The sequence below is a fragment of the Sprattus sprattus genome (assembly GCF_963457725.1).
Source record: "Sprattus sprattus genome assembly, chromosome: 11".
In the NCBI taxonomy this organism is placed as follows: Eukaryota; Metazoa; Chordata; class Actinopteri; order Clupeiformes; family Clupeidae; genus Sprattus; species Sprattus sprattus.
In genome coordinates this window covers 15403878-15547313 of record NC_137909.1, presented here as the reverse complement: position 1 = coordinate 15547313, position 143436 = coordinate 15403878, and the positions used below count along the sequence as shown (strand labels likewise).

At 43.4% G+C, this 143436-nt stretch overlaps 8 protein-coding genes across 10 annotated transcripts; 6 read left to right on the top strand and 2 right to left on the bottom strand.

Moving 5' to 3' along the window:
* Window positions 1-1960: 1960 nt before the first annotated feature.
* On the top strand, window positions 1961-22219 carry aif1l (allograft inflammatory factor 1-like). The gene is made up of 6 exons (XM_080848259.1): window positions 1961-2058; window positions 2302-2363; window positions 4957-5023; window positions 11173-11214; window positions 12215-12377; window positions 21402-22219. The coding sequence occupies exons 1-6, from the start codon at window positions 2034-2036 to the stop codon at window positions 21487-21489; spliced, it is 447 nt and encodes a 148-aa protein (XP_080704385.1). The 5' UTR covers window positions 1961-2033; the 3' UTR covers window positions 21490-22219.
* Window positions 22220-27916: 5697 nt separating this feature from the next.
* On the top strand, window positions 27917-35512 carry gfm2 (GTP dependent ribosome recycling factor mitochondrial 2). Its single transcript, XM_080846910.1, has 20 exons — window positions 27917-28077; window positions 28204-28282; window positions 28388-28433; window positions 28522-28619; window positions 29029-29154; window positions 29482-29570; window positions 29702-29790; window positions 30021-30081; window positions 30337-30522; window positions 30864-30944; window positions 31089-31237; window positions 31949-32089; window positions 32343-32442; window positions 32730-32934; window positions 33048-33124; window positions 33293-33431; window positions 34195-34380; window positions 34590-34705; window positions 34887-35069; window positions 35162-35512. Exons 1-20 carry the CDS (start codon window positions 28042-28044, stop codon window positions 35288-35290), a joined length of 2316 nt encoding a protein of 771 aa, XP_080703036.1. The 5' UTR covers window positions 27917-28041; the 3' UTR covers window positions 35291-35512.
* A 186-nt stretch (window positions 35513-35698) lies between these two features.
* Window positions 35699-50426, bottom strand: hexb (hexosaminidase B (beta polypeptide)). Of its 2 annotated transcripts, none has more exons than XM_080847258.1 (14): window positions 50238-50426; window positions 49859-50013; window positions 49262-49375; window positions 47219-47265; window positions 46677-46787; window positions 45368-45469; window positions 44483-44615; window positions 43881-44061; window positions 43441-43527; window positions 43100-43172; window positions 37503-37683; window positions 36702-36792; window positions 36413-36517; window positions 35699-36087 (listed from the first exon to the last, which is right to left on the bottom strand). In XM_080847258.1, exons 1-14 carry the CDS (start codon window positions 50360-50362, stop codon window positions 36021-36023), a joined length of 1572 nt encoding a protein of 523 aa, XP_080703384.1. In that variant the 5' UTR covers window positions 50363-50426; the 3' UTR covers window positions 35699-36020. The 2 variants fall into 2 exon arrangements, with proteins under 2 accessions (XP_080703384.1, XP_080703385.1); XM_080847259.1 differs by having other exon boundaries at window positions 49310-49375.
* Window positions 50427-54282: 3856 nt separating this feature from the next.
* Window positions 54283-56708, top strand: fam136a (family with sequence similarity 136 member A). Its single transcript, XM_080847668.1, has 3 exons — window positions 54283-54480; window positions 55087-55227; window positions 55811-56708. Exons 1-3 carry the CDS (start codon window positions 54394-54396, stop codon window positions 56003-56005), a joined length of 423 nt encoding a protein of 140 aa, XP_080703794.1. The 5' UTR covers window positions 54283-54393; the 3' UTR covers window positions 56006-56708.
* Window positions 56709-57054: 346 nt separating this feature from the next.
* Window positions 57055-67509, bottom strand: gmcl1 (germ cell-less, spermatogenesis associated). 2 transcript variants are annotated; one of them, XM_080848157.1, is made up of 15 exons: window positions 67468-67509; window positions 66519-66705; window positions 66251-66374; window positions 65949-66045; window positions 64473-64570; window positions 63986-64098; window positions 63770-63835; window positions 63557-63641; window positions 62814-62904; window positions 61575-61715; window positions 59594-59663; window positions 59193-59268; window positions 58628-58773; window positions 58314-58401; window positions 57055-58074 (listed from the first exon to the last, which is right to left on the bottom strand). In XM_080848157.1, the coding sequence occupies exons 2-15, from the start codon at window positions 66695-66697 to the stop codon at window positions 57934-57936; spliced, it is 1515 nt and encodes a 504-aa protein (XP_080704283.1). In that variant the 5' UTR covers window positions 66698-66705; window positions 67468-67509; the 3' UTR covers window positions 57055-57933. The 2 variants fall into 2 exon arrangements, with proteins under 2 accessions (XP_080704283.1, XP_080704282.1); XM_080848156.1 differs by having other exon boundaries at window positions 67227-67489.
* Window positions 67510-69474: 1965 nt separating this feature from the next.
* eri1 (exoribonuclease 1) lies at window positions 69475-74297 on the top strand. Its single transcript, XM_080847075.1, has 7 exons — window positions 69475-69805; window positions 70426-70586; window positions 70992-71208; window positions 72327-72410; window positions 72739-72848; window positions 73095-73209; window positions 73412-74297. The coding sequence occupies exons 1-7, from the start codon at window positions 69623-69625 to the stop codon at window positions 73652-73654; spliced, it is 1113 nt and encodes a 370-aa protein (XP_080703201.1). The 5' UTR covers window positions 69475-69622; the 3' UTR covers window positions 73655-74297.
* A 1241-nt stretch (window positions 74298-75538) lies between these two features.
* Window positions 75539-110651, top strand: mfhas1 (multifunctional ROCO family signaling regulator 1). Its single transcript, XM_080847698.1, has 2 exons — window positions 75539-78928; window positions 108617-110651. Exons 1-2 carry the CDS (start codon window positions 76018-76020, stop codon window positions 108745-108747), a joined length of 3042 nt encoding a protein of 1013 aa, XP_080703824.1. The 5' UTR covers window positions 75539-76017; the 3' UTR covers window positions 108748-110651.
* Window positions 110652-116322: 5671 nt separating this feature from the next.
* Window positions 116323-120933, top strand: rpl17 (ribosomal protein L17). Its single transcript, XM_080848248.1, has 7 exons — window positions 116323-116348; window positions 116851-116900; window positions 116994-117034; window positions 117365-117499; window positions 117771-117869; window positions 120085-120276; window positions 120850-120933. Exons 2-7 carry the CDS (start codon window positions 116861-116863, stop codon window positions 120895-120897), a joined length of 555 nt encoding a protein of 184 aa, XP_080704374.1. The 5' UTR covers window positions 116323-116348; window positions 116851-116860; the 3' UTR covers window positions 120898-120933.
* The last annotated feature ends 22503 nt before the right edge of the window (window positions 120934-143436 follow it).

Below are 143436 nucleotides of genomic sequence, written 5' to 3'. Positions count from 1 at the left end.
CTCATTTTTGAAAATTGGTCACACGGTTCAAAAGTTGCGTGTGTTACAAAAGTCCAATTTTGACTTGGTGGCGCTAGAGTGGTCTAATGAGAGCCATGAAACTTGGTGTGAATGAAGAAGGGACTGTCCTTAATGAGTGTGCCAAATTTCACAAAAAGTTACCATATGGTTCTAGGGGCTGCCATTGACTCCCATGGTACAAGAATAATAATAATACCTACGATAACAATAGGTTACCTCTTACCGGAGGAAACCTAATAATAACATGCAGTATTAATGTGACAAGTTGGCCCAGAGGAAGGGAGTCGGACACAAAGATGTATTACTCACTCACTCACTCGCTCTAAAGACAAATCTATCGCTCTAAAGACAAATCTATGGCGTTCACTATGCAGCGAACCAGACATTCAAACAACGGGCAGATTTCGCACAGTAGCCTATACATTCCGAATTTTATTCAAAAATATTTAGCTCAAATGCACTCTATATTTTCAATGTTATTCAAAAGTTTAATTTGGCTTTTGTTCCATTACTCATCACTTGATTTATTTTGCTGTAGAATTAAGAAGTAGGCTATATAATAAAAAGTTAAACTAAACCGAAACCATTTGCAGTGGAGTCTATTCTAAAGGTTCTCAACCACTCAGACATAACTTAATTGTAACGTCTTCTTCAGTACGTTCGTTGTTGTAGCATCGTTTTGAATGGACAGCACAACAAATTGATGATTGATGTACTATAGTGGACTATATAGTCGGTAAGAGGACATTCCGAACATAGCTCCAGTTCTGCAGAATAGTTTGACAAATGCGGTAAACATTGCCATCTAGCGGTGAAAATACGCCACTGACAAGTGTTTAAGGTGGAACCAACACTTACAGTGCGACCTTTTGATGTATGTTTTTATAAGCACCTACTTTTGGTATGATCCTAAAATTAATTTGGTGATGTCAAAAGCACACATGTCCACGCTATGCACCATGCCCACTGTCCACTAGCCGTCCAGGCTATGCACCATGTAGTTCTGTAGTCTTGGACGGAACACATTGCAAAAATGCAAGAAATGCTTTCACAGCATGACATGGCCAACAGTTTGTGGTATTTGCAAGGTTCTGCCTACTTTTAGGGTAAATACTTAACTTATTATAGACCAACTCCATCATGCTGCATGCTGTGTTATCTTAAAACATTTATTTAGATTATGGAGTCCCAACAATATTGTTTCGTGCCTTGTTTCGTGCCTGGTGATGGACTGTTGTGGGTGACTAGTCTGTTATCGTTCAGGTTGTGTATTCCTTTTGTGTCCGGTAGAGAATGTGTGAATATCCATCATTAGTTATGTGTTTCATTCTGGATTTCCCCGGCCGAGCGTGTCAGTTAGGTTCCTTCTGTGTGTCATTACAATACTAGAATATAAAGTTATAGTTAAGGTATTTAGCAGACGCTTTTGTCCAAAGCGACTTTTCTACAAGCAGTAAAAACAAGAATATGAAAATGTAGTAATAGCATAATGAAATTAAATCCATAAAACATTTTTAAATAAACAAATTACTATTAAATTAAATATAATAATAATAATAATAACACCACCAAAACTATAAATATATTTATGAAGTATGACAAAACAAATTAACTAATTAGACAATTGCTGTTTTGGGGAAATATGCACCAGTAAATAAATTCAACAAATTCAACATGACTCAAACTTCACGGATCTTCTAAGATTGGGAAAAACTAAAAGACTGACATGGGTGTGAGCTCACAGATATATATATATATATAAAGACTTTATATAGTATATGTGTGAGCTTCCCAAAATAATTACACATTTGTCCACTTGATGGAGCCCGAGGGTCGGTGGCATTCCTTGCGTGCCGGGAGCGCATCACTAGGGTACCGCTCCGCTCGCCTTGACCTACGCTAGCGTGAGTTCCCTGGTTCAGATCTACAGTGAGGACAACCGCGCTCACAGACACGCAGGTTCTGCGTTTTGTCCCAGCTCTTAACGTCAAGAAACCTCTCTTTCTGCCACGATGCCTTCGAATCAGAATACTCAAGGTAAAATTACGGAATTTTGCTATTTTAAACGTTGTTTAAACGGTACATCTTTAGTTAGATACCTTGAACAGCTAGGCTGGTCACCTAACGTTATCAACTGGAATGCTAGTGCTGTGATGTTGGCTAACACTGCTGTAGAGGTTCTTATCAAACCTGCTAGCCTCTGTTAGCAAATATAGGTATAGCTACCCTCAGTGCAATGTGAAATGTCGAATATTTAAATACGATTTGTAATGTCTGCAGGAGGGAAAACCTTTGGAGTACTGAAAGCCCAACAAAGGGACAGACTGGAGGAGATTAATAAGGTGGGATATCTTTTCACTGCCATTCTGTGTGTCTATCCTTACCACATTGTGCCGCCGGTTTTCTCGTATTGGTGTCTCGTATTAACGTTAATGCAATTCAGCACACTTGGCCTTGAACTCGTCGATATAAACCCATTAATCCTTTGAAAATAAGGGCACAATGGAACGGTTTAAACGAGAGGAAAAGCCGCATGGCTTGTGCTGAGTCGTAAGCCAAATTTAAATGTGTTGTAAAATATGATTCTGCCAGTTTCTCGATTAATTCTACTTAGATGGCCACTTGAAATAAATTACCCCGCCGGCTTCTCCCCCTAAGGAAAGCCACTTGTTGCTTTTATGTCAGTCCCAGCTGTGGTGTTGGGTGGGGGGTACAGCATGTGCTAAGGATCCTCCCTTGCACGACCTCCCAACGGAAACCTTTGTCAATGGCTCATACTCTGCGTTCTGACCTTTTATACAGCACAATTAGCCAGTATATAAACTGAAAATAATGCTTCTGAAACAAGCAGGGGCCCCGTCTCCACCCTTGAGCCTGCAACCCTCTTGCGCTCAGACGGGAAGCAGGTGTCTCGATAGCGGAATGAATGCACCCATTGTGTCGTGTCTGCGACGGTGAACCAGAGCAGCTATGGTATTTGAGCCTTCGCAACGGTTCCCACAGTCCCTTCTCTGTTTCTGTCTTTCTCTCCTTTCTTGGGTTTCCCTGGCAAGCTGTCAGATAGGTTTGCTTTGCTCTCAGTACTGTTGCCGGAGTTATTCAGGTTGCCGTGCCGGGTCTCGGCGGGAGAACTGGTGGGATTGAGCTGCTGATTGCAAGGGTGCGCCTCATCAATGCATTCAACCGACATAAACTGGCTAACTCAACGACATTATGCTACTAGCTGCATTTAGCTGGAAGGAGGTATTATAATTGTTATGAATTGCGAAAAGGCTTTCAACTTGGATATGATTTTAAACCCTTGTGTTTTCACGTTTATGACAGCAATTTAAGCAAATCAGCGGTGTTGACTTCGTGATTCAGATGGCTTTCCTTCCTATCTCTCGCGGTCATGGTCATCTCAGTCTTGACTACGCGCTTGCGTCACTCTTATAGCCGAAAGTAGGCGTGAAATATCGGCTTTAGAAATACTTTTTGTCTTTTTCATACAGCCAGTCAGCCTTCTGCTGAGTACCATTTTCTGCCTTGCTTTCTTTAGTCAGTCATTACCTTAAAATTCGGCAGTATTTATCCGCCCCGTCTTCCAGTCTCACCGACCCTTGTCAACACTGCCTTGGTCTTACTAGTTGGCCGTGTCGTGACGTGTGTTTGAGTGATGAGTCAGGTCTTACTGTACCCTTTCCTTCAGGCATATATGACCACAAAAACACTCGTGAAGGTTATGTCAGCACATTCCCTTCCAGGCTAGCACAAACACTCTAGCTTATTCCATACTCCCCCTTCACTCAGTCAACAACACACCTGAATAGGACAACTCACACTCTGAATGAACATGGCTAAAACGGGCAAATTACCTAAGACCAACCATTGGTTATGACACTGACATATTAACCTAAGTCATGTATGAATGGAAATATGATGTGAACCATATTGTTTGATCGTATGTACATATAGTGTTAGGTCCCACTATTGACTTACACTTAAATGACAAAACCTATTTTTGACTAACATACACACACACACACACACACACACACACACACACAGATGTTTTGGTGTGCAATGTGTCTCCTGTGTGGTGTATGCGTCCAGCATGGTCGCATTGATGGCCAGTTATCGGTCCTGAACTGCCTGCGCCCAGACAGACTGTGTCTATTGAACACTTTTCCATTTCAAACATGGCTTTGGCGCCACAACAGTCATCATAATACTCAGCTGGGTCTGTGCCTAGTGTGTGTTAAATCATCTTTTTGACAAATACACTCACTCATGTCATGCTAAACCTCTCTCTCTATCTCACACACACACACACACATACAGATATGCTTACCCACAGGAAATTTGTGACACACTTTTCGGTCTGTCGTGCTCAGCATGACTTTCTCCAGCACATTTCATTTGCACACACACACACACACACATCCACATTTAGTAATGATATTTAGACTTCCATATCAGCTGTGATTAAAACATCTATACACCATGTCTGTTTTTTCATTCAGAAAAGTAAACACAAAATACACACCGTCACACATCCTAGCATTAGTGACACATACACACACACACACTCACACACACTGCGTTAATGTCTGTCCACAGAAGCATCTTTCTTTAGTCTTGGGTCATCAGTGGGGGAACATGTTATAAATATATGAATCTGCCCAAATGACTGAGAACAGTGCAGAGGATTAACAGTCAGTGAGTTAAAACACACACACATTTGGGGTCAGACACACACTGAGGGTTTGTTATCCAAGCTGTGCTGTTCTCTAGGTTTTGCCTTATGGGACTGGATGACTGGGAATCTGATCTGTGTTTGTGTTTCTTTCTCTTCTTCTCGCTCTTTCTCTTTATCCCTCATCTTTTTCTCCTTCTTTCTGTCTCTCTCTCGCTCTCTTTCTCTGTCTCTCTTTTTCTCACACTTTTTGACTCTAGGAGTATATGGAAGATCAGAAGTACAGAGATGAAGAGGATCTTGCAGAGAAACTGGACTCCTTTAAAAGTAAGCAGGACTGGTCACTCAGACTCTGTGTGTGTGCGCACAGAGCTGCTCTAGTCTTTCCGTGGCTTCTAAAGCTGTGTGTGTCTGTGGTTGTGTGTGTGTCTGTCTGTCTGTGTGTGTGTGTGTGTGTGTGTGTGTGTGTGTGTGTGTGGTTGTGTGGTTGTGTGGTCTTTACCACAGCAGTTCTGCAGTGTTTGTGGCCACTTAGGTTGCAGAGACAGTGGAAGATTACCCGTAACACCAAGATGTACAGTACTGTGCAAAAGTTTTAGGCAGGTGTGAAAAAATGCTATGAACTAAGAATGCTTTGAAAAATGTAAACAATAAATGTTTATTTTTTATCCATTTACATGGTTAGACTGAGCACAGCAACAAGACACAACATAGTTATACTGCATCAGCAGGGTCTCTCCCAGACAAAGATTTCAAAGCAGACAGGGGTTTCAAAATGTGCAGTTCAAGCTCTTTTGAAGAAGACGTAGAGGATCGTAGACGCAGTGGTCAGCCAAGGTAACTTAATGCAGCTGATGAAAAACACATCAAGCTTATTTACCTTCGAAATCAGAAGATTTCAAGCAGTGGCATCAGCTCAGAACTGGCAGAAACCAGTGGTACCCAGGTACAGACATTTACTGTCCGGGGAAGTCTGGCCAGAAGTGGTCTTCATGGAAGAGTTGCAGCCAAAAAGCTCTACCCCGACAAGGAAACAAGGCCAAGTGACTGAACTAAGCACGAAAACATAGAAACTGGGGTGCAGAAACATGGCAGAAGGTGCTCTGGACTGATGAGTCAAAATTAGAAATATTTGGCTGTAGAAGAAGGCAGTTTGTTCGCTGAAGGGCTGGAGAGAGGTACAATAATGAGAGTCTGCAGGCAACAGTGAAGCATGGTAGAGGTTCCTTTCCAGTTTGGGGCTGCATTTCTGCAAGTGGAGTTGGAGATTTGGTCAGGATGAATGGTGTGGTCAATGCTGAGAAATACAGGCAGATACTAATCCATCATGCAATACCATCAGGGAGGCGTTTGATTGGCACCAAATGTATTCTGCAGCAGGAACATAACCCCAAACATACAGCCAATGTCATTAACAACTATCTTCAGCTTAAAGAAGAACAGAAAGTCCTGCAAGTGATGGTATGTCCTAGCCTGGTGACACCAGCCTACGTATTTCCGCCTGAATTGATTTCAAGCTCATACTCAGTCTGGCCCAACCCCATTGACAATCGTCTCCAGAACTCAAAATTTTGCAGGACCAATCAGCGAACAGTTCAGAGCTGTGACGCAAAACTCGCCTTGGAGGAAAAGACACGAAAAGCTATCGGAAAAGTTGTCTCAACTCTCGAGAACATCAGAAAATTAAAAGGAGAACAAGAGTATTTTCTTGTAAGTTTTATGATTGGAAAGGACGTCGTAGCTCTTCTCCCAACTGGCTTTGGGAAGAGTTTAATCTACCGAATGCTTACTAAACGTTGCTGATTGGTTAAGGGAACTCCAATGATTTTAAACCTCAAGATAAGCACCCGCCCATCTCGGAAACCAAAATGCATTGGGTTGGCCCAGACTGAAAGACGGAATGAAATGGAGTCACAGGCTGGTAATGGCCAGGCTAGGTATGTCCCCCGCAGAGCCCTGATCTCTACATCATCGAGTCTGTCTGGGTTTACATGAAGAGACAGAAGAATTTTAGGAAGCCTACATCCACAGAAGATCTGTGGTTAGTTCTCCAAGATGTTTGGAACAATTTACCAGCCGAGTTCCTTCAAAAACTGTGCGCAAGTGTATCTGGAAGAATTGATGCTATTTTGAAGGCAAAGGGTGGTCACACCAAATATTGATTTAATTTAGAATTTTCTTCTGTTCCTTCACTGCATTTTGTTAATTTATGAAGAATTGATGAAAATAAACTGTTAACACTTCCATTTTTGAAAACATTCTTAGTTTACAGCATTTTTTCACACCTGCCTAAAACTTTTGCACAGTACTGTATATTGAAGAGAAAAACTTGGTGAGACAAAGGGGCGTCCTGGCCTGGCTCCCGGTTGGGTCCGTGTGTGTGTGTGTGTGTGTGTGTGTCTGTGTTTGTGTCTAAGCCACTGGCTCCCAGAGTTTGGCCAGTGTGTGTGTGTGTGTGTGTGTGTCTAAGCCACTTGCTCCCAGAGTTTGGCCTGTGTGTGTGTGTGTGTGTGTGTGTGTGTGTCTAAGCCACTGGCTCCCATAGTTTGGCCAGTGTGTGTGTGTCTTAGCCACTGGCGTGATCCGCTCACAAACATGTCACCAGTCCACTGACCTCACCCAGCCTGCTGCTGGTCCGAAAACGACACAGCTGGCTGCATCACAGCTGAGCCCGCGGGGCAGAAATGAAGTTCTGATTCTGAGGACAAACTGCCCTCCCGACCGTATCCTGTTCCTACTCCCGGCCAAACCTTGGCCTTGCCATACCACCCAGTATACCACTTTCTATACCATGTAGACGGTATACAATTTACCATAGTCATTGTCCTTCTGTTTGGAGGTATCAGTGAGACCTTACCCCTCATTGGGCATGTATTAGGTCTGTGAGCAAGATTCATTCTTGAGAATGGTAGCAGCGGTGTGTGTGTGGACTCTTGTGTATCTTTAGTTGAACCATCTCTATGAGCACATTTCCTGCTTTAGATGCTCGTTCAGAGGCAGAACTAGGATGTGTGTATGAGTGGCCCCAGAATTTGTGTGTGTGTGTGTGTGTGGTTTTTCTTGGGTGCTTATAGGAATGCATGACTGTGTAAACAAACATTGTCCGCTGGTCTCTAGACTCTTGTGCAGGTGTGTGTGGTGGTGTTTTCCCAGACAACCTTATACCCATGTGAGTGTGTGAGAATGTTGTAATGCAAGTTGTATGTTTTTGCATACAATCTTGGCACGCAGATTGTGGCACCTGTGAATGACCTATCTCTTGTGTAGGCTGTGTGTGTGTGGATCTGTTTACCAGATAGCTCTATCCTAGTGTGTATGGGTTATGAATGTGTGTGATTGCGTTGTTTTCTGTTTTAGAGCGTTTTGGGGGTTTGTGTGTGTCAGTGTTGTGATTTATGTGTCCGAAGAGAAGCCTTCTCCGCAGTGGCAACAGAGGAATGTTCCAGACCTCTCTGCCTCACCACTGGTGGCTCCCAGGCCTGTGTGTGTGTGTGTGTGTGTGTGTGTGTGTGTGTGTGTGTGTGTGTGAGGCCATAGGGGAGAACATGTGGCCTAAGACGAGGTAAATAGAGAGAAAGAGTAAGTGTGTGTGTGTCCAAGCAAGTAATTCAGACAGCCAAGCTAAATGCCAAGACCAAGATCTCACAGATGACTCCCAGTGCTTAACTTGTGATTTCCCCTGCAGATACCACTGTTATTACTAACCCCACTCAGAGGTGTGTGTGTGAGTGTGTGTCTGTGCCTGTGTCTGTGCCTGTGTGTGTGTGTGTGTCTGTGTGTGTGTGTTTGTGTGTGGTATGGGTAGGGTATGTGTATGTAGGATAGGAAGACACACACTAACAGATTCACTCTTCTCACACACACTGACCACTGGGGGCCCAGGGCTTCTGAGGGCCTGTATTTCCTGTTCTTCTCCTTGCCCTTACACCCCTCACCTTTGACCCTAATGCTTGCTTCCTGCTGGGTGATGAAGTTGAGCTTCCCTGTGTGTGTGTGTGTGTGTGTGTGTGTGTGTGTGGGGGGAGAGAGGAATGCTTACTTGTTTTTGTATGAGGTTTCCTGAGATGGACCACAGCATGCACAGAGGGAGGGAGAGAGAGGAACATTCAGAGAGGGAGAGAGAGGAAGAGGAACATGGAGAGAGAGAGGGAGGGAGGAAGGAACTGTTCTGCAGTGGACTAAAGAATGAATGATTTGCTGAGAACATGAGAGAGAGAGGTGTTTTGTTCTGATTTGTAATTGTATGAACTTGAAAAACCTCAAAGAGAAGACAAACTGTCCCTTTCTTTAGTGAGAGAGAAGGCAAACTGTCTCCGTCCTTAGTGAGAGAGATAGAGAGTGAAGGGGGGGAGTGAACCAGGGATGAATTTTTCAGGAGGTATACATAGGTAATAGTGGGTATAGTGTGTGTGTGTGTGTGTGTGTGTGTGTGTGTGTGTACATTTGTGCATGTGTGTGTTTGATACTTGAGTCCAGGTGGATGTTTTCTGTCTTGTGGTTTAGGTTGGATGGTCATGAGGGCAAACACTGCAGAAGGAGTTTGAGCTGAAAAAAAGGCCTAGGAGAACAGCTTCTTAGAAGTGTCTGAAGGAAGACAGTCCACAACAGACCGACCTGGCGAAGTACTGGACATAAACAAGTCACCTTACTGTGGGGGTGTCGCCATGCCATATGTACACATTTATATAATGTCCCTGCATCAGTAACTGGGGGCAGCTGCCTAACGTCGTCAATTTAGCTGCAACGATTAGTCGACGAAATCGACTAAGTCGATTGTGAAAAATGGTCGACGCGGATTTGTGTCGTCGACGCGTCATATAATATATATATTTTTTTTTCTTTGCAGACGCTAACAGAGCTACCGGTACTTTTCATTCGGAATTGCATATAGGAAGTGCGAAATAGCTGCGAAAAGCGAATTATTCTGAGATGGCTCATGTTACCATGGAAACAATAAACAAAGCTTGGTTAAGCTGCTGCATATCAGATATTGCTAACAGAAAAGTTGTCATTTTTCTCAATGATGGTCAATTATTAGTAGTTTTAAGAAGTACTACTACAGTATTTCAAAGAGAACGGGCTGTGGGAGCATAAGAACAGTAAGTGTCTAGCAGCAATTATCATAGACATATATCTATAACTTATTGTAAGGTTTACTCTTAAATGTTTGAAAACAGAACGTCTCATGGAGGATGCTTGCTAACGCTTTTTCAGTTATGTTAAGTGCAATGCGGTAAATCTAATTTAAAAATGATATAATGTGTGGCATCCTCTTGAGCTTTTCAAATGGAGAGGCACAAGCCATGCTGGAGATTTTCTCTCCCTCCCTCTCTGTCTCTCTCTGACATACACAGGCCCTTGTTGTCCCTGGAGGTTGGGATTGGAGGGGTCTGGAATGTCACTGGGTGCAATTGTCTCTGACACACACACACACACACACACACACACACACACACACCATAGTTGGGGAACTCAAGGCCCCCCAAACAACACAACCACTTTTGTAACCAAAGATCCATTCAGTGCTGAGAGATAGAGAGGGAGAGAAAGAGAGAGAAACAAAAGGATGGAGGGAGCGAAATAGTGGGGGAGGAATGAAGGAAGAAGGAGAGGGAAACAAAGGGATTGAGGGAGAGGAATTGAGAGAGAGAAAGAGAAAGAGAGAGGGGGAGGAATGGAGAGAGGGGCTGATGGAGAGAACAGTACTGCTCTTACAGTAGATGTATACCCTACTGTAATACAGCAGAAGTGTGTGTGTGTGGGTGTGTGTGTCGTTTTACATTCTGTCACTATTTGACATTCTCTTGTTGCGTGCTACCTCTGATTGTCTACCATGAAATAGAGTGTGTGATCATTTAAAGGAAAAAAATCATGGTGAGGGATTTAAGCAGAAACTGAATCAAATAAAGAGAGAGATCTACAGAGATGGAATAAAGGATGAGAGAGAAAGAGGAAAGCAGAAGCAGACATGAGATATCAGCATCTCCACTACACTGGTTATCTCTCTTTCTGTATCTCAAAGCCCCTTTCTCTCTACCTCTTCCCATCCGTATATCTCTTGCTCTCGCTATCTCTTTGCCACAACATCACCCCATCTCTTTTCTCCTCCTTCTGACCTCAATCTCTCTCTTTCTCTCCATCTCTCTATCTCTCTATCCCCCTACCTTTTTATCCCTCTCTCTATCCCCGTCTCTCTTCTCCACCCCATCACCCTGTATTCTCCCTTCCATCCTCTTCACTCCCCACCACCTCAGCTGACCTCTAAATGACCTTGGTCTACAACACACACACACACACCTGCCACTGACAGCTGTGTGTGTGTGTGTGTGTGTGTGTGTGTGTGTGTGTGTGTGTGTGTGTGTGTGTGTGTGTGTGTGTGTGTGTGTGTGTGTGTAAGAGAGAAGCCCAGTAAACTCATTATGTTTTTCATTCTGTTTTTCCTGGTCTTTAAGTATTTATGTTTTTTTCTTTTCCAGATAAATATGCAGAGTTTGACCTTAACGACCAAGGAGACATTGGTGAGTTTCGGACTGAGTTTCGGTGTGTGTGTGTGTGTGTGTACGTCTGTATTGTGTAGCGAGCATGTCCACTTGTATTGTGATACTTATCCCCTCTTAAGTATAATTAAAACTACTGTGCTGTACGTGTGTGTGGGAGACATGCATGTCTTTGTGTATGTCTTTCTGCACTATCCCCTCCTAACGGTAGTTAAGACTATGCTCTGCGTATGTGTGGGGGGGAAAGTGAAAGTGATACTCCAGCCTCATTTTCAACAGGTGTGAAGCGTACACACACGTGTCCGTTTGCAACTTTTGGCCCAGTTGGGTAGTGACACTAGCCTGGTGACACCAGCCTACGTATTTCCCCCTGAATTGATTTCAAGCTCATACTCAGTCTGGCCCAACCCCATTGACAATCGTCTCCAGAACTCAAAATTTTGCAGGACCAATCAGCGAACAGTTCAGAGCTGTGACGCAAAACTCGCGGTTTGGAGGAAAAGACACGAAAAGCTATCGGAAAAGTTGTCTCAACTCTCGAGAACATCAGAAAATTAAAAGGAGAACAAGAGTATTTTCTTGTAAGTTTTATGATTGGAAAGGACGTCGTAGCTCTTCTCCCAACTGGCTTTGGGAAGAGTTTAATCTACCGAATGCTTACTAAACGTTGCTGATTGGTTAAGGGAACTCCAATGATTTTAAACCTCAAGATAAGCACCCGCCCATCTCGGAAACCAAAATGCATTGGGTTGGCCCAGACTGAAAGACGGAATGAAATGGAGTCACAGGCTGGTAATGGCCAGGCTATAGTGACACAGGCCTGTGTCTGTAAACTGTATCCATGAAATACTTTTTTCTTTCTTTCATTGTTTTGACACGGGCTGAGGACCGCTGTGTGTGCACATGTATGTATGTCAGGCAGTTACTGAATGTTGCTGGGATGGTGTATGAAGTATAAGCTGGAGTAACTGTGTGTGTGTGTGTGTGTGTGTGTGTGTGTGTGTGCGTGTGTGTATTAAAGACATGATGGGTCTGAAGCGCATGATGGAGAAGTTGGGCGTGCCGAAGACGCATCTGGAGATGAAGAAAATGATCTCCGAGGTAACGGAAGGCAGCGGCGAGACCATCAACTACCGCGACTTCGTCAAAATGATGCTGGGCAAGAGATCAGCTGTGCTCAAACTGTGAGTCTCTGTGTCTGTGTCTGTGTCTGTGTGAGAGAGAGAGTAAAGCCTTTCACATACGAAACCCATAACTGTATTGGGTGAAATCACAACGCTCCATTACGGTAGAAGACTAACATGAGTTAGATAACGAGCTATCATTTCATGCAAAGGGAACTCTGCCATTTAAACCTTAGCTAGCAAAGCAACTAGGAAAATAATCGTCAGGGGGATAGATTTCCGATTCAACTTTACCGCTTGGCGTCCATTCCCACACGACACCATCAGAGTAAAACAGCTATGAATAAATGGCTTTCAGTATGAGGTGTGTGTGCTTGTGTGTGTGTGTGTGTGTGTGTGTGCGTGCTACTCTACTTTGTGTGTCCAGTGCTTTTTTGAAAGGGGGAGGAATTGATGTCACATTGGGTCTTTAGAGGAAATGCCGTTTGCGTGTGTGTGTGTGTGTATGTTTGTCTGTATGTGTGCAAATTTCAGGAAGAATGCGTCCAACTTGTCACTAACAGTTGTCACTCACTTTTCTGTGTGTGTGTCATCGAGAGAGAGTGATGGAGAAAGGGTGTGTGTGTGTGTCAGTGGCTGTTGAAAGAGAAAGAGTGTATGTGTCACTGGCTGTTGAAAGGACAGCTGCTGTACGTGTCTGTGCCAAATTGCTGCTCTCACACCTGTTCTTTTCTCCTCCTTGGGAGTGTGTGTGTGTGTGTGTGTGTGTGGAGCGTCAGCATCTCTACCGCATGACCAGTTTGTGTTTGTTGTTACACCTCCGCAGGGGGTGGAATTATGGTGTCATCTCTGTTCACCACATGGTCACTCCTGTCTCTCCATGGTTACATAACCCGCCCCCTAACCTCTTTGATTGATGAGCGGAAACCAGATGCAGTGTGTGTGTGTGTGTGTGTGTGTCTGTGTGTGTGTGTGTGTGTGTGTGTCTGTGTATATGTCTGTGTGTTTGCATGTTTTCGAGTGTCTGCCCGCACGGTCCTGTGTGTACATTCATGATCATGCAGAGTGAGTGTGTGTTTGTGTCAGTGTTTACAATAGCCGGTAACCATTTTTTGCCTGGTAAAATGTTTAAAAAAAGTTAAAGACCGGTCAAAATGTCCGTCTCCTACAGAACATCCAACATATCCTTAAACAGGACATCAGTGTTTGACCAAAGGAAATAAATCAATCACTGAACTAAATCTTAACGTATATTTTATTGATTAATCCATTTTAGAAAATTTGACCACGTCCTACTACCATTAGACAGCGTGGGAAAGAAATTGATTTTATCCAATCGCATGCAAGATTATGGTTTCACAACGACCTCGCTAGCAACAGTAAACAATGCATTTCTGTAGTCCTTGTCTCAGAATGCTTGAAAAGTATGGGTTTAAAATCAATTTTCCCTGGCTAAACATTTCTTTCTTTAGTTTCACGTCTACAGTTGCTTAGCAGGACAGTTTGACAGTTTTTTGATTGCTTGTCAAGCACGATCATGCTGCAAAGTTGCCATTGCAGCACACACGGTGGCAGACGGTTAGGATTCGGACATTATCTATTTATGTTAAATGTAGTTGCCCACCCTACATCCAAATACCCACAGGATGACATCCTGGTAGCAAACTGATTTAAGGATGTTGTCAGTCTAGGCGTCCTATTTGTGTTTGTTACAAACATTAGCATGCATTGGCACGTTTTCAAAGTGTGTGCAGAGTAGGGCTGGGGATTGGCACAGACACCTCTGTGTTATTCAAGTACGACTTACAAGCTTTTGATTCAGATTCAGTATTGATATTTGAAATACTAGCAGTTTTCTGTATTTGGAGAGAGATTTAAAAAGCTCTAAAAGTAACATAAATTTATATAAACAAATATTTAAAATGCAGACTCTTGGTAACAAATCGTGAAAACCACCAAAGAAAAGGCCAAGGGCTTGTCTACCAAATTTATTTATTTTTTAGGCACAAGGGTATAGTTGCTTTAACAGTGAAAACATACTGTATAACAACAGGTGATATCTGCGATATCTCCATGAGATCGACATCTAATGGAGAGCACTGGTAATAAATGGATTGCCTTTAATAGGAAGCTATGTCTAACCATTGCAGAAATCAACCAATTTTTTTCTTTCATATTCCATCCACACATTTTTCAGATTGGTTTCAAAATCAGACAAATTATGGAGTGTGTGTGTGAGAGAGATGGATAGAATGTGAAAAAGTGTGTGTGTGTGTGTGTGTGTGTGTCAGAGAGAGAATATAGCACAGTCAGTGAGAGACCCACTTAGCTGTGCTGAAATAAAGGTGCTCTAGTTTGGTGGTAGATTCCTCATAGCTCAACATAGGACAGCAGGGACGGCTCGTTATGTGGCAGTGCCACAGTATCAGTCAGGTCAGCCAGACACACTACATTGAAGCCCACAGGTCAGTCCAACACATAATATCGCAGTACACTTGTGTAGTGCCAGTGCCTCTGCCTTGTCATTTATGTATTTATGTAGATAGCGCTCATGAAAGTGACCTATTTCATTTCCAGAGTGACTCAGTCAAAAGCTTGCTTGTATCTGTAGTTCTCCTCAGTATGAGGTTCTCAGTCATTTTAAAATAGCTGGGAAGCAGAGGAATGCAAAGGGTGCACTGATTGGACTTGGCTGAGGTTTTTTCCTTTTTCCCTTTTCAGTGGGGCATAATTGTCAGGGGAACAGCTTCCAGTAGAGCATCTTGAAGGTGTTTCGTTTAAAAATGTTCCCCTATTTCTATTCTATAGATCTAGAAGGGGTGATGCTGAAGGTCTGTCTTTAATGTGATGTCATGAGCATGGGGATTTTGGAAACTTGAATAGACTGCATAAATGCGTGCATGCACAGACACACACACACAGTTTAGACGTTCATGATGTTCGTTAGAAAGCTAAATAACATACTGCAGACATCCTGCAGATACCATATGAACATGCAAATCATCCTGTGTGTGTGTGTGTGTGTGTGTGTGTGTGTTTGTTGACTGCAAACATGTGCTCACTGCAGCATGTGACTTGGACTCTCCAAATGCAGTCATTTCCATGGCCCCTTAACTGAACAAATCCCCCTCTAATCCTTCATACTCTAATCACTGGAGCAAAAGAGCAGTTTCTTTTACCCGCTCTCTAACGCTGTGTGTTTATTCTTCCCCTTCTCTCATATATATACACACACACTCTCCCCATCTCAATCCCTGCCTCACTTCTATGGAAGTGAATGTTGAGTTGTGTGTGTGTGTATGTGTGTTCACTTCTCTGCTCGGTCTCAGCTTGGGTGCATTACCACTGAAGGTGGTCAAGTTATCTGCCAACAACTCCAAATTGAGCCCTAAATCTACTAAGCACTTCCTCCAAAGCATATCACACATATACACACTCCCAAAACAAAAGCTGATTACTGGCTTATGAAATTAATGGAAGGATTGGAGGCTTTAGATGTCAATCATTCATAGTGTTGACTCAACTGGGCAGTTCTGGACATCCCCAGACTGTGCTGCAGCAATGCTAGCTATTGCAGCTCATGCAAAAGGGATTCTCTACCTTACAGGGCTACTGTCAGTGTGGACACATGTGTCCAATTTCCAATTTCAGTCCGATTTAAATTGGATATTGGACACATGTGTCTCCCCAGAACTAGATTCATTGTGTCCGACTTGAGTCCAACTGGACTCCGATGTAAACCCCTGGACACACGATTCGATTCCGCTGGTAATTGGGCGCGCATGTGTCTCTCGTATCTGATTCAAATTGGACAACAACAACTTTTGCACGTGCTTGAGATCGTGCCCACAGACATATACGGTACATGCATCATATATGTCTATGATATGATAATCGCTGCTAGACGCTCAGTTCTTGTGCTCCCTCTCATTCACGTTGAAATACTGAAACCGAAACTAAACCTTTGAAACTGGAACGCAACTGTTTGGGACAGAACCCGCTAATTCAGTGAACAAATATTTTCATATTACTTTTCCACCAGTTGTTAGTCATGTTATCCATTCATATCGATGTGAATCAATCAATACTAATACAACTTTAACTGTGGTGTGTTTTTGTTTCATTTCACAACGTATTTACTGTATAATCAACGGTAGCAGATGTAAACATTCCGCATTTGATTTGAACTGACGCGGTCTAGATTGGTCACTGCCATGTGCTTTGAGATAGAGCAGTTAACCCCCCATGGAGACCCCATGGAGAGAATTGGATGGGATCGGAGTGCTGCCATCATGTGTCCGCACTGTGTGTGTGTGTTCGGTGAATGTGGTGAGGATTTTGGTGAGCAACTTTGCAATTTTCAGTGAATATATTTGAACATGCAGCGTGTGTGTGTTTTGTGTTCACATTCATGCGAGTGTGTATTTCTAGCAGTGTACGCTGAGTTTGTGGTGAGCATTGGATGTATGTGAAAGCTGTGACGTGTGTGTGTGTGTGCGTGTGTGTGTGTGTCCTCTTTTCCACTGACTCTAGTTGTTCTATTCTTTCTGTTAGCTGTTCTCAGCTTTCTGATGGTGAATGCCCTCTGGACTTCACACTGACCCAGTTCTGACTTTGCGCGTAGACACACACACACTTATCAGTGACTTTGAGAGACCTTCCAATGACTTCATACACACAGTCACACACACGCAGAAACACACACACAAACACACACATACACACACATACACATTGCAGAGTTGTTATCTTACCCTCCAAGTTCCCTTTCTCCTCCTCCTGCATTCCTCTGTCCACTTATCCACTTCAAGACTCATCACACACACTGACAAAGACTTGCATACATACACACACTGACACACTGGCTTATTCACTGGACTCTGAGAACTTCGAGGGAGGGAGGGAGGGGAAGAGGGAGATAAGAGAGTGGTAAAAGAAAGTAACAGAGACAAGCCGGGAAACTAGGTGAAAAAGATGTCACAATCCTTTGGTCTTTACCTACCTGACTGATTATCTGCTCTGCCTTTTTAAAAGTTAGTCTCCTAATTCTCTATCACCCTATCTCACTCCTCCTCTTAGCTTTCACATACTGGCACTCTCTCCTCCTCCTTCTCTTTCTCTCCCCACCCACCCCAACTCCCTCCTTCTCTTCAGTTGGTAGGCTAATGTATGCATTAGTGTGTGTGTGTGTGTGTGTGTGTGTGTGTGTGTGTGTGTGTGTGTGTGTGATAATGTATGCATGTGTGTGTGTGCTCTGTCGGTTGGCAGGGGAAACTTCAGCAGCTTTCTATTCTTCTGTTTTTCTTTCCCAGGGGGAGAGGGGGGAGGTTTTTTTTTTTCACTGGTTGGACAGAAAACAGACCTCTCTTTCTCTCACACTCTACGCTCTACCTTTCTCTCTCTCTTTGTGTTTATCTCTCTCTTTCTTCTTTGCTTCCATTTGCTCTGTTCCTCTCTTTCACCTTGTCTGTCTCTCCACCTCTCTCTGTCTCTATCTATTAATTTATCTCTCTCTCATTTGCTCCTTCTCTTTCTCCCTCATGTTCATTCGCTTGTTTTCTTTCATTGACTCTCTATCTTCCCATCACATTCACCTGCTCTGTCTGGCTCTCCTCCTCCCCATCTGTCTGTTCATCTCTCTTTCTTTATCCCTCAGTCCCTCTGGTCTCGCTCTCTCGCTCTCTCTATCCCTCCATCTCTGACAAACACACTCTGCCTCCCTCACACTCTCTCTTTCTTTCTTTCTTTCTTTCTTTCTTTCTTTCTTTGCCTTTTGGCCCAGTTGAGAGAAGTCATAGCAGCAGTGCATCAGTTACATTCAATGTCAGATTGGGTGGCAACGTCTAGCAGGCTACCCTCCGCATGTTGGGTCAGTTATAGCTAATTACACACACACACACACACACACTCTAGGCCACACTTGTTACGTCATTAAGCATGTTTTTGCACAAATGAACAAGTTCACTATAGAAAATAGGTTCTTTCTATGAACTGATGAAGTAGCACAAGTTCATCACTTCGTAATGAGAGAAGAAAACAAAAATGACAGGGGGTCACATCAGACTTAAAACATTGAACTTTAGGAGCATTTCACCAAACCCTGCCCCCCGCAAGGAGGATCGTCATCTTTTAATTAGTAAATAAAATATGAATATGGTACCTTGAACCAAACAATATTTATTAAGGTGACGAACATGCCCATCATCGTGTGTGTGTGTGTGTGTGTGTGTGTGTGTGTGTGTGTGTGTGTGTGTGTGTGTGTGTGTGTGTGTGTGTGTGTGTGTGTGTGTGTGTGTAACAGCTTAGAAGGTCATGTCATTTGTTAGAGAGCTAAATAACATACTGCAGACATCCTGCAGATACCATATGAACATGCCCATCATCCTGTGTGTGTGTGTGTGTGTGTGTGTGTGTGTGTGTGTGTTGACTGCAAACATGTGCTCACTGCAGCATGCGGCTTGGACTCTCCAAATGCAGTCATTTCCATGGCCCCTTAACTGAACAAATCCCCCTCTAATCCTTCATATTCTAATCACTGGAGCAAAAGAGCAGTTTCTTTTACCCGCTCTCTAACGCTGTGTGTTTTATTCTTCATTTTACACACACACACACACACACACACACACATCATCTCAGTCAATTGCTGGTAGAATCTGTATATAATAATAGTATATGCCTTAAAACTGTTTTTTTGTTTATAGTTTAACAGGGACTCCCAGGCAGGACATTTTTCTAAAATCAGTTGATTTGACCCACAAACACACACACACACACACACACACACACACACACACACACACACACACACACACACACACACACACACACACACACACACACACACACACACACACACACACAGCCAGACCTGCACATCCACCTTGATGCCTTGACAGTTTGTTGCCTACGTGACACCAGTCATGGATTTGACATATTGATTAGTTCATGTGCTAAAGCACAAGCTTTGAACACAACGGTTCACGCACACACACACACCCTCACATACACACTCACAGCATATTCTCACAGTACATATGTAACGGGTGGAAAGCTCTCACATACACCCCCACTTTCACACACACTTGACATATTTGAACACAACGGTACATGCACACATACACACATAGGACATTCTCACAGTACATATATATAGGATGGAATGCTCTCACATGCAACCACACTTTCACACACACGTGGCATATTAGCAAATAAGGCTCACACACATTCTGGGCCTAATGCATCACACTCTGGTCAATCTGCAGTTCTCTTTACAGTCCAGTCCTCAGTCATTCTCACAACACTGCACAGGGTTAGCAGTGTGCCAGCTACCGTTCATGCAGAGTGTGTATGTGAGTGTGTATGTGAAGGCTCCTTGGGCGAGAACGGTGACCTCTTTTCTCTGGTAGATAATCCTGAACTTCAGGCAGGAACCCTGCAGCGCTGGCCCCAGCTCACTCAGAAAATTGGGACTTAAAACAAGAAGCTGTGGGGTATAGAAGTGGAATTCTGGGCAATGTAGTTTTTCAGGATGGTGTGGGATAAGGAAAGCAGTAAAAAGTCGGTTGTATAGTGCATTCGGAACGTTTTCAGACACTTTCACACTTTCCTTTCCCATGTTGCTATTATTTCAGTCATCTTTTTTTACTCGTCAATCTACACAGAATACTCCACAATGCACAATTGGAGTGTTTTTTTTTATATATATTATTCAGTAAAACTAAAAGACTGAAACATCCAGACCCTTAGTTATGACCCTTGCAGTTGAGCTGTGGTTTATCCAGCATCAATGATTCTTTAGATGCGTCTACAACTTGATTGGTGACCACCTGAGCCTAATTCAACTCATAGGACATAGGGAAGGATACAAAAACATTTCTGCATCATTGAAAGTCCCCAAGAGCAAGGCAGCCTCCATCATTCTCAAATGATAGAGATTTGGAACCACCAACAGCCTTTCTAGATCTGAGGACAGAAACTCAATGCTCACTAGGAATGTAGATCTAGAGTTCCTTTGTGGAGATGAGAGAACCTTTCAGGAGTATAACCATCAGTGCAGCACTCCACCAATCAGTCCTTTATGGTAGAGTGGCTAGACGGAAGTGGCAAAATCCTCCCAGTCCAGCTTATGTGTGTAAGTGTGTGTATGGATGGTTGGATGTTATGTATGTAATAAATGTATGTATGTAATGAATGTGTGTGTGTGTGTGTGTGTGGTGAATAAGAGGTCTGTGTGATTAGTGAGAAGCTGGTGTTGTGTGCGTGTGTGCGTATGATCACTGCTTGTTAAGGGCTTATCAGAGCTTTGCTGAGGTTTACCAGAAATGGAAAGCAAGACTTCAGCTCTGAATAGACCTGTCCGCTCTCATACACACCCCCACTCTCTCTACCCCCTCTCTCCCTTTCTCTCCTTCTCTCTCTCCTTCTTGTTCCCTTTTTCTCTCATGCTCTTTTTTTTTTTTTTTTGCTCCCCTTTCTTTCTCCCTCTTTATTGACCACTATTGTTTTTACCCGTAATTGTTTCGTTCATAATCACTGTTTATGTTCTGTGCTTTGTTTTTTCATCAAACACAATGTCAGTCTATCTCGCTCTCATTTTTCACTCCCTGTCACTTTCCCCCTCTCCCTCTCTCTCTCCCTCCCTCTCTCTCTCGCCGTCTCTTGCGCTGTCTCTCTCTTTCTGTTCTCCTCTCTAATCCTCTTGTTTGACTCAGTGGGTTGCCGAGCTGATCTGTCTGGTTTGGTTCTCTTCAGTTCTGACCAGCAGCACTTTTATCTCAGCTGCAGCCCCTCCACTGCCTCTCACAGGAGGTCAACCTGGCATTGCAGGCTGTCGCCAAAACTCCCCAAGTGCCCAGACCTCTGTGTGTGTGTGTCCGTCTGTCCGTCTGTCTGTCTGTCTGTCTGTCTGTCTGTCTGTCTGTCTGTCTAATAGGCAATTCACACTTTTAGAATAGTTATAGAATGTAGAATAAAGAATATTTTATAATATTTCAGAAATTTGATGCAACAGCACATCCCAAGCACTGGGTCAGTTCATATCTGAAGATAAATCTTTCTTTTCCTCTCTCTCTCTCTCTCTCTCAGGGTGATGATATTTGAGGACAAGGCCAATGGTGCCAGCGGTAAACCAAATGGACCGCCCCCCAAACGAGACATCGCCAGCTTACCGTAGACCAGAGGAGAATCGGTTACCTGATCTGGATCCACCCCCTTGCACCCAAACCCTGCCTCTCCTAAATGGGGCGGGGCTTCATGTACATAGCCTTACCCAGCATCCTTTGCTCCAGAGGAAGCTCAGTGGCTCGGTAGAGAGGGATAATGTAAAATCACAAACACAAAAAGAAAGAAAAAAAATCTATCTATATATTTGCTGTGAAGACATAAAGCCGCAAAGTAGCTTTTTTTTTATGAAGAAAAAACTGCGTGTATATATTTATATAAAAAGGTGACGGAAATTCTGGTGTTTCTAATTAGCGTTTGAGTAATTGAGTTGTTTTTAAGAAGATGATCCAGTATTGAATCTGTGATTGGCGAGGCTGCTACCTTCAACAGTAATGCTCTTAGTAATATAACACAAAATGTGTTTAAGTGTAGTTTCCAAGTATGGGCAGAGTAACATTTACCCGATTCATAAGATAAACGTAAAGATTGTGAGGTTTACAATTGTAAGTTGTGGGAGGGTGTTTTCTTAAATTCTTATGCTTTGTATCATTGTTGTTATTCACACGTGGTTAGTTAAGTTTGCCATGCACAAGAGGCTTGTTATATGGAAGGAGACCTTTGAAGAGCACAATAACTGTAGAAGCTAAAGTTGTCATCCCATCATGTGAGCTCTGTTTTGTGTGATGTCATAAAGGTTTAAGCAGCGCAGATGTTAACTACAATTCTAATTCCATTATGTCAGTGCGACAGTTGTCACCATGGCAATTGGCTCAAAGTGGTTAATATCTATGTTTCTTTCCAAACTCTGTAGATTTTTTTTTTTTAATTGTCAAGTAGACTAGTCTTTGAAGAGAAGTGTGGTGAAGGTCCTTTAGCTTTTCCTATTGTCTTGTGTACCCATAATAGTACTGTGAGGGTTTTTGCTGGTTGTCATGATAACATGAGATGTGACTATAGGGATTTTCAAGTGTTTTTTTTTTTTTTTTTTTTTTTTTTTTTTTGCCAAGGCAGAAATTCATCATGGGTATGTGAGCCAGACAATTGTCTTATGTCCTCCTGTGATGTGAAAGTTCCTCTGGCCCAGCAGGCGGGCCACTCTGTGTCCTGCTGGGCCTCTGCTCTTGAAAAGGAGAGAGTGAGAGGGACGGCGGTAGGGAGCGTAAGGGCCAAACAGAGCTGCTTATTTCTGCTGGCCTGCTTTAGGAGAGGGAAAAGGGAAGCAGGAAAACACACTTGAGGCTTGCTAAAGGCTACATTCCTCTCAGCTTAGTTTGGCTTTCCCCTCTCCTCCCTCTCTTTCACCCTCTCATCTCCAGCTACCATTTCTGTCTTCCTCAGCATGTGAAGTACCCTGTTTGATCCCTGAGTTGGTGTGTTTGTGTCCACATGATGAGAGCACAGGTAGTCAAGCACCAATACTGAAGCACATTTTGTAGTCATTTTAGTAATTTACACAAGAACTTTTCTATTTGCATGTTGGTTACGCGGACCCCTACAGTAAGCATGCTAATTCAGTCCTACCAGATTACCCAGAGGGGTGATTTCTGATCAGAGTCCAAACCGAGATTAGCGTTACTTGGCATTTTACGTTTAACAGATGCATTTATCCTGAGCAACTTGCAGAAAGCTAGCAGGTGACTCAGGGACCAATGGAACGCGGATGTGGCCTAGATCTGGCCCTCGTCTGGCACGCATTGGCCAGGCCCATATTAAGCATACCTTAGCCTCCTGACCCTAGGCCCTCGTTTCCCAGATAGAACCTTAATGATGAACAGATCTGGTCCTGATCTGGTGCAGAACCAGGGCAGCCGTTCTCAGGGTTCTAAGTCCAAGATCCCCCAGTAATGCCACAAGAGGACGACTCTGGTGTTGTGTACACAGGAAGGTTAGACTGCATCAGAATCTTATTTGGTTGTGGAGGTGCATGGAGAAAAAAAACGCTTCTTCCGGTCATCCTTCTAGAACCCTTAAGGATTCTTTTTTAGAACATGCATAGGTTCTCTTTTAGATAAGCGGCTCAAGATTCCATAACTTGTCTTTTGGGTCCCTTTAGGAGTTTAGAAGTGGGAGTTGGGGCAGAAAGCTCTTGTCATTCACTCCTTCATGTGGAGCCAACTGAATGCAAACTAATCCCCTTTAAGACACCTTCAGGTGCAGTCTGCTGCTGCTTAGCCTGGCTAGCCTGGGCTTCTGTGTCTGAAATCAGTCTGAACTCACACTCCTTCCAAGTGCCTATCGGTGAGAGTAGTAATGGAGGAGACTGGGGGGTTCAGTCCTGACCCTCTGTGATTCTCCATTCAGCAAAGCATGTAGATTACGGTCCCTCCTGGTGTGGTCTGTCCGCTATAGGTGTGTTTGTGTGTGTGTGTTCTCTTCAGGTTTGTAACACACTCGATGTGCATGTTTGTGTGAACGTGTGTATCTTTACTGACTGTGGGCGCTTAAGTGTAAGTTTCATGACTTACCTTAGGCTGATCGTCTTGGTGGTGGTTTGTTTTATATACACAGTGAAGTTTATAAGTTCAACTGCAGGCAGAATAGCATTACTCAACATCACTCCCTGCCATCCTGATCCGTTTCATTCACACACCGTTTCATTCTCACCTTGTTCTGGTGCTCTGTTGTGACGTCACCAAAGAACCATTCAGGGTTCTGTACTGCACCGCCTTTACCAGTAGAACACCATCAGGTTGTGAGGCGTTCATGCCGAGGTATCAGCTGACTGAGGAACCGATCTGGCTCCGCTCTCGGCGTCCTCGTGTAGTTCTCCCGTCTCACGGGCTTCTCCCTCGTCTCACTTTTACTCCTGTTTCACTCCGTTCATTTCCTGGTCCGGATAACGGCGTGCCGTAGAACAGGTCTGGACCAGATCTGGCACACATCCGGCGTAGAGCCGCACCAGGTCTGCTCCAGGGTTGGCACCTATCCTAACGACCACAGTGGGGCCCAGTCATGAGCCGAGCCGAGCTCCTGGAGGCGTGTTCTCACATACGAGAGAAGTCCATCCCCACTGCAGGGTGATCTAGAGGCCCTGGAGACCGATCCTAGATCTGCTCCGGTGAGATCTCCCAGGAGCTCGGTTCTGCATCCTCTAACTTATGAGGCCCACAGGGGGAAATACACACCTGTCAGGCAGGGTTTGTGTGTGTAACAGACGCTGTGCCTCTGTGTGTGTGTGTGTGTGTGTTTTTGTCTGTGTGTGTAAGAAATTGCATTTTACTTTCTCGTGTTGAAGCATTAAAGCATAAGGTAAGCTATACTGCTACAGCTAAAGCACATGAGGAGTAATTTATTAGTGCTGCATTTATTAACCTCTGGTATTTTCATTCGTGACTAGTGCTGCCATTTTTAATATTGTCATGACCTGTATTGTTATTTCTAGATGGATGTTGATCACCTGTAAAATAGATTAAAATACAGTTTTTGTTTGTGTTTTTTTTTGCAAGCACCAAAGGAAGTAAAAAGTTGTTACTGTTACACCGATGCCATTTTTGATGACTAATTTTTTTCTGTGTATGTGCGTGAGAGAAACAGACAGGAGAGTTAAAGTTTGTCAATCAGATGGTTTTGGAATGGTCTTTTGGTTTTGAATTTTAGTTTAAGTTTAAGCCAAGCCATTTTAGTTTACGGAACAGCATTCAGTGGGTGCTTTTCATATCTCTCCGAAAATCAAATATTTACACAATCCTTTATTCACACATTTTAACCTCAGTCTCCAGGCAAGTGCAACTCCTCCCCTAAATATTTTATTCAAAGGCCCTTTTCTCATAGTTTTTTACACAATTGGTTTACTTTATAGCCTTGCATGCAGATTACGCTTCATAACCATTCCGTCACGCCAGCTCTGAATCTGACACAAAAATCTACATCTTCAAGGCTGAACTAGGACTCCTGGGTCAACCGCTTGTTTGTCAGCTACTAAAAATAACCCAGCATGCCGCAGGGCTGCAGTACTCCGTGCACAGCCAGGGGGGCAGACACCAATTGGGCAGTGAGCTACCTACCCCCGGGGGTGGCCACCAGTTAGGGATGAACAGATGGACTGAGGGTGCTAACCCAGTTTTTCTCTGTCTGTCCCTCTCTCTGCCTCCCTCCATCTCTCCCTCGTTCCCTCACTTATAAGCATGTTCACACATGCGTGAACATTATTCAGGAGGGCGCATTGCCACCCAGCCGAATTAGCACACGAAACCACAAACAGTGGCAATGTTTGTATAAACCTACACATGCTCTACATACAACTACATGTACTTGGATGAGGACTCGTTTGGTGCTCACAGTGCATTCACAAACTCCCTTTAATCTGTCGTTAAAGCACGGGTGAGTGAAGATGTGTGTCAGTGAATGTGATATTGAGCATACTCTTTTGTGTGTGTGTGTTCAGATGGGATTTTTATGTGCCTACTCATGCTGACACATTAGTGTGTGGGAGCACATTGCCGAATGAGTGCACGCTGCACAGAGCAACATCTTGGCTGCTGATGTTCATAGACAGGGTGCAGTAGGAGCACATGGCAGACCTAAAAGCACTGGATCTGCCTTCAGCACGGATCAGATTTGGCCCGGATCTGGCCCGGGCTCCAGAGGGACAGGATGTGTTATTACAGTCCAGCTGCAACAGAGAACCAGGCAGCTGTGGGGTCAGAGATCTCAGTGGAGGCTGAGCCTGAGAGAGGGGCCTGGTAAGCAGGGCTTTTTGCTGTGGGTGGAGAGAGAGACATAGAGAGCACAGGGTGGAGCAAACAGCACTTAAGCATTACCCCCAGAGAACTGGCAGACCAGCGATAGAGGAAGAACACTAACAAGCGTGTTAATGAGCTCTAACATCAGTCTTCATTTGAATGCAATTAAAGGATGCCTGAACAAACTATTATGGCCTACATCTTGCATGGCAGATTTTTGTTAGTTATTTGTTTAATCAAAACAGACCCACATCCTGTAGTCATGACTGCACCTTTTAGGTCATGTGTACTGCCAGCAAAAGTGTATTTTTTCCGAGAATGCTATTGTAAAGGCTCCATTTGGTTATTCTTACACGTCTACTCCCTCCTTGTCCCTTTCTTTTGTATGTTCTTAATATAGCTTGAGAAATTTGAAGCTGGGATCACAGATGCGTTTGATCTTAAAAGAAAACTAGCTTTTGTTTTGCTTTGTGTTTGATTGGAATCCTGGAACAGAGAGAACAGCCTGTAAGACGACTGATTTCCTGTGTGTGTGTTTGTGTGTGTGTGTGTGTGAGAGAGAGAGAGAGAGATAAAGAAAGAAAGAGAGACAGACAGACAGAGAGGGGGAGTGTTTCTGTATGAGAGAGAGAGTGTGTGTGTGTGTATGAGAGAGAGAAGGGGAGTGAGTCTGTGTGTGAGAGAGAGAGTGAGTGTGTATGTGTGTGTGAGAGAGAGAGTGAGTGTGGGTGTGTGTGAGAGTGAGTGTGGGTGTGTGTGAGAGAGAGAGTGTGTCTGTGTGTGTGTGTGTGTGTGTGTGTGTGTGTGTGTGTGTGTGTGTGTGTGTGTGTGTGTGTGAAAGAGAGAGAGTGTGTGTGTGAGTATGCGTCTATATGTGTAGGCAGCATGTGGAGGTGGGAGGATTACGTAGCTTGTTCTGGTCAACTGTCCAGTCGCAGGTGTTTGTACATGTGATCCTGCTCAACCTATCTCTTCTTCTCCCTGACTCATACGCACACACACACACACAGGTCGAAAGCCTGGTTCTATTTTAATGAGCTTTGAATCACATCAGCTTTGTTGGGAGACACAAGGTTGAGAATTAGCACTCAGTGACTGCAGAGGAATAGACTAAGCGGTCAAGTAAACGAGGAAGTCAAGCCATTCTGGCCAGTGATCTCAGAGTAAGAATGAGACGATTATGAGTGGTAGTATGCGAATGTTTACGTTAAGAAACACGGTTATAAACATAATGTATTTATTATACACATGTGGGCCTACCTGTATGTAACATAAATTGATTTCTAACATGCTTAACAGTCAGAATACATTTCTGCACACTCTTGATTATCATTCAATATATTTCATGTTGTTATTTGGACGCCTTTATCTTGAGCTCCTGTATATTTACAGTCTCGAATGTCGTTGTACCGTTATCTACTGGCGAACAGACGGGAATTGAGAAGAAACTGAGCTAAAGCAGAGTCTGTATTGCCATCTGCTGGTTGAACGAATATCGGGTTTGAAATTGAGTTAAATTTAACGCTGCAAAATAATTCGGAAGCATCGAATAGCCAACATAACAACAATTTAATTTACTAGGTAACGATGTTCTCTCGATGACTCTATCTCGGGGGAAATGGTCCATAAACTATAGGCTACTCTATCGCCCACTGTAGGTAGGCAGCCAGACAGTTAAATCCTTACGAATCCCCTCTCGGAACCAAGGTCACTGCGCATTGTTTCCAGTGTGCATGTGTTACAGTAACACTGTGTTTACCTAACGTGAGGGAGATGTCAGTGGATAAAGTTTGACAGATTTGTTAAGTCCGTCAACATTTATAGATTTTTGACATGAAGCATCAGACATCATATACGTAAAAATACTCTGGAAGGACAGTATGCGTTTTGGTGTCACATTTAGCATCTTGCGAGCGGTAAGTGACAGAGATTGTCAGCGACTCTAGCCACAGACAGTTATTCATTTAACCTTAAGGGCTGTAGTATGTAACATCTCGCTAACCAATGCAGATTAATGATATTACCTGTGCTGCATCCTACAGTATGCCGGCTCCTGCAAGAATGGAGGTAAAACGTACAGTTGGAGATGGCAAGCGAAAAGAAGCTATCGGTCTTTACCAGGTCCGTCCAAGTCGTCCCTTAACCCACAACAAGGGATGGAAGAGATAAGATATTTCCAACGCTCATATTTATTGCGCTAAACTTGTCCTTTTTTCTCATGACTAGATGATGTCAAATCGCCACGGCATGTGGTCAGTCCGGACATATCAAAGTATGTCTGTTTTTCTCATGGTTTTAGATGTATGATACAATGGTTGTGTACTGGTACTGTTTGTGTACTTACATCACCACTTCTTTAGAATCAGAAACATTGGGATCATGGCGCACATCGACGCTGGGAAAACTACCACCACGGAGAGGATGCTGTTCTACTCCGGCTACACCCGAGCGCTTGGAGGTAAGTGAAAGCGAAGGGTTTTTGTACTTAAAAGTTGAGGGCGGTTATAATGCATAGTCGGCTACTAGATGATTTATTATGAAGTTTAGAATATTCTCTGGAGAAACAGTAGGAGACTTGGCAATGTGATCAGTTGTTACTATGAATGAACTGTTACAGGTGAGTTTAACTGCCAGGTAGTATGCTAATCAGGAATGTAGCCAAGCCACTGTACATTTTCTATGGCCCCAATCAGAATCATCACAACTTGTCGCCATCTAGTGAATGCATCCCCTCTGCTTCACCAAAACAGACTTAGAGATAAATACATCAAATACATAAAATTACCAAATACCATAAAGATGACCACATCTAGGGTCATTCTCAGGCCCTGCAGGACTAAACCTCCTTTGTCTTTTTCTCCACTTAGATGTGGATGATGGGGACACAGTGACAGACTACATGGCACAGGAGAGAGAGAGAGGCATCACCATCCAATCAGCAGCCGTCACATTTGACTGGAAGCAGCACCGGATCAACCTCATAGATACACCAGGTGCTCTCTTTAGGAATTCCTCTTCAGTTACTTCCTTGATGTTCCCTCCCTATGTGTCACATCTTATTACATTCGTTTAGATAGTTGTCAGTGCTTGTTGCCGATAGTCTTTGTGCTGTCTGCATCCTCCTTACAATAAACCTATTAGGACTGATGTCATTTGTTACAGGATTAGTTTGAGCATTATTATTGCTGGTGCTTACTGTGTCAATCGTGGTTGCTTGTTAATGGTGCATGTTTTGTTAGAAACGTTGTCAGGAAGTTATTGAAAGTGTTTGGTGTTTCATCAATAATGTTATCATCCAATGTGGCATGTTGTTATTGTAGGGCACGTTGACTTCACTTTGGAGGTGGAGAGAGCGCTGAGGGTGCTGGATGGGGCTGTGGCCGTGTTTGATGCCTCAGCAGGGGTGGAGGTGAGTGACCGCGCCACAGCACCTCAGACAAGGCTGGACATATCTAGTGTTCAACCGCACTTCAGTGGGCCAGGAAAGCTTGTTTCAATCATACGTGTGTGTGTGTGTGTGTGTGTGTGATTGTTCTTAAGGCCCAAACCATGACTGTTTGGCGGCAGGCAGAGAAATATGAAGTGCCTTGCATGTGCTTTTTGAACAAGATGGATAAGCCTGGAGCCAGGTAATATTCATGAATACACTCTCTCTCTCTTTCGCTAGCTCTCTTTCACACACACATGCATTCATGCACACACACTTCACTTCAGTACCATCTAGCAGCTCTCTTGTGTCATTGCGGCTCTGATCTTAGGTGCCTAGAACAAAACGTAAGGACAATGAAGCAATAGATTGCAATGTACATTTGTATAGTTTCAATGAGGGTGAGATTTGTGTTTAATTGTCTCTCCACAGTTTGAGCCTCTCCCTCCAAAGTATGAAGGACAAACTGAAAGCCAACCCAGTCCTGCTGCAGGTACCGACATGCTTTATGCCATCACAATCAGCATTGCTATGGGGTTACACACTCAATAAGTGCATGCCTTTTCTGGCTAGTTATTCACTTAAACATATAAATATATGTAAATGTATGTGTCAGTTTCATGATAGATAGAAAGATAGATTGATTTATGTAGCGTTGCAGCAGCAATTCACATAATGATAAGCTGTTACCAGTGATCTAGACCTCAAACATAAAGAAAGAAGCAATCTCTTTAATGTTTCCTCCCAGATTCCCATTGGTAGTGGGAAAAGCTTCAGTGGATTGGTGGACCTGATCACCAAGCAGCGAATGGCGTGGCGGATGAGAGGGCGGGAGGATGATGGGCGTGTGTTTGAGGTGAAGGACCTGGGGCCTGCGGATGACCCAGAGCTCCTCCAGCAGGCCAGTGAGGCCAGAGGGGCCCTCATAGACCAGGTTAGCCAGACACCCTGGCAGGTGAAATGCCCCCATTTCCAGACACTGGATGAATATTTGTGCTGTATGGTTAGAAATGATTTAGTCTGAAGGAGTAGCATAACAAGCCAGCGTTAGAGGCATAGTTTTGTCTTTCTAATTGTGGGAGAGGATAGCAGTATTGTGAAGGTGGTATTACATGAAGGTGTAATATATTTTTTGATATAGTATAACATTGGGGAAGAGTAGATAGAACTCATAAAGTTCTATAACCAAGATTTAGATCAGTGTCTGTGGATGGGTAGGGTAGATGTTTGTTAATGTGTGTGTGTGTGTGTGTGTGTGTGTGTGTGTGAGCTCAGGTGGCAGATCTAGATGATGAGTTTGCTGAGCTGCTATTGGGGGAGTTCAGCGAGGACTTTGATGCTGTGCCTCCAGGAAAGGTAAGTGGAGAAAACAACGGCATCCTTATGAATTTTGGTCTATGATGGCAGTGTGCATCTGATCCTTACACATTCGACTGGTATTTGATGTTTAAGCTTTTGTGTATGTGTGCGTGTGTATGTGCGTGCGCGTTGGTGTTTCAGCTTCAGCAGGCAGTGCGGCGTGTCACACTGGCACGGAAAGGTGTCCCCGTCCTGGTGGGCAGTGCACTGCGCAACAAAGGTGTCCAGCCACTCCTGGATGCCATCACTCTCTACCTGCCGGCCCCCAACGAGAGGCACCATGATCTGGTGTGCGTCAGACTGGCACAGATCAAGAGATAAACACATGTACAGACAGCATTGACAAGAAACTAGTACACAATCAAAGCGTAGACAAGAAACTAGTACACGATCATAGCGTAGGCAAGAAACTAGTACACGATCATAGCGTAGACAAGAAACTAGTACTCGATCATAGCGTAGGCAAGAAACTAGTACACGATCATAGCGTAGACAAGAAACTAGTACAAGATCATAGCGTAGACAAGAAACTAGTACACGATCATAGCATAGACAAGAACTAGTGCACAGTCATAGCTTAGACAAAAAAAACCTAGTAAACGATTATGGTGTAGACAAGAAGCTAGTACAGAATCATAACGTAGACAAGAAACTAGAACACGATCATAGCGTAGACAAGAAACTAGTACACGATCATAGACTGTTTGTTAGCCCTGTTCCAGGTTGATTACTCCACTGCTGGTTTAAGTCTCTCCTTACACTTACTCACCTGAGTGGACTACCAACTTAACTGACTAAACATTGTAGTAACATGTTGCGCCTGTAGCAAATGATAAAACTAGGAAAGCAGGCTCCGTTCATGAATTTAAAATTTGGAGATTTTGTCGTATAGGTGTGGGTGTATTAGCATTAAAGTGATGTTTGCACTAAGGTGCATGTTTCTGTTAACAGTCATGGATATAAGAGTGACTTGTGTACTGAAGAGTGTGTTCTTCTTCCAGGCGCTGGTATAAGGATGACCTGTGTGCGTTGGCCTTTAAAGTCGTCCATGACAAACAGAGAGGGCCGCTGGTGTTCCTGCGGATTTACTCTGGTTCCATGAAGCCCCAGTCCTCAGTCCACAACATCAACAGGAACGGAACGTATGTTGTCAACACACCATGTCATTCATTCTGAAATGTTCAAACACTGCAGTTTGAAGACAACTTGATGACAATGAAGACAATTCACTTCTGTGTTTTGATCTTTACCGCTAAGTTATGATAGAATGTATACCTTACCTGGACTGATGTTAGCTTGGAATAAAAGCAAGCTAAATGTAAATATCAATGTAACTGTAAAAGTGAAACGATGAGTTGTCCAACAGCTGTTCGTAATAGCATGGTGTTGTCTTAGGGAGCGGATGAGTCGTCTGCTGCTGCCGTTTGCTGATCAGCATGTGGAGATTTCTTCTCTTAGTGCGGGAAACATCGCCCTCACTGTCGGACTCAAACAGGTCAGAGACACAGCACACACAGACACACAGACACATAGCACACACAGACACACAGACACAGACACAGGCACAGACACATACTTAGTTCATGATGCACTTTTAGTGTGTATGAGTATGACACACATATGAACACAAACTTACACATTATTTCATGCACTTCAGTGCAAAATTTCTAGCATACATACTCACTATACAGACACATAAGACATATGCACAGTGGATGTCCTTGATAAAACAAAACCTGACCTTTTGCATGTGTGTGTGTGTTTATGTTGTATTCTTGACAGACGGTCACAGGCGACACCATCGTGTCCTCTAGGGCATCTGCGGCGGCAGCAGGCAGGCGTGCCCAGGAGGATGCCCAGGAGAGGAGCACCTCAGCTGGGGGAGGGGGAGGCAAGGAGGCCCCGGGGCTGGTCCTGGCCGGGGTGGAGGTGCCTGAACCCGTCTTCTTCTGCTCCATAGAGCCTCCATCTATGGCCAAACAGGCCGGTGAGTCAGTGTCACTGCCTTAGAGAGGCTTGTAGAAAGGGAAAAGTAGACTTGATTTAAAATATTCATGTATTTGTAATTTGTGTGTTTGTGTGTGTGATTTTTGTGTGGAGACTTGGAGCATGCCCTCACCTGCCTGCAGAGGGAGGACCCCAGTCTGAAGGTCCGCATAGACCCAGACTCTGGACAGGTAACAACACACACGCACAAACACACATAGGCACAAACACACACACGCAAACACACAAACATAGACACACAATCATTGAACGATAAATCAACTTGCAACTGTGGTGTCATATCTCCTTTCCTCCCTCTGTTCTGTCCCCCCTTTTCTCCACTTCCTCTTCTTCATCAGACTGTTCTCTGTGGTATGGGTGAGCTGCACATTGAGGTCATCCATGACCGCATCAGGAGAGAGTATGGCATCGAGACGCACCTGGGCCCCCTACAGGTGGCCTACCGCGAGACCATCCTCCAATCAGCATCCACCACAGGTGAGCTCAGCAGCAGCTCAGCCAATCACACATCACTTGAATCTACTAGTCAGAAGCAGTACTATCAAAATGACACAAACTCCTGGACGTGTGCAAGATATGTCCAAGAAAACACCCTAATGCAATTCTCCTCTCAGATGCCTGTAGTCAGTGTGACGGTAGAGTATGGCAATACAGGATTATCAGGGGCAACAGTACAGTTGAAGTAAAAGGCCTTAACACCAAGACCGATCCCATGATCGAATGATGTGGATGTAAGATTGTCTAACAGTAATTTACAGGCAGACAGTGTGTGACTTCACCACTAGGATGCACTATAGAGCAAAACTTGCTCCTGAATGTGAATGCCATCAATTTGCGTGTGTGTTGTATGCTTCTGTGTTTTATAATTCACCTCAGCTCTTGGATGGCCTTTGCTCATGTGTAACATTGATATCGCACCACTAATGCATAATACTACGACAGCAAATCAAGCATGAGCGTCTCTGAGCACGGATTAAAAATGTACCAGAGTTTGTGAGCCAGATATCTTTCTGATGTGTATTATTGCTTTAGAACCTCTCAATTAAGAAGAATTTTACTCATTGGTAGACCACAGAAAGACGGGCAGGTTCTCCAACCGTCCACCATACTGTCACCTTTTGGTGTTAATCTTGATGCTTGCTGATGATGGATTGCTGGAATATTATTCCATAATATATTTCATTTGATGTCACTGTTGTGACTTGGATGTTATCGTCTGACCGCTCTGTGTGTGTTTAAGACACTCTGGACCGGACGGTGGGCGAGCGTAGACACAAGGCCACAGTCAGTCTGTCTGTCCATCCCAGTGACGACCCATCATCCTCTTCTTCCTGTGATGTGAACTTGGAGGAGGAAGTGGAGCAGCAGCTTCCTGCTGAGCTGCGGGAGGCGGTGGAGAATGGTGTGCAGAGCTCTTATCTCCAAGGTAACCAGAATCCATGACCTGAGAAACCAGGGTGAAGGGGGCTCAGTTTCAGTATGCGTGGAAGACAGACCTCACTGGCCTTGATCCCTCCTGACACACACACACACACACACACACACACACACACACACACACACACAGTGTGAACCTGACCTGTTTCAGGTTAATACCCTGTAAGATCTATTTTTGAATTGTTCCTGTGTCTCTAGGGCCGTTGCTTGGATACCCGATGCAGGGCGTGAGTGCCACCATCCAAAGTGTGGGCATCGAGCCGGGCACCTCACCAGCCATGGTGGCAGCTTGTGTGTCGCGCTGCATGCTCAAGGTGTGTGTGTGTGTGTGTGTGAGAAAAAGAGTGACGCTCTTTATTGTGTAAGAAAAGTTAAAACGAATGATATTTTGTTGAATGATTAGAGGCAGTTATTGACTATTTGTGAAGATGTGAGTGAAAGATATTAAACTGATAGTTTTAAGTTCTGTGGTGTGTGTGTGGTTTGTGTGTGAAGGCGCTAAAGCAGGCTGGTGGGCAGGTCCTGGAGCCGGTGATGTCACTTGAGGTGACAGTGGAGGAGGAGCTTCTGAGCCCTGTGCTTGGAGACATCGCCCAGCGGCGGGGCGCTGTGCAAGATATCCAGAGTCGCCACGACAACAAGGTCCTGCTGGCCACTGTCCCACTGGCCAAGATGATGGTGGGTTGAGCAGGCAGCACAAACACATCTCGACTCCTCAGGCTCCACAGATCACGTCTGTGAATAAATCTTCACTTCCTTTTGATTTTCAGGGCTACTCTACAGTCCTGCGAACTTTGACCTCCGGGAACGCCACCTTCTCTCTGCAGCTGTCCAGCTATGAGGCCATGAACCCGCAGGACCAGACTGCTCTGCTCAACAAGATGGCAGGCCTGGCATGAAGTCATTTCCCTCTGCATGCCAGAGGCGTCTTGCCAATACAGTTGAGAAAAATGAGGCTTTAAACTAGGCACTTGAAACCTCTAAGGCCTGGCAACTAAACAGGAACCGCTCTGTGCAGTTCCTCAGGGAAGTAGTGGTTTACCATGGGAGGACTTGACTCAAAACTCAAAAAGGACTGTTATGCAAGTCAGTGGGAGGTGAGCGTGTCATTGACATAAGGATGTTACTGGGTATTTAAAATGTGTATATGTCAATAAATGTATGTATATGTGAGATTTCTCATTGAATGTGACTGTATGTGTGTATGATTGGAAGTTGTGTTTGTCAAGCAGGTCACCTCAAAACACACACGCACACACAAGTAACCTCAATCACTTTTATTGTCTTCCATAAAACATTCTGCACAATTCACAAATATTTCTAATCACAAACAGTTGTTTTATAAAAACTGACTGTAGAGGTCAGACTAAACCAGCAGTCAATGTAAATCTGGAACAATACCTGATGGTTCAGTTACAAAATGATTAGTTTGAGCATAGAAACACACACATATGCACGCACCCACACATTCATCCGAATAAAAAAAGACAGTGAAAATCGGCTCAGTGCATCAAGGACGATGGGTTCTCGCTGTGTGAATGAAGATCATCTGTGATTGGTTGGTGCATTAGAAGCCATTGTGGCTTGCCGTTCTTCCCTTTTCTGTTGAACACAGGCTTGCTATAGTTCTCAAAGGTTTCCTTTGAGCTCGTGCGGACAGTAACCCACAAACAGAGGTTCGGCTGCAATACCGCGCCTGGACACACAGACACAGAAATTCATGTTGATTGTATTTACCAGGACGGAAACTGAATGGAAACATTAGACGGAAACTAATGAATAACATTACAGAACATCATGCCTAGGCAGACTGAAACAGAAACTCATGATAAACATGCTCATTTCAATTCAGTTATTGATGTAGTATGTATTTAGTTGAATCAAACATACGTCCTAATCTATGTTTTTGCATATCTACACTTAAGATGCTGAATAGGAACATAACTAGGAACACATCCTCCTAGGCTTCCCAAGCATTAATGAAATACAGGACGTATTTGTGGATATGGTGCGGTACTCACTCGACCATCCGACAGCGGTGCTGCACCAGGCGGACGTAGGCTTCATTCACATTCTTAACGCTCTGATCACTCCATAGGCGCTCACTCACGGCACTGGCACGCGGCCTACAGACAGACAGGTAGACAGAGATCTTTGTTTAGAGACAAACATGAATGCATTCTGTAGAGGTCGGTTTTAGCCTGAAAAGAAAAGCAGTTAAGGCTCTGTGGATTAGGCATAGTTAAGGGTGGTGGTGTTGTGTGGGGTGGGGTGGGGTGGGGTGGGGTGGGTATGAAGTCTCAATCTTACCAGAGGCGGGGCGTGAGGTTGGTGGCATCCACATACTCTCCCCAGAGACAAGCCTCTCCTCCAATCACAAGCTTCTTTTGCTCGACAGTGCCTGGGGTCAAAGGTGAAATGTCCAGTTAAAGGTCAGCCCTCAGACAACTCCAAAAGCAGAATAAAAATAACAACCACCATCATCATCATGTAAAATGAGTATGAACATGTAACTACTGATATGCACAGTCTAACTAACATTTCCAACACAACTACATGATCCGATGAATATGACTTTAACCAATTGAGGATATAAAAGTATATTTATATAATGGTTGGCATAACACTTGTTAAGTACTCGTGCAAATAAAAGGAAATAAGTTTCCTCGTAAACAACAATGTCTTCTCCTGCGTTGCTAACACTCCTGGAGAAAATGTCACCCAACAGGCTTCCCTTTGGTTGCACTTACACACACACCCTGCCTCATACACACTGACACACACACACACACACACACACAACCCTGTGACTCAGCAGTGAAGTCTTGTGACTGTGAGACAGTGTATTATTCTAGTGCTACAAGTAGGTTGGAAAAAAACGAGAAGAACATGAACAAAGAGAGAGACACCCTGTGGAGTGGTGATCATGGTAAACATTTACTGACAAAGTCAGGTACAATCACAGCTCCAGAATGGACCATGTGACCTCAGCATAGAACCTCCAGTTCCAGACTGTCACTAGTCATCATACGATAGGCAATCACTTGCTGTCACACACACACAGTATGAGGGCAGAATCCATCCTAGCTCCACACACACACACACACACACCGGTGAAGTTGTAGGGGTCGGCCTTGTAAATGTTGACCCAGTCCTGGCCGTAGGAGATGCGGTTGAGGTACCAGGGAGTGGAGAGGAGGGTGGAAAACCCTGCAGCAGTCACACGCGCCAACTCAGCCTGGTACTGCACCAGGCTGCCCTTCCACACATGGATCAGGGTGTCCATATTCAGCTACACAAACACACACGCAGAGGCGTTCTTTAGGAGTTGTCCACAAGCTAAATATTTCACTTAATTGGCAGTTTAATTGGCACGTTTCATAGCCTTGTATTCTTGCAGGCATCTTAGTATTACCATGAGCCTGAAGCAAGGCAGGTACGGATTTAGACATGCTAATACCTCTAGACCAAGCCTATCAGTGAGGACATCTGATGCCTGGATGACACTGATGAGTCCACGGTCAGGTTTGCTTGTCAGTCTATGGTGCATTGTTGATAGAGCTGACTACAACACATGCAGAATCATGCAGCAGCAGCATAGTGGCAAGCCATAGGGTTGACTATAGAGATTAATTAAAGAAACACAGCAGGTGAAGGGGTTTGTGGGACAGCTGGGGGAGTGTGGAGAGCAACTGCAGTCATCAGCGGGATGATTTTGTTTCAGGGTGTTAATTTAAACACAGAATGATGGAATTTATAATGAATTATGGATTGAGATTTGAGGGATAAGGTACAGACAAAAGGCATTTTGTTCCATCCTGTGGGATCTCATGGCAGCTCAAGGAGATGACGCTCAATCTCCCCATGAGGTCCTGGAAAACTTCATGGGTTACACACACCCGCGTGTACACAGTCTTTCAAGGGTTTAACCATTTGAAACAAATATTTTAGGCCTATTAATTTTTTTTAAAGCCTGCCAGGATGTGTCAACTTCGAAGATATTAACCCATTCCACAGGATGCATTAACACAAGTTTGCTCCAAGTTCCTTGCCAACACAGAAATAAGCCACTCTTCCAAAAAAGTGAATGTGATATTTTTTGACAGATAGATAAAATCAGATAGAGACGAATGTCACCACACCAACATTTACTCCAAAATGCACTCTTCCGCTGAAGTTTTCAATTATTGACGGAGTTTAAGACAACCTAACCATGCAGAGTACGCGGTTTTCTGCCTGAGGTTCCCCAGCCAAACTAGGTCCCATAGTGTAAGTGGCAAAGGTTTTGACAATCATGACTTATGGAAACTAACGGTTTAACACAGAAATTCTCAGTTACCCAGAAACTAGCTGGGTGAAGATCTAAGAATATTAGGGTACATCATGGATAACAATGTCAGTAAGTAAGAGTAAGTAGTGGTTCTCCCCATAACTGATGAGGTGAGGGACCCCCACACACTTCACTTTTGCAAAATCCTCCTGGTAGTTTACCGTATTTCCTGACTGTAAACCGCATTACGGTATTTATATAATAATTTTACAAAACAAACCTGTGCATTGACGGCACTTGTGCATTAAGTGCAGTTTATTCAACGTTACATTATCCCATCACGTAACACAAGGCATGGTTGTAGTGCTAGTGCTACTAGCCATTTAAAATGTGTATGGGATTGGAATTTCAAGCTAAAATAGTACACCCTCTCCTCGCACACTCGCACACACACACACACCCATAGGCTTCCTCATTCCCATTCAAAGTGTTATGGTGCTGTGTGTGAATGGATGCTAAATGTTTTAGTCGAATTGTTAATAGTCCCCCTGGCAACTACTGAATTAACGTGAAGAGCAAGGGGGAGGAGGGACTTCACCACCTTCATACACTAGACTGGTATCAGAGTAAGCCCTTGCTCTACTGAGGTCCTATTATTTCTTATGTGGTTGTGATCACTCTGAGTCTGAACCCAAGACTGCCTTTTAATGGTAAACTTTGCTTCAGGTAATGCAGCAAACATTGCAACTTGGTTGCTATGGTTGCCTAGTTGCAAAGCAAGCTAACTAAAGGAAACTTCACATTTTAGAATTGTAAAATTGCAGAATCCCATTTGCATGATAGGATATCTAGCTAATTTTACTAAATCAAAGTGTAAGATATGGTAAATAGGTCCGGAAATTACGGTGGTCAGATATACTTTTGCTACATTCACATCATTCACATTTTAGGCGACCTTGGGTTTCTAGGCGACCTTGGGTTTCTTGAAAGGCGCCCTTTAAATAAAATGTATTATTATCATCATCATCAACCACACACACACACCATTAAAGTTGTAGGGCTCGATGCCGTATATGCGTCTCCAGTCCTGCCCATAGCTGACGTGGTTAAGGTACCATTGACTCGAGAGAAGGGCACGGTATCCAGCACCAGTGACCTGGGCCAGCTCCTTCTGGTAATGCTCACCCCTCCACACATGGATCAGGGCATCCTGCTTCAGCTACACACACACAAACGGATGTACATGTACACACAGGAACATCCGAGCACAAGGACACACACACAGACACTCATACCAGCCCATGGGTATAAATAGTCAAAAAGTACATATCAAAGGAGAGAGACGAGAGCCCACATGTAAATAGACTTACACCACAACACCAATAAAAGCCACCCAAACAGCAGAGAGTTACCATAAGAAAACTCCCCAAAAAAAGCCCCAAAAAACCTGTAGCCCAGAGGGAAAACAAGCACCTGCCACAACCTCCAAATTCCACCGTTGGCACATCTAACGCTTCCCTTCTGCATAATACCCCACGGCCTCTCACACAGACAGACTCAAGCTGAGTTTTATCAGAGGCCAGAGGTGTCTTAGAGTACAAGTGTCTGCAACTGTGGTCAACAAAGTGGAACTTCTTAAAGTTAAAGTAAAACAAACCTGAACACATACTCAGATAAGACACAACCTTTTACACCTTTGACACACACCAAGGTCATGTTACACTGGCACAGTGATTTCTCTTCTTGAAGAGAGCGCACACACGGACAGACACACACACACACACACACAGTCTACTCATCACCTCAAAGCTGTTCATGCTTTCAGTCAAACTCAACTGGTCCATCCACTGGACATGTCCTTGCACAGTCGGATGAACTGCTTTAGTACCCCGTCTTTAAAAAAAACACACCGTTGAAATTGTGGGGGTCCTCTTTGTAGAGATTCTTCCAGTCCTGGCCATACAAGATGATGTTTAGGTACCAGGGGGCAGATAGAAGGGTTTGGTATCCAGCGGAGGTTACACGGGACAGCTCATCTTTGTAACCGCCCTTACCCCACCAGATCCACACATGGACCAATGTCTCTGGCTTCAGCTGAACACCACACGCACAGATACACACGCATACATGCACGCACACACAAACAGCATAGGACCATGAACACCTGCCACTAAAATGATACATCTGAATTATAATGTCAAGACGGGGGCTCCATCTTGCAAGTCCTTAGGCAGCGATAATTAGATACATCTCACCCAAGCACTGGCCAGCAACATTTAACAAACAAAAAAAAAACAACAAAAAAACGCATTCACTCTGAGATTTGTAACTGGCTTTGAGATCAGAGGACAGAAAGACAACCAATTTCCCAGCAAGGTAGACACGGTCACAAAAACATCACATTTCACAAGACTTCCACACCTCGGCAGAGAACTTTATGGCAGGAGTTTGGACAACCCGCCCAGGCAGTTTCTGCTTTCTGTTCTCGTCCTCAAAACACACACCTATTATTTTACTATATGCCATTATCAAGAGCTGCGGTTCCAGGATCTGTGTATGGGGCCGGTTTGGGAAAAGACAAAAGAACCGCAACTTGTTTCCAGTCCTGACTATGGTATATATTAATCATTGCCAGCATGAGGAGGTCAACCTCCGCTTCGTTGCTAATTAAAAGGGGAACCGTATGAGGTTTTATAACAGAGATGTTCTCACATCAAAGACAACACAAAGTGGAGGCCACACTGAACCATTGCTGGGGTGAGCTCAGTAGCACTCACACCTTCAACAACTGAGATGCCAATCATGGACCCTCTCTTGAGGTAAGCACACATTCTGTGAGTATGCCCCACGACCTTCACTGACCTCCAGGAGGCCATCAAGGCAGAACCAACTCATCTCAACACAGGATGCTCAATCTTTCACACTTCACAAAGTCTATCCATCAAAATGTCTTAATGTCTTTGTGAATATGCAGCTCTAACACCTTTTTTCATTTTTATGCTGAATCACACACACCATTGAAATTGTAGGGGTCGGCTTTGTAGTACTTCTGCCAGTCCTGGCCATATGAGATCTGGTCCAGGTACCAAGGGGCGGAGAGGAGGGTCTGATATCCAGCGGCGGTGACACGGGACATCTCATTTGTCCACCCCCCCGCATTATACCAGATCCACACGTGGACCAGTGTGTCGGCTTTCAGCTGAACACCACACACACACACACAGGGACATAATGCGCTCCTGCTTCTAAAACGATGTTTTTGTAATGCCAAACTTCTTCAACTCTTAAATTATTAGAGACACCACAACCAAGCACTGGCAAGAAAAGCAACAATCATTACCCTAAACACAAAAATCACAGTCATCATGATTGCCTCATACCAAGTTACAAACCTCAGAGAAACAGAAATCAAAATCACCCGAAAGTCAGAGCAAGCAGTAAGCCACATTTCCCCTCACTTTAATCAGGGTGACATGAAGTCAGTAAGCACTCAAACTCTCCAAACACACTGAAAAGGTCAGAACCAGCCTCCATGTTTATGATCATCTCGTTTTCCCCCTTTCAAACGGAAGCCTGAGGGTAACATTTTTAATCCTTTCTTATAATTAAGACTACTGTAAGAAAACTACCAACCATCCACAATAATCAGAAAGTCTTATTTTGTATAAAAGTTCTAAATCTATCTAAGGTCCTGTAATAAATGAACATTGCTGAGCTAGGTTCTAGCAGGACCACTATTTTAGAACATCTACAGACAAGCTGAGTTTTCAAAAACAACAAAAGACTAACCACTGAAATTGAGAGGCTCCACTTTGTAGTAATCCACCCAATCCTGGCCATAACTAATCCAGTCTAGGTACCAGGGGGCAGAGAGTATGGTGGGAAAGCCCGCCCCCGTCACTTGCAGTAGCTCCTCCTCCAGATTGTTGTTCATCCACACCCCCACCACAGTGTCAGCTTTCAGCTGCAACAGGCACAGTGATTGGCTGCCCACTAAACAAGTGCATAGCTGATTGGCTGCCCACTAGTTAATTCAACATGCGCAGAGGTGATTGGATACACACTAAATGCGGCCGGCATGCTGGGTAGCTCACTGTTCTGAACACTATTCTATGCAAGAGCTGGGAGTCTGATTCTACGTGTTTGAAGTTCAAGGGCTCAAAGCTTCATTAGCAGCAGAAGCAGCATGCATGGATTACTTTGCCAAATGATCATTAGAGCCTTTTTTATACAATATCTACTATGCTGATATTAGAAATGGATGTTTTGTCATGTTTTAGTTTAGCCCAAAATCATATTCAATTTAAATTCAACATACTTTATTTATTACTATATTATACATTTAAGTGCAGGGGAAAGGACAGCTATCCATTTCAGTCATTGGCTGAGGCTCTGATGATCATGTTAGCAGCCACCCTTAGTAAAAAGCTTAACTTACCTTCACTCCATTGTCAAACACCTCCTGCCAGATCATGTACCCTTTATTAGTGGTGCTCACAATGTCCAGGAGCCTGTGAATATGCAGAGGAAACACAGGCAAAACAGATTGTGTCAGATCAGAAGCAGACATAAGCCATGTTGAATTCCAACATTATGAGTTTTCAGCTTAAGTGAGAAGATGCACACGTGTCAATCACAAAGCTGAAAGAAAACCCACAACATGGAGAAAAGTTTACACCTCAAAAGGTCTCTTCATCAGATACCAAAGGTCACATAAGGAGAAATCCTGCAGCTGCCATACCGTGCTGTAGATGTGTTCAGGTGTGTTTGTCACAGTACCTCTGGATGTAGTAGGACTCCAGTTTGCTGTAGTCTTTGCCAAACCCCTGTTCCTCCATAAACTTTGTGATATCAGGGTTGGATTTCCTGTCGGTTAAGGGAAACATTATCTTACCAAAAGCCATCTGTATCGGGTGAGTCAAACTCCAAGTCTGACAGGTTTATATGTTATTCTTTGTCCTAAATCAAGTGAGTTTTTAATAGTCACGGTCTGCTGAGTCTTTACATCGCATGACAACACTTTCCTTTCCTGTTGCTCTGGAAAGGGAACTGGACCAATTTGACCACTAAATGGTGTAACAGCAAGATGTTTACAAGAGAACAAATTTATCTGTAAACCCCCCCACTTGGAGCTGCAAAAAATGTTTATTAGCCACAGAGCTCTGATAAGTCACTGGCTTACTTGGCTAAGATAAGCAAAAGCTAATTAGCCTCCTCACCAGCAGGAGAAGTCGACCTCGTCTCCCCCGAGGTGCACGTAAGCGTCCGGGAACACGGAGCTGATCTCCTTGAAGAAGGACGCCATGAAGTCGTAGGTGGAGTTAAGCATGGGATTGACCGGCCCGTAGGACCCACTGGGAGTGGCGCCCGAGTAGCAGGGGGTCAGAAGGTCCTTCTGGCCTACCAGCCCAAAACAGGGAGTGAGGCAGGAAGTCACATAATTAATAAAAGAGAATTCACACCATCACACACTTAGATTTGATAGACATTCCACAAAAAGGATACGTGATGACTATGCGATCGCTCTGTTGCTACTTGAAGTTAGAAAAGCCACTGAATAGCACTTTCATTAGCTTAATTATTGCAGAGACAGAGTCACTTGATTAATTGAGTTAAGGACTTGAAACAAACACACACACATCTGGATCAGTTCAATATTTCTGAAACAGACACTAATAATTCTACAACTCCTCAGCTATTGCTCATTTGAAGATAAAAGGAGTTGAATGGATAAGCGCTCGTTATTAGTCTGGAATCTCCCTGCCTCGTAATAGAATGGTACCGAAGTCTGTCTGGACGTAAAACCTCTGATCTCACTCACCTTTGCCCCACGACTGCGTGTGACCTGGTGTGTCAAACTCTGGAATGACCCGGATACCCCTCATGCGAGCAAACTCGATCACCATCTTTACGTCGGAGGGAGTGTACACGTGTGTGTACGGGTGATAGGCGCCCTGACCACACAATGGGGAGAGAAGAAGCTTTAACAGAGGATGCTACAACAACGTCCTGCTTTACTGAGCTTTATGATTATGTTAATGGATGTAACCATTCAATGCTCTATTCACAGTGTAAGGTAAATAGTAGTGAGTGTAGCTCAGCCCTGATCACAAAGTTTTTCCAAGCATCAAACTGTAGAGTGAAGTCTGTTTGTTTCTATTTGTGAGGCAGGGTACCACACACCTACTCATACTTCAGACTCATTTTGACAATCATCAATCAGGTCATCCTCACCATCCTCAGTCATGACTCATAACCACATTAACCCTACTCAGTAATAGGGAAGGGAGTGGACTAAAGGAACCCAAATAGGCCCCAATCCATCATTGGTCAAATCAGATGCAACCAGAGAACTATCAGACTGATGAAGTGAAATAGCAACCAAGGCTACAGATGCCCCCATCAAGCCCTCTCCTAGTCTAAGAGGAGTCTCCTGTGAATGGACATTCATCTCCTAGTCTAAGAGGAGTCTCCTGTGAATGGACATTCATCTCCTAGTCTAAGAGGAGTCTCCTGTGAATGGACATTCATCTCCTAGTCTAAGAGGAGTCTCCTGTGAATGGACATTCATCTCCTAGTCTAAGAGGAGTGTCCTGTGAATGGACATTCATCTCCTAGTCTAAGAGGAGTGTCCTGTGAATGGACATTCATTTGAGATGATTGGCAGATGAGGCCAGATCCGGCCGTTATGTGTGTAAAGCCTCACCTTCTGGCTCAGGTCGGGGAAGGTGCGACTCATGTAGGGGAAGGACGTGTCATCTACGATGTGCCAGTGGAAGACGTTAAACTTGTTCATTGCCATGGCTTCCTGTTAGGGTAGAAAACAAAACACTTCCTTAACACTCATGAGTGGGGAAGGATAGATAGATGGATGGCTGGATGGCTGGATGGATGGAAGAACATTAAATATGATCAATTCATAATATTTTAGTCCTACAGTTCTATCACATACACAAAAAAGGTTGTCAACACAAACAGCTAAGTTGAGAGAAGAACCGTTCTTCACTTTTTGATAGGGGGTTAATGAACACACAAATCCACCCTTCACCCATTCAACTTCAAAAAATAGGTTATTGACCCAAGACATGTGTTCCAACCACACTTTTTGCAAAATGCTTCCAAAACTATGCTATACGCATGTGAACTGAAACGGCACTGAATGCCAGCTTACTGCAGATGAAAACCATCAAGTTTTCAAGTGCATGACTGCTACACTTTCAGCTAATATCAACTTGCAGAGGAAGAATGCAATGTTCCCAAACAGGCTTTAAGTTACTCTTAAGTTTATTTAGCTACCATTATAAACAATTTTGATGAGCGTCAGACATATATCACAGGCCTGAGCCAACAGAGTCACCTGACTTGTGAAACGCCAAAGGGCATTGGCACCACCCTATCAATCAGGTTTTATCACAATATGACAGTCACCTGAGTCTCATCTAGACACTCCTGAACTCTGACCAATCCTCAGATACGACACCACACATTCATAATAACCTAATTACCTGAATTATCTACCTCAATAACCACAGACAACCGATTCCACTGTTGGAACTGTGTATAGTGCTCAGATTGTATGACAGACTTTCTTTTCAGAGTAATGTCCTTGTGCCAGCAAGCAAGGCCTTTTAACAAGGCTTTAAGTAGCAAGACAATACAAAGGCCTTGGGTATTGTTCATAAACTAGACAGAAAGACCAAACAAAAGCAACATGATTCGATTTTCACCTCTTCTAACCTTCAGTTACAGTGACATTATATGGCTTTAGTAAGTGGATGACATCCTGTGACATGCTGTAATAACATGAAAGTTAAGGACAGCGGCTTTAACCTTGGCAGAGTTGTTCAGAAAATGTGCAAAACAGCACTAATCTTCGCCACAACATGTGATGGCTGCCTTGTGATTTCAGCTGCAAACATGAACAATAAATGTTATCGTTTCACAACAGCTCTGCTTCACCAGCTCAACCACAACATTTCTAAATGCCTACAGCGGAGGCGGGATACACCACTCACCAGATTGGTCAAGATGACTTTGAGTGGCAGGTAGTGGCGAGATGTGTCCAACAGCACTCCTCTATGGGCAAACCGGGGGAAGTCCGAGATGGCCGTCTTATTGATATTTTTCTGTTGAAAGAAAAAACAAGAAAAATATTGGTGTTTAGTGATGCGTATACAGCTCTTGTGTGTATGTTAACACTGTCAACTTTATGCAGTGCTTTAGCTGATCCAAATATATAGTTTCTGATATTTCACAAATGTCGTGTTTTGTCTAATGACTTGTTGGACCAAAAAGAATACCAAAGTCCAATCAAGTTATTATTTAACGTTAAATATGAGAACTCCCTACACATGGCTAGATGAATCTTAAACATTCAAAGTCTGAATATAACAGTCTGAATAGATTAAAAAGGTCCTCCAATACCTCACAAACATCTTTCGGTCAGTGTCATTGTTTAGCATGACAAGTTTGAGCACCATACATATGGCATGGCCAGAGTACACAGACACATTCATGACCAGGATATAACAGCTTTAATGATTTAACAAGGACTTACAATTCCATACGCATCTTCATACACCAGCTGGCTAAACGTCTCAAGGCCTGTCAGGGGAAATAAGTTATTGTTTATAAATCAATGTGTACTTTCCACAGACGACACAGGAGAAAATTCACTGAGGGTGAATAGATCTGTTTCAGTGTCCATGGCGTGAAGGCTTAAAAGTTACATGATTATGGAGGGAATAATATCTCAGAATTACATTCAAAGATTTACAAATGAGTTTTTCCATCCACAACCACAGAGCTCCTTACTTGTGACTAATTTTAAGTAACGCACTATTATTTGTAAAAATGAATTTATATTTGTAAATATATACTTTATAATTTGTAAATATACATCTGGGTTGCAGACTCTGCTACTAGTAACATTGTAACCCAGTACAACCTGCCCCATGCCGGGTGGTCGGTGTTTAAATCCCCTCCCCCCCCCCCTCTATTGTATGCTGGTGAGGAGGGAAACCCTAAAGGCGGCTGCATGCTACAGCGTTGGGGGTTAACGGTTGCGCAAAATTTACTCGGTGCAGTTCATGCTCCCAAAGGTTGCGCGTGTTGTCATGAGCCTGCCATTTGGCTGGCAGATAGAAAGCGGTTTCCCTAACAGAAAGTCTGAAGCTTGAAGTTCTTTTCAAACCTTTGCTTGGGTAGCACTGTTAAACTGAGCAGACATGCAGACTACATTTGAGTAATCTCATCTCGTAACATTCGTTTTCTAAAAACAATCACATAGTATTGCATGTTTTACTGTGGTAGAAAATACGTTAGCTTAATGCTAACGTATATGGAAAATCCTATAGACACCGCGCTAGGTATTAGCATCAAGTAATTCACGTTAATGTTTTTGTATGAGCCTGACATTTGCTCTGCAGATAGATAACAGGTTCCCTAACAGAAAGTCTGAAGCTTGAAGTTCTTTTCAAACCTTTACTTGGGAAGCACTGTAAAACTGAGTAGACATGCAGAATATTTTAGTAACCTCATCTCGTATCATTCGTTGATAGAATGCAGGCTGCGAGGCTCGCGTAAGGGCTTACGTAAAAAATGACGCAAGTCTAGAAAAAGGGGCCGACGCACGCAAGACGTAAGAAGTCGCGCAAGGGTCGCGCAAGGGGCTTGCGCGGCCTCTTGCGCTTGCGCTTACGCTTACGTAAGGAAGCATAAATCAGCCTTAACCCAGCAGGTTTAACAACAAGACCAGTCAGAGGGCAGGTGAGCTCCTCGCGAGCCAACGGACAGCATGCAACACTTGGAGGGCAGGTGGGGCTCTCAAGCCTTGGAAGGTAGCCTACCTAGGGGAAGGACACTCTGAAATATGACCTGCATCCTTGTGCTTCGCTTGTCTTGTGGCAGCCTTTGCACCAGATAGAAGATGGCACGTATTGGAAAAGACGGTGGGACTGGGAGTGCACACACGCTTTCTCACTATAAACCACTCAGGTGTAGGTCATTCTGCGACACTAGATGACTTTCCATCCATCTGACTGAATATTTGTGGATCATGATACATGTATTTACAACTAACTTTGAGACATTCTCACCATATATCATAAGCATATATCATATCACTTCACTCTACGAACTGGGATGAACACAAGCAGCTTTTTAAAACTTTGAACTTTTGGATCTTTGACACATTTCAATTCCAACACCTTAAGATGTGATGTTGACCTCTAGCTCTAATCAGTTTGCAAGGACTTCATCTTATTGCATTGCAAACTTTGTGAGTGATGGCACTGTATTCAACCTCACAGCAGGCCACAACAGAAAACTGGTTCAGCAACAAACACAACTTCTAAAGTTATCTTGTGAGTACTTTACAGACCTGTGTGCTTTGCAGTGTTTTCTTATGTAAATAATCTCATTACGTGAGACTCAGTGTGAGAAATCTGACTATATGTTACTGTGTATGAATTTGTATGCGTGGGCGTGTCTACGCACACATACACGCACTTTTGTAAGTCAGTGAGTGTCTGCTTTTGACAGTTAGTGTGTGTGTGTGTGTGAGTGTGTGTGTGTGTGTGTGTGTCTCTTCTGCACACACTGTCACTGTGTTGAGAGGTTCCCAGTGGGCCTTGAGTAGGTCTGTTACCTCTCAGGGCTCCCCACACATTTGGAGCTTGGAGCACTGCTGACGGCTGGTCTACGCTCAGCAGATCTGCAGAGGAGACAGGACATGCAGTTCTTGAGAAACAACACCACCTTGTGACCACTTGCTCAGTTCAACTGGTGAGTGTAAAAAGCTAGCTAGGGTTTACATCCACAGAATGTATCTTTAGTAAACAACAGTCTGGATTAAAGTGTAATCAAGGGGAATTCCCCAGCATAAACACATAGTCTTTTAATCTTTTTCCAAAGCACTTTGCTTTGTGCATGATTATCAGTGTCAAACAATACACGTTTAGTTCTACACCGCCTATAATCGTAAACACGTTCAGCATTTAAATGGATGGAGTCAATGATGTAACTAAAATTAGGTTTCTTAGATTCAGCCGCCAGGTGACCGTACGTAGCTTATCCAGTGACACTAGGTAATCTCGGCATTTAAATGGATTTGTGGGCGAAACTATTTAGCGTGTCATTCAGCTGGTTGAACAAGTTAAGGCGGTCGACATGCAGCAGAAACAAAAAACATACTCACATGACTCGTCGGACTTCAAACCCGGATAGCCGTTGCATTCGGAATCACTTGACGTGATCAAAACCTGAAGCTCCAACACTTCTTCGCCAATTGTCTTTTTTGGCTCTTTACTGAAGCCTTGTTTCTTCATGTAGCCAAATATGTAGTCGAAATACCTGTCATTATAAGAGTTTCAGTAGATTCCCTATGCTACAATCGCCACATCTCTTGTAAATGTATACAAATTAAATCGGGAATGTAAATGTACATGTTTACATCTTTGTGTCTTACACCATTTAATGAATAACAAGAACCAATTTAACAAACAAGTCCCTAACTCACTAGGAAGTAGTAGCTGTTGAACAGGGGGGTAGGCCTACAGTACAGGACAAAGACTTACCTGCGAAATGCCGTTTGCAGAAGACTGCAGCTGGGTCCAGCAGACGATTGTTTAGCATGGACAATCTGGAAATTGGAGCTGCTCAGTTTGAAAGCAGCTGAAGACGTCTGTACTTTTTGTGGCATTGGCCACAGAGACACATAGTCCGTGTCTTTTAGTTTGTGACCGTCGTAGTCCCAGATGTCTTGATATGCCTGACACACAGCGACCACTAACACTAGAATCCCCAACTTCACAAGAAACCCCATAGTGCTTCCTATCAGAAACACTGAAGCTGTGTACAGTGTAGTCTAGACTAGATTACAGTCAGCTGAGCAGTGAGTGGCGGTAACAGCGCAAACACAGCAAATACATTGAAGGGGAAGTAGGCGGTGCAAGGGGCGGTATTATAGATGAGTACGGAAGTAAGTACGGCATGGTAGCAGGATGCAGTCAATTCCATCGCTTGTGTAGAATTGAAGTGTAAGTAGGCTGACATACATCTGAGTTGTTAAATTTGTGCAATCTCGTATTATTTAATGTATATGCAAAGTAAGTGACAGCCTTGATTTTTTTTTTTAAATACATTCGTGAATTTAGTGATATACAAATCACAAAATAAAAATCACAGAAAATTAAGTTTTTGTTTATTTTGTTTTGTTTATTTGTGTATGAACCAAATCAGTTATTTATGTCTTCTTTGCTAAGATTGTTTTAGGGGTTGCCTAATCTATTTCACAAACAGTGTACTAGAACTAGCCCAGTCCACCGCAAAGCAGAAAGGCCTGCAGTGTCCTGCAAAGGCAGCCCTGAGTGTCACCTAAAATAGTACCAGATTACACAGCCATGTCCACTTCTGCAATCTCATGCAAGCAGACAATAATTGCAACACAGAACAATACCATGATTTTAATTCTAAACAGGAAAAGATGTTAAATTCCTTGTGCTAATGATTTGAGACATGCCACAGCGTTCAATCATCTCTTTGTCATATGCAAAATGCACATATCCAACCATCTAACCTATTTTACCAATCTAACAGAAATAACAATTGCCCAACAATAGATCTGGGGCCGTATTCACAAAGCCTTTTATCTTACCACTAGGAGTGCTCCTAACTCGCGCTAAAACATTTTACGTAGGAGTAATTTCTTAAAAGTGATTCACAACGCCTCTGAGACCTACTCATACTAAGGATAATACAAACTCCTAAGCTTAAGATAAAAGCACCGTTGCTATGGATGACGTCGATTCTCATGCACGAGTTTAGAAGGGGTGAGGACGGTGATTGGTTGTTGACAGGCTCTCTCATTAAAAACTAATTTGTGACGTCCCTCTAACAATCCCACTATATCAACTGAAAATAAGAGAATAACCTAGGCTTCAAATTAAGTCATATTAAATAGTTATGGACAGTGCAGTTAGAATGCACACGCATGATGACAAGTTTGTGCATCCAACGGGAATGACACTTTGCACGTTAAGCGATCAATATAAAATATGGCAATTGCATGTAATCAAGGCAGTAATAATTAAAGCACCCAGCAAACTGTTAGGCTATTATATTTCCAGCCCTTGACGACTTCAAATATCAGCACATACGGCCCTTCAAGCCCTCCAATCTTAATTGATCAAAGCGAACCGAACGTGAAACGTAGCCTAAGCGAAAGCCTACTGGTCCCAGGACCAATAATAGCCACTGTCACCCCAGCGGCATCCAGCTGGTAAGTTCTCAAAAACCTGCTGCAGACCGCTCTCAGTTGAAATGCACAAGTCATCGGTACATCCAGGCCACGGTAGACGAAATCGTCCTCATCTTTTGATGGGGCAATTATTGTAATGTGTGTCCCGTCACTGGACATTCCTGCGATCGCCATGGAATTTACATTGATCTTGTGTAAGCGATTGTCCAAAGGCAACTGGATAAACTGTTGGATGATGTGGGGTCTACAGTGCATTGATAGTTTGATGAATTAAACGGCTGACTGATGATCGTCATTTGCGTTTTCCGCGAAGCCAAATAGGCTATCTTTATGTTTCCAAACATTTCACTTCGGGACACATCGTTGTTTAAAGGCGTCATTGCATCCCGCGCTAATTCTACAACAATATTAATACCTTCACTGTTTGAGCAATGTCTTTTATCAATTCCAAGTCGGCTGCAGCCATCTGACGATTTTTTGTGAATAAGTCTTAGTGACTTAGGAGTCCTCATGAGGAGTTTTAAGCTGTCTTAGACTTAGGTGCTACTTTTAGGGATAAAATACTTTGTGAATTGCTCTTAGTAAAAAAAAATAGGAGTCCTAAATTTAAGACTGACACGCCCATTATTTTTAGGAGTTTCTCCTAAATTCGCCACTTATGAGCTACTTTTAGCCCTAAGATTCTTTGTGAATACGGCCCCTGGAGTCCTAGACTCACCCTGCTCGTACACTTGCCACTACCAGAGACAACAGATACACCTTGCCAAGGTTTCACAAATCTCAGTTCAGGTTAATTCACGACCCCAAGTCATCTGCCAGCAACTCAGCCACAACCACTGGCTCGCTTTTTCAGCAGCCTCAGACAACTCTTTTAAGGCTACTTTGAGTGACTGTCCTCGAAAACCAAATTCCGACAGAAGTATTGTGGTTGATTTAGCTACAAAGCCCTGTCACCTATTTCCACTGCCTGGTCTCGTGTGTGCTTGCAACCTCATTCCCTCACTTTCGCTCCTAAACCTTTCCATCGCTTTTTCATCGCCCAAACATATCTAGAACAACATCAGTAGAAGGTGGCTCCCTGCTGAGCCTGTCCATTGAACTTCTCTCTTTCCCCTAAGCTTTCAGTATGTCATGCTTTTAAAGATCACTCTGTTCATGCATCTCTTGCCACCGATGATCCAATTATTGGCAAATCTGACATCTCCCTCAGTAAAGCGACGTCCCTGGCGTCTGCTTGTGAAAGGGCATACTACCAGGGTAGCTTCATGATGGTGTCCAGGCAAGATCAATGGTCTTAGTTTGCTCTAGAAAGACAACCTCCAACCCTGAACCCTCATTATGGTCAATAAATGGATCCAGGGACAATTTGAATGTTGACATTGGATGTGACACTGTACACTGTACATAGCTCTTTCTCATAGGCCTTACATTGGACTGTTATGATGATGACTGCTGTGCTCTGGTTGAGAACATCTACTGCTAGGGGAGGGATGTCATCCCATACACTCCTGAATGGTGTTGTCCTTTCCTTTCTTGAAGCACTGAATGATGTCAATCAAAGCACCAATAGCCCTTGTAAGAGAACTCCAGCGTGAGAAGAGTTGACAGTGGTTGACAGTGCTGTCACCTGTGGCCAAAAGTCAGAATCTCATTTGGCTCCAGCTTGAATGTTTTTACAGCGGTTGGCACATTTTCAGGCTTGAATGCTAGTCCAGTGAACCAAATTACATTTCTTAGATGGTCTGCTGGGATAGAGCATTGCAGTGTGTGCATGATTGTGTTCTGTGTACACATTACCCCACTGTTGTTGTGGCAGAGTGCTTCGTCTGATTCTTTGAACTCGGTTGCTTACATATAAAACCTACTTTTCTCATTGTAAATGTGCCCGGGCGGGCACGTTAGCTCAGGTATAGACTCAGAATACACTTTTCATTAACGGAAACACACTTTGAAATTTTAATTATATACCAACAATGGCTTCAAAGACAAACTAAAAGTCGAAGAAGTTGTAGAAACACAGAGGAGCAGACCATGCTCTCCAATTTTTATTTTTTTTATTTTTAATTTTATACGCAGCGGATTAGCATTTTTATCCCTATGAGAGAATTGAATTGGTTTTGGGAAATTGTCAAAGTAACTCATGTGGTAGTTAAATAACTGCTCAACAGAATCTGCATTAATTCCGTTCAATACACATGTAACACACATAACGGACGGCAACAAGTCAGTTTCACAAGGTGAGCAGAAGCGATTGGAGATCACAACAACGACGCTGTTAGATAGAGTCACTAGATGGCGCACCAAACCCTTCTGAAGGAAGCGGAATACGCACACCGGAAACAAAGGCAAAGGCGGAAGCAGCATGAATGGAGAGCTGCATGCTTACACGGAGGTGACCTTATTGATACGCTAGTTTCATGTTTAAGAGCAGTATTTTGGCGCTTCTGTAATAGACCCATAACAGGCAACAGAATATGGCTGAAGCACATCAATCTCGGGTGACAAAAGCTGTTGAAGATATGGTTCAAAGCCTGGAGCGAAATCACATACGCAAGATGCAGGTAAGAACACAGACATATAAATATGTCTATGGGTAAGACTCCTTGCAGCATGCGGGTTCTGTTAACCCTGAAAGACTGTGCCTTGCCTCTAGCCGGTAGCTATATCGCTTTACTGATTTCTTAGATATGCATAGGTATCTTAACATAACTCATGGAAACTTGTTGTCATGTGAAAAGAATGCTTAAAATCCCAGATAAACACTTTCAAAGTTGGAATACACACTAAGCAACAACACTGACACCATCATACAGTTCCTCTTAAAAAGCCTAATAGCCTAACTGATCTTTTTTTTTATGTTTAATGTTTCCATTAACAATGCCTTGGATGTGTTGTCTGACGGCATATGCCCTTAAGTATTGTAGACCAATGTGTCATCAGCAACAATAAATGGTTTGTTGGAGACCCTAATGTGACCGCTCAACAGTTGTATTATAGTGTTTCCGAAACAGTATGCAGACAATGGCTCTGACAAACAAACAACGTCTAAATGATGGAAAGTCCACACACCACTTAACATTGTAATCGGCTCCATCAGTAACGATTAGAGGATTGAGAAAGCCAGTCTAATCACCTTTTCTCTCTGTTTTGGCTGCCCGCTCATTCAGGGCCGTATGTTCCAGTGTAGCGCAGACTGTTGCGAGCGCTCTACGGACAGCATGAACCAGGTGCATCAGTGCATCGAACGCTGCCACACCCCCCTCGGTCAGGCACAAGGGACAGTGACTGCGGAGCTTGAGAAATTCCAGGTAAGGCCAAAACTGTTCTTCCGTTACAGGTGACTCACTGTCATCAGGTTAATAATATGGATAGTTAATATGGACATCATGAAGACACTTGAACATTTAAGTGATTTCTTCAAATGCTCAAAGTTTACAGTCAAAATTGTGAAGCTGTTCTCAGACCAAACGATAATGAATATTGCCAAAGGTGACAGAAAGGACTGTAGTCTGAAGTTGCTTTAGTATTCCTGGGGAAATGCTGTAAGTTGTTCACATATAACAGGATATGTAAATGCCATGAGAAGTGAGTTATTTTGAAATACTTGACTGATTTAGCCATTAAAGTGAACTAGCTTATCCACCAAGGTTTAGCTATGTAGTTTCATTACAGTATTGCTGACGAGATACAGCTAATACAGCAGTAGCACAGGGCAGATAGCCCTAAATACTCAGTAGCTCAAGAGGAGAGCCCCCACCCTCAGATGGGTCTAGTAATTATGTGATAACTATGCACACTCAAGACATCAACTTATCAGTATATCCACAACCATAGTAACAGCCTTGCTTTCTGAATCTGACTGACTCAAAATCCGCATCTCTCTACTCGCAGGATAGGCTGTCCCGCTGCACCATGCACTGCAATGATAAGGCGCGGGACCTGTTTGACTCCGGGGCCAAGGAGCCGGCCGTCAGGGCCATGATGGAGAACTGTGTAGGCAGCTGTGTGGACGACCACATCAACCTCCTGCCCAGTATGACACGCAAGCTACAGGAGAACCTGGACTCCATATCGCAGTTGCAGTGACAAGCCTGGAGGAAGCATAACGCTGGTTGGGTCCATCTCGAGGCTACGTCATTGTAGTGCAGATGAGGAGATGAAATAGTGTCATCAAATTCCCAAGAGGGGGATTTATATGTATGGTTAATCAGATCCAAAATAAGGCATGACCATGAGTGATAAACTGTGGGGGAGGTTTAGTGCAGATTTTCTAGCCAGAACTACCACTGGAAAATCAAATGGGGGGAAAATGCTCTCAGCTTGAAACTGGACGATATTTTGATGGTAAACAGCATAAGCCAGGGAAGAGCAGTTGTTACCGAAAATACCAAATATGGTGCTTAATGTCCAGCTGACCTGGTCAGGCTTTAGGTAACAAGGCCTTGTGTTTATTATTTACCTGCCTCAGTGTCTTGTATGTCATTCTAAAATGTCAGTTTTGACAACTCAGACTTATGCTGTATATCTGTCACCAGTGGATAGTGATGTCAGCACTACATGTTTGCATGCCTTGTGTGGGTGTGATGAATTATTGCAGATTTTTGACAGTCTGTGGGAATGGAGAGAGGCTGAGGTTTCAGTTTGGTGCCCGTTCATGCATATCTGCCTCCTAATCTCAATGCGTATTCCCCCTGTGAAACTAGTTGTGAACTGTGACGAACCGGCCTTCTAACCTTGTGCTCTTGTTTGTTTTTGTACAGACAATAGATCAAAGAATGAAATAATTCAACTGTCGTCTATTATAAATTATTCAAACACACATTATTTCCACACTGTCCCTTTTAAACATCAAAAACTGTTATTTTATCTTTTATCTAGGATTTTTAAGTGTTGAAGGTATAACATTCAATATGAAAGTAAACTTAAACGCAGTAGTAGGGATAATTTGTTGTCTTTGTAAATGTATGTGGGAGCGCACACACACACACACACACACACACACACACACACACACATAAAATCAAATGATGGCAGTATGCCACACCATGTCACATCCTGTGCTTCAGAACAGAAGTGAAGAGAGAAACGTCACTGCAGCTGGTAAGTTGTGTTTTTAATGGACCTTTGGCCATGTCTTCCGCCCAGTGTTGGTTTGGTCCCAACTTCACGACTCATCTCTGAACAACAGGCAGCAGTCAGCATGATGTGGAATTGTTCACAAATGTAAGACATCATACGTCGACCACAAAATACCCCGTTACATCAAGAAAGGCCTAAATATGCCCATGACATGAGAGGAGGGCAGTGGAATGCCCCCGTTACATCTGATAAGGGGCTTAAAATACCCCCGGTATATCTGGGAAGGGGCTTAAAACACCCCCGTTACATCAAAATAGGACAAAAGATGCCCCATTTGCCTCTTAGGAGACCCCCCCTCCCACCGGTTACATCAGAAGGGGGGCATAAAATACTCCCTTGTACTTGAAAAGATGGACGGTAAAACGTCCCCAATCCTGGCTCCAGATGGTCGTCTGAGTCCCGCATTTCATGCGAGTAGAAACAACTGTTTTTCCTTCAACTTACCTGTCAAGAGGAGCACCTGAGAGGACTGGCCGCCTCGCATCAGAGGCAGCACACACCTCTAATAAACACTCACATCTCAGAGCACCACAGTTCAGAACACTCAGGTTGTGGACTGGACCAAAACAAGACCATTATAAATAGGAATGAAACACAAGGTGTCCTAAAGAAATAACATAAAAAAAGGCATGTAAAAAGAAAGTTGGGTTCGCTGAGAATGTTCTTAAATGAGACAAAGGTGATTCAAATCTATGTAGCTGCCCAGAGCACACTCAAGTGTGTTGATTTGTTATTGGCAATTGGATTTGTTTTTAAAATAAAATAAAAAGTAAATTATAAAAAAAAAGGCTGATGGCAGTTCAAAGGAACACAAAATTTAGACTGATAAGGCATGTGAATGATGTTTGTGTGTGTGTAGGAGGGGGGGGCGGGGGTCATGAGACACTCCTGGCACTGCTCTCTGGCTCCGGGGCCTCCAGGCGACGCTCAGACTGGGGCGATGTGTAGAGGAAGTTACAGCACACGTAGAGGGGGAAGAACAGGAGACGGCTGTCCAGGTTCATCACCACATACTCCTGAGGGGGTGGGATGGGCGTACAAAGGTAATTACTGACTCTTGCAAGCACACAAACTAGAAGTTCAGGCATTTGAGAAATGAGACTCAAATTCCTGTTTTTGTATTTTAATTGGTCAGCGCTACAAAATTGTCACCATTGTCGGCACCATTCCCTCAGTAAAGGTATGTTTTTATTTATATTTAAGTAAATAAGGCCGTAAGCGATGGTAGCTAGTATGATTTGTTGAGTTCACTAACCTGGTCCTTTTCCAGGGTGAGGAGCTGGTAACCCGTGCTGCGGCTGCAGACCAGTTTACCGCTGTTGTCAAAAGAGGCCAACCGTAACCTAAACAGATAAAGGGACAACAGAACTTAATTTTCGGCAAGTTAGGCCTCAGGTGAAGGGATAACACAGGTCAAGACATACCACAGTAACTGGCATGCAATCATGGTGGCAGCTAGGATGAGTGCGACTAAGTGAACCTATGTGTGACTGTGTTAGGCTGCAAAGGAGTGCAGGTGGTCTCTGGAATCAGGTTTGCCCTGCAGAGCGATGCACAATAGAAGCATACCTGTATGCCAGGTGTCTTCGTGGCTGTAGGCTCACAGCGCCCCCGCATGGCTGGCTCAAGGTATTGCGCTTAAACATGATGAAACGGTTGGTGTAGGTCACCAGCAGGTCAAAGCCAAAGTTGAAGCCTGTCCATCGCCAGCAGTACTGCAGAACAATTCAAATTGCTTATTTAAACCAGATCAGTCAGAGAGAGACAGTCATACAGAGATCCATATAAAATAACAACCTAGAGCAGGAGGAGCTAAGATTTAGAGGTGGGACATGTTGCTTTGTTGACAAAAAACAAATGCATCAAACTGTGTTTTTTAACTGAATTATGTAACAGTGAAGGCATTACAGCCAGACAGTGGTACACACTATCCCTGTGCATTGCATTCATCTTTGTTATACCTCCATCATTTGTTTACATTTTTGACCTTGAAATATGTAAGCAAGCGGGTGTGAAAAAAACAACAAATAAAACAAATCGGGTTATGTAATCACAGCGTAGTCACATGATCTTACATCATGTGATCAGCACTCAGGCATGATTACTGAGGACTAAAGAAAAGGTGAGGACCTACATCTCCATCTTTGCTCAGCTTCCTCCCACATCGCATACTGTTCAGCTCAAACTCCTCCTTGTTAGCTTCTTGAGGTCTATGGTGGGCAGGTATACAGAAAGAAAGGAAGAAAGAAAGAGAAAGAGAGTGTAGTTTAATACACTACTCCAATAACTAGCTAATAACCATGTGTCAACTCCTATATTATTGATCCCAATATTACAGCTATCAACAACAATTGTAAGCATGTGCATTTGTTTATCCAAGTGTTGAATATCTTTAAAAAAAAATTCGATTCAAATAAAAATACATATCTAGATGTCAGATCCAAATTGTAAGGAGGTGCTTCTGGGCATCTTTATAGTTCCCAAAGTCCAATGCAGATGAATAAACAGAGAGTGAGCTGAAGGTGTGCTTCTCACCCGTGGTCGTTGTCATGTTCCGTCCTCAACATGGTGAACCACTGCTGCTTATACATGGAGGTGAGCCAGTCTAGAGGAAACAGAGAGGACCACATTCACAACAATAACAGAAGCACATGTATTGGGCCTATTTAAAATTTTTAATGGAGGATATCATCTACTTAGACTTCACCAATTCTCCTGAAACTTAGTATTGTTGTAGACCGACATACAGTACCTTGCGTAAGTATTCACCCCCTTGGATGTTTTACCCTTTTATGGCTTTTATAAATCAGTCATGGTCAATATGAGTTGGCTTTTTGGACAAAAAAATTCACAAAATAGCTCTCTTTAATGACAAAGTGAAAATATATTTCTACACAGTCATGTAAATTAAATACAAATATGTAATGAAAATAAGTGATTGCATAAGTATTCACCCCCTTTATCACCCCCTTTATATAGACTGACCTAATTCAACAGAGGTCCAGCCAATTGGTGCTAGAAGTCTCACAATTAGTGATATGGGGATCAGTGTGCAGTAAATGTGTCTCAAGTGATTGTAGTATAACGACACCTGTGTCTGGAAGGTCTATTCACTGGTCAGTATTCAGTAATCAGTATTCCTGGCTACTGTTACAACATGAAGACCACAGATCACCCTAAGAAACTCAGAGAAAAGGTTATTGAAAAGTACAGGTCAGGGGAAGGATACAAAAAAATGTCCAAGGCACTTAACATCCCCTGAAATTCTGTTCAATCCATCATCAAGAAATGGAAGGAATATGGCACATGTGTAAATCTGCCTAGATCAGGCCGTCCTTACAAACTGAGTGACCATGCAAGAAGGAAACTAGTAAGAGAGGCCACCAAGACACCTATGACTACTCTGAAGAAGTTTCAAGCTTCAGCAGCTGGTATGGGAGAGACTCTGCATACCACCACTGTTGCCTTGGTTCTTCACCAATCAAAGCTTCATTGAAGAGAGCCACTGTTGAAAAAATGCTCCACTTTGGTCTCATCAAACCACAGAACCTTCTTCCACTTGACCATGGAGACTTCCACATGCCTTTTGGCGAACTGTAGTCGATCCTTTTTTTCAACAGTGGCTCTCTTCCATAAAGCTTAGATTGGTGAAGAACCAAGGCAACAGTGGTGGTATGCAGAGTTTCTCCAATCTCAACTGCTGAAGCTTGAAACTTCTTCAGAGTAGTCATAGGTCTATTGGTGGCCTATCTTACTAGTCTCCTTCTTGAACGGCCCCTCAGTTTGTGAGGACGGCCTGATCTAGGCAGATTTACACATGTGCCACAATCCATCCATTTCTTGATGATGGATTTAACAGAATTCCAGGGGATGTTTAGTGCCTTGGACATTTTTTTGTATCCTTCCCCTGACTTATACTTTTCAACAACCTTTTCTCTGAGTTGCTTAGAGTGATCTTGGGTCTTAATGGTTTAACAATAGCCAGTAATACTGATTACTGAATACTGACCAGTGAATGGACCTTCCAGACACAGGTGTCGTTATACTGCAATCACTTGAGACACATTCACTGCACACTGACCCCCATTACACAAATTGTGAGACTTCTAGCACCAATTGGCTGGACCTCTGTTGAATTAGGTCAGTCTATACAAAGGGGGTGATAAAGGGGGTGAATACTTATGCAAGCACTTATTTTCATTACATATTTGTATTTAATTTACATAACTGTGTATAAATATATTTTCACTTTGACATTAAAGAGCTATTTTGTGATTTTTTTTGTCCAAAAAGCCAACTTATATTGACCATGACTGATTTATAAAAGCCATAAAAGGGTAAAACATCCAAGGGGGTGAATACTTACGCAAGGTACTGTAGATGATATGAATATATTGTTTTTGTCCCTAGTTGTGTCTTTCTATGTCAACAAAATGGCCGCTGCAGACTAGTGTGACTGATAGAATAAGGCCCATACTAGTCCAATATATCTTCCCCAATAGTAGTTGTCTCATACCTGGTGGGAGGATGTTGTCTCGCTCCAGGATGCGTGCTGAGGACAGGTCGTTAATGATGTACTGCAAACGAATGTGACGGAAGACAGGGGCGTAGGGCAAGCCCTCTTCTGAGGTCAGGAATGGCTCCTCCTCTCCGATGTCTGTCAGACACACACAAGGTCAGAATTGGTCTTTTTTTTTTATTTTTTTTTTTTTTTAAATAAAGGCACACATGTATACGCTCAAAAGATGGATATACTATTACACACATTCCTATACTTAAACGGATTCAATATTTAATACGATGTACCTAAACAGTACATTACAGTGAGAATTGTACCAGGGTCTCGTCGGCTGGCAAAAAAAGCCAGATAAAATGGATTTTAAAAACAATAAATGCCAAATGTCAAAATGTCTGGTATTTATGCTCATACTGATGGCAATTTTGTACCACAGAAATGGAGACTCAGTCAGGATGAATATAGAAGAAGGTATATCTATTGAGCTGTGCACTGCAGGAATGGTAAGTCCACGACAAGAGGCTCAAATCATCTCCGATTCTCGTATCTTACATCTCTGACCACCAAATAATCAGTCTAACCTTTAGACACTACCAGGACCCGGCCTACGCGGGCCACATCTTTACACACCAGACTGCTTTTATGCACCAATGCTACCCTGGTGATTAAACACAGATACCCAATGAAACAGGAAATGCACTCAGGAGTAAGAGTGAGATCAGAGAACTTGTCTGTTGTGTTGACTGTGAAGTCTGACTACGCTCATTTCCCTTCCCCATTTGATCTGCAGCTTGTCTGCAAGATCGATTACTTTACACTGAGCTGATCCCTTAAGTAGGACTCCTGTTTGTGTTTTAAAATGGCTCAAGAATACCTCCTTCAGGGTGATGAAGTCTGCTAACACATAAGTTAACTAATTTTTTATCAAAAAGGTGACCAAAATGCACGTAATACTTTACGCGTATTATGTGATATAGACTACATCTTTAGGAATAACATGAAATAGAGACTATGGCAGACTGGTAGGATTTGGACATTTTAGTCGCCCACCCTACATCCAAATGCTCACCCGAGGACGAGGATGACATCGATTGGCCCTCAACACAAAATCTTAGTAGAAAACCCTGGTGTGTCTTCATGCCTGATGTAACATGAGTGCAGATATACATACACTTTTGGAATATCACCAGTGTTTTTGTGTGTGTGTGTGTGTGTGTGTGTGTGTAACGTAATACTCACCAGTCCTACGCTTGCAGAGCCAGTTCTCGGCATCGGGGAGCAACTGCTTGAGGGGCCCTTCCCAGGACGGGTTGAGTTGCAGGAACATCCACTAAAGTAAGTGTATATGAGTGAGTGTGTGTGTGTGTGTGTGTGTGAGTGTGGTAGAGAGGACAGAAAAAGTAGATTTACTTTACTACTCAGTCTTCTGTCAAGGACACATTCCCCATTCTCAGAGGGGGGAGGGTTTCCTCTGTGCTGACTCTCCTTAGTGACCTATTTCAGGCTAAGATGAGCACTAACTACCTTGAGAGGCATCCTGGATACTGGCCCAGATTGAGTGCCTGACTTCACCAGCACTCAACAGAAGTAAGTGAATCATGAGTCCCCTTCACTTAATCCATTTTACCAAGTCATTAGAGACACAGTTTCTTACTTTCTCTTACTTTGTGGAACAACAGTCAGACATGCTATGCAGAGGAAGAGGCAAAGCAACAGACCCTACAAAGAACCACCACCTTTGCCACTTTAAAGCTAAAAGTGCCACTTGGAGAGGCACTATGTAATACACCACAGCTCTTAGCACAGCTCATTCCATCGAACATGCAAAGGGCTCAGTACTAGTTATTTTGGTACACAGCAACTACTACTGAACACACAGGAAGCACCAGCACATCTGGCCTGCATGTCAAGCTATAACATAAACATATTACAAAACACTATATTACGAGCACAAACGCTTTTTGAACATCCAGCTGCAGTACCTTTTTGAGTGCTGTGTAGATATCCATTTCCACCTGCATGACGAACAGGTCGGAGGACTGGATGAGTTGCTCCATCACATCCACTCTGTGAGCACAACCACCAACACATTAGCGTCACAGTGGCTTTCTCTGCTGGAAATCGTATGGGCAGGGGCTTGTGAGTCGTAGTACAGAGATAGCCAGCATAGAGGAGTGTGAAGGACAATGACATACCCCAGCTCTTTCATAAGGTCCACATTTTGATTGGTCATGAAGTTATTGAGGAGCCACTCCAGGCATCTGGAACAAACAAACAAACACACACACACACACACACACACACACACACACACACACACACACACACACATCATATTGTGTTTACTGGGCAAGTGGTGACTTGACACTGATGTGATAAAGTGGATAAAGGAGTCAAGAGGAGCCTCTCACTTTTTCATCACAGAGTCTAGGCCATAGATACTGGCGGCAGCATAGTAGCCACACACCGTCTTGGCACTGACATTCTCCTTCATCGTCTCGCCACACTGCTGGATCAGGCCGTCCTGACAGGGTACAGAGCAAGACCATCAGGCCGGCCTACTCTTAACCCCTGCACATAAACTACATGCATGGTCCTAGATCCACTCTTATGCCCAGGGCAAACAAAATGACAAGCTGCAAAGCAACTGTACAAAGTTTTGATGTTTGTGTAACCACCATCCATTCAAACATTAGGGCAATTCTGTTGATATCTGAAGAACATAACAGGGAGAAAAGACTGCAGCAGCTTAACATAATGCTATTAACTCTTCTTGGTGCTCAGTATGACAGACAGAATATAAGTCCTCTCAGGCGTTGTCTGACACACTAGAATAGACGCCTTGACGTTAAGTATTTCACCAGCCTTCAGTCAGGTTGGTGCTGCTTTGGTGCTCACCAGTTGTAGCATGCAAGCAGCGGCCAGAATGCTGACCACCCTGCTAGGCTTGATCAGGACGTCATCCCTGTAGAGCGAACCAAACACGACCTGCAGGGCTAGAGAAACAGAAGAGAAAGCAGAGAGATGAGACAGAGAATCAAAAAACATAGAGGTGCCTTAGGACTAGGGATGGGTATCGTTTGGGTTTTTTCCGATACCGGTACATAACCGATACTTTTAAAACGATACCGGTGCCTAAACGGTGCCTGAACCGATACTTTTAAAAAAAAAAGCACAAAATGAGGATTGACGACATTAAAGAAAGGCTTTTTTTTATTGCGGAGGCCAATTTTTTTCTTCAAATTGAACAATATATTAACTGTTTAAAGTATACTATGAATATAAATACATACAAAAACTTTGCTTCAAACTACAGCTTCAAACTATGAATATTATATTAACTGTTAACAACAGTTTATAGTATGCTTAAATAAATATAAATAAATACAAAACACACACACACACAGACTACAGCTTCAAACTTATGAGCATATTTGCCTATGTAGTCAAACATGTATTATTTAGTTTGCATTTATTTAATGAAATTTCACAATTTTCTGATTTGTTTATACCTAGTTATCTTTTCTATCTTGTTTACTTGAACACACCGATTGCGTGAAAGTGTACTGCCCCTTTAAGAGACTATAGCTCCGGTAGCCTACCTACAGTTTAAGTTTGCGGTTGCAGATCTGCCCAGGACTCTTGCCTTCTCTCCACTCTTTACACGCAATTGTTTTGTTGCATTTACTGCAAGTCGCGGTGTTTGAATCTTTTTGTGCGAAATACAGCCACACTTTTGACCGTTTACCTTTCGCTATTTTCTCTGTTAAAAGGTTGATGGCGAGCTCTGTTTGTGCTTGCGCTGTTAAATGCTGCCTGCTTCACTGTCATAAGACTGTTGCTATGAAAACACCAAGCGTGAGCGCCACAGGACAAAGTTAACATTGGGAGATGGGGCAGTTTTAAATGTGACCCACGAAATATGCATGGCAACAAAATAAAAGATAATTCATACAGATCATACATACGCCACTCACGTTACTGCTAGCTAGTTTTCTACTGTTTTGGAACCAGCCTCCGTGTTTCATGTTGCAGCCTGAAATAATTCCTGTTTATAAGACAACATTTTACGTACGTTATGTTCATTTAACTGCATGATTTGTTGCGGTTCCTTATTACAATCAGCTCAAGCATTGAAAGGAAGCATCGAAATCTGCGTGACATTTCGGTCCGGTTTGTTCATTTAGCTGCATGAATTGTTGATGTCATTCATTTCAATCGGCTCAGGCACCGAAAGGAAGCACCGAAATCTGCGTGACATTTCGGTCCGGGTAGGTATCGGTTGTATAGTCCCGGTGCCATATTGGTACCGGTTCTCGGTACCCAACCCTACTTAGGACTAAACGCTTTTCACGTATGACATGGTGGCCTCACCTTCAGTGTCAATATTCTGATCTGGAATTTCCAGTTCGATGACCATCATGTTTGACTCCTTCCATGATCCACTAAACATACTGGAGAAATATCCAGACTACAGAGAGAGAGAGAGAGAGACACATTTGATATGAAAAAAAAAAAAAAAAACATTTAAGGTGGCCTGAAAGACTATAAGACCCGTAGTATCTGAAAGCAGAGGACAATAACTAAGGTTACTTACCATTATATTACATGTAACTATGATTCCAACAAATGTCTACTGTCTGTGTTTAATATTGAAAGAGGCAACTTCCACTTACCTGACACAAATATATTTTATGCAGATTCCACTCCTGGCCCAAAGCACAGATACGAATGTCACTGTTTTCCCCATTCAGGAAGAGTGTCTGGTAGATGTATTTTGAGGTGCTTTTTAACTTTTTCCTTCAGATAAACAAAACAAACACAATAATTACTTGGACGTACGCACAATGTCAACAGCTTACTCCTCGTTATTGTTCTCTGTGATTCATCTGGCCTGAAATATGATGGCAAACGAAACGTTGTCCTTCCTGTCAATTAGCCTACCTGCGAGGTGTGTCAAGAAGACTGTCATCTTCCTCTGGCTCGCTGTCACACTCACAGTGCGAAGTCCGCTTTCTCTTTCTGCAGTCACAACTATGTCCTTTTCTTTCACAGACTTCCTCCGATACCTCTTCACTCGGTCGCGACGATGCACTCTGAAATCTGCTGCCCAAGGACCCCATCTCCCATGCTGAAGATGTTAAAAAATAAACAAATAATAAAAACACATATTATTGAACGTGGCATTCATCAACGTTCTCAACATATCTACATTACTAGATGGTTCACTTGTGTTATGCTCATACAAATATTCTTCGACAAAGATGGGTCCATGGTATTAATTGTGTTAAACTAGAAACTGAACATTAATGTTGACTTGTTTACGTTGGTTAGCTATCGCTAACTAATCTGAGCTAGCAAGCGCAGGACCTGCAACGTATACAAGTTTTGCCCCCGTTAAAATGACATTGGAGCTTCGCAAAACTCGCTTCTTCTACATGCGTTTAAACGTATGGAGCAACATAAAAACCTCCGATGATATGTTACGTTAAATACCTTAACAGACTAAATAAGGTTAGCTAACATTATGTTGCTACTTATTCTGCTAGTCACTGCCTAGCTACCACACATACCGTTAATTAACACAAAAAGAATACATTTGTTTGTGATTGAATATGTAAAGACCTTAATTGTCGTATCCTAAGAACTTACCAAAAAATGAACAAAAACCGATGAAATGATGGCAGGTTAGCTAGCCAGCAGGCACAGAAAACCACAGCCCAGCTGGTTAACGTTATTGTCGTGGTCGACACCAAATCTATTGTTTGTGTATGAAGATTAACTCTAATCCGACTTCAAATACACTCCGATTCGAAAAACCTTCAGAACCCAGTTGTGCTAGTTAAGAAATACGGCGATATGACACCAATGGCCATTGGTACAAATACTTTACCTAAATTGAAAAAGGTGGAATGTTTTGGTAGCTTCCTCTTTAATCAAAACTGAAGTTGTGAAAAATATCAACTGGTGCACTACCGCCACCACATGGCGTGAATGACAAGTCAGCATTTTCATCAGAAAGTTTTGTCTGAAAACCGATGACGGCTTGCTGGTCACTGCTTCAAGCCCCCGATCCTGGTTCCACCTGTTCAGGCCTTTCAGTGCGTACAACTGAAAAGTCAGTCCGTTTGCACTGGTTCCTGGAAAAATAATACAATATTTAGGTCAATGGAAAGGGTTTTGCTTTTCAATCTGAATAATGCTTCCCTAAAAATATTCAAATTATTAAAAAATCATGCATAAGACACCAACCTGGAATTAACCTGTTCAGGTGGCAGTGGAAAGTCCTCAGGTATGTGGACCCTCTGGCACAGCGGTACCTGGCCAGAATGACAGCCCCTATGGTTGTGGTGCCTACCTCGGTGTACAGATGCACACCCGGCATGTCAGATGCACCTGATGTGGCGTCCTTCTGCGGCAGTTCTAGCTCAGTGCCTTTGTACGGATTCTCGTGTCCACCAGGAGATCAGTAAGGACTGGAACACCCTGCTGCCTGAGGTCCCCTGCTTCCCACGCAAAGATACATGCAGAAAGGCAGCCTATGGAGTTGGGGTAGAGGGGATGAGCGTTAGCGGTGTAGCCGAAGGCAGCCTCCTCATGAAATGACAGATGTCCAGCCATATGTGGAGGTCTGGCCACTCGGCAAACCTGGTCTGCAGCTTGCTTGCCACTCTCACTCACGCAACAGCCACAGTTTGAACAGCACTGGGGCGGAACAGCTGCGTAGATGCGTAGATGTTGCTGCCCAAGTCTTAAGAATTTCACTGTGCTGAAGCAATTTGGTGCATGCAACAATAAACACTTTGACTTTGACTTTGAGCTGCCTTGCGCTACAATTCCATCACATCAGACACCATCTAGTCTAGTCCCGACCTCTCCTGGCAATGACAGGACACTGGTCAGGATCTAATGGCCAATGGAGATCACCCAAAGAGCTTTCGTCCTGCCATGGCCAGTCAACTTATTTGTGGTCTGGAAATTGATGCAGTAATGTTGCACTTTTTCATATTATTTTTATTATTATTATTATTATCTATAACAGTAAGTGTATGTAGACTGAATACACAGCAAACATTTATATTAACTGTATATTTAATGTTATCACTGACAACAACATTAATGTGTATATGAGAGTATGTATGTATGTATGTATGTATATGAGAATATGTATGTGAGAGTATATTTTACATTACATAATACACAGTCAGATTACTTATTACCTTTTTGGTTGGAGGTGATGCTGGCCTTGATATGGTCCATGTGGAAGAGGATGGCCCAGAATTGAATGATTAATCTGTAGTTGGTTTACCTGCTACTAGGCCTACATTATGTGCTAAATAAATTTATTTGCTGGTGGAGTGTGAACAAATATATTCAATACAGTAGCATGAACTTATCAAACCATTTTATTATACAGTATAGTTATACCACTTTGGAAGAGAGTTTGCTTCTGCAGCTTTACATATAGGTAAAGCCCCTCAATGGACTGCTGCAGTTCTCTGTATGACAAGAACCGGGTGTCAGATTCACTACCACAACACATAACAATTTCAATGGTTGAATATAAAACTAATTAAAGACAAACTCGGTGTGTGAACTTCCTGCAGGGAAACTGGAATATACGATACAACAGTTATAACATGGCATACCATCCGATGCTGCGTAATACTGTGATAACTGAAAGTATTAAAGGGCAGGAATTCGTATTGTGTATCGTAATTTTGAACGGGAGGGGGCGGTATACATTTGTGATGGTCATTTAATGGTCGCGAAAATGCATTATCGAAAACATGCTCAGTCGTCCCCGCCGAAGGTGGGCGCTGTTTCGTGTGGAACAGAAGTCATGCAATTGAAATCTCAGAAGAGGAAGACGTGTTGCGGTGTTTACCTTTTCCCTCGATTTTGAAGTAAATATGTCAGTTAAAACCAAAAGGCGATAATACAGACCATTTTCTCTACTTCGTCTTCTCAGTTTCGTGCGCTGACGTTGTAACAGCAAACACGTACTAAATCTTTCAGTCGGTTTATCTCTGCTGTGAGCTCGTGGTATGTTAGCTGAGAAGGGGCGCGCGAAAACCTGGGAACCCAACAGCCCGAGTAACGTTACTCGAGCCAAAGGGTTTCAGAGCGTTTCTTTTCCGCATTCAGATATGGAAGAACAGAAGGAGAATATACAAGATCAGGACGAAAATAAGAGTCCGGGTGAATCTGGGGCCCGTGACACCCCCCATGTAAGTAATTAGCAGTTTGGTTTTATCCATGACCTAAAGTCAACCAAGTTAGCTTCTTTGGAAATGACAAAAGTTGTGGAAGTAGCCAGGTCACGTTGACGTTAGCTATGTAAATTGCCTAACCTGTACAGTCAGCTAGCTGGCTAATAGTGTTGTTCTGATTTAATATGAACAAGTGTTCGAGATGACTTACAACAGCGAAATGTTAATTGGAGGTTCTATCCTAAATAAGATCTATCCTTACTATCTAAGTTTGTTTGCAAGCTAAGTAATGTCAAACTACCCAGTGTCATTACCATTAGCGATAGCTAACATTAGCGTGGCTGTAATAACCTGTCACCAGATGCACTTGAACACGTCAGATCAGTTGTAACGCTTCAGATATAAAATATATTCCAACATATCAACATTGACGTGGTGTGCCATTTAAGTTGGTATTATAGTTAAGATAAATACACTTGTTAGTGTTGTTATTATACCAGCTATCTACTACTTTGACTTTTCCTGCTAATTTTGCTGCTTGTATAGTCTTTCATCAAATAATAAGATAGACTCAGGCATCGAACGTTTGCTTTAAAAAGAAAAAAAGCTGAGTATCGTCCCTCTTTCCCTCTGGTCAGTTGAAAACCGCTTGCTCTCCTTCGGAGCCAGCTGTGCCGCCTTTGCACAGGGAGTTCAGCGACCCTGTGTACAAAGAGATTGCTCTGGCCAACGGACACATCAACCGCATGAATCGGGATGAGCTGCGCGCCAAGCTGTCCGAACTGAAGTTGGACACAAGGTTAGAACCGTGTTGTTACCCCGGTAATGATGTCATGGGATGGGCTGGGCAGACAGATTGTTATGTACCAGCCACAACTATCCAGAACAGCAGTGATATATGCAACTCATTACTTTTCATTTGGTACATTTTCTTTAATATGAACATACATACATTTTTGAAACACGAGTGTCCCAATGCATTCTGATACACGGAAAGTATAAGAGATTGATTTTTTTGTGCGTAATTGTATTGTAACAATTATAGAACCTTTTTATTGATTTAGTGTTTGTGCAAGTCCTTATCGTATGGTGCACATCTGGAGACATACAGCCAACACTTTCCAACCTTTTTTTTTTATCTTTATGTGTGTGTGTGTGTGTGTGTGTGTGTGTGTGTGTGTGTGTGTGTGTGTGTGTGTGTAAGGGGTGTGAAAGATGTACTGAAGAAACGCTTGAAAAGCTACTACAAGAAGCAGAAACTGACACTCTCTGCAGCTGAGGCGGCGAAGACGGGCATGTTCTATGACTTAATCTGTGTGGTCGACTTTGAGGCCACTTGCGAAGAGAACAACCCTCAGGACTTTGAGCACGAAATCATCGAGTTCCCCATCGTCCTCATCGACACACGCACACTGGAGATTGTGAGTGGGAGAGGGAACATGCTAGTGTTCCATGGATCTATATTTTCTTATACCCATTCATCTGTCTGTCTGTCTGTCTGTCTGTCTGTTAGTCAGTCAGTAAGTGTTTGTTGTCCTGTTTCTGTCAGTTTCTTTGGCATTAAAATAGAATGATTGGACATAATCAGTGATGGGTAAGCTACTTGATATTTGTAGTGAGCTAAGCTATCAGCTACTCTACAATAAATTCAGCTTCACTACACAGAAGCTACACTCAAAAAAAAGTAGCAAGCTAAGTTACATAAACCTGTCAAAAGTAGTTTGATACATTAGAAGCTACTTTCAGTTAAACAAACTGCATGCCAAGTCAATGCAATTTTAGTGATCAACACAACTGTCAGTCAGATAAAAATGAAGGTATGGCTGTTGAGTCAGGTATTCCAACGCAGATGAAAACAAATGAATGCAGAAGACCTTGCCTACCTTCATCTTTCGTCTATTTCGGGCATTTTCGCAATTTGACTCCCTGGGCAGACAGCACGGACTTTTCACTTTTTAACTTTCATCATCTTCAGCTGTATCTAAATATCAACAGCATTCTAGTTATCTGGTTGTCTAGAATCTGCATGCAAACTACCCATTTAAAATTAGGGGAGTGTACTTGAAATGACGACATCTATCTATCTATTTTCACTCGTCTCGACTAAAGTGACGTACTGCTTAATTTTTGTGTTTGATGGCTGCAGGGAAGCCTGTTATGAATGAACATCAGAAAGGTCCAGGATAAATTAGCTTTCGAGAACGCTACTGCGCTACTTGATCAATAAAAGAGCTTAGCTACTGAAAAGTTACTTGGTTTTGTAAATAGCGACGTTAATGCCAAGCTACTGACAAATGTAGTTAAGCTAGTAGTGTCGCTACAAGTAGTGACGCTACTGCCCATCACTGGACATCATTGTGTTAATAGATACAGTATAACATGTTGATGTACAGTATATGTTGTGTGAAATGCCCATGTGTGTTCTTAAGTTGCAGAAGTGGAACCAGCTTGACCTAAGAGCCAATCATAGCCACTGTGCCTTTTGTTTCATGACTGTTAGTTGTCAGGTCATTTGAAGTGCCAAGTCTTTCTCTTTCAGGTTGACAGCTTTCAGGAGTATGTGAAGCCAGAGATCAACCCAAAGCTGTCAGATTTCTGCGTTCAGTTGACAGGAATCACACAGGTCAGGCATGCTCCTTGAGGTCTGCCCTCCTTTAGCCACATGTTATAGTGTTGTATACATTTTTTTGCTCTGGTTCTCCTCATCAAGCCCTTCAACAGCATCACAACTCTAGAGACACGCACACATTGCATCGGAGTTGGTGTCAACCCCTGCAGAGTAGAACATACCTACATATATGTCCTTGTTATCTAATCAGGTGTTTCATAGACTGGACAACTGTTCTTTGCTTGTAACAGTTGAATTATACACTCCAAATGATCGTTCTCTTCTAGTAATTGTGGAACTTTAAACTGAACATGGTTGAATTTATTTTGTTTGTTTTTTTTAGAAAATGGTTGATGATGCAGACACCTTCCCCGCCGTGCTCCGACGAGTGGTCAGCTGGCTGCAGGAGAAAGAGCTGGGCACAAAATACAGATATACACTACTGACAGATGGGTAAGCACAGATATACTCTTCCCAGTCTATCAGCATCGCTGATATTCTCAGGCTTTTATATAGATGGCAATGTTTTAGTAGACGTTTTTATCAATGTACAGCTCACGGCAGATGCACCTTTTTAACAGTATGTTAACATGTGAATTGTGTTGAACCTTGGTGTTGTTAGCACCTTGCTCTGTTAGCACCGTGAGATTAGTTTGACTATGACGGAGCTTTAACAGCATGATGTTTTTTTTTTTGCAGGTCTTGGGACATGAGCAAGTTCCTCAATATTCAGTGTCGAATTAGTGGAATCAGATATCCACCCTTTGCCAGGAAATGGATCAATATCAGAAAATCTTACGGGAACTTTTACAAGGTATGATTGTTATTATGAAAGTGAAACTGTGTCATTCATTGAAAACAAATTAAATCCTATACTTTTTAACTCCAAAGTAAAAGTATGGGCGAATTGGAAGGTAAATCTAGATCTGGTATAGTATCTTTTTAAATACCCAAAGTAATGCAGTGGACCCTGAAGCTTAGACATAACCCAAATAAACGGTGTTTCGCTCTTGCAGGTTCCACGCACAAATACGAAGCTGAGCAGCATGTTGGAGAAGCTGGGGTTGAAGTACGAGGGACGGCCACACTGTGGTCTGGACGATGCACGCAATATCTCCCGCATCGCTCTGCGCATGCTGCAGGACGGCTGCCAGCTTCGCGACAATGAGCACTTGCACGAAGGCGAACTCCAGAGCGTGCCCAGCTCAGATACGCCTGAGGGAGCTCCACCCCCACAGAACCCCAAAGGCAGACACTAGACCCACAGGCATAGGGCCATGTCCTGATTGGTGGGGTCACTGAGAAATCACTGTCTTCAGTGTCCTGCTACGGACATAATAGAAATGGAATCCATTATCTTTTCAGTACATTGATTGTGCCATCACAAAAATGGAATCCCACAACTTAGGAAATAAAGTAGGGAATCCATTTTGTCTCTGGTGCACAGATTGTGACATCACAAACATGGAATTCATTACCCCTCTAGTGTATGATTATGTCATCAAAGAAATAGAAACCCTCTACTAAGGGAATAAGTGAGTGCATCTGAGATGCACAAGAGGTCCAGGATTATTCATCTGAGCGCCAAAACCTAAATTTAATTTAGGGACAGCTGCTCTCTGCTCTTCCCCTATAGCACATATGTCAATATCTCTGTCCGGTTAAAGCTTTCAACTCCATCCTTCCTCCATCTTTTTATGCGGTGCCTTGAAAAATGTCCATGATGTAAGTGTTTCCAGGCATTCCAAGGGGTGACAGTCTTTTGAACAATGATGGTCCTACACTTGTGTGCTTGTGTATACTTGTGTTCCACATTTTGTGCTTGTCTTGGGCTGAGCTGTGACGGCTCAGATTTTTATGCTCTGTGGTCTTTCTTCTCTATGTCACTATTTAATGTTAGTGGAAAAGAGAAATAATGCAACATTTTTGCACACGTCAGATGGATTACGCAAATGCTGCTCAGTTCATCTGCCTTGTCCCATCAATAAAACATTATCTGCTTTCGATGTATTTGCTTATGAATTTTAGAATTGTTTTACTTCTTTGGATTCCTGGAGAAAGGCACAGGGAATGGTCACCCAGATAATTCTTTAAAGATGAGATTTGTAAATGAAGACATATTATATAATGTAAATGTATGTGACAGAATATATATATGATGGAGATGTCAGACAAAAATGTTCAAGTATTTTACCTGACTGGACCATTTTGGAAAAGTATTTGGTTATTTCATGTGTTAATTAATCTAGGCGTACTGTACTGTTACTGACAGAGCAGAGGTAGCCTACACTTGGATGAAAAGTTTGTTGTGCTTTCTTTCAAACTATTGGTGCAGATCTGTATCTTTTGTAGACAACATGGGAATTTTAACATGTTCTCTGAAGCTCTCTTGCCCTGTCCTTGCCCTGTCTGCCAAGCAGAGAGAGAAAAAAAAAAGGCCAAGTCTAACCTGTGCTAAACTCATACGTAAACAAAATAATAATAATAAATCAGGCCAAGTCTAACCTGTGGTAAACTCATACATACATATTACCCATACACGGGTACACTACATAATTTAATGAAAATAGTCTTGTTCTTGCACAAAATCGCCTACAGGGGGAGGCAAATTCAAGTATAATATGCATCTTTGTTGCAAACAAAATCTTCTCTGGTATTAGTAGATTATTTACCGTCGACAATGTTATTTCTCTTTATTAAGTTTAATACCAACTTCCTTTAACGCTAGATCGGAAATCTGTTGTGCTAACTGAAATACAATGACGTATGTGAACTGATTTCTGTTTCAGGAGGAGTTCATGGTTCTAGGTTTGACACATGTCTCCTGTACCATAAGACTAATTGACAAAATTGTTGAGTTTATCATTTATTTTACTTTGGAATTCTACGACCATCTCGAAAATATTATCAAACTATTGAAACTAATCGATTCACCCAATAAAAGTGACAAATATTAAAAGCCCACACAAAATAAAACGGTTTTAGTAATTTCAAAGAGGTGCCTTTATTTCCTGACATTATCCTACTTGGCATTTTTCTTTGGTGTGCCCAAGCTACACCTTATTCCTCCCGCTTTTTGAGCGTTTCCTTCTTCGGGAAGGTGGGCTCTTGATTCTGACGCAGTGTAATAGGCGGTGCTGGTGTTTTCCTCCGAGTAATTGAGACTGCAGTCAGCGAGAACACACACGCTCATACACAGAGGCGGAGGTAGCTCTAGCTGAGAGGGACGAGGAACCGTGCGGTTAGTGTTTTGAATCGAATTTATTTGCCTACTAAATGTCTGAACGAGCTTGAATGCGGTGGTACTGGAGCACGCACTGGCATTGCCAGGCGAACCGTGTGCCCTCCAAACTGGACCCGTTTCACCTTTGAATTGGCGGTGGGTTTCGTGTGTCCTGTAACGTTACTAGTCGATGGCGCAGCGCGTGAAGATGCATGGAACACTGCTGTATCGTCTTGGGCGCTCGGAAGCAGTTGAAAAGCTCGATGGATTTTGTGCTCGGGATGTATTTGCCTGTGTTGTTGTTGTTACGTTTCCTTGGAACCTTGAACCCGCGAGGACTTCCGCACAGTGCAGGGAATCGATGAAGCATGCGGAGCGATCACCATGTTGCCAGGATAAATGATTGCTCCCAATGAAAACAAGGAGGAGGGGTCTAGCTGCAGTACCATGGCTGAAAAAGAGAACAATCTAAAGACGGCCAGGTTATGGAGAGATGCAGCTTTGCGCTCTAGAAAGCTGAGGAGTAACCTGCGCCAGCTTACCCTCAGCACTAAAAATAGCCAAAAAATTACTCTCCCCGAAAACATCAAGGACATCGAGGTTCTGAATGTGGGTAATAACTGCCTTCAGGAGCTCCCAGAGGGGCTGGGGTCAACGTTGACGAAACTGCGTATCCTCATCCTTCGCAGGAACAAGTTTGCCACTGTACCCCAGGCCGTGTTCCAGCTCCATCAGTTGGTGGAGCTGGATATCAGCCATAATTGCCTAAGTCATTTTTCAGAAGATATTGTGCTGCTCAAGGGCTTGAAAAAGCTCTGCATGAGCCACAACAAGATCCAGTACCTGCCCTCGGGAATTGGGAGTCTTCAGTGCTTGGAGGAGCTGGATATCAGTTTCAATGAGCTCCACGATTTCCCCAGGTCCTTCTCTCAGCTCAGGAAGCTCCGCACACTGGATGCTGACCACAACAAGCTACACCATTTTCCTCTGGAAATCCTGGCTTTGAATGACCTGGAAGAACTAGACTGCTCCGGCAACAAATTTGAGTGTCTCCCTAATAACATTATGATGCTGGAGTCAATCAAAATCATGTGGCTTAGCAACACGCTAATATCCTTTTTACCAGAGACTTTCAGTGACCTGCGAAACCTGGAGAGTCTGATGCTGGACGGTAACGTGTTGACAGCGTTGCCTCAGTCTTTTTGGAAACTACAAAAACTGAAAATGCTTAATCTCTCTTCAAACCTTTTTGAAAATTTCCCACAGGTCATCCTCAGAATCAGTGTGCTGGAAGAGCTGTATTTGAGCAGAAATAGACTGACGTTTCTTCCAGAGGAGCTTGGTAAGCTGGTCAGGTTGGCCAATTTGTGGCTGGACAATAACAAAATCACATTTCTCCCAGACTCCATTGTGGATCTGGAGAGACTTGAGGAGCTTGTTTTACAGGGTAACCAAATCGCCATCCTTCCAGACAACTTTGGAAAGCTGGCTAAAGTGAACATTTGGAAGGTTAAGGATAATCCCCTCATACAACCTCCCTATGAGGTCTGTATGAAAGGTATCCCTTACATAGCAGCCTATCAGAAAGAGCTGGCCAACTCCCAGCCTGCTGTGAAACCCAGATTAAAACTGGTGTTAATGGGGCAGAAGAATGCTGGAAAAACATGCCTCAGGCAGTGTGTTGTCAGCAAAGCACAGGATGCAAAGTCACAGGCGGGAAACAAAGGCATCGATGTGACGAACTGGGTGGCAGATGTCGCCAGAAGTCTCACATTTATAGTCTATGACCTGTCAGGGATGCAGAACTACGATCTGATCAAGCCCTTTTTCCTCTCCCCGGGGGCTCTCTACATCCTGGTGGTAAATTTGAAAACATATACGCCCAAAAGCTTCAAAGACCACGTGGGCTTCTTCCTCCACCTGCTGAGTGCAAAGGTGCCCCACGCAGTGGTGCTGATGGTGGGCACGCACACAGACCTATGCGAGGAGGTGGAGCTGGAGGAGAAGTGCCTGGACATCCACCGGCAGATCTCCCTGCAGGAGCGTCACGACACCGACTGCCTACAGAGCATGGCCCAGCAGGTGGATGAGGCACTGGAGCTGGGTTATGACGTGCGCACATCCAGCCCGCACGTACTCTTCTACGGAGTCTCCGACAAGAACCTGCGGCGCAAGAAGGCGCAGCTGCAGTATCTGCTCAACCACCGACTGCAGATCCTCTCGCCGGTGCTGCACGTGAGCTGCACTGAGTCGCAGAGGAACATTGAGAGACTGAAGGAGAAGCTCATGTCGGTCGCCGACCACCGGGAGATCTTCCCCAACCTCCACCGCGTGCTGCCCAAATCCTGGCAGATGCTGGAGGAGCTGCATTTTAAGCCACAGGACCTGTGGTTGTCCTGGTGGGACTCTGCACGCCTGGGCCTCCAGGCGGGGCTGACTGAGGACCGGCTGCAGAGTGCGCTCTGCTACCTGCACGAGAGCGGCAAACTTCTCTACTTCGAGGACAGCCTCACGCTGAAGGAGTACGTCTTCCACAACCTGCCACGCTTCATCGCCATTCTTAATGTCTTCTTCCAGAGGGACGCAGCCACCATGCTGGAGCGTCTGCTGGCTGAGGCTGATGGGGAGGACCGTGTGCGGGCATCCCAGATGAAGCACCTGGCTGAGGGTTTCCTCCAGACCGGCCTGCTCCCCTCCAACGTGATCCGGCTGCTACTGCAGCCGCTTGTGCAGACGCAGCAGGACCTAACGCTCATCATGGAGCTGCTGGAGAAGATGGGTGTGTGCTATTGCGTCAACAAGCCCCGCACAAAGCCACTCAATGGCGCAACCGTGTGGTACAAGTTCCCCAGCCATGTCAGCAATGAGGAGCCCCACGCCCACGCCCAGGACTCGTGGGCCAGTGGGTCAGCCTCGCCCGTCTCCAGCCAGTTCTTCTCCGTGGAGCAGCTGCAGATCGAGTACAGCTTCCCCTTCATGTTCCCCCCGGGGCTGTTCGCTCGCTACAGCGCCCAGATCAACGCCCACGTGGTGCAGCGCTCCGATAGCCGGCACCAGATCTTTGCCTACCGTGGCAAAGTGCCGGTTGTGGTCAGCTATCGGCCTTCCCGCACGAGGCTGCAGGCCGAGGGGCTGTCCATAGCCAGCTACGCATCTTTGCCAAATATCTGGACAGCTTGGCAGGCCATCACCCCCCTGGTGGAAGAGTTGAATGTCCTTCTGCAGGAATGGCCAGGCCTTTACTACTCTGTGCAAGTCCTGTGCTCCAAGTGCCTGAAAAGAGGTTCGCCAAACCCACATACCTTCCCAGGTAATTCCTTTTCCGCCCCTACTCTCCAGCTTTGGCAGGTCAAATGGCGTCTACTCTAGACAGTCATTTATATGACGTTATATACGTTTTGAGCTTTGCTCTGATGGATGTGAATTGTTTTGATTTTAGGCCCACATACGGCATTCATTGTAAGGCTTTACTGTGGCAATATCACGTCATTTTGTATCGGCATTTGTAACATTATGTAGTGATCCAGTAGAGGATGATATCTCATATGGACTTGTGGATGTTTTGTTTATTGATGTTGGTGTGGTGTTGCACCCTTGGGTACTATCACATTTAAAGAGACAGTGTTCTGGTATATTATTATAGTATAGTATTATCCAAGTAGACTCTGTATGCTATAATTGTTCTGTTTTGTGTAGTCTTGAATGAGGGCAATGACATAGCATATTTGCGCCTTTATCAACTGAAAGGTTTACTGCTTTGTGCCTAAGATTTCATTAAATATTGACAAAGTGAGGTGAAGGTTTAACCAGGGGAGACGGGGCAAACAAAGAAGCAAAGGTTGTAAGCTGTGAGCGAGTAAGTGAGTGTGTGTGTGTGTGTGTGTGTGTGTGTCTGTGTGTGTGTGTGTGTGTGTGTGTGTGTGTGTGTGTGTGTGTGTGTGTGAGAGAGAGAGAGACAGAAAGAGAGAGAAAGAAGGGAGGGAGGGGGTGTGTGGGGGCTTGAAGCCCCACCTAAAAACTGAAATTGGTTGAGACCAGCTTGTTTTAGTGATGGAAGATCTGGGTGTGTCGAATGCACTGACATGGTCGCAGAAGCTGGAGGAGGTTACCATGACGACAGACCATGCATATATTGTCTTACCATTGTGTGTGTGTGTGTGTTTCAATCAATGTTGTAGTGGTGTGGATGAAACATATCTGTCTCAGCACGTAGTTGTACCTGTCCAGCTTCTCTGGCTGTGTCACTAGAGTTGTGTAAGCATGCTTGGCAGCTTACTACTTGAAAGCTTTCTGAAAAGAAGAAAAAAGAGCAAGGATTGCCTGATCTTTTGTAGGATTTGTCTGTGGGAGAAAGCTAAATGCGTGTAATGATGTGACGCTCACTGCCATTCGTTCTGCTTCTGCTCCAGCCAAGACCACATGCACACCCGTGTGTTTGAGACGCTGTGTGAATGCGCTGAAAAGAGGGAGTAGTTGCACTAGCCTTTCATCCATTTTGTCAGTGCTTTATGACTGCATCATTTAATATGCCGCTGCTGGAGAGGCAGGGAGTGGCTGGTAGCTTTCATGAGCCCGCGCAGTAGAAGCAGTTGTGCGTCTGTCAAAAAGCATGATGGGTAGCGCTCCAACTCCCCACTGCAGCCCGCCACCCTTCCCTCTCTCCTCCCCTCCTCCCCATGCTGGCTCTGGATGTGTCTGCGTACGTTTGCTCTGGCTGCTGCTGTGGATTAGTTCATGTCTGTGGTCGCCGCTGGTTTAAATCATTGACTGCTGTGAGGGACCCTGTGAGGGCTCCAGCAGTGCCACTGGTACGCCACCGCTAGCTGTCTGGAGGTCATGCCAGGGCTGAGGCTGAGAATGGCATTCAGATGGCTGAAGAGAATGTGTGCTCAGATGTGTGAACATGTGCTGCTGATACTGTCAATAGATATATACTTTTATTCACAGTCTAATAAATGCACCATTTCATTGATTTGTTTAACATACGGAACACTGGAAGAAGATGAGTGTCATTGGGGGGATTGAGTAATTTATGAGAATATGGCAGCCTCATGTAAAGCAGCTTGCTGTAAGCCTTTGTGCTGTGTTGAATGCATTCTAGTTGACACCAGTGCTGCTGGCTGTAGTGACCCTGGAGGAGAGAGTGCCTGTTAGGAGACGGACAGCTGGCCTCTGGGGAAATCCACACATCCTTGTAGCCCAAACACCCTCCCATAGCTGCCACTCACTCAGTCTGAGGGCTTCAGTAGAGTGTTGCTCCTGTAAAGTGAGAACTAATTGGGAAAAAAACATATACGTAGGTAATTGATTGGGTTCTTTTGCACTGGCACAGAGAATTCTTATGTAAGGAGTGTGGAATAGGCCACATGTCCTGTCGGCTTGCTGTGTTGGCCAGAAGCAGCGGGAGAATCTGTGTGAAAAGTGTGTCTTTCATGCCAGCTAACGAGGCAGAGAGAGATGACCATCATACACCAGCGCTCCTGGCAAGAGTAGAAAGAAAAGTTTCTGTGTGTGTGTTTTTTTTTCTTCTAAAGTTACCGGACCATGGAGAATGACCCTCAGCTAGGTTTTTTTTATGTGTACGGGAAAGGCCAAGCATTTACTTTTTTTTGGCAAGGGCCGGTGGCTCTGTTTCCATGAAACTATTTATAATGTTGTGTATGTTTCTATGGACACGGCATCTCTGTTATTACTGAGATAGGCTCACTAGAAACAGACAGTTTGAGTCATTGGCTTCTGTGAACTTCCTTCTGTTCCAAGGGTAGTGAAACAGGACAGCGGTATGGCCTACTGAAGAAATTAGGACCAAAATCCAGACTCCCTTTTTATGCATAGAAACTTTTTCACATTGCAGAATACACTATATTTTCATTGCAGAATACACAATATTTTCATCGCAGAATACACAATAATTGGTCACTTTTGCTTTTTCTTAGATTGCACAAGCTGCTTGTGGTTACAGAGAATCCTAATGCTTTACTGGTGAGCCTTTTGAAGAGGTTTGCAGATACTCACATATTTCTTAGTACTGAGCAGTTCTGAGGAACCGCTTTTTAGCTGGTCTTTTATAATGTTACCCAGGTGTGCTTGAGTTGTCCTGCCAAGTTGACCATCTTCTGCAGTTTTGCTGAGGGATTTAGGCTGCCGTGTTGCGTGCGAGGATCGGAACAGGATGTGTGTTTTTGCTTGGCAGCTCCCAGCTTCCTGAAGCACTTGAGACTCCCCGCTCCCATCCTAACCCTTCCCCCGCTCAGCGCAGAACTATGTGTGTCAAGCCCAGGTTAAAGAGAAGCAGACATCTGCTGACACTCAGCCAGGCCTCAGAAGTCTACAAGGAAAGAATCGCCCTGCCGAGAGAATTGGCCAGTCAGTGACACCTGCGCGTCACCATGGCAATACCCTGCATGTCTTTTGTTTGCCTGAACAACAACCTGCAGAATGCCTGGTTACCCTGATGAGTGGAAATAGGTCAAGAACCGGTATTAGTCCCATTTAGTTTTATTATTGTGCTGACATGTGTCATCACGGCACTTATTTTGTTGTACATGAGAATTTGGTTTAGAATGCCTAGTTAATGACCCCACTTAATGCGCAAAAGTACCTGGCAATGTGTTGACTTCCCATGATTTAGCTCTCTTCTGTTGTTGCCACGATGATGTGAAAGTCAGTAAATGTAGCTCTTATTGCACATAGCCCCAAGACCAAGTTTAGCAGCACAGTTTTTCATCAGTCCAAATTTGGGAATGATATTTTTGGCCAAACTCACTTGTTGATTCAGTCTTGGGGCTCCACTCTCGCACAGACTAAACATGGTAGATGGAGCGCAGAGCACAGAGGGTCCCTGTTACTGCTGGCGCAGATAGCGGCGCGCTGTCAAACACATCTTGCATGCGTCTGGCCCAGATATGTTCTACAGTGGAGATCCAATCTTCCTAGCAACTCAGAAAGCATCTGAATCTGGCCCTGGTTTGGCGCAGGTCTGGAATGGGTCTAGTCCTGGTGGTCTAGTGCAGGTCTGGCGCAGGTCTGGAATGGGTCTAGTCCTGGTGGTCTGGTACAGGTCTAGTCCTGGTGGTCTGGAGCAGGTCTAGTCCTGGTGGTCTGATGCAGGTCTAGTCCTGGTGGTCTGGTGCAGGTCTAGTCCTGGTGGTCTGGTGCAGGTCTAGGCCCTGGTCCTCTGGATCAGAACCAGCTCTGCCTCTGCTGCTGTCACTTAAAACACAGATTCAGCGTCTGGGCTTCAGTTACTTTATTCTCTTTTAGCTTATTCCCACAGGCTCTCCTCCACACCAGACCTCTCTATTTTTAATTAAGGGCCCTCGCTCAATGGCCTTTAAGTAACCTTAACCTTAACAGGGGTGCATTTGAAAGTGTGTGTGTGGACAAGAAAGAGTAATGTATCTCCGTGCGTTAGTGTGTGTGTGTGTGTGTGTGTGTGTGTGTGTTTGTGAGAGAGACAGAGAAATAAAGGATTGTCTGTGTGGGTTAAAGTAATGAGGTGTTAATTAATGTTATCACCACACAGGTCTTTAATTGGATGTGGAATAATGCAACCCAATGTGACAGACATGAAATCTTCATCAGTGCATTGATTTTATCTCTTCCTTGCAAGTCATGTTGAAGAAATAAATGTCTCTTGTAGGACATCTATCTCTTCATAGAGGGAATTTCCAGCAGTGTTCAGCTATCATGTTCTCATTTTCACATTTGTCGGTCTAAGGTGCCGGTCTTCTGGTCACACTGTTTCTTGTTTCAAATGGATAACCGGTCACTGACTCTATTTATGTAAGAGGGATATCAGAACTGCTGACATATTCGTCCCATGCATTCTTTGGACTCATCCCCTACTCTTTAAGCTTCTATGAGATGAACATGCACCTACCTTTTACATCCCTGACCTGTTTTGGGCTGGAGTTTTTTACCCGTCAAATTCCTCAACGTGTGGAAACTTTAGTGGGGCCTGAAGAGTCACTGTTAATCTGTTGACACCTCCAGTTCTCCTGGTTCCATGCCCCTGATTGGTAACATGGTACAGTATCACGGCACAGTGTCAGGGTGAGAGCCCAGGCCGGTCCAATGTTGGGGTTTAGAGGCCTGGCCGGGAGCCATTTTGGACATGCAGCCAGGGAGCGACATTTGAACCCCTCCTGTGATTTCGGTGTTTGGTACACGTGTGAGAAATTAGAGCCATCTCGCCATCCACCAGGGCATCAGGCATGTTCCACCACTGCATCCCTCTTCCCACAGGTCACTGTGTGCTCTCTAATACTGGGATTATCTGACTGGACAAGCACACATACAGCTGACCTTATACACAGCTTAATACTTTAAGGGTCTGTAGGTATCACTACAGGTGAATACGCATCTTATTACACCGTTGGTACCGTGTTGTTGGGGCTTAGTAGCAGGGCTCTACGCTAAGGTTTTTCCCAAGGAGCACATGTGCTCCTAAATGAAAAAATTTAGGAGCACACAAAGAAATTTAGGAGCACAGCAGGGTTTTTTTACGCGGAAGCAAAGCATGTCATACTCATTTGCGACCTATAGTTCCAAACATTGTATTTTCCAACGTTTAACCCCATTCATGTTCAGTTATTCCAAAGCAATTTTGGCTGGTAAATTGATCAAATTACTGCATTTGTTCATACAACGCTTTGGTTGACCTCTTATCAATTGTTATTAGTAGTATCTTACATAGCCAGCTTAACTTAAAGTTTATTGTAAGATATAGCTTGTTAGACTTAATGCAGTTAGAGTTAGACTGTAGGTATCACATTGGTTTATAGTCTGTCAAATTAGTTCTAGTTATTGGTGTTCGTTGGCATACAAAGTTAGTCTTCCCTTATAAGCCTAGTTAGTACATCTGATTAGAGCTAGCAACAATTAATTGCAGATGAAGGGGTCCCCTATCTCCGTGTTCATTTTGGCATATATTTTAGATTCAGTCTTAAGACAAAAATGCATATTACTTTTAGTCACATTTAGTCATAGTTATCCTTCTTAGTTTCAGTCTAGTTTTCGAAAACTCATTACAATTTTGTCTAGTTTTAGGCACATTTAAAATTCCATATTATAGCCACATTAAACTCCTTCACTTCTCAGGCCAAGGGACCTCCTGTTGTGTCTACTACATAGTAGTCTAGCTTGCAGTACTTAAATTGTGGATGCAATTAGTCTCCAAGATACAGATCTCATGCCTACAGCTGAATTCCAATTAAATCAATGTAAATAATAATTTAAGGCAATACTTTATTAACAGAATTATCATTCAAATATATGAGAATACATGTTCTCCTCATGTTTAATATTTATATTATATAATATTGTTGGCTTATCTCATGGGCTGTTTGCAATAAAAAAAAAGAAATTTCCCCACGTAGGACTACTAGGCGAATGTTTAGCCAAAATGCACGTATCGTATAGCCTACTGTTGTTTATCTGTAACGTTTTAGTTGGCTAGGTTACTTTTTCCAGAAGGGATCATAAAGCAGTAGTAGACTTACGTAACTTTGATATTAAATTAAAAGAGATGGTGATTGCTGAAGAACATTCGGGAGAAAAAGCAGCAAAGAAGTTTGACATTGACCCGAGAGGAATGCTATAGGCTACGACTAGCAGGTGGAGGTAGAAAGAAAGTTAGGCTGGATATCAAACCAGCTCGTTGAATAAATGTTTTCAGTCCAGGATAAGTATAATAGTGTCTAGAAAAACGATTAAATTCAAGGCTTTGGAAATCTTTTCCTCCGTGACTGACAGTGGAGACCATAACTCCGATGTTTATTTTTTACGTTGACACCCCGACCTAAAGCGCAACGCGATGTGCAGCCAGGGAGTGTTGAACGCATATGCAATGAATTCCAAAGCCTACTGCAATTATGCTCATTATTTCAATAATTCAATTCTATAACAGAAGATAAGTAAGAAATAAAGGCCTGCCCTTAATACAAGCCTGCCCCAAATAAAGGCCGGTGCGCTGTGCAGCCTAAGTAAATACAAGCCCCGGCCACTATTTGAGGATTTACGGTACTCTCTTTTTATATGGCTCTGGCCCATTGGTTGCGAATCGTCGTTCTCATTTGCAGGAAGTTCAGCGCGTCATCTTGATATGTTCACATCAGTCGCAACACTGTCACTTGTTTCCATGTGAAATCAATGGAATGCTTCACTTTTTGGCGCTGTATTGACAACTGTCTGTCACTCGCACACTGTGCTCGTAAATCATTTTTCAAGTTCGCACGTACCTATTTTTAGGCGCATATGCGAGTGAAATACTCGCACTGTAGAGCCCTGAGTAGTTGCTTTGGTACTTAGATGAACTTTAACCAAAATGTCAAATGTCACGTAGCTATTATCTTCATGTGTAACCTAGCATATTTGTTCCAATTTGACTCCAGATTGTTGTGGCAAAATGCAGTGGTCAGGTTGTGAGTTCTCCACTATCCCGCATTCTCTGGCATTACTCTTAACTCCCTGTGTGTTTCTCTACTGTGTGCCATCATAAACAGATGTCCAGTTGGAGCCCTGGGAGCCTTTTCAGCCTGTGGTGCCGTCTCTGCCTGGCCAAGAATAGCCCACTGAAGGCTGTAGGGCTGGGCTGCTGCCTGTGTGGATGATTGTGTGTGTCTCTCAAGTCCTTTCTATCATCATACTGGGCAGGGTCCCCTTTCCACGTTTAGCACCTCTTTTCTGAGCATGTGCAGTTCGACACGTGTCACTTCCTCTGACCTCCCTGACCTTTCCTGTGACTCTTCCCCCTCAGACGATTGTGTGATACTAGTGGTTGTTGATTCAGGTGCTTTGGTAGAGGGTGTCTCACAGCCTCTCTTCTCTGAGGTAAAGTCTGGTCTATCTGACAGGGTGTGATGAAAGGAATGTATGCAATCAGGTTATGATGCACATATAATCCAGGTCAGGATTAGTGTTATGGATGGGTTGAAACATGCTAACGTTGGGGTTAGCCAGGTCTAGTCATTATGTTTTGTCCCAGGTTGACACACAAAGGGCATTTTGTTGTCTGGACCACTCCCTTCAGAGTGCCTGGACTGGTCCCAGCTCATTACCCATTGTCTGAGTTTTAAAAAAAAAGTGGTAACAGCCAGTAATTCACATCGTTTCCACATTGTGATGAAATACTTTTGGAAATATCTCCTGTTGGTGTGCCCTTTATTCAACTCTCAGGGTGCAACAGGTGATGGCAGAACTGTTAAGACAACCAGACTTGTAGTAGAACGTCACTGCATGAGAACTTTGTTGAATGAGGTGACCAAATGCACACAAACAATCCATTAAGATATTGCCCCTGCATCCTGAGACTCGTGTCCATGTGTTGATCTTCGTCGGCTTGCTGAGGTTGATCTCTTGAACACTTTCTCTCTCTCTTTGCGTTGCTGGTCCCCTTTGACGGTGCCTTCTGCCCTGCACAACCCACCGTAATCCATTTAGCGTAATCTGTGCAGATTAGAACACGAGGGAGGGACGGGTAGGTGACTTTTCAATTAAGTCAAGGTGGAGTTGGTTAACTGATTATTGGGTAGAATCTAACCGATCCACGAGACGCAATCAGAATCAGAGTTCAAGGTGGAGTCATGTCTGGTGTATTTCGTGGTGAAACATTGCCATGTCCCTTCTGAACATGTCGTGAAGTATCTTCTTAAGTCTGGTTATCTAGCCAATCCAAATATTAGAACGCATTAGGATTCAAGATGTACGGAATATTCAATATAAGATCAAGACTTACGGTAAAACGAATGAACGTAATAGTTTAATTTATTTGACATCACTGACATGCAGTGTTATGAAGGGTCAATATTAGTGCAGCTGTTTTTGCTCAAAGCAGTGAGAGGAACAAAAATAAACAAGTGAAGAACGGAAAGAAGAAAAACGAAACAAACATAAATCTTTATGCTGCCTTTATTGGTAATCCCCACCGGTAGAGTAGCAAAGCTCAAAAAGAGTGGACTATGACTTTTCTCCCTTTCCAAGTCTTCCAGAATCCATTTAAGATCTAGATCTCTCACTCAGTTGTAGGTCACATCGTAAATCTCTTGCTGTCTTTACATTCGGTTGAAACATTCCTTTGGATCGGCAGCAAACATGTGAGAGCTTGTAAAACACAAAAGATCAGCCCCTAGGTACAAGCGCACATATTTAACTGTGCCAGAAATTCAACACTTCTGACAAAACTTGCCGTTTCAGGCACATGGCAATAATGTGGGGGTTTCACACAAAGTGTAAAGAGGTTGTTGGGCTTGTTGTGGTTGACTTCATAGTGACGAGGGGCCTCACGGTTCTTATGGTCGGTTTCTGGATGTGGCTGTATAGAAACAATAGGGATTTCTTTGATGACTCATGAACTGTGAAAACATCCCCATTCTGTGATTCGCTGTGGCCACCAGTATCAGGTTCAGGTCCACGCAGACACGCACGCAAACCATCACAGCTTTTTCCTGCACACTTCCTGGTTCGTTATCAGTCGCCCGCACGACGACCGCTGCCCGTTTCAAAGTCCGGAATGTGGGAAAGCGGTGTTGAGTGAAAGCTGTGTGTGTGTGTGGGTGTGTGGGTGGGGGGGGGGGGGGTGTTTGTGTGTGTGGGTTTGTGTGAGTGTGAGTGTGTGAATAAGAGAGAGTAGAAAAGCACCATAAAACTAGCACTGGAGCTCATTTTGAAGCTGTCTTGTTTGGGCATGTAAACAGAAGGTGTGATCAGTGGCATTTTCCAACACAAACAGCCAGTACTCTGATTCTGTCAGCTTTTGGACAGTGCAGTCATTCAGTAGGCTATCCCCCAGCTTTCATAGATAGCCACCTGGAACCGTGTCCATCTGGCGGGTCTACTAGTGTTCCTGTGTTTTTGGGTGGGGCTCTGGAGACTTGAAAAAGATTACTATCATATCAGTGGGAGAAACAGGAAACCTGGGGGTGGTTTCTGTTGTAATGGATGGGGTCAGATGTCTGGCTTTCCTGACCTACCGTCAGGCGTGGAAGTGAAAGCAATATGGCTGTAATTTAGCAGGAGTTGTTCAATGAGAGGCCCGTAGTTGAGCTTAAGGTCTTCCATCAGTTAAAGCTTTTAGAGGTCTCCTTTCAAAGGAGAGGGCTCAAATGTTCCACACAGTAATGGGGCTGTTTGTATCCAACTTCAGCGACATGAGGAGGGAGCCTGGCAGCTCTTTTAAAGCGATCATTTGGCAGTCATACAAAGTCACATAAACTGCTTGCCCTGCAAATATGGACCTCAGTGTTAATTGTTAATATCTCGACAGAGGAGATGAGTTTTAATCAGTTTTAAGTGAACTCCACCTCAGTGTTAATTGTTAATATTTCGACAGAGGAGATGAGTTTTATTCAGTTTAAGGCGAACTCTTCTTAAATCTTTGTTCTTTTTGACTGAAGACAGATGACTCTTCAGTCAGGTGAAGGCAATAATGGTGACCTCACACATGTTTGTCACCTCTCACAGAGAAAGGGATGTATGAAAAACTTGATGCTTGTCTCTTTGTGTGTGTGTGTGTGTGTGTGTGTGTGTGTGTGTGTGTGTGTGTGTGTGTGTGTGTGTGTGTGTGTGTGTGTGTGTGTGTGTGAGAGAGAGAGGATGGTTGCAGATTTCTGTGTGCGTGTTTTGGTTCAGAAAAACAAAACGTGTCCTGCACATAACGCTTTTCATCTTTCTCATTGTAACTAATGAAAGCCGCGTTGCACTGTGGCCTAATCTGTAGGACATGGCCGAGGGCAATCCTGTTATGTCACCGCCAGCCCCAGAAGCCTCCTCCGTAAGCTGGCTGAATCATCCCGCACATGTGACCCAGGACAGGAGAGCCTGAGCGCTGAAGGGGCTTTGACAGGAGCCTCTACCACAGGTGCATCATGGCTAGTCTCTCTGGTCAGTCACCAGAGATCGTGACAAACATGAGTGTGTGATCTCCGCTCGGAGCGTCTAAATGGTGAACACAAAAAGAGTTTGTGTACTGCCTCACACGAGTAAGTTCTCATAATGGGGCAATCAGTGGATCTTTGCAGTGTGTTTGTGCCTGCCTGTTAACCTGAGGCGCATCCGGCCTGGGTGGCTGTGCTGTATGAAGCTTTACGGCCGGGCCTCTGTGGAGCTGTTTTACGCATATTTACACAAACTAAGCTTGCGTGTGGCCCCTCCGGTCCTGTCCCTTTCCCTAGATTTGTATTCACAAGGCGAGCGCTGGCCAAAGGACAGCCGAGTCAGGAAACACAGCACGGTGCCCGGCCGGACCACAACCAGATTCTTCCCAGGACCCAGTAGTGTGTGTGTGTGTGTGTAGATGAGACGGATTTTTCACAATGTACCCCAACAGTCCTTTGCAGGTCCTCCGCTGGAAACATCTCCTGATTTACTGCACACACACACACACACACACACACACACGCACACACGCACACACACACACACAGAGCGTGTGAGAGGCCTCTCTGTAGTCTTCCTGTAGTGTGTGTGTGTGTGTGTGTGTGTGTGTGTGTGTGTGTGTGTGTGTGTGTGTGTGTAAGTGAGTGAGGACAGAGAGCTCCAGCTCAAGCCTGTTGTGGTCATTAGTTTCAGCCTCAGAGCCTCCAGTCTGTATAGCTCAGAGTTCTTCAGTATTCATCATGAATACTTCACACACACTTCTTCAAGAATGTCTCATTCCCCCCTCTCCCGCTCAGGACATACTGTATAGTAGCTGTTCCCTTTTCATTACCTAGTTATCCTCCAAATGTTATATTACATTACAACCAGGGATCTAAAGAACATGTACTGGATAAACCCCTTAATCTAAACTGAATTATCATTGTAGTTTACATCACTGACGTGTGACGTTTCGATAGGGTCAGATAAAGTTCTAGAGCCATGGTAGTGTTTTACTGCCGGTGTGTCTGAGCAGATAGAAACACACACACACACACACACACACACACACACATACACAGACACACACTCAGGCTTTGCTGTGCTGGTAATCTAGACCAAGGCAGCTTCGCCTGTCTCTCGGCATCAATCACTCCCATCGTCTGCCAACCTCCTCAGGCAGCCACCCGTCCGTCTTCAGCGCCTCACGCTCTGAGGGAGTGCTTTTTCTTTCTCTCGCCTTTTCCCTTTCACCCACGCTCACCCACGTCTGCACAGAGAGGGCGCCGTTCCAGCTCATGCTGGCTCACCACTCCTATCCCCACCTCCCTCGCTCCCTGGCCGCTGTCTTGGAGTCTGAGCTCACAGGATGTTTGTTCATGTCTTGGGTTATTATTTCATTTTGACCCAAAAGTTCACTTGCACTGAACCATTCATTTGAATTCCTGTTACAGTCGCAGCTCAGGGGTACATATACGTAGACACAGCTCAGGCCAAACAGGCTCCCACTTCTGTAAACTTCATGTAAAGTCTGTCAGAGGTGTGCGCGTGTAACCACTGGAGACTATTGTTTTGGACAAGAAGGGGAAAACAATTCACTGTCCTCTTCCAGATGTTCAGTCACAAAGGCATAAAATTCTTATGCAGGCAGCATTGCAAAATGAGTTGCAGCTTATTTCCAAACTGCTGACAAAACACTACAACTGATTTATCAGCAGTGTTATGGCGCTGTTCCTGTGTGTGTGTGTGTGTGTGTGTGTGTGTGTGTGTGTGTGTGTGTGTGTGTGTGTGTGTGTGTGTGTGTGTGTGTGTTTGCATGTTTGCGTGCATGTGTGTGTTTGAGTAATGGTGTAAGGCAACGTGACCTCTGCTAAGGAGTGTTGGAGTCAGTGCCCTGGGAATGTCTCCTCATCATTAGATCACACAGACAAGTCAAAAGGACAGGAGTGCAGCCTCTCACGCAATTCTAAACTGATCCAGAATCACCCTGTTTCAGATTGCCCAACACTACAACAAACCGTTCCAGAATAATTTTGCACGGTTCCAGATTGTCCCACAATGTTCCAAAATCCTTTCACACTGTTCCAGATGATGTTCTACTGTCTCTGACTGTTCAGCATGATCCCAGACTCTGGCAGACAGTTCTAGAACATCCTGACATGGGTTGCAATCTAAACTCTTTAACCTTTGGCAGGAACACTGCTGCTAACAGCATAAACACTTGAAGATCAGAAGTAAATATAGATAACATATCACATTTTCAGGGTTATCGGAGAGGGACCACTGTCAGCGAGCGAATCATGTGGGCTCTCTATGTCTGTCCTAATCCTAAGAGGTTAAGAAGTGTAAATTGATATACTGTCTGTTGGGAGTCTTCATGTAGGGATCAGTTCAGTCCTGGCAACCAAAGAAGAGGCTTTCAAATGAACCCCTACTGATGTCGGTCTGGCAGGCCAACGGGGGAATATGTTGCTCTGGCACTGTGACAAGGCTATTAGGGCCTTGATTATGTCTGTCAGACATGGCCGATCAACAAGCATTTTCACCCGTTTGGTCCATACTGAGATTATTTTGCCAATACATCTAGATTTAAAATCAAGATTTATATTTGATGTGGTATTACAGCACCACAAACATTATGATGACTTACTAAGTAGTGTGTGTGTGTTTATATGTGTATGCATATAAATGTGTGTGTGTTTGACCTCGGTCAGATGTGTGTAGTGTAGTTTGAAGCCTTTCTGTGGGATTAAGGAGAGTGGGCTGCTGAAGCCTCATCTGGCAGTGCTGTGCAAAGACCCCTTTGGCTCCCACTCTTGCTCTTGTCCCCACTCCTCCTCCTCCTCGTCCTCTTACTCCTCCTGCTCCTGCTCCTGCTGCAGCTCCTACCCCTGTGTTTTTGGTTCTGATAAGGTTTTATGGGTTTATGGCTTGTAATGAGGGATAGAGTGGCTGGGTTTTGTGGGCTTCGGGCTCCTTTGGGGGAGAGCTAGAGCAGAAGGATGGAGGTGACCAAATCACTCCAGGAGCGCTGAGGGTGTGTGTGACCACTTAGTGCTGGGATGGGCTGGGGGCTGGTGGTGACAAACAAGTGTCTGTGTGTGTCTGTGTGTGTGTGTCTCTGTGTGTGTGTGTCTGTGTGTGTCTCTGTGTGTGTGTGTGTGTGTGTGATCTGTATGCACCATGTGAAGGAGGCAGAGCAGGAGGGTAGAGGTTCTGAAATTATTATTAGTCTGAGAGTGCTGAGTGTATGTCTTTTAGCAGGTGAGTGTCAAGCCAGTGTTAAGGAACCCTGGGTGTGACAAATGAGGGTGTGTTCACACTTAAAAGCTTTTTCTTAAGTTTAGATGATACATTTCCCTGCTCTTGCTAATCTCACAGCTCTCTGGCTCTATATAGACTCTGAGTTGGTCCAAGTAGGCTGTGTGTTTATGCCTTTGGCCTTGGTTGTGGTGTTGACCTCTTGCCCAGTCATCGCCGGATCCGGTCACATTCCTCAGAGCAGTGCTGCTGGTCTCTGCTGGGTTTCTGACCCCCCTCCTCACAAGTTCTCAAATTTCACAGAACTTTACTTTTTTCCATGGAAATATCATCCTGCCTTCAGCATTTTTGAGGAAGGCCAATACATTTCTACACACAAAATAACCTTGATTAATGAAAGTTGTTCCATCCCAGTCCACAGCAGGTCAGGTTATCCGTACAACTCTGTGTGTGTGCGTGGTAGTGGTGAGTGGTTCCTGGTGGCGCCCTATGCCTATGCCTTTGTGTTTGTATTGATTGGCCCGTCTGACAAGAGTCCAGTTACCCTCAGGTCTAATGCAGATGTTGCATAAGGGACATTGCAGGCAAACACAGACCCGGCATAATGCTAGGCTAGGCCTTATAGGGACGCCGCAGTCTCCAGGGAGGACTATTCTGGTCTGGAACACAAGATGGACTCCAGCTCCAGCTCCAGGGGCGGCTATTCCAGGATCAGAGAGCAGTGGAACTGACCTCAGGCTTGTCCAGTGAGCATCTGACCTCTGTTACGGCCCGGCTCTTGAGCCGCAACAAATGAAGAGCCAGACCACAGAGTTGTACAAAAATACTATTTATTCTTGTATAACACAAAACACAGAGTAAAATAGTGAGTGCCAAGCACCAGCACCTAATATATGGTGTTCACCAGCCTCCAAAGCATGGCGTGAAGGCAAGGCCTCCTTCTGAGGGCAAACTGCATGTCTTATAGCCACACCTCCCCAGGTGTGGACATTCAGGCTAATTATGCCCATTCACCACCTAAAAGCTATTGCACTGCCACTGCAAATCCAGTAGGGGTGTTGAGAGGCGTAACACCTCTGTCTGAGCTATGTGAGGAAGCATGAGTTATTCCTGAGCATGTGTTTATAGTACACAGGGAAGCCTCGTGTTGGTTCAGTATATGAAATGAATAGATGAGGCGGAGACCAAGAACTCTGACGTGAAGTGAACGCCTTGAAGGGTGTTATCCCACTTATCTCCTGGTTCCCACACATGTAGTGAGGCATGCATGTATAGCCCTCAAAGGAAACATTTGGTGCTGTTTAAAAATAAGGCAACCTGTTTAGTTTGTAGTATTACTGTCTTTAGTCACGGGCAAGGATAATGTTGGGTAGTTTGTTTGATTGATTCAGTTGAATTCAAACAATTGATTCCACTGTTGCTAAGCACGGATCCTTGAGCTTGCTAGCTGTTTCTGATTCCATGCTTGCTAGCTTGCTTCAGATAACATGTTATTTAACCATGGACCATTAAACCATTTATTGCCTTGAAATGAGAGAATATGTTTATTTTGTTCATTCATTAGCCTGCCCTTATGTGTTCCATTATAGATAATTAAGTGACACCTGTCAGCCAATCAGACAACTGTATTTTTTCGTCTCTGGGTTATAAATATAATATAAAAAATATATAAAATGTATATAATGTGAGAATTTCCAGTTTAGTTTGAATGAGCTTTTGTACAGACATAAGCATCTGTAGTTCAGTGGTATCTATCTTGTACTTTTACTCTTCAACAGCATAACAAGAGATTGTGAAGATTTGTTCTTTTTGTCACAGATCTGTTTAGTCTGAATGAGGCTTTTCTTCCCCTGAATAGCATGCCAGTCTGTCCCTTTTCCTTCCTTTGGCTGTGTGTTTGAGATCGGAGAAGATGTTTGGGGCGTGCCCCTGCTTTTGAATATGCTGCTTTGCCTCAGTGGGCACAGATTAAATGATCTTCACTGTAGCGCCCCCTCTCCCTTTCCTCACACGCCGTCGCCTCAGGCCCACCCAGCACCACGTTTCATAACTCATGTGCACTAATGCTCACTGACATTCTGTGCCGCGGCCAAGCAGCCCTCGGCTGCACAGAATAAAAACACTCTTATCGATGGGCATGTAATATGTAGTCCTCGAGGTCCTCTGCACTAATCCAAACACACAAGTGAGGTAATGTCTGTAAAGCCTCTGCGGATTGGAGAGTGTGCTTTTCTCATGTGGTCTCGTAGCAGTGTTACAGTCGGCTCTGCATCATGTAGTCATCCGGGCAGTGATGAGGTAATGCCTGCTATAGTCTCTCCAAACCTCATTACAGATTCACCCATTAAACGTCAGTGACGGAGCCGCGTATCGAGCTTTCAGACACTTTGCTCTGATTAAAGGGATTATGGCGTAGCCTTCAGCTATCTTATTGTTGGGACTAATTAGTATCATCATAGAGGATCCAGTTTTATCATTTTAATTAATAATGACTCAGGGAGGGGGAGGGATAGGTTCGGGGGGGGGGGGGGGGGGAATTGTCCATCATAGCCCCTGGGCGGGGCGGGGATGAGCGAATTTGTGAGCTGATTGGCAGCCATAGGAAGCGCGGTACAGTGGCAATGATCTCATTGTTCACCATATGCCAGAATCTGGACATTGGGCTTTGGTATTTCATGCCCACACAGTGATCACCATTACTGCTGCAGTGCCTCTATGATCTGTGTGTGTTATTGTGTTCTTCTAGCTCAACTGGTAACACCAGTGTCATGGGTTAGATGCCCAGGAAGCACACGTGTTAGGCATATCTGTACACCAGTGATACGCACACGGTTAAAGTATCTGACTAAGTAGATGACTAAATATCAATGTTCCTGCTGTCCCTCGGTACACAACATGGTGTCCACAAGGCATTAAAACATTGTATAGTAGTGGTCTGTGTGATATTTGTCAAGGGATAGAGGGGGATTAAAAAGGGCAGTATTTTTAGGCCATTCCTTGTTGGACTGCCGCCCAGCATTGCATTGTGGGTGAAAGGCAACATTGTGTGAATGTTTGCAGCAGTTAGCAGAGTGGTGAACACCAGCAGCCTTGAGCTTGAAACAGCTCCTCAGTGGAACAGCCTGTGCCACCACATCACAGATGTGGCTGTGGAGAGAGCTCTCATGTCTAATTAAATACGCCCCCCCCCCAAACCCACTCTTACCCCAGCTGAGGCAGACCCTAGCCGCAGACGTGCTTGAAGTCGCAGGTGCTCTTGGCCCCATTTCACTCTATTAGCACCCTAGAGATATTGGGGGGAAGGTGGTCTTTGAGACTGCCATGTCTGCTCCAGACGTCACCCACACACTTCTGGAGTTTCCATGGAAATATACTCAAGAATGACACTGGGGGGATGGGGCGGTGGAGAGGCTCATCTGTGACTTTTATGGAGGCTTGGTATGGGGGGGGGGGGGGGGGGGGGGGGGGGGTGGACTTGAGTGGAGTGAAGTCTTGGCCTGTGTTTTGGCCAAAAACTGAATGTTTTGACCTCATTCAAGATGTGTACTGTGAGGTGTTGGTGGACTGGCTCAGGTCCGGCATGGTCTTACAGGACTGGGTCAGGTCTGGTAAGCAGGTCCTGACTGGGTAATGGCATTCTTGTGTGCATGAAGAGAATAGTCTGGCAGGGACTGAAACATAGAGTCAGTATCTTTCTCTCTCATATACACACACACACACACACACACACACACACAATGAGCCCAGCTTTAGAATGCTAGAATGCAGTGATTGCTCAGAAGCTTGCTGTTCACACAGGCCTGCTTCCCTTATCACCATGGATACATATGTGTTTGCCTTTCCCTCTGAACCAATCTTGTTCTCAGGAAGGGTTTCGTTTTTTCCCCTCCCATCACAGATACCAGCTGGTATGAGGGAAACTGAACTAGGCCTGTACTGTCATCTGTAGAGAATGGAAGCGTTCTGGACCGATTCTGAGTGTAATGTTCTGTCTTCTGAAGCAGCATGCCAAGCTCAGTAATGGTTGCCATGGATACCACACTATTCTGTATTCCACTGTTTTGAAATATATAATAGGTTTCACCCTCCATATTACATAGTTTTCATAAAAAATATGAATCATTTACAAACCTTAATCTTACAGTAGTGACAGAAAGGTTACTGTATCAGTATGTACAGGAAGATTTCCTCATGCCATATTGCTGAAAGAAATGAGGATGGGTTGAGCTATTGTTCTAGGATCAAAGGATCACACTCTCTGCCGCAGACAGTGTCAGCATTCTGTTGCCCCAGGGCTGCCTGGGACTGCTCTTGCCCCTGGCAGCTGGAGACACTCATACATTTACATCTGTTTAGCGATTTCTTAATCCTGTTCACACTTCACACGGGCCAGTTTCATCATTCAAGTGGCAAGACAGTCAAGATGGCATTAATCCAGGATTCAATATGAAGATGCACCCATATCAACCTTAAGGGATACCAGCAGGAAGGACATGATGAGGACAATAGAAAAAGAAAAAGTATTTGTATGCCTTCGAGATTAAACAAATGGTGTTACATGGCATTACAGTGTGTACCATCAGCCTTAGGTTGAGAAGACACTGCAAGAGTTGATGTAGCAAATCCAGGCGGCTGCAGAAGCTTATTGGGTGATGTCAATATATATATATATATCTGTCTGCTTAGTCCATCAAGGCGTCATTAGCTGCGTAGCTGCGGCTGTCGTGGCAGCCAAAGGCCCTGTGAATAAGACGAGTGCGATTAACCTTTGACCCTGCGTTGGTTTGCCTTTTCAGCACTGCAGTCTGCTCAAACAGCTTGTTGGCAGTTTCATTCGGTCAACACTCTAATTGAAACTTTTCAGCCCGCCAAACAGATGCTTAAGCTGTGTGTGTTTGTGTGTGTATGTGTGTGTCTTAGAGTGTGAGACTGAGTGAACGGGGAACATAAGGGAAGTGAGTTCATGTGTGTATAAGAATGTTCAGATATTCTATCCCACCTAACTTAAATGTGATTTTTTTGAAATTTTAAACTATGGACTTATTTCAGGCTATGTTTGTGTTGCGGGTTATGTGCATCTTGTGGGTTTTCCTGCACCTGCGTGAGTGTGTGTGTGTGTGTGTGTGTGTGTGTGTGTGTGTGTGATAGGTCTCGTCTGTGTGTGTGTGTGCGTGCGTGCGTGCGTGTGTGTGTGTGTCTAATGGGCCTCATCTCTGTGTGTGTAATTCTCATGGGTGTTAATCCCCAGTGGCCGTGCTGCTGGCCTGAGTGTCTGACCACAGCTGTGCATACTCACGTCTCTCTCAGGCATGTGCTTGTCATCCCCTTTTAACTAGTGTACTTGGAACCATACTTATCTGTAGAGGGCCCATACACTATGTTCTTACGGGATGAAACAAATTAATTAGACTGAATTGTCACAGTAAGCCTGAATTGTTGTAGTTTTCTTAGAGATACTTTCAAAATGAACCTTAAAAAGCAGCACACTAGTATATCAAGCAAATGGGCAACTTTAAAATGTTCTTTGAGACGAGTTTGTGTTTTGTAAGGTATTGTTTTCTACTCTCTTGTGAGACCAAACTCAGGTACTCCGTTCCAGACTCCAAGCCTCTGCATCAGGGCTCGTTATCAAGCGTGGACTCCAGACTCTGTAGAGGTCAGGATGTATGGATATTTGTTTGTTAGGTTGTTAGTTTGTTGGCTCTGAGTTGTGATGGGAGAGTCTCTTTGTTGTAACCACATCAGGTCAACCAGAAGACACCACAATACGAGAGGACAGCATGTCCCAGCTAAGCTGCTACATGCAAATAAATACATTTTTATACACATACACACACACACACACACACACACACACACACACTCAAATATGCACACAAACACACAAGCAAGCTGTACACACTCACAAATTGTTCACGTCCCCAACACACACATACATTTTAATACACAGTATGCATTTACACGTTGTACACACTCACAACCTCACACACTCACATACGTACCGTTTGTTTTGGCCTGACACCTCTCTGCCTCCTCTCCAGGCCTGGGCCATGCAGTGTGTTCCTGCTCCTCACTGACCCACTTTCCCCACAGGCAGTCTGCAGTCTGCTGCAGCAACGGTGGCACAAAAGCTTTCACTGAGGCATGTTGTGGCACGCATGAGCGTGTCAGCTAGTGATGACGACTCAGGAATGCAGGGTCCTGGGGGGGGGGGGGGTGGGTCGGGGGCTCAGGTTGAAGGTGTACCTTTGTCCTCTGAGAGGTGTTTCTTTTGTCCCCCTCGTCCTCCGAAACCTCTCCTGGGGTTCTTTTGTTTTTGTTTTCCCAAGCACGCCGGCAGAGGTGGTGTCATGCTGATTACATCGTGCAACGTTGCTCCTGCTCCTGCCCACAGATCTCTAAAATGCCAGCTGAAATGTCAACTATGTGTTTGCAATAGCGTAACACAGTCCAGTCTCTTTGTCCATCTGCTATCACAGGTTATGAGTCAGTGAGAAGTTGACTCACTGGAAGGCTTCAAAAAGCTCTAAGCTCCAGTGATCCTTTACCTTGGTTTTATAGCCAAGCGCTTCTGTTTGTGTCAAAAACACTTGTTAAAATGTGTATCCTCCTAGTACATAAAGCTATGTTGGACAATAAATGCCTCTGTTGATTAAATAAATAAATTTAAACACAACTACAGACCAGGTGCTGTTTCATGACCTTTCAATATCATATTAATATTAATATCATACACTTCGCATTCACACTGCATTCCAGAGACGAGCTGACCCAAGATCAGATCAGGGTCGAATACATGCCAGGATCCACTGCTAGAGATAAGTGATGGCCTACCATACCTGGCCTGTCGAGCAGCAAAAGCAACCCTGTGTGTGCCCAGTGGACATTGGTTCATGCTCCGCTCTGTTCTGTGCATGCAAGGTGTGTGTGCGTGCGTGTATTAGTATGTATACGTGTGTGTGTGTGTGTGTGTGTGTGTGTGTGTGTGTGTGAGGGTGTGTGAGGTGAGTGCACGTGTGGACCTGGTACACCTGCAGCTTCAGTGAAAAATTATGTTAACTGTGTGTGTGTGTGTGTGTGTATGTGTGAGCGTGTGTGTGTGGGCCTGACAGTGACTCATGCTTTAACTAGGAAAATAGAAGCTTCAGTGGAAATTGGTTATTATCTGTATGTGTATGTCTGTGTGTGTATGTCTGTGTGAGACAGCAACATGGATCTGTGTGTGTCTGTGTGTGTGTGTGTGTGAGGGTGCATATATTTGGCATCTCCTCCACAGGGGCGAGGCAAGAGCCCAGAGGCATCTGTCAAAGCCCACTGCATTATTCTCCTTTAATATAGCCTGCCTCCCTCATTAGGCATTACACATACACACACACACACACACACACACACACACACACACACACACTCACGTACATTAATACACATATAAATGCATAACTGTATACATACACACAGCCAGTAGACCTGAAGGATGATATGGTGTCTGTGTGGATTATTGAAATGTGTTCGGACGATGTTGTGTGTTGTGTTGATGTTGCAGCAGTTGTCTGTGCTTTGTATCAATGATGAATATGTCTTGTTTTGTCTGTGTTTGTTTGTGATGGTGCTGTGGGGTACGGTGGCCATCTTGGTTATGTCTTCTGTGTTAACGCTGTGCAAGCCCAATGGATAACCTGATGAAATTGGTTTTCCTTTAATCCGTTGTGTGTGTGACATAAGCTGATTTAGTCTTTGTATGAGACCAGAAGATGATCTGTTGTCCTCTATCAAATCCCTTACTAAATGCCCTGGTTTTCTGTAGACATGATTGTTGTCATTATCCAGGAGGGGAGAAAAACAACATTAGGGCAGTTTATCTGACTGTGTGTTTGCTGTGATGTTGAACCCTCCAGCAAGACGCTGATGAAGGAGCAAGGAAATGTATCATCTCAGCTTGACAAAAAGCTTCTCAGTGTGAACACACACACACACACACACACACACACACACACACACACACACACACACACACGCATACGCACACATTTCTTATTTTTCCTCTCCTCTTTCTCCCTCTGCCAGCCTCTTCATCACCCCCACTCACACATACACGTCTCTCTTCCTCCCTCTCCCATGCCCCCATCTCTCTGTCTCTCTCCCCCATCACATTTGACCTCTCTCTTTCTCCCTCCCTCCCTCTCTCTTCTTCCCTCTCTCTCTCATTAATATGGGTGCTGTGGATGACTGGGAGAAAGGCAGCCAGTAAGGCCTGACCTTGGCCCCATGCCAGCTTTGTCAGAACACCCCCCCAACACACACACACACACACACACAACCTCCGCCAGTGGGGGAAAGTTGCCACCAATCCTTGGGGGCCTTCTGGTTGTCCTGGTTACCACTTCCTCCCTAAATGCTGTGCTGTCTTATTTACCAAACACAAAGCACTTGAATGTGGCAGAGGTAGAGGAGACACAGGAGGAGGCCATCTAACTGATTTACATACCAGTGTACAACTTTGTGTTAAGTGTGTGCATTTGTGTGTGTTCATGTTTGTGTATGCATTGTGTGTGTGTGTGTGTGTGTGTGTGTGTGTGTGTGTGTGTGTGTGTGTGAAGGAGAGGGGGACTGGGTTGGGCTTGAGAGGGAGGGGGGAAAGGGGGTTAAGCCCATTGTTAAGGGGATAGTGAGGTCACAGCCTGTGGTGCTGACATGAAGGATATCAGCACTCATTCAGAAGCACAGCACAGCACACACACACACACACACGCAGCCCACAGACAGACAGACAGACAGACAGACAGACAGACAGACAGACAGACAGACAGACAGACAGACAGACAGACAGACAGACAGACAGACAGACAGACAGACAGACAGACAGACAGACAGACAGACAGACAGACAGACAGACAGACAGACAGACAGACACACACACACAGACACACACACAGACACACACACACAGACACACACACACACACACACACACACACACACACACACACACACACACACACACACACACACACACACACACACACACACACACACACACACACACACACAGCCCAGAGACATACACACACACATTCTGACCACAGACACATAAACACACACACGTCTGTTTCCACCTGACCCACTTCCATTCCATACACATTATGCTGTTAGGGAGAGAAACATGGGGGAGGATTTACTTAGAACTTTACCACCCCCCCCCCCCCCACACACACAGACTCACAAACGCAGAGAAGATCAAATATTTGGGTAATATTTGAATAATGGAAGTAGGCTGTGTGTCCTCCTCCTTTTCTCTGCTAGGAATCTGAGGAATCCTAACATACTGTGCTTTATAACATTATGTGGCGAGTTATAAATTAATATGAGGAATATAAAGGCTCTCTGGCGCAGCTGTGGCGGCCAAGCCTGCAAACCCCTCATATGCTGGGTAGTTGGAATTGAAGGCAGCCCCTTAAAAGCTGACCTCACACTACCTTCACTCAACCAGAAGGAACGCCGACACAGTTCTGCTCTGCTTTTGTGTTCGTAAAACTCGGCCAACTCTAATGAGTGTTATTAATAAGAGTAGAGGAGATGAGTGTTCTTAATAAGAGGAGAGGAGATGTGATATCGTGAGAGAGAAAGAAAAGATGGCACGTTATAGAATGTCTCTGCTATTACATTCCATGGCATATGGTCCTGTCATGTGTAAAATGTGCCCCCCCTCCCTCCGGACACCCCTTGTTCGAACAAAGAAGAGGAAGTACAGAAGCCATTGTCAATAGAGTCGTCCGTGGCAACCCAGCAAGACTTCCCCTGTGTTGCTCCCAAATACAGTCAGCATGCCTTGAAACAGGAAAAGGCTTTTTTTACACCATTTTTTTTCCCTCTCTCTCTCATTCCAGGAAACTCCAGAGAAATGGCCGTTCTCCTTTTATGGTTTTGATAGTTCGCAGCATAAATGAAAAAGAATGACAGAGATAAAAAAGAGAGAGGCACAAAGAGATATTGTGAAACCGAGAAAATAGAGACCGCCAGAGAGACGTAGGAAGAGAAAGCTGAAACAGAGAAGGGGAAATGAAGAGAGGGATAAGCACAGATAGAGAATGAATGCTAGTGGGAATATGAAACTGGTGAACGAACGAACCCTGCGTCTTAGTGCAGCAGATCTGGGCCAGTCCCCTGGAATTCACCTCATGGCTGCAGCTGGTAATGTTATTTAAGAGTGAGGGAGGTGTGTGTGTGTGTTTGTGTGTGTGTGTGTGTGTGTCTAGTGTTGGTGGGGGGGGGAGTACATGACAGGACGATGGCACATTCCTTTGCCGTGATGCCAGAGCTGAGCGCCGGTGATGCGTATAAGGACAAGCCACACAGCCTCTGATTGGGCAGTGGCCCAGACGGTTGTGTGTGTGTGTGTGTGTGTGTGTGTGTGTGTGTGTGTGTGTGTGTGTGTGTGTGTGTGTGTGTGTCCTGAGAGTTATGCGGCATGAATCAGCACCGAGCTAACACTGATTTCACTCTGTCTTGCTCTGATTCAGAAAACACATGATGGGAAACCGTCTAGCCAGAGAGGCCTGCTGTAGAAAGGGCGGGTGTGGCACGGGACGTCAGAAAGGGAGGAAGGAAAGAATTGGAATGAATGAATAAGGGGAAACAAAAAAGACGACTGGGAAACGAATGAGGAAAGGAAATAAAGACCAAATAAAGAAAAGATAGAGGTGACTGTCCCCTCCCTCTGATTCAAAAACCACAATGGGAAAACTACCTAAAAGTTGCCTCTTCCCATACTCATGATATAGTATCCTGTCTGAGACTTTTCATATCCAGGAGTCTAACGACAGAAACCGAGATATTTCATCCTCAGATAAAATGTCTCTTAAAGCTGTCTAGTGTTGCGAGCCCAAAGACTGAGACTTAGACCTCACATAGAGCTGTGGAGCACTCACTCAGATGTGACTTCTCTCCTCCTCATCCTCACTCCACTTCTCTGCTACTGACTGCCGATCTTCATTCCGGATAAGGCCCATCTCCCACTCACTCACTCACTCAGTCATTGATTCATTTATTCATTTAGGCAGTCAGTCACTAACTCACTCAGCCACTAATTAATTACCTCGCTCACTCATTCACTCACTAACTCACTCATTCACTCACTAACTCACTCATTCACTCACTAACTCACTCATTCAGTCAGTGACTCCGCAGCTACATGCTCACGCCCACTGAAATATTAATACGGCCAAGAGTCTGCCTCCGGCCTCGCTGCTTTGGGCTGAACTGGCCTTGCACTTCACTGTGGTCAGACTTTCCCTCATATAAATGGAGGAGAGAGAGAGTGGGTAAGTGAATGAGAGAGAGAGGGAGCGAGAGAGAGGGGGGGGTGAAAGTGAGCGAGAGTGGGGGAGAGAGGGAGAGAGAGAGGACCAAATCAGTAGCACTAATGGCTAAAGTGGCAGCTAGGCTTTATTGCTTTCAGTGCAGCCGAGAGGCCATTCAGGGTAAAACACTGATGTAATCTGGGCATAGTGTATCAAATAGAAAAGACCATACTGTATACAGTACAGTACACTTTGTACACCACTGTGGGGACCTGCGATATACCGCCTTGTTGATGGGATGTTTTCAGATGAACTAGAAGGAGTGTGTGAAGGCTTCTAATAAACCGGGTCAATCTGTGTGTGCCACTCATAAGCCTAGATCAGACTATCTGTTTACAGGTCAGACTGACATTAGTGGTCTTGGAGCAGATGCATATGAGTGTGTGTCTATGTGTGTGTGTGTCTGTGTGTGTCTGTGTTCTCCCCTGACATTAACACAGCTCCAGGGCTCTACGCTAAGGTTTTTCCCAAGGAGCACATGTGCTCCTAAATGAAAAAATTTAGGAGCACACAAAGAAATTTAGGAGCACAGCAGGGTTTTTTTACGCGGAAGCAAAGCATGTCATACTCATTTGCGACCTATAGTTCCAAACATTGTATTTTCCAACGTTTAACCCCATTCATGTTCAGTTATTCCAAAGCAATTTTGGCTGGTAAATTGATCAAATTACTGCATTTGTTCATACAACGCTTTGGTTGACCTCTTATCAATTGTTATTAGTAGTATCTTACATAGCCAGCTTAACTTAAAGTTTATTGTAAGATATAGCTTGTTAGACTTAATGCAGTTAGAGTTAGACTGTAGGTATCACATTGGTTTATAGTCTGTCAAATTAGTTCTAGTTATTGGTGTTCGTTGGCATACAAAGTTAGTCTTCCCTTATAAGCCTAGTTAGTACATCTGATTAGAGCTAGCAACAATTAATTGCAGATGAAGGGGTCCCCTATCTCCGTGTTCATTTTGGCATATATTTTAGATTCAGTCTTAAGACAAAAATGCATATTACTTTTAGTCACATTTAGTCATAGTTATCCTTCTTAGTTTCAGTCTAGTTTTCGAAAACTCATTACAATTTTGTCTAGTTTTAGGCACATTTAAAATTCCATATTATAGCCACATTAAACTCCTTCACTTCTCAGGCCAAGGGACCTCCTGTTGTGTCTACTACATAGTAGTCTAGCTTGCAGTACTTAAATTGTGGATGCAATTAGTCTCCAAGATACAGATCTCATGCCTACAGCTGAATTCCAATTAAATCAATGTAAATAATAATTTAAGGCAATACTTTATTAACAGAATTATCATTCAAATATATGAGAATACATGTTCTCCTCATGTTTAATATTTATATTATATAATATTGTTGGCTTATCTCATGGGCTGTTTGCAATAAAAAAAAAGAAATTTCCCCACGTAGGACTACTAGGCGAATGTTTAGCCAAAATGCACGTATCGTATAGCCTACTGTTGTTTATCTGTAACGTTTTAGTTGGCTAGGTTACTTTTTCCAGAAGGGATCATAAAGCAGTAGTAGACTTACGTAACTTTGATATTAAATTAAAAGAGATGGTGATTGCTGAAGAACATTCGGGAGAAAAAGCAGCAAAGAAGTTTGACATTGACCCGAGAGGAATGCTATAGGCTACGACTAGCAGGTGGAGGTAGAAAGAAAGTTAGGCTGGATATCAAACCAGCTCGTTGAATAAATGTTTTCAGTCCAGGATAAGTATAATAGTGTCTAGAAAAACGATTAAATTCAAGGCTTTGGAAATCTTTTCCTCCGTGACTGACAGTGGAGACCATAACTCCGATGTTTATTTTTTACGTTGACACCCCGACCTAAAGCGCAACGCGATGTGCAGCCAGGGAGTGTTGAACGCATATGCAATGAATTCCAAAGCCTACTGCAATTATGCTCATTATTTCAATAATTCAATTCTATAACAGAAGATAAGTAAGAAATAAAGGCCTGCCCTTAATACAAGCCTGCCCCAAATAAAGGCCGGTGCGCTGTGCAGCCTAAGTAAATACAAGCCCCGGCCACTATTTGAGGATTTACGGTACTCTCTTTTTATATGGCTCTGGCCCATTGGTTGCGAATCGTCGTTCTCATTTGCAGGAAGTTCAGCGCGTCATCTTGATATGTTCACATCAGTCGCAACACTGTCACTTGTTTCCATGTGAAATCAATGGAATGCTTCACTTTTTGGCGCTGTATTGACAACTGTCTGTCACTCGCACACTGTGCTCGTAAATCATTTTTCAAGTTCGCACGTACCTATTTTTAGGCGCATATGCGAGTGAAATACTCGCACTGTAGAGCCCTGAGCTCACCCTCGTCTAAATATCAAGAGGCTTTACGCTCGGCTGATCACCACAGAGCTTTCTTGGCATGAAATCTGTGTCACTGCTAAGCCAAACATTTTCGAAAAGTGCTTTTGAATCAACCCCAAAAATATCTTCCCTTAAAAAACCTCAATGCATTCTCTCCTCTGTCTCACTCAATCTCTCTCTCTCTCTCTTTCTCCACCACACACACTGAGCTATCTGAAGTAGTACATGTGTGTGTGTGTGTTGTATTCTTCTCCCTATGAAGCTCAGGCTTTCTATAATAACTTTATTTAATTATCCATTTAATCCACATCCCAAGATCAAACCTTTGATAAAATGGCCTTTCAATTGTAAGCATGTGGCCTTGCTCATTCACAGAGGTTTGGGGGTTCCTCTGGTTCTCCCCATTCTCCCCTACTGGATCCTAGTCTGGTGGTGCGAGCCGGAGAAAGATCCGGTGACTCAACCAAGAACAACGCTTCAAGGATTTAGTCTGATAGTCTGATATAGTGAGCAAGAATTCACCACTGAGACGGATAAAGAGGGAGAGAGAGGTGGAAAGAAAGAGACAAAGAGAGCTGAAGTAACTAAGCAGTGTGAGCAGTAAAGGGTTCGGCTGTCACACAGAAAGGTTTTGGACTCCCTATAATCTCTTAAACTGACACATGATGTAACACTTTGTTTCATGACTGCATGGATCTGATCCCCCTTCAAGAACACACACACACATACACACACACACACACACACACATACACACACATACACACATACACACACAAACACACATACACACACACACACACACACATACACACACGCACACACACACACACACACACACACACACACACTCTCCTTTTGTATCTACTTTTCTATCTCTCCATCTGTGTTTTTCCCTGACTATTCCATCTCTTCCCCTCCTTCAGGTTTTCTGACAATCCCTTCTCTGTTGCTCATGAGGTCACACGAATCCTCCTGTACATGGTGTTATATTTGGGGGGTGCTCCTTTACTGTAGGCTGTTGAGGTCAGCATTTCTGTATGGTTGTGTGTGTGTGTGCGTGTGCGTGTGCGTTTGTGTGTGTGAGTGTGCCTGTGTGCTGTTGTCATCATTATTGAAGTGGACAGTCACCATGGGATCAGTGTTAGGGAGGAGTTCTTCCCAGGATTTAACCCCCTCCCTTGTTAAGTGACATGGCATTATTAATTGAACTGAATGGCCTGGTGCTACTCCCTTGTAGTAAGAGTGCTGAGATTCAAATGCTGTTTTTGGCTTCCATCCAGCAGTGTTGAGTGTCAACAACACAAAAGCAGCCTGGTTAAGAATGTGTGCAATACCAATAATGCATTTATGCATTAATATACTATTGCATGTACAGGATTCAGATATTAAAGTTTACATTGGACACTCCACTGTGTCAACTGGTATTTTGTAGTGAGAAGGACACAAATAAAAGTACCCAGACCGACCTTGCGCTGGGTGTAGTTGATCCCTATTTGAAGTGCAGTAGTGCTAACGTGTCCACTGTTTCTTAGAATACGCAGAAGGACTGTCTGTACAAAAGAAAAGCTGCAGGGTTCTTTCCCCATGTGTTCTGTCCTTGGACACATGACATTCCATATGACGCGGAGAATCAGAGTCAGATTGCTGTGGGTGTATTTGTAAACAACTGTGCAGTCACCTTAATGAGATCTTAGCTGCATAGTTAGATTAGAGCCATCAAACAAAGCTCCATAGACATCAAAGGCTTGGTTTGTGTGTTGAGAGCATAGACATGAGAACCTAGGCCTACGCTTCAGAGCCGAGAGTTGGCTCTTGTCATGTATGCCATCTAGTGGACAAAGGTGGTAGTGCTGATAAATGCCAACATTGGTGTGCTGTTGTGCCTCCAAATGTGGATTTAATGATCTATCCTTTTCCAGAAGGAATGTCCTTACTAAGGGGACAGTTTGTAATCAGACTGAACAAGCAGTTTGTAATCATTCAAAATACACTGCTGTCAGTGGACCTGGCCTCTCCGCCTTTTTAAAATTGGTTTGGTCCAAAACTAAGACTGATCCTATCACTGTGATTTTCATTAATCAGGAGGATAACATGTTGTTCTGATAGTGTGTGGTATGTATTATAACAGTATATTCTCTCTCTCTCTCTCTCTCCCTCCCTCCCCCCTCCCTCTCTGTCTTTCTCTCAGGCGAGCTCCTGAGCCAGCCCCGTCCAGAGGGCCTGACTGAAATCATCTGCCCTAAAAACGGCTCTGAGCGGGTCAACGTGGCGCTGGTGTACCCCCCCACCCCCACCGTGATCAGCCCCTGTCTCAAATGACTCTCTTTTCCCTGGTGGCTTGCCCCCTCTGACTATCCCCAGCTCCCCTTGGCACTCTCCAGAACACAGACCCTCACCCAGGGGCCTCTTCTCTGCCCGTCTCTCACCTCCCCTGGGGCATTGGGGCCCTTCCTTTCACCCTGCTCAGGAGAACACAGCTCGACTGCACACACACACACACACACACACACACACACAGACGGACAGACACACAAAAGTGATTCCTGCTCATTCATTTTGTCAGAATTGGATGGTCACTTGTGCAGCACCCATGATATACATGTGAAGACTTGCCATGGAAAGATTGCCCTGGCTAAAAAAAAAACTGAAAGTTGGACATGGGCAAAACAGGAATGCCATGGTATAAACAGATTCCTGTTGTGTCACATTAATCACTCATTGTATTACATGTGCTGCACATACTGTGCCTCCCCTCCCCTCCCCAACCAAAGCTGTGTTCATTGGCCTGCACAGTCTTTCCTTTGTTCATTCATTTCTTTTGTTTCTTCTTTTTTGTATTTTTTCTTTGCAGGGTAATCGTCTCTGACTACCGGTCCTCAGTCTTTAGAGACTGCTGAACTGAAACCAGCACCATCCTCTTGCTGCTGGTGTGTGGGACGGACAACTGGTTACAGGCCCCTTTTTTCTTTGACACTCCCCCCAGGGGGCTAAAGTTATAGCCACAGTGCCTGCATGGTCACAGTCGCGTGTGTGTGTGTGTGTGTGTGTTTCAGCACACAGATGGGCATCTCCTGTCACACAGCCTCGACATATAAAACTCTGGACCAGCCCCTCACTTACCAACTCACACATCTTTCACTGCCTGATCACTAGCTCTCCTCTCCTCTCCTCTCCTCTCCTCTCCTCTCCTCTCCTCTCCTCTCCTCTCCTCTCCCCTCCTCTCCTCTCCTCTATGTGAGTGACATCTGTGGGAGGAGAGCGGGGGCACAGGCTGGGGGATACATGGATGGGTAGGGGAGAGGACAGGATGTAATGTTGGAGAGAAAACAGCTTCCTTGAATGATTGAGACTGGATCGAGGGGCGTACGGCTTGTGGACTATTGAAGCTTGTGACACTCACTCACTCACTCACTTACTCACTCACTCACACACACTGACCGTCACAAAGGCGCAAACCAAACACTGACATCAGAGAGTTTTTATTTCAAGACCCCCTAAATGTTGCATATCAAAGTGCTGGGTTAGCGGGATAGCCGTTCAGCACATTTTAAACATCTCCCAACATAACAACATATGGAAAAATACACTGCTCTTTACACATAGTGTTGTGTTCTGTCTATGTATGTACTCTCCTCTGAAAGATGAAGCCTGGACTGGTTGTCAGCACCTACTGTCGCCACGGAGGTAAATGCTCCAAACACCTCGTCAGTAGAGACGGGAGAAGACCATCATCCTCCAGGACATGAACAGTTCTCTGTGATGAGTAATCCAAATTTGATTTCAGCTCCTGTGCTGTGCTGTCAACACCTAGAAGAGTGCCCAGTTGTTGTTTGTGATAGCAATGCGCCTTCAATGTTTCATCTCTATTTTGTAAATTATGTTTGACTGCCCTCAGACTGACCAGACCACAGGCCCAACAGTATGACTGTCAGTAGTGTTCTGAAATAGGAGGCATCTCCTTACAAGCCAAGGATGTGACATTTTAGTGGATTATGGAAAGGGGTTTGGATATATATCATGCCCCTGTGCAGTACTCTGATTTGTTTCTGTGAGTTAAGCACTAAAAACGGTTTTGAGCATTGTTCCAAAAAAAATGTGTATATTTGAGTGTACATACAAAAGTGTACAGAGACGTAAAAAGGAAGATGTTGAAGGTGTGTTGAGTTGGCTAACAGGTCATTAATCAACACTCAGCTATGTCACAAATGACAAAGAAGAATCCACTTCAGTAGTTTCCGTGTAGGGAATGGGGGGGCGGGGGGGACATACTGTAATATGTCAAATGTTGACACCTTTTGTAAATAATATTTTTATTTTTGTAAGTTGACTGAAAGTTGTCACCGATACACTTTTTCAGCGTTAATCAGAATTGAGCATTGTGCATGATCCACGTGCTCAATGTCAGAATGTACAGTACAAACGGTTTTATATGTCCTCAGATGGCTGCCGTCTCTGGCCCAGACCTGGCCCAGACCTGGCCCTGATGCGCTCCAGCCATCTGCTCTCTGGGATTTGTTGCTGGTCCATCCATTTCACATTTCATGAAAAAGCACCAAATACAATAAACCAATAAAAGGTTTCGATACAAATACTGTGTTTTGTAGTCCAAATACTTTACCAGAATTGTCTTGTGATTCTAAAAATGACTTTGTTAGACTCCAACATCTTTCATTTCAAGGATACAACTAAAAACAAAACAAATACTGAATAAAGGAATTGGTCATTTAGAGCTCAATGTGAAATCTTTGCAAAAGCAGGTTTTGTAGCACTGTCATATGCTAGGCCTAATTATTACAAACTGGCTTCACCCTGACAGCCTACGTGTCAACATCTTAGATTTAATGATAATATTAAACTGTTCTAGATATAAAAATACAGGGGTTGGAGTGGTTGCAGAATGTATTCATTTTTACTGATGTATTATACATTTATTGTTTTCTAAATGTATGAAAGAAATGGGCCCACATGTAGGCCTGTCAACGATGCGCACGCATTAAAATTGTGCTGAACACTTAAAACAGTATTTATGAAAAGATACAGGCAAAACGTTTACACAACATAATGTATTTATCCTTTGGTTAAGCAACGTACGGCGCAAGTTGTAAAATGGAGAACTTTACTTACCTGTTCTAAAATCAGCGCAAAGCACGGCCTCTTGGGGCTTATTGCTTAAATGTATCATTCGCTTTATTTAGCATATAAGCCCTGATCTAACTTTGAACAGAGATATGACCCACAGGACAACTGATTCCCCTTTACCGGCAGATGCGCAGCGAGAGCATTTCAAGATGTCATCATGTCTGCTGGTGCATTGTCACTCACCCAAACCCTAGTCCAACTTTAAACTATTTTACTCTGAAAGTGCTTGGAATTATGTTTGTAAGGTATCACAAAAAGTATTTGCATTTCTATCACATGTGCATTTGAAGCATATGCTTATGTTTTCTGTCCATGTAACTTTATTTTAATAATTTATTTTTGGTTCTTACCATTTTTCTTGACATGAAAATAACATGACATGAAGCCAAATTTAGCTAATCAGGCTACCTACCAGTGAAATTTTAAGTTTTTGGGGGGTTTATAACATAAAAAAGAACATCTGTTGGAGTGTGCAGCTGTCTGTACCTCACCAACTCACCACAGAAGGTTCGGTGTTGGGACCACTTCTCTTTGCCATGTATACCACCTCATTGGGCCCTATCATCCGCTCACATGGTTTTCCATATCACTGCTTTGCAGATGATACCAAACTATCTGTCTTTCCCGCATGACGACACCACTGTCTTAGTGCGGATCTCGGATTGTCTCTGATATATCCAAAAAGGAACACCATCTTCAACATAATCTGGCTAAAGCGGAACTGTTGGCCAAACAGGCTATACAACGCAACATCGATATAAAATTGTACTCCTTATCGCAAGAAATCTAGGTGTCATTATCCATGACCAACTCACATTCACATTACCTCCCGGTCATGCAGCTATTTAACAAACACAAAATGAAGCCGTACCTCACCCCGTATGCCACCCAGCTGCTGGAACAAACCTTGTTGATTTCCTGCCTTGACTACTGCAACGCCCTCCTAGCAGGCCTGCTTGCATGTGTGGTGAAATCACTACAGATGGTCTAGAACACAGTGACACGTCTGGTGTTCAACCAACCGAAGAGGGCTCACGCCACCCAGCTACTTATTGAGCTCCACTGGCTGCCAGTAGCTACTTGCATTAAGTTCAAGTCACTTATGCTTACTTACAGAGTGATTGCTGGTGCTGCTCCCAATTAAGGCAGATTTATGGTTGGAGACATGCGAGAGCCCTTGCGTCGTTGCGAACCCCCTCCGAGCACCTCTTGTGCTTGCGTGCGTCTCCCAAATTTGTGTTTGTAAAGCCTATGCTCAGAGGCGCAAGCGCAGGCGCAGGCGCAAGAGGCCCTTGCAAGCCCCTTGCGCGTTTTTTCACGTCTTGCGTGCGTCGGCCGATTTTTCTAGACTTGCGTGATTTTTTACGCAAGCCTATTGTTCTAGCGGTGACTTTCTTGGCAACACCGGCAACCATTAAGGGAGCATGAATTGCTATGAGTACATTTACACAACAATGTGACACCGTTGCAGAAGCATGCGAGCCGCTTAACTCTCCGACCAGTCGATGCAAGCCGCACGCAAGCCGCAGGGCTGTGATTGGTCAAATTCCTCACTGTTTACCTTGTTGGTAGAAACGTACATTATATAGCTGGCTCAGGGACCTCGCAAATCCCCTCGTATTTTTCAGTTACAATAACAGGGTTTTTACATTGCACAGTGTCTATTTCACAGTAACTTTAAAAAAATCTAAGCAAAAAAAAGTCAAACAAACTACTTTTATGTACAAATATGACCATTCACAGAGTTTGGTCTGCCATCTTCTTTTTATTTAACTGATTGGCAACACCCACAACCGTCGGAGAATCATAAATAAAAACCAGTCAGTCGTAGCAATTGCGTGACCACGGAGTAACGGCACAGGAATTTTGAAGTGCAGTTGCTCTGCCTTGGAAAAAAGGGGTAACACATTCATTTTTGTCACCGCCGCTGCCACGCCCCCGTCTCCTGATCGCAAATTTTGCCAATATCCTTTTAAACTCTCACTAACCGCTGCTGCCACGCCCCCGTCCCCTGATCGCAAATTTCGCCAATATAATTTTAAACTCTCACTACCGCGATTATTTTATCTAGGCATGATATAGTTCTGCAGCCGTAATACTATTTTTTAAATAAATGTATATATTTCCTTCGGAGGGGCAACTTCAGTCGAGGAGGGCAAACGGGCAGTTGCCTGAGTAACCTTAGTATAGTAGTATATTTCAGCCTTTACACTCTCCTCAAAATGATAATAGGAAAAGGTAGAAACCCTCTGTGCAGCTTCATATTAACATACACTAGCAGCTGCCAACTGTAAAGATGGTTCCCTTAGCTCAAGATAGCAAGGAAAGCTTCATAGCATCCAGTTAAACAGGCTACAGTTGGCTGGGATGTGTTCTATGTAAGTTTTACCTGATACATTAATTGAATTTGTATGTGAAAAAGGGAGAGAGACCCATTTTACCTGGCAGAGTTACTGTGCGCATTACTTACTTCCAGGCGAATAAAATGCATTTTATATATAACCAAGCCTGAGCATTAACCGCAGGGCTGCAGAAATTTAACAAAAGCAATGTATAAACAGCGCTTTATAGTCTGGAAATTACGGTAGCATGCTTTGCTGGCTTTTTGCTTTGAACAATAACGTTGTCTTTACTGCCACCTTGTGTCCACACTGTATTTATTGTATTTCGATCAAAAATGATCTTGCACATTAAACCCTTGTGTTTTACTTTTCTATCACTGAGCCCCATGCAGGTTTTCTGGTAGCAGCCCTCTGGCAGTTTCCTGTAGACTCATGCCTCATACCATAGCAAGCTTTCTAGAATGTTTAGCTATGAACTAGACTTTGCTGTCACCAATTTGTTTTCTTATTTTAAAAACAGGCATGTATTTCTTCTAAGTTTTAACCTAGCTTCCTCGCTCTCAAGAACTTTTTTAACTTTTGACAAAAGTTTCAATGTTGCATTGTAACCTTACATGCGCTGCATGGTCAACATTCTGTAATACACTTGCATGTGTGTATCAATCTTTGGAATTAATTGGTTCAACTTTGCAAACTGATGTCTTCAAATAAAAGGTGCACATCAATTTAGTATTTTCAATGAAAAATTAGCTTTTCAATGCGACCCCATCTGACATTTCTCTTGCAGCCTGTTATTTACAGCTAAGTTATAGTGGGGTGAGAGAAAGATGGTTTTGCATTTGGGTCTCCATTTTGCTTATTCCAACTGGAAGGCTTTAGAGTACCAACCCCGTACATGACTTACTATATGTTTTCCTCCAGCTCCGGTCCCAAGCCCTGTGAAGCATGTCGTGTGGAGGGTATATTTGAAGAGTCTCAGTCCATGGTGAACGGAAAAGAAGTACGTTTGTTTGGATAAATGACTGCAAGAGTATCAGTCCATGCTGAACGGAAAAGAAGTACATTTGTTTGGAGAAATGACTGCAATAGTATCCTGCTTTAGATGGTAGATGGTGTGTGGCCCTTTCTACACACATTCTGTGTATGTGGCCCCTGCACACATTCAACACGACTGATACATGCCGGGAAATGAGCGAAGTGAAGTTCTGTGTTCCATTGATTTGAAGGGCGGGGCCATGTGATCACTGATATGCAGAGTAGACATTTCACACCAAACTGCGCCTCTGGGAGACGCATATGCTGCAAGAAAACCTGAGCCATTTCCCGTGCTGCCAAACTATGAATGAATAGGTCTCCATGTTACCATTTGCTGAAAAACTCAGCATATATTTAGGGTCAACTTCACACGCCGATATGCCCACTTTGAAGCCCAAAAGAATAGGTTTGAACTGCTCAGTTATCCATTTGCCATTGACGTGGCAAGCGCACCACCCAACCTCCAAATGAAGCTGATCAAACTCCAATGTCTAATGACACAATCAAGGCAAAGTATGACTCTGTGGGCACTGCACAGTTTCCACGTGTTTTCCCAGACACAGTGCCCAAGCTGTGTAGCCTACCCAAGCTGCTCAAATGCTTTCCATGTTTGGCAGCACATACCTGTGTAAACAACTTTTCTCTCTGATGAAGATGAACAAAACTTCACACAGGAGTCGACTTACTGATGAACACCTTCACTCAATCCTGAGAATGTCTTCAGCTCAAAGCCTGACCCCAAACATTGATGAACTTGTATCTAAAATGAGATGCCAAGTATCTGGCTCAGGCTAATGTGCATCATAGCACACCAGAGTGCAGTAAACTGAGCTTAAATGTAGCCTAGATTTCCTTTTTGCACTTTTCTCTTGCTACTTCAAGGCATGGACTATTAATGGTTGGACGTTTGGATTTCCATTGAAGGAAATTCGTTTTTTAATGTTGTGGCCTGTGAAAAAATAAATGTCATTGCAAATGAATCTGGTAAAGCAGCAGAAATTATCTAAATAAATAAATCTGATCTCTGTGTTTACAACTAGCCTACATTTACGTAATCATAATAGGCCTAAGACTTAGGCTGCTTGTCCCAGATACAATAGGCCTATGTTAAACTTAAGTTCATGTTTACACATGAAAAAATATGATATCTTTTTTTTCCCCAATATATATTGAATATGTCCGGCCCTCTGTGTATTTGAGTTGGACACCCCTGCCTAGATGCCAAAAAAGGACATACAGTACTCGCAAAGCTAGCGAGTGATGCACTGTGCATTCAAACTGACCCGGAGAAGATGAAAAAGCGACCAGCGAGATCTAGGCTGGAATGATTCTCGCGAGACGTAAATGACGACTTTAACTCCCAGAATGCTCTCTACTTCCTCTTCCCCTCCGCGGCCTGAGAATGTAAGTAAAGCCACACAAACTGTGGAGTTTGAATTGTCGAATTATCTTATAAAAATCGTAGCCATCCAGTTGTAGAATACTATGAAAACGCTAACATGGCTGGTATACATCATGTTTGTGTTATTCAGGATATTATTTTGTCGTATAAAGTGAATTTTCGGAAGATATCTATGTGTCTTCCTATTGCATGTCGCCGTCTAAACAGAACCCCATTTGCTAGTCTTTAAGGGCGAGTACGTTAGTTGCCTATTGCTTTATTCATCTCGTATGGTTTCATTAAAACGCCTTGACTTCATTTCACTTCCATAAGTTCACAAAAAACGAGTTATTACAGTTCGTCTTTGCTCTGTTTGCTACTTAGCTGGCTAACTCGTTAGCTATAGTATGCTGCAAAGTAATGTTAGCTAACAAAAGCTAACATTCACTCGTTAGCATCGTCATGATGCCCTGCTTTTCTTCGCCACACACACCCGCTTATTTTCGTTGTTGTTGTTCATTCTAGACCTCCGAAGATGGTCCGCTACTCGCTTGACCCCGAGAATCCAACTAAGTGTAAGTTTAATGTTCTTAGATGCATGAAGACTGGAAGACGTGTCTTGACAAAATTCTTGCTTGTCTGACCTGAATATTGTGTTTTGTTTAAAGCATGCAAGTCCAGGGGTTCCAATCTCCGCGTTCACTTCAAGGTAAGCACATTGTTAAGTTTTGCACACACAAATTCTTGATCTGAGATTTGCGTTAAAGTATGTAGTAGTGGACTTGAGTCTTCAGTTTTGTTAACCGTGGCGTTTTCTTGCCCATTAGTATGGTGACATGACAAATAGCTGAGATCACCCAGGTTGCAATGATGACAATCTTAGGACACCTTTCGAATTAATCATGAAAACAAAACCGTACCTATCTGAGCAACCTGGAAGAGTCGAGGGGTATTGTGTACTTTTGCGCAATGCACTACAGATTGACTGTTTCTGCATTGTCAGGGTTTAACATGTCCCTCTGATCTTTAATTCTGCCAGAATACCCGTGAGACTGCTCAGGCCATCAAAGGCATGCACATCCGTAAGGCCACCAAGTACCTGAAGGATGTCGTCATCAAGCACCAGTGTGTCCCTTTCCGTCGTTACAATGGTGGTGTCGGCAGGTGTGCCCAGGTGAGACAGTGGTCATGTTTATGTGTATCAGGACAAGACACTAAGACGGTGGTTTATATGTTGGTTGATTAAAACCAACTAGTAGTTGTCCTTGCCACAAACCACTCTGCACATGGTGACCCTGTTGCAATGATGACAATCTTAGGACACCTTTGGAATTAATCATGAAAACAACACTGTACCTATCTGAGCAACATGTCCTTAACACCTGGTGCTGTTATTTGTGGGTCATCAAGAGTATTTCTGACGAATGTGCTTCTTGGTCATTCAGGCTAAGCAGCATGGCTGGACTCAGGGTCGCTGGCCCAAGAAAAGCGCAGAGTTCCTTCTGCACATGCTGAAGAACGCTGAGAGCAATGCCGAGCTTAAGGTAGGAGTGTTCATAGTTTCTGGAAGATGCCCTTGTCTCGGGCACTTTGGTGGTCTGTTTGGTGGCTTAGCACCTCAGGTGATTTTCTGTGTTTTCAAATGAATACTGCTGATATTGCCCAGAGTCTGTGTTGATACTTGTGTCCCTTTTCTGGCTTTTTGCACTGCTAAACTAGTGGCGGAAGCAAGTATTGGTTGAACTAAATGGAATTTGTCACTGTCAGTATTTTTACCTAGTGATCTCACTTAAGAGTTCATTTTTAACTCAACGCAGCAGATTGAAACGCTGCTCACATTTCTCTTAGCTGAATGCACTTCACTTATGCAGATGAGTTGGCTGGAAACCCATTTACTGCTAGTAAGCTGGTGCATTTGGTTTGTGATGGTATAATTCTTTCATATACTGCTATGCTATTATACAGCAAAGTTGAACAATAAGGTGATCTTTGGGTGCTTTCAAGGTTAACCTGTTAAATGAGCTGTTCAATATATATCTGATTGACTTGACAGTCGTGATGCTTTAAGGCGAGACACTACAGGTGAATAGGGTATTTTTTTTAAATAATAGATATCACCATGAAACTTCCTCAGTTGATTACTCACACATGTATGAACAAAAAATGTATTACAAGTTTCTGTAATTACTATGTTTGATTATGCAAATTAGGCCTTATCTAATTAAATATGCTCAAATTTGCATATATTTCCGGTAGATATATCTGGACATACGATAAAGCCAGGTGATTTTTTTTATTTTCATTTTGTTAACATACAAGATGCAAACAAATTTACAGAGGGATTTCAGGATATCTGCTTTCATTACCTAGAAAATCAAAATATACTGTCTACAGCCTTAAAAAACCGATTTTCGCCACCTTTTTTTTATCAAAATGTCACATAAATCAGGCCAGGAATGATTAATTAACAAATCCTTCTGTAAATATCTTCAGAAGACTGCTAAGTGTATAACTGGAAAGTTTGGTGTACATAGGTGCTACATAGGCTGAGAAGTATCTACCGGAGAATGACAAAAAACTCATTTTGAGAAAATCGCATTTAAAGATTCAGGAAGTGTCAAGCCATACCACGTGATGCGTCTGAGCGAATCACGTTATCAGAAACCACCGCAAACCAATGAAATTGCGTCCTTATGTTTAAACCCCCGTTTTTGCTAACATCATTGGTTACTGCTGGAAAGGAAATGTCCTTATTTGGATTAGATAACGTTGTGTGAGAGCTATAGCGCTTTCCAACGGTACCAAACATGTCTAGCATCAGAAAGCCGACATACTGCACGTTACGTTAGACTGCTAACTTTCCTGGAAACCTATGAGAATGCTGACGCCGCGACCAGACAAAATGTGAATAAATATACACATTAATGTATAATTAGGATATTTTCTTTATGCTAGTATGAAAGATTACATGTTTAGGGAGTGAACTAGCTCAAAATCTCAAAATTGACCACTGCTGAAAAAACGATGTTTTTGCCTGCCGTGTCTCGCCTTAAAGCTAGATTTTCAACTGGATTGCATGTGATTACACATGGTGGGCACCACCTCTGGAACTCCCTCCCCCCCATCAGGAACATTGACCCTAACTCAATCGCTTTTTAAAACTCACATCAAAGCACACCTGTTTGGGCAAGCCTATAATCTGTAAATGTCCTGCCAACTGAAGTTGTTGCTGTATTATGTATTATTCAATGTTTTATTCACTCTTGTAAGGCGACCTTGGGTTTCTTGAAAGGCGCCCTATAAATAAAATGTATTATTATTAATATTTTGTCTAGGCTGCTATGCTCACAGCTTCCCCCTCTAGTTCCAACAGTAGACAGAATGGGAAATTGTACAAATGCACCACCACCATTTTTTATAGCGTGTGTGTGATCTTATAATGACTGAAATCGCAGCAGCCGATTAGGTTCTCAAGCTATTGATTTCAGTTGAGCATGGTCTCCTAGTTCTCCTCTCCAAAAAGTTTGTCCCTGCAATATTCTGTGGGTTGGGTGTAGGTTTCCTTTTTGGGTACTTGCTGTCACTGTGTGTGACAACAACTTGATTGCAATGATGACAACTTAGGACACCTTTGGATAACTCATGAAAAGACTTCACTGACTGAGCAATCAAGTTCCCTTTCATTGTGTCATTTCAGTGAGACACCAATCCCATAAACTCACATCAGCAACTCTTTTTGATGCCCTGTACTCTCCGTAGGGTCTGGATGTGGACTCCCTGGTGATTGAACACATACAAGTCAACAAGGCCCCCAAGATGCGCAGGCGTACGTACCGTGCCCACGGCCGCATCAACCCTTACATGAGCTCTCCCTGCCACATCGAGATGATCCTCACAGAGAAGGAGCAGATCGTGCCCAAACCTGAGGAGGAGGTTACCCAGAAGAAAAAGGTAAACATGCCTTCAGGATTGGAGTGTCTGTACTTCACCCTGGTAACATGGTACTGTGATGAACTGATCCTTATTTAGATTTGCCGATGGTAACCACACTGCACATGGTGACCCTGTTGCAATGATGACAATCTTAGGACACCTTTGGATTTAATCATGAAAACAAAACTGTACCTATCTGAGCAACCTGTCACAACACCTGGTGCTGTTATTGGTGGTATTCCTCCCTGGTTAGTATATGTGGGTGTGCCTCCCCTGCCCCGCCCTACACAGGCACATTTATCTGCCTTTGGGTCAGTTACTCACCGTAGGCGAGAGACTAGATTCTAACTGGACTGGATTTAGACCAGAGAATGTTAAGCTTGTTTGACAACACTTGATTTGTGCCAACGCCCATTTTCATGTGAAGTGTGTCTTCAGTTGTTATAACTTTTGATTTACGCCTACCCTCAATTTATCTCTGTTGAATTCAGACCATCAAATGTTGGGTTTCAAATGACACTTTATTTGAAATTTCGGTGGCACGGAAACCTGTAGAATTGCCCTTAATTTGCTCTTTGATTTTGTATTCAGGTATCCCAGAAGAAGCTGAAGAAGCAGAAACTGATGGCTCGGGAGTAAATGTATATAAAATAAACCATTCGTACCCAAGGGAAATGTTTGTGCTGCTATCCTTCCTTTAGTCTTGTAGTTGACGGATTATAAATTGACATTTTTGGGTGGAATGATGTTTAGTGTGTCGGTGCCTAGTCATGAGTTCAAAAGAAAATGACTCAGTGAAATGGCACTCAGGAATCCTATGAGAAGTATGTCCTTTGTTATGTAGGCCTAACCATTGCGTATTAAAACTAGATCAAGTCATTTTATATAGTGAATTACCTGAGATGGCATTTAAAGCCTGCTATTAAGATGCTCAAAGGACCAGGGAACAGTCAATGCATCCAGCAGTTTAGAGTGAATTTAAGTAGTCTACCACCCTGCAAGCTGCACGGCAGCCCATTCTTGATGACATGATCAGCCTTACCGATGGAGTACATGATGTATCCCCTGGCAAAATCACGCAATGCAAGGAAGGTTATGTTCAACGGTGAATGCATCACTCCGGTGACTGGTGTTCGAGACATCTGGGCTTAGAAGCCACTGATAATGTTACATTTTAATAGAATATCGAAATAGATTGAAGGATCTTGACGGTCGGTCATTTAAACAGCCTCTACCAGCGAAGTGAACCTCTATCTGTGTGCCTATGTCTGAACATTATGAGCAATGTGTATGTAGGATAACTAATTCAAAACGAACATGTCTGCTGTGGATAGATTAAGAGATGGATTGTAAATTGCCATGACATTAATGAGCCACACTTGAAGATATCTTAAAATCCAGTGCGGTTTAATCTATTTGCATCAGACCATTGTTCGAAACAATTTTCTATACGTTTCAGCAATAGCATATATGAGCAAAACTTGTATGAAATGATGTGTTATCATTTTCAAAACGGTAACCTAACACAAACGAGGGTTAAGGCGAAGTGCGCGATTCTTACTAGTCCTGTTTTGAGTGCTCAAAATATGTTCATATAAGCCCAATATATGCTCAGTTTCAGACGCAACGCGTATGCACGTAAGCGCAAGCAATTCACCACCTGAACAATAAGCTTGCGTAAAATGGCGCAAGTCTAGAAAAAGGGTCCGACGCACTCAAGTGGTGAAGACACGCAAGGCCTCTTGCGCTTGCGCCTCTGACCATAAATCGGTATTTAGGCTGTGCTAAGGCTTTAGGATGTGGGGACAGTGATTCAGGTGGTTGAGGAGTCGTTCAGCAAACGGAAGGTTGCTAGTTTGATCCCGACTTCAGTCAAAGTGTCCTAGAGCTGAACCCCTAACCGCTTCCACTTCAGAAAGTATCCTTCGCCGTCAGTGTGTGAATGGGTGGATGTCTGAGGCGGACGGGTAGATCCATAGACTGTAAAGCGCTTCCAGTGCTCTAAAAGCTCTATACGTTATGCCATCAATTTACGGAGTGCTGAGTGACGTAACGCATGAAATAAATAACGCTTAACTTAGTATTCGATGTCAACGGTATTTACTAGATAGGTTTTACTAGATATCAGTGTCTGGCTATAGTAGTATCTGTGGTTGATCGTAATTGAGTAGGCTGCACTGCTTGAAGATGTCCACTGTTCGCCATCTTCGCTGTTTCACTGTTCTTTTAGCCCGGCAGGTACCAATTGTAGTCAAGAGACTGAATACTATGAGTCATTAAGACATACGCCAATCGACATCGTTATACAGGTGAGAGTGGCAGCTTATTAGAATCGCTTTCGAGGTTAGCTGTTTTTGTGACCATAGCCATCAGGCCACGCCACTAAACATATCCGTCTTTACCAAACGGTAAGTAGCCTATAGCTTATGTCGCTAGGAAATTAGCCCGTTTTCCTGATTTCGCCTAAAGTTTGATTAGAGGGTTTTATATATATATATATATATATATTGGGTCGGCTACTTCATGATTGATGAAGCCTCCAACTAAATCGATGCTAAGAAGCTGGTTATGAAAGGGATGACATTGACATGCCACCTTTAATCTATCACTTTTACCCTATTTGTATCAGACCGTTGTTCAAAACATGTTTTTAAAAGTTTCAACAATAGCCTATATAAGCCAATCTGACGTTAAAAGATAGGCCTAACTATACTCGGAAGTTTAAAACCGGTAACTTTTGGCCCTAACCCAAACGATGCGCACCGTGCTCTTTTAGTAATAAGTGCTCACAATCTCACGTTGGGCTGTGGTAACAGTGATGCAGGTGGTAGGAGTCGATTATCAATCGGAAGGTAGTTTGATCCCGACTCCTTTAGAAGTGTCCTTGAGCTAAACCCCCAACCGCTCCCACTTTAGCAGGTTTCCTTCCCCGGCGGCAGATGACCTAAAGCGCTTCGAGTGCTCTGCTCTGAGAAGGAACGCGCATAGGCTAGACCTACGTCACAGGCTTGTATTGGAATCCTGTGCAGTTGGTTAGGAGTTTCCTTGATATTCGGTGTAGCAAACGTAGCGGTAATGGTTTCCTGTGAATGTTTTCCTTTTTATGTCAGGATGAAAATGAATCATACGCATGTATGGAATTGTGCATATCTGTGTCTCTTGTCATTCAGCTGAACAGTTTTGCTGGACGGGTCGGGAGGGGCGGCTGCGCGATATGGAGCAAACCAGTTTCCCTTTCGCATCCCCTTTCCCAACTTAAGTAGCCTAGTGATGCTCCGATTGATCGTCCGATATTGACAAAGAATAGCTTGATCTGCGATCCCCCAAAACACCGAACAAAAGAGCCGATCATGTGACGTGAATTAGGCGTCTTGCGTGAACCATAGCCTACAGCAGGGATAGAAAGAGGTTCACGTTCAGAATTATGGAATTATCGACAAACAACCTCTATCCGTTGTGGAGAATAAGGGGTTCCGTCGCCTGCTAACCTGCCTTGATCCATGATACGACCCCCCCAGGGAGGAAAAATCTTACTGATGTGTATCCGCGTTGTACCAAACTGTGTAGGCCTACACTCACATTGACACGCTTCTGAAGGAAAGTGTACATATAAACTTCACAAGCAATATGGAGTTCAGACGCCTGTCCAATGTCCCTGCTAAGCTTCACCGCACACTTCATTGCCTCAAACTTCGAAAGATTGTGCTACACTGTCAGGATTTTACCGGGCTTTGGTGAACGCATTTAGCGGCATTTTTTATATGCCTCCTTGTGTTTCTCTGCCTTGTTATTTATGAAGGATGGCATTGGCTTACAATAGCTTACATTATTTATTTTTTTGGATCTGATAGTTGGTTCCTATAACATAAAAAACTTGCCATAGTTTTATCCTTTTTGTCCTTTTGTCCTTTGTGTAGCAGTAACCAGTTTTGGTGTAGGCCTACGTTTTACATTTTGCATCAAATAAAAACTTGTCTGTTCATAAAGATCTTGACTAGCCTATTTTTTTTTTCTTCAATACAGTTAATTCATAGTACATTTAATTTCTACAAATGGTGCAAACTCTGCTAGATTATAGATCAAAGATTACCATTCCCCACACCATACGTCACCATTTTGCTGGCGCGCAGTTTAAAAGGCTTTTCATGTTTCGCGCACTTTGCCTTAACACCATTTGGTGAATACAGACACGCCGGTGTTTAAGCGAAGTGCGCGGAATGTGAAAAGCCTTTTAAACTGCGCGCCAGCAAAATGGTGACGTATGGTGTCTGTAAAACCAATCGGCACCAGCCTACTCCATGTGTGACAGCCTTCTGACAGAAAAATATTTTGGTTTCAGTAGTATCGCCTTTTGACATCCGAGAGTGGCTGCTTACTTTATTCGCTTGGTTTCTTCATAAGGAGCGAGTGTGGAACGAGGTTTGGCTGTTTTGTGACCATAGCCACAAGTAAGTAGCCTATATCTTATGTCGCTAGAAATTAGCCTGTTCTTTTCTTGATCTCACCTACCTACGGTCGGCTACTTCATGATGCGGGGGCACGCCGACCATCGATGTTGTGAAAAAGCTGGTTAGGAATGGGATGACTTTAACAAGCCACACTTTTAGGTAGCTTAAAATCCAGTGCTGTTTAATCTATTTGCATCAGAACATTGTTCCAAAAGGTTCAGTTTCAGCAATAGCCTATATGAGAGAAGAGCAGAGGCTGGGAGAAATTGTGTTAAATCCAACTGTTGGTGTGGCTGTGAACAAACCTGGCGTGAAAAGACTTACAGACTTATAGACTGAAGTTTCTAAACGGTAACACAAACGAGGGTTAAGACGAAGTGTGCGATACTAAGCCGTCCTATTTGAGTGCTCAAGTCCTGGTTGTGTTAATCGATAATAGTGGTTCAGGTGGTAGGCTAGTCATTCAGCAATCGGAAGGTTGCTAGTTCGATCCCGAACCAAGTGTCGAAGTGTCACTAACGTTCTGGCGTTTCCAACCGGAAAGTCGCAACCGTATGTAAAGTGCTTCGTTGGGCTATCATCCTATCAGTATAAAACCGCTGTAGTCCATTTACGGACAAAGGGTCGACCAACACAGTTCTAAAACTTTGTAGCGACATGGCTACCAACTGGGACACGTTCAGCGAAAACTTTGAAGACTATGCGTTGTCAAGATTGCTGTACGACTAACAGGAGGCACAGGAAGCTACATTTAGAAGGGTTATGGCTAGCAAATTGCCAGCAATATCAGCAATCAGCCGAGATGAGATTTCCTCCGCACGGCATGGTATTGACATGGCGCATGATACCTTTAGCGAAAACTTTGAAGACGACTATACGCTACAGCATGGGTCGGGAACCTATGGCTCGCGAGCCACCACTGGCTCTTTTGCTGACGGCTGGGGCTCTTGGACGAAATGGGTTGGAGAAAAAAAACGTGGAATCAAGGGATCAGCCTAGGCCTAGTAGAAGGCTTAAATAACAGTCAATACTAGTTATATTAAAATGACAAGGCTTCGTGGCGAATACGTAGGTCTATCTGAGTTATTTAATTTAACTTTCCACCTCACTTGACTCCGTAACCATAGCCTGTATAATATTGTTACATTCGCGGCTGGTTGCCATGCCAATATCTAACAAAATCACAGAATTCCCTACATTTCCGTCAACGAGAAAACTTCCATTGTTAAAGTTGATAGGCTAGAGAAAAATATCGAAAAGGAAAAAAAACATATTGTGCATCCCTGGTGTTTCTATCGGCGATTTCGAAATAGAAGTTGCCGACTTGACCTCGTCTGGGATCTGGGTGGGCAAGTTAACTTCAAATCAGTGAACGATCAGCTGGAAGGAATCGCACGTCAGCGAGCACAGCTTGCGAGCAAACACAAGTGGACTGACATGGGAAAGCTTCCATCTCAAGACGAACTGCTTCTAATAACTTGGAATGAACTGCCCATTACATAACGCACATTGCAATATGTTAGTATTGCCGTGTTACCCATGTTCGGTTCCACTTATGCATGCGAGAAATCTTTCTCACATATGAAAAATATAAAGACGAACCTGCGCTCGCGTTTAAACGACGAAAGCCTCAATGCTTGCATGAAGCTTCACCTCACTGAATATGTGCCAGACTACAAGGCCATCAGCAAGTCTATGCAGCACCAGAAGTCGCATTTATCTCTGGTAGGTCTAATGTTCAATTTCGAGTGTTGTGTGTCAACGTTGTTAACTTCTGTCATTTCCCAAAGCCATTTACATTTTAAGTTACTAGTACAATAACTTTTAAAACTAGTAGAAAATTAATTTTAAAAACTCTGTTGAATAAAAGTAACTGTTAGTTAAATGTCCAAACCCCTTCTTGTAACGGTCTTTTTGTGGCTCTTCTGAGATTAAAAAAAAAAAAAAAAAATGGTAAAAGTGGCTCTCCAGGCAAAAAAGGTTCCCGACCCCTGCGCTACAGCATCTATACGCTAGCATCAACATTGCTGAACAAAGCACTGGAGGCACTGGCAGCAAAATTAAGACAACACTGATGCCACATTGCCGGCTCCACTTCAAAAGCGCACAGTGGGAGATGCAAAGTTGAATCACAACTGGCCGCTGTTTTTCTAGAGGTCGCTGTTCATACCCATCCAATGGCCAACTTCACTGGCATAGGCCCTACCTAGTTTATGAGTATTATTACCTTTTATTTTTCAGGTCTTACAAGATTATGGGACAATCCTGGATGAGGTAGGCATAAATATAGAAATATTTATGACTATAATAGGGCTGAAATACAGTTTCCCTTTAGCATAAGTAATTGTCAGTCAACTTATAATAAGTCTATCTCAACTAGCCAACTGTCAAGGTAACTGTCTCCATCCATCCATCCATCCTCACAGCTGTTCAGAAAATGTGCGGGTTACGGAAGACCTGGTCTCCGCTGAGATAGGAAAACGTATGAAGGTAGGCTGCCTGTGGACATGGATGTGTGAAGCACTGTTTTCATTAAACTTACCTATAGGCCTATCCTAACTATGTGTTCTTCACATCCTGACACATATGATGTGTCATAGTGAATTAACCTACTTCATTGTTGTTGTAAGATATTCAATACCACATAACTGTCTTTCTTTTCAGGGCCCTTTGCCATGTGTAGATAACCCTAGGGGATATGGTGTGAGGGTTTATATGGACAAGACCTTTCATAATGCTCCTCTACCTCAGGTATGGATGTTTCATGACAACTGAACCTGATGCAGTGAATTATTAAAGATGTGATGACAACAATGTTCTTGTTGATAATATTCAAAATAAAAAGTTAAACAAATTCGAGGCAAGGCAAGATGAGTGTAAATTAAGGAGGAAGGCTGCAGAATGACAGTCACTATATCTTGATCAAATTGACCCAGGCCAGTTTGCATCACTGTATCTGTCTGAAACCACTTTTTTTTTGCTCAGCAAGGAACTTTGAGGCATGAATTGTTATTGAAAAGTTATTTGCATGTTTTTGTAAACGTCTAGAAAATATATATTTGTGATACACATGATGTCTATTGTTTTACAGATCCCATTTCAATGTGTTGACAACCCAGAAGGGAATGACGTAAGGATTTATTATGACAAGACCTTTTACATTGGACCTCAATCTCAGGCAAGAACACTTTATGGACACCCAGTGACAGTTCAAAATGTGAGACAACTGATATTGAACTGGCCTATTGCTGATATCATTACTCAACATAATGCTTTGACATTGCATAGGTATCTGACAATGATGGACTTTCCAGACCCAGACACTGTACCATTGTGTGAGGCAAGTAGATCATATAATTACCAGTCAAATGTGCTCCTTCACAGCGGATTGCTCAGGCAAGACTTGACCTCTGATATACGTACCAACCTGTGATGTTATACGGAACTTTTCGGTGTATTGACATTGCAACTGTTTCTTTTTGTTGCAGTGATGCAGAACAGTGAGACCAACTTGAAGATGATTAATGAATGGCACAACTTTTTTTTATTTATCTATGCTTGGTTAAAGTGAGCAGCTTTTAAATATATTTCGTCATTTAGCACTTATTCTCAGAAGATGTGTGTATGAGACAGGGGGACTCTTTCCTTATTTCTGTATTTGAGAGGAAATGACAATCCTAGGGGTGGTGTGTACCCTAGGCATAACCCCTCTTTACCGTTACACTGGCAGCTTTTGAAAGTGCACAAGAAATATATCCATTGCTTTGAAGATATTTGAAGGCAACAAATTGAATTACTTAGTTATTTATGTATTTATTTTTTAAACTAGCTATCAAGGAAAGAGCCAGCATATTTGCCTTACAGACATCATCAACAGCATAGTTTGTACTGATAGATGCTAGCTAGCTCACTCACTCAGTGTGGACACATGCGTCCAATTTCCGATTTCAGTCCGATTTAAATTGGATATTGGACACATGTGACTCCCCAGAACTAGATTCATTGTGTCCAGCTTGAGTCCGACTGGACTCCGATGTAAACCCCTGGACACACGATTCGATTCCGCTGGGAATTGGACTGGGCGCGCATGTGTCTCTCGAAACTAGATTGAAATTGGACAACAACAACTTTTGCACGTGCTTGAGATCGTGCCCACAGACATATACATGCATCATATATGTCTATGATATGATAATCGCTGCTAGACGCTCAGTTCTTGTGCTCCCTCTCATTCACGTTGAAATACTGAAAGCGAAACTGAAACTTATAAACTGCAACGCAACTGTTTGGGACAGAATGCGCTAATTCAGTGAACAAATATTTTCATATTACTTTTTCACCAGTTGTTAGTCATGTAATCCTTTCATATCGATGTGAATCAATCAATACTAATACAAATTTAACTGTGGTGTGTTTTTGTTTCATTTCACAACGTATTTACTGTATAATCAACGGTAGCAGATGTAAACATTCCGCATTTGATTTGAACTGACACGGCCAAGAACTAGTTGTGTCACTGCCATGTGCTTAGAGATAGAGCAGTTAACCCCCCATGGAGACCCCATGGAGAGAATTGAATGGGATCGAAGTGCTGCCATCATGTGTCCACACTGACTGATGGGTTTTGGTCTCGGCTTTAGGACCTGGATCACAACTACATAGTGTATAGCCTGGGCAGCTAGTTGGAAAAACGGGTGTGTTTTATGTCCTTCACATGACCACATGCCATCAAAAGGAATTTGAAAATGGTTATCAAAATAAGGTTACCTCCACATGTCCCTTAAAAAAACAGTGTAATGTCCAAAGAATGTGAATATATCAACTTATCTGTTATGCGTCAAACAGAGATGTAATGAAATTGCAATGTAAAGAAAATAAATAAATAAAAGTTGCATTATGCAGTAGTTGTACTTCAGGGTTAGGGTTAGGATAAGCAGTTTTACCATAAAATAACAGCTTAAAAAAATCTGGCCAGTACAATGACTTCTAATACTGTACAAACTGTAATGTCCAAAGAATGCAACTTAACTGTTATTCGCCAAAAGGAGATGTAATGAAAATGTGTTTCATTTTTGTGTTTTCAAGAATGCTTTTTAAAAACTCATTTCCAAAAATAATGTATATATTTTAAAATGATTGAAGAATAAAAAAAAAAAGATGTCTGAATTATCCTTTTATTTCCTTTATTTAACATTTTTCAATTTTAAGTTACTGAATTTCTGGACATTTTCCCTTTTGGATAGATTCACACCCATTTTATTATGTTCAGTGTGATAAAAGGTGGTAAGTGTTAGTGTTTATTCTTGTGAGTGCTGCCTGCTTTGCATCTTATTAAACCAAGGAATGTCACTCACAGGTTCTGTTTCACAGCCTATCGGTGCACAGCCGCCATATCCACAAACTATAGTTCCTTCCATTTTAGTAAGTAAGATGTACAACAACCTTTCTAGTCTTTATTTGCCATTATGCAAGATGACACACTTTTCTTGGAACACATTTATTTCACTTAAATCTCGCTCATTCTCTGGCTTGTTTTACTACATGGGCGTATCGCGCACAGGCCCAGAGGAGCCCCAAAAACCTGCATCAAGTAACCTTGAGAGACCCGAAAAGCCCCCTAGCGATACTCAAGTGGTCTAGAGATCCAGTCTGATCCAATGGGTTGTTAGGTCTGATCACTTGAATATTTGATGCCTAGCTGAAGAATTTTTGCCCTGAAAACAGAGGTGTTTATAGCAAAACAACAGACAGAATGTGTAACAGAGTGGACCTTGACTTGCAGTGTGGAAGATGCACACACCCAGATGAAAAACTCCAGATTTAAAAATAATCTTTTTGGCTATTTAAAGAAAAGAAAAGGCAAGGTAAATCAATAAATGGGGGTATGTACATTGGATCTGTTCACAATCTATGTTGATGACGAGCCAAGCTATATAGGCCTGACGCCAATAACTGGCCTATGGTTAACTACGGTCTGTCAACTGAAGATTTCTCTCTCAGTTCCTTTAAGTTCAAATAGACTTGTCTTACTGACATGGCCATAAGAAACAGTACTTTTATCAGACATGTGATTTTGGTATCCCCAATCTGCCATTGCCAGTCTTCCTTCAAAAAACAAACAAAAAAAAACTAAACTAGAGACAAAGCCCAGGCAAACTTGACTTAACCCCTGAACAGCTAGAAACGCCCCTGTTCTGATCATTATAGATACGTATGTACTGCTCTAAAATAATGATTTGCACCATATGTTAGGTTTTATATGTCTTTGAATGTCTAGTTAGTGTGTGTGGGTTAGTGACAGGGCACTGCTAAGAATTCTGGGTGATATAAATAATGCAATGTTATGTTAAGCAAGCCTGCCTTGTTTGATCGTTTGTGAAGGGTCCGGCAGGGTCAATGGCAAGGCATGCTGGGCCAGGACCAAGATGAACAGGTGGTAGTAGTCTCATATTTCCTGTATAATTGGATATAAGTGTCTTTATTTTGTCCATTAATGATATACCGTGGGAAAAATAAGTATTTGAACCTCTGCCGATTTCGCAAGTTTGGCCACTAAAATTGTAATGGTACGTGTATTTTAACAGTGAGAAACAGAATATCAACAAAAAAATCCAGAAAACTGCATTTTATAACATTTATGACTATTTGCATTTGATGCAGAAATTAAGTATTTGAACCCCCAACCAAACAGCAAGAGATTCTGGCTCCCAATGACCAGTTATGTGCCCAAGAAGCTCACAGATTAGTCCTCATTAGGTCTAACAAGGTACACCTGATCTCAACTGGTGACGTTTATAAAAGAAACCTGTCCAAAGAATCATACTTCACACCTTCAACCTCACCACCATGGGCAAGACCAAAGAGTTGTCCAAGTATGTCAGAGATAAGATTGTAAACCTGCACAAGGCTGGAATGGGCTACAATACCATTGGCAAGCAGCTTGGTGAGAAGCAGACAACTATTGGTGCGATTATTCGTAAATGGAAGCAACACCAAACAACTGTCAACCACTAGGTCTGGAGCTCCATGCAAGATATCTCCTCGTGCGGTATCAGTGATCATCCGAATGGTGCAGAATAACCCCAGAACTACACAGGGGGAGCTTGTGAATGATCTCATGGCAGCTGGGACCAAAGTCACCAAGAAAACCATTGACGACACACTACGCCGTAATTTTTTGAAGTACTGCAGCACTCGCAAGGTCCCCCTGCTCAAGGAAGTACATGTACAGGGCCATCTGAAGTTTGCCAATGCACACTTGAATGATTCTTAGGAGGATTGGGAGACAGGATGTGGTCAGATGAGACCAAAATCAAGCTCTTTGGCATCAACTCAACTTGCCGTGTTTGAAAGGGGGAAGAATGCTGAATATGAACCCAAGAACACCATGGAGGTGGAAACATTATGCTTTGGGGCTATTTCTCTGCCAAGGGTACAGGATGACTCCACTGCATCAAGGGGACTATGATGGGGCCATGTAACGTGGAATATTGGGCTTGAACCTCATTCCCTCCCATTGAAAACGCAACCTTAAGGATTTGGAGAGGATCTGCAAAGAGGAGTGGACCAAAATCCCTCTTGAGATGTGTGTAAACCTGGTGACCAACTACAAGAAACGTCTGATATCTGTGCTTGCCAACAAGGGTTATTCCACTAAGAACTAAGTCATGTTTAGTTAGGGGTTCAAATACTTGTTTTCTGCTTCAAATGCAAATAAAGTCATAAATGTTATAAAATGCAGTTTTCTGGATTTTGTTGTTGATATTCTGTTTCTCACTGTTAAAGTACACCTACCATTACAATTCTAGATCCCACATTTATTTGCAAGTGGCCAAACTTGCGAAATCGGCAGGGGTTCAAATACTTATTTTCCCCACTGTATTTAGGCGAGTGAATGGTTATGGTTCTGGTGTGAATGGTTTTGTTGGCCCTGCCAAGGGAGCCTGTCTGGATGTGGAACTGTTTGTTCATGGTCGAGAATGGGCTTGCTGCACTGAATCCATGATCGGATTCTCTAAGGACCTGGTTTGTACCCACCTGCACACACACATGAAAGGCAGAAGCACAGTGGACAATTCCATGAGACTGGGTAAGCAAAAGTATCACCTCCCCCCATCTAGATAATCTGCCCACACTATTAAGGGATACATAACATGCTAGCATTACTTTGATAGGCCTTTGATCACACCTTGCAAACATTGATACATTCCCCTGACTACCGCACTATTAGGGGCAGCACCAAGGACTGTTTAGTGGTCACTAACTGGTCAGTACTACCCTCCACTTTTAATCACAAATTTGTCTCTGGCTTTCTACCACAAGCCATTTCACATCACTCCTCAGCCCCAGGGAGGAATTCAGGATGACTCAACTCAGTCAATGTGATCAGAAACGGCTATAATCTCTTTCTCTCAGTTTTTTCAGAAAAACTCCCCGAACCTCTTAATTTATTTCAGCTCAATTAGTCCTCAGTACTGTCCACATCCAGAATGGATTATCGTAGCGGTCAGTATGTTAAAATATCGAAGTGGTTAAGTCATGATAAACAAGATGATGCCAATCGCCTGTCAGGTCTCTGATCAGTGTGTGATTGGGTGTGATGTTCTGGTTTATAATGACAAGACGTTTTGCAAGTGCCCATTCTCAAGGACACTTCGTACTAGCTCATGACACTGCATGTGTTGTAGTACTGTAATACACACGTACACACATTTCCAATATCATGGCATTCAATGGTTGTATAAAAAGGGCGTGGAGCTTAGTCATAGCAATACAAATGTATCACTTATTGGCGGTAACGACATCTGTGTATATCTGTTATATGTGCGTGAATATAACGAATAACGTTTGCATGAATTAATCTTTATTCTCTGGGATGTATCATGTATCCATAATAGCTTACATATTTTCAGCCAGAAATAATGTTTCGTCAGTTAATGAAAAATGACCTCTGTATGGGCCTCTTGAACGTCCAGCACGTCTCATATCAGAGAACTTCTTGTTCTCACCAGGAGATGGCAGGGGAGAGCGAATGTTGGATTTGAGTATCTGAAAATGTATTTACAAACTAACAAGGCCACTTAACATAATTATGTGAATTACATTACTGAATTACAATAAAAATGGAAACTAAACCAGGTTTGAGCAATGCTTCAACCTGGTTGTCAATAAAAGAAAGATTCTCAGAGATAAATCTACTTTTTTTTTTAAAGTTCAGAAGCGCTGACAACTTATTCACATCTAAACAATGCAGAACTATGTTATACATACGGTATTAATAACACACAGTGGCACATATCCTGGTCTCATCCCTATTTTTCTATCAATCCTCCTCAGAAGAAACGTAGAGCTGTGTGATGGGGCACATTGCCATGTAAAGTTTCTGTGTTTTGTACTGGAGAACTTTGTTGCTAGGAGCAAATAAGTGAGTGACTATATAAACATTTAGCAGAAGTTCAAGCATGGAGGTACCTTTAAAGGCCTGTTACATGGACAGGCTAATCTGATGCACTATTTGCACACCACCGCTAGATGGCAATAGATGGCAAGCTTTTTGACGTGGACATTATATTATGCTGCAGTACCAAAGCGTCGTCGTATTTAATACAAGTTGATATGAGGGTTTTCCCCCCCACAATATACACAAGCTTTTTATTTAAAAGACGATTCTATTTATCTATTCTATTTTATTATTAATAGGCTACTCTATTTACCAACTTCCTATTTTGCTTTTCTTGGAGCTCAGTTAATTGGCTATATTTTTTTCTCAGTTGGTTGGTTCTAACATATTCATCGTCTTCATCTACTTTTCCTTAAAGAAATATGACTTTAAATAAATAAACAAATACATAAATCTACGTGTTTGAATGGCCACACCGTCTTGTAGGAATTTCTTCACATAAGTCTCACACAGGTCTATCCAGAGGGGCGCCTCCGAGGTGAGGTGAGCTGCACTTGCCGAGGGGGGGGGGAATTTAATTGTTTTGAGACTACCTCTGTTCCACACAATGGAGATTACAAGCACCCATTGATCGCCCAGTAGGACCACATAAGGGACTCTTATCCCCTATATTCCTCCTTCATTTTTCTCTTTCTTTCGCCTCTGAAAGAGATCAAATGGGGCGCAGCAGGCCTGAGTAAAGACACCCGCGAGCCCTTCTGCGGGCGCACAATGCCGCCAGCTCCCGTCCGTCGTCGGCGTTGGGACCCTGATTAAAACGCTTCCTGCGTGTGGTTGAGAGTGGGGAGCTAAACCAAAATCAACAAAGGCATCCAGGCAATAAAAGGACTTCTTTCAAGTACCGTTCTTTCCGCAAGGAAGGTGTGTGTGTGTGTGTGTTTCCTTGATGGAGCGTCCTACTTTCCTCAGTTTTGTTTGAAAAATCTGCGTCTTCAGGTTGGCAGGTTGTATACTGTACTCTGACAATTACAATTAAATATTATTAAATTGTATGCTTGGTTCTTGAGAGAATTCACACCAAATTCGTTCAAAAGTTTAGCAGTGTACCATTGGGAATTCATTGTTGCACCAATTAATACCAATTCTTCACAAGCAGGCCTATGTGCCATACCATCAAAATGATACAATTGGTATATTGGTGTTCTCCTTAGTGTCCACTATTGAGTTATCACGCATGGCCCAGATTGAACAGAGGGATACGTTTTCTCTGAAGGGAAACTGATTCTTGTCTCTGCCATATCCAGGCCAGAACTGAGAGAGTCCCTTCACATTTACTGTAAACCATCCTTTGTGTTAGTGTTTTATCTATTTATTTATTTAACTATATCTACGTATCTATTTATCTATCTATCTATCTATCTATTTATTTACCTATATATCTATCAATCTTTTTATCTGTCTGTCTGTCTGTCTGTCTGTCTGTCTGTCTGTCTGTCTGTCTGTCTGTCTGTCTGTCTGTCTGTCTGTCCTGGTAGTCTGCAGTCCCTGAGCATGTTCCCAGCGATGTGAATGAAATAGCTGCCGCTTCAGTGTCCCCTCAGTCCTTCGCGTCCGGGAGAAAAGAAGGAGCTTGCGAGTCCGTCTGTGAGGCCGCCCCTGGCTGGCAGGCTTGGCCTCAGATGAAAGAAGCCTGCAGGTGAGGCCCTAAGCTCTGACTCCAAAGACCCATACAGCCAGGGTGGGGGACCGCTGGACATGACACAACCACAAGTCTCTCTCTCACACACACACACACACACATACACACACACACACACACACACACACACATGAGGAGCTTTTGACTCTTCACAATCATGTCCAGTACAAAGCTGAGGGTGTAGCGTTTAGACAGCCTGCCAGAGAGAAAAAAGATGAACTGAGAGCGTATTTTCCTTCCTTGTCGAGGTGGTTTTGTTTTTCAAAGGAGGAGATAAGTAAGAAAAGAGTTAGAAAGAGGAGAGGAAAGAGAAGCAAATGGTTTTGTACATTCTTACCAGACATTTTTTCAACACATGAGTAAAATTGTATGAAATCACTATGTGTGACGTGATAATTTGACATGACAACTTTTTTTCTTTGTTTTTCTGTGCAACTCATCGGAGCATTTCCATCCTCTAAGCCAAACTGAAGGAATTCTATGTCCATAAATTGTTGCCACCAGTAACCTCTTGCCCTCAAATGTCAACAGACCTTGTGTGGGCCACCCTCAGACAACCCCACATCTCTTACCGTTTAACAGGCCCTCATGGTTTTTGGAGAGGAGTAGGGGGAGGGCAGTTATTTCAAGATGGGGGTCTATCTTCAATTATGGGCTAAGACCCCCGTGACAGAGAGCAGTTAACCCCTGGCCCCTGCCGTCCCTTGGGGCATGGAGAGTGCTGAGCACTGGGCAACACCCTCCAGCCACCATGTAATCCGTGTGCTGTGGATGAGGCAATGGCAGCGGACTCCTAGAATTGGGGATCTGCCCCTCATCTAACGAGGGTCCCTGGAGGATCTGATCCAGAACCAGGCTATGTGGGTCGGAACTGTGCCACTGGTAGCCATTAAGTGGGAAGAGCCTTTGCCTTTGCAGGCTGTGATCTCTCTGCATGTCCAAGCACATAGATCCAGAACAGGTTTCCTTCTGCACCAGAGCAGGTCTGGCTTACCTCGCTGGGGCCATTCTTGGCTCATGAGGCCAGGATATATGGACCTTTCTTGTCTAAACTAGGCCTTTATAAAAGATTGTTGGCACTTGTGGGATAGAGACTACAAGAAAAATCAGATGATTTGGACTGAATTGTACTGGATGTACTTTATTTATTCATTCATTTATATGTTGATTTTTGTTTTGATTTCTCCTTTCCGCCCCTGAAAAAAACACATTATATTGAATTTACTCAATTGAATTTAAAAATAAATAACATTTTGTTGATCATTTTTACTTACTTTGACATAACAGCAGAGTTTCAGATGTTTTTTTAAGATTTCTGTCTGTCTGTGTGCTCATAGGTGTGTGTGTGTGTGTGAAACCACAGACGTATGCAGTACCACTGACCAGCCTGTTCTGCTGCGTAAATGGATGTGACAGAGTAGTAATGCTACTCGCTGCTTTTGCATGGACTGGCGACAGCGTTGAGGAGACAGGGTTGGATTGGATGCCCCCTCTGCTCATTGTCTGCTTTCTTTAATGAGATCTATAGCCTCCTTCTCTTCTGCTCTCTTTTTCAATCGCTCTTTTTGTTATTGTGTGTGCGTGTACGTATGTGTGTATGTACTATGTGCCTGAATAGCTGTGTGTGCGTCTGTGTGTGTGTACAGTGTGACACAGATTATATGCCGTATCGGTTTATGTACTGTATATGGGTTTATGTTAGTGTGTTTGTTTATACACAGTATATTTATAAATATTTTAAATGTAATAATGAGTGTATGTATATATAATATCTTACAAACCCTATTTTCTTAGTAGTATTGTTACTGTTGACATTGCATCTTAAACAGAGTAGGTCTTGCGTTGCATATAGCTTTTAAAACTGAAGGAGCACACATCCTTAAATAGAGCAGTAGGTTTTTATTTTTATTTCAGAAAGTACACATCCTTTACCAGAGCTGTACTAGGAATGTCAAGATATTCCATATACTGTTTAATTATTTGGTTTACTGTCACTGAATTAGGTTTTTATTTCAGTTTATTCAGTTTGCGTTCTGCTTGAATTAAAGCACAATTGAAAGCTGGTGTTTAGCTAGAGATTAAAATTCAATTCAGATTTATGTATATAGTGTCAAAACAATAAAATTGTCTCTAGGGTACTTAACAGAGCCCATGGCCTGAACCCCTTCAGAGCAAGCACAATGGTGACAGGGGCAAGGAAGACTCCCTGGCACATAGACCATGTTGTTTGTAATGTGTATTTGCCAGAAAGGGAGGTCTTTGTTATTAGAGCACAATATTCCACATGGAACTGGAAGGCGGGTTAATGTGTGGTAAAGTTTCTTTCAGCTTACAGGGACTACCTTTTGCTCTTGCATTTCAGCTTTATAAATGCATTTCATCAGTTCTGTTAATGATAGACTTGACCATGAAGTTTCTTTGGCGAGATGTAGAGTGGATGTCACTGGATGTCTAGTTTTGTATATATCTGAAGTTATGTCTATTTCAGAGCTGGTTGTGAGTGATATTTCGTTGTCTCAGTACTTGTACTCTGTACAATGACAATAAAGTTGAATCTAATGTAATCTATTATTGAATAAGGCTCTGTTTTGTCATTGCAAAAATGTGTTTTCAATTTTAATCTTTTTACATTTGACCCAAAAAATTAACTAGGACATTAATGTTGGGATAAACAGGTAGACTGAAATACTGTGCAAAAATGAAGCTAGTGAAAAATTGTGTCAGTGACCTCTCTGAGAGTCTGTTTGCACAAGACTAGTAAGGTCAGTGGGTCATGTAGTCCTGCAACTGACCATCAGCTTCTCCTTTTCTTGTCTTTACAAAAGGAGTCCTCTTCGTTGGTCATTTAACTCTCCCGGCCACGCTCGCCCTTTCTCCCCTCCGCACAGCGCAAATTAAGACACTTGACCGCCCATCCTGTGACCTCTCTCTGTGTCCACCCATATGGACACAAGGCCAGCGAGTTGTTTGGGAGTTCCTGAGGTGAAAGGTTACTGGATGATTACAAGGAAAGAGTGACAGTGAACATGCCCCTCATAGGACAAAGAACATCCCCTTTCCTGGGGTCAGTTGGTCCTTCTCTGGTCTGTTTCGAGTTCATGTAAAAAATGTGTTTTTTTTTACAGTTATTTATTAATACACAACCATAGTCCTTTTGTTTTAATCATTGCAGTAGTTCTGTCAAAGTAGCAGGACGATCTTTATCACAGCTTTTGGCAGAAGGAAGTGCCAACGTGCAGAGGACATATGTTTTTTTGTTATGTGCTGAAGCTGGTGGTTATGGTGTGTGCAATTTAGTCTAGTTATTTGTCATGCAGAACCATCCCTGTCTCTGTCTATCTATGTGTGGGAAAATGTGTGTGTGTGTGTGTCTGTGTGTGTGTGTATATGTGTGTGAGAGAACATGTCAATGGGTGTGAGAAAATGTGTCTCTGTGTCTGGGTCTGGTGTCTGTGAGAGAGCATGTGTGTTTGTGTGTATGTAATTGTTTTGTGCATGTGTCTATGGTGTCTGTGTTTTTTTGTGAGTGTGTGAACTTGTCTGTGAGCGTGTATCAATGTGTGTGTGTGTGTGTGTGTGTGTGTGTGTGTGTGTGTGTGTGTGTGTGTGTGTGTGTGTGTGTGTGTGTGTGTGTGACGATCCAGACAGCCGTCGAAGCAGACGTCCAACCGCCTGCACCAGGTTATGAATATGCTTATAAAGGGGGGCTTTGTCTTGTGGCGGCTCCGCCCGCGTTGAGAGCCCTCACGCCGTGACCCCAGGGTCATGGGGGGCGCTGGGATGGTGTCGGGGAGCCCTCGGAGTAGTTTTTCCCACGCGCCTCTCCGGCCCCTATTGTCCCGTGTGCGGAGAAGCCCCCCCCCATCCCCCCACCATTAACGTTTGGCCCGTCTCCGTGCGGCCGCGGCTGCAGCCCTGCTGAAACAGAGGGGTGGTGGTGGTTGGGTTGAAATAAATCCCGGGGAATGGCTTCCTTGCAAACGGGGCTAATAGGGGGGTTGGGGTGGTGGGGTAGGGGTGGCGGGGTGGGGGCTAAGAACACCAGTGTGGGGGCGATTTTCCGGCCTACTGGGTCTGTAAGAACTCTTCTGACGAGCACGGCCTGAGACCGCGATCCTTCAGGGGAGTGTGTGAGGGAGAGACGGATGCCCAGGCACGCCAGTGTGTGTGTGTGTGTGTGTAAGCAGAGAAAGAAAGAGAGGACCTGCTTCATCTATTAGCAGAGGCGGATCTTCCATTAGGCAAACCTAGGCAAGTGCCTAGGGCCCCAACCAAATCTGTCTTTATTAGGGGCCCCCAAATCTGACCCCCCCAGCCATTACTTATGTAAAGTCAAAAAAAAACACACATTTCTAGTAGAAAAAAATAACAAAAATATCAACATAACGCCGAACTAATGCCTAAATAATAATTTTCCAGCACACATGCTCCCCTCCATTGTGCATTGGACTAGTCCAGAATATGATCACGTAGTAACGCACGCAGCGCGAAATAACGTTACTTCAAACCAAAGCAGAGGGATCCCTAGAAAGGTTGCCCCTGTTGCAAAGCAATAAACCTCCAGAACAATAGGTAATTTGCTTGGCAGATAGAAAACAGTTTCCCTAACAGAAAGTCTGAAGCTTGAAGTTATTTTCAAACCTTTACTTGGGTACTAGCACTGTAAAACTGAGCAGACATGCAGAATACATTTTAGTAATCTCATCTCGTAACATTCGTTTCACATAGCATTGCGTGTTTAAACTGTGATAGAAAATACGTTAGCTTAATACTAACGTATAGGGGAAATTACAGAGACTGCGCTAGGTATTAGCATCAATTAATTCACGTTAATGTTTTTGTATATGAGCCTGACATTTGCTCGGCAGATAGATAACAGGTTCTGTAACAGATACACTGCCGAAATTGACGGCACGAACGACTGGAAAAATGTATCAGCCTTCCTAAAAGAACACGAGAAGTCTGCTGATCACCTCGCAAATATGGCTGTTTGGCGAACGCTTCAGCAACGGCTCCAAACAGGTAAAGCCATAGATCATGTAAATCAATAGCTGTTTGTGAACGAAGTAAACAAATGGAGAGAGATCTTGAAACGTCTGATCGCCATTATTATACACTTGGCCGAGCGCAACTTAGCTTGTCACTCACTCACTCACTCACACTGAACCACTGCTTTGCCTGTCTCTCACTCACACACACAGCCACTGTTATTCTTGTCCACACACAAAATCTTTTCATTGGTCCTGTTTAAATGTAAATGGTGGTTTTCATAGACTCATATCCATTTTGTATTTTAGTTCTGTGCAAGATCATTTTGTATCTCTGGCAGAGAATGGAAATTCTAATCTCTCTCTCTCTCTCTCTCGTTTGATCTGAGTAATAAACATGTCATTTTGGCAAAGGCTGGAGATATCTGAAACTGACTTTACTGTGGAGAGTTGAGTGGTAGTGCACTATGGGTTTATTGCGATTCTAAGAGTATTGGGATGGTTATTTGTTTTGTGTACGTGTTTCAAAAATGAGGGCCCCATGTCTATATTTTGTCTAGGGCCCCAAAATGGCTAGATCCGCCCCTGTCTATTAGTGAGACTGTATAAAAATGTATTCTTAAATAAGTGAATGCGCATGTATGTAGGTTTCTATTAAAGACTAAATAGATTGCATGTGTGTGAATATATAAGTGTGTGGATGTGTTTTGTATCTATTTTTTGTATAATCACAAAAGCATACAGCCATATCTGGACATTGACGAATGTTGTTTTTGGCTGTGTGTGTGTGTGTGTGTGTGTGTGTCAATTTCTGAAACCTTTCACTCACATAAGCACAAACCATAAGGTAATTCTCAGCCTTTGACTCAGTTTTCAATTTCATAAAACACTTGTTGCAAAGCATTACACACACAGTTCACTTTCCAATACCCAATTATCAGGCCATGAACACTGCCCTTCAAAAGGCAAGACATATAGCATATTTCATATGTCATAAAACACACACACACACACACACACACACACACACACACACACACACACACACACATACATATATACGTATGTATACATATTAGTCCAGAAGACCCAAATAGGAGGCTGTTTTCTCTTTTTATGTATCATGCAAAATGACTAGTTTTTCTTCCATGGCCTACTGTAAAATATTGCATATGGTGTGTTTCTATACTGAACACTTTAAAATGGTGTTTTGGTAGAGTAATGTACTGAACTGTAAAATTTCTGTTCCAGCCCTTTGCACCAAACATGGGCTAGGCTTTATGTGTTGGGTACTCCTAAAGTTTGTTTCGGTTTGCTGTAATTCACTTTTTTTTTGCAACTGTTCTGTACACTCTAGCACTGAAAATGAAAAAGGCGCACTACATGTGTGTGCAACAGAGTGACTTTTGTGAAAGTGCTCTGTTTGTGTTTATATATTCAGCCGGTTTTGTTAAATCTTTCTATAAAGTGCGCTGTAACACTGTAATGGCAAAAGGCTTTAGCCTAACAAAGACAGAAGTGTTTTAGATTAATTACATTTGTGTTAAACTAGCGACTGATGTGTAACCATATGAATAGTTGTGTTGATCATTTGACACAAAAGTTAGATTTTGAAAATTATGTATTATTATTATTACCTTTTAAATACAGTGTGTCATTTTGTAGGAGATCTGTGGTGTTTTGTATTTTGCGTGTATAGTTCTTTGAATTGTATGTAGAGTTTTGATAAAAGTAGACCTAGTTTTAGAAAACGTGTGTAAGCAGTTGTAAAAAAACGTTATGTAACAGTCTCCTGTTGGGGTTCTTGCGAATGATAACATACAGAAATATCTGTGTATGTGTATGTACGTGCGTGTGAGTGTCTGAACATGCAAATGTTGATGCACAACTAAATATTTTCCTGCTACTGAACACACCCCACAGGGGGGGCATACATTCTGCTGTAGCTCCAGAGAAGTGCTAATTATAGAATTGAATTGCATTTATAAATTGAAAAATGTCCCAATCACAACAAATGCCATTCCGCCCATCCGTCCAGGGGAATTCTCCTGTGAGCTGCCTGTGACATGGGCTCTTTTGCCTGTGACATGAGACTTTGTCACAGGTGAGAGAATTGGCAGGACTCTGAGGATGGTTTCCAGTTAGAATCATGGGCTGGGGGTCTCTTTGGTAGCTCTTGGTGATCACCGCTGTGCCCCGGTTAAAGGCAGGCTCATTAACATGCTTGTCGGTGTGTTGGACAGGCATTCGTGTTAGGGAGGGAACACACATCACGTGTAGCCGAGCAACAGCGATTCAGCACTGATTGTTTTGCTGTGTGCGTTTGCAACATCCAAACCCCTTTATTATTTCCCTCTGTAATCCACAAACACACACACACTCATTTTCGTATGCACAAATCTTTGTGTTTGTATGTGTGTGCCCCTAATTTGTGTGCGTGTGGGTGCACCTAGCATTCTGTACACACACATACATACACATGCCCTTGCCTGCACCTGCCTGTGTGTTGGCACATGTAATACACAGATATACATGTACTGATACCCTCTCTCTCTCTTTTGTGCACACACACATACTTATTCACTTACACGTGCACATGCACACTCATACGGGCACACACATACAGACACAAACATGCATGTT

Coding starts and splice junctions, on each gene's coding strand:
- aif1l (XM_080848259.1), top strand. CDS start 2,034: ATGCCTTCGAATCAGAATACTCAAG. Junction 11,215..12,214: donor TAACGACCAAGGAGACATTG/GTGAGTTTCGGA, acceptor TGTGTATTAAAG/ACATGATGGGTCTGAAGCGC. Junction 12,378..21,401: donor AGATCAGCTGTGCTCAAACT/GTGAGTCTCTGT, acceptor TCTCTCTCTCAG/GGTGATGATATTTGAGGACA.
- gfm2 (XM_080846910.1), top strand. CDS start 28,042: ATGCGTTTTGGTGTCACATTTAGCATCTTGCGAGCG. Junction 28,078..28,203: donor CATTTAGCATCTTGCGAGCG/GTAAGTGACAGA, acceptor TGCATCCTACAG/TATGCCGGCTCCTGCAAGAA. Junction 34,706..34,886: donor TGTCGCGCTGCATGCTCAAG/GTGTGTGTGTGT, acceptor TTGTGTGTGAAG/GCGCTAAAGCAGGCTGGTGG.
- hexb (XM_080847258.1), bottom strand. CDS start 50,362: ATGCCACAAAAAGTACAGACGTCTTCAGCTGCTTTCAAACTGAGCAGC. Junction 43,528..43,880: donor GAGGTCGACTTCTCCTGCTG/GTGAGGAGGCTA, acceptor CTTAACCGACAG/GAAATCCAACCCTGATATCA. Junction 37,684..43,099: donor TGTTTGACAATGGAGTGAAG/GTAAGTTAAGCT, acceptor GTGTTTGTGTAG/CTGAATATGGACACCCTGAT.
- fam136a (XM_080847668.1), top strand. CDS start 54,394: ATGGCTGAAGCACATCAATCTCGGGTGACAAAAGCTGTTGAAGATATG. Junction 54,481..55,086: donor ATCACATACGCAAGATGCAG/GTAAGAACACAG, acceptor CCGCTCATTCAG/GGCCGTATGTTCCAGTGTAG. Junction 55,228..55,810: donor CGGAGCTTGAGAAATTCCAG/GTAAGGCCAAAA, acceptor CTCTACTCGCAG/GATAGGCTGTCCCGCTGCAC.
- gmcl1 (XM_080848157.1), bottom strand. CDS start 66,697: ATGGGGTCCTTGGGCAGCAGATTTCAGAGTGCATCGTCGCGACCGAGT. Junction 63,836..63,985: donor CTAGACTCTGTGATGAAAAA/GTGAGAGGCTCC, acceptor TGTTTGTTCCAG/ATGCCTGGAGTGGCTCCTCA. Junction 61,716..62,813: donor GCTCTGCAAGCGTAGGACTG/GTGAGTATTACG, acceptor TGTGTCTGACAG/ACATCGGAGAGGAGGAGCCA.
- eri1 (XM_080847075.1), top strand. CDS start 69,623: ATGTTAGCTGAGAAGGGGCGCGCGAAAACCTGGGAACCCAACAGCCCG. Junction 69,806..70,425: donor GGGCCCGTGACACCCCCCAT/GTAAGTAATTAG, acceptor CCCTCTGGTCAG/TTGAAAACCGCTTGCTCTCC. Junction 70,587..70,991: donor GAACTGAAGTTGGACACAAG/GTTAGAACCGTG, acceptor TGTGTGTGTAAG/GGGTGTGAAAGATGTACTGA.
- mfhas1 (XM_080847698.1), top strand. CDS start 76,018: ATGATTGCTCCCAATGAAAACAAGGAGGAGGGGTCTAGCTGCAGTACC. Junction 78,929..108,616: donor AAACCCACATACCTTCCCAG/GTAATTCCTTTT, acceptor TCTTTCTCTCAG/GCGAGCTCCTGAGCCAGCCC.
- rpl17 (XM_080848248.1), top strand. CDS start 116,861: ATGGTCCGCTACTCGCTTGACCCCGAGAATCCAACTAAGT. Junction 116,901..116,993: donor CCCCGAGAATCCAACTAAGT/GTAAGTTTAATG, acceptor TTTTGTTTAAAG/CATGCAAGTCCAGGGGTTCC. Junction 117,035..117,364: donor ATCTCCGCGTTCACTTCAAG/GTAAGCACATTG, acceptor TAATTCTGCCAG/AATACCCGTGAGACTGCTCA.